This window comes from Sinohyriopsis cumingii, chromosome 17 (assembly GCF_028554795.1).
Source record: "Sinohyriopsis cumingii isolate HCF-2022 chromosome 17, ASM2855479v2, whole genome shotgun sequence".
In the NCBI taxonomy this organism is placed as follows: Eukaryota; Metazoa; Mollusca; class Bivalvia; order Unionida; family Unionidae; genus Sinohyriopsis; species Sinohyriopsis cumingii.
The window spans coordinates 113,975,124-114,119,302 of NC_142977.1; the positions used below are offsets into that span (position 1 = coordinate 113,975,124).

Genomic DNA, 144,179 nt, shown 5'->3' on the forward strand with positions numbered 1-144,179 from the left:
GCATTTTTTATTCGCTTGTCATAATAGCGTTTTAACTCCCTCTATCGCTTTCCGCCACAATTGATACATAATTGCGATTTTCCTCTTACACCAACGTGGCAAACCAAGCACGGGAGGGGGCCAAGAGAACCATTACGAACGCTTTGTAAATGATACCCGCAGAATTCACCTCTACATGATTTATTGCACGGGGTTATCGACCCAATCATCAACCATTTGCATTTATTCATTATACTATATTCTTTCATTTAAATACTTGTTTTAATTATATGGAAGAGTTTGAGAGATTAGCAGCAATTAAGCCCTGGAAAAATATTAGGTTTAATCTCGATAGAGTCCTCAAGGACGCACCAAAAGCGTTAATAAACGATAGAACCCTGTTGAATAAAATACGCGATTGTATCAATGAATTCAAGCGTGATGGCGCATCTCATAGTTGGTCAACATTTCGAATTGATGGTGTTGTTGATGCTACCATGAACGACAACCGCGCAGCAATGATAATATCACAACTTGACGGTAAAAGGTATTTCTTCAGAGTAAAATTCATTGTCCGGGTGGAATCAGGTAATTGGATCATACGTGATAAATTTGAACCGGTTCTCAGCGATAAGAAAACAGTCATTGTTAGCCGCGACTCCAAGCCAGGGCTGTTAACCGGAATTGACAGACCATACTATGAACGAGCGTATCCTGAAACAGCAGTTGTCTATGGAATATACCCGTTAAATAAGAAACCTGATATCGGAAAACTAGCGCCGATGAAACAGTCAACGGGGATAAATTGTGTAGCAGAACGAGTAATAGAGCATTTTACAAATGCGTGTCGAGGAAACAAATTGACTGATTTACGACGTAGTAAAATAAACCAATGGGAGAAGACAGTGCGCGAGCGAGGAGCAACCATCAGCGACATAGCGAAATTAGAAACATCGCTGAGATTTCCAATAACCGTTACAACGATAACCGGTGAAGTATTATACGAATCAAAATATAAATCAAAGGGAGCCCCAATCAAAATTATTGATCATAACGAACACGCGTGGACGCCCGCGGTCACAATATTTCCACGGGATAGAACAGTAAAGTATATACCCGAAGAATTCCTGGGAGAACAATTCTCCAAGGATGGTTTTCTCGCAGAGAGGAAACTATTTGATGCTATTGCCTGCTTGTGTAAAAACGACCCTGTATCAGTGTGGTTACTTCGCAGCGCTGAAAACGACATGGATACCTTTGATCAGTTTGTAAGACCAAACGGTGAATTATATCGCACTGAAGCGTTTCACAACAAGATGAAAAAAACCGCCATGGAATTTGAAGAGCACGATGAACAACTGCTAACAAATTGTTTTACGATTCCATCGGTTGCGGCTCATGTTGCAGCAAGGAAAAATGCGTGGAGACCAACGCGCAAGGAATTTCTACCGGATGTACAATCCAGTTGTTTGGAATATTATCACGGTGGACTATGGAACACTGAATACAACCGCGACGCTATGATCTCGGTTGATATGGTTGCCTGTTATCCAGCTAGTTTTCTCGGGTATGGATCCGCCGCTGAGTATTTCAAACGATTTGGACACCCCAGACATGAAATGACTCGTGTTGCTATTAATGGACCACTGCCTGATTTTGATTTAACCGGATTCGCTCGCATAGTATCATTTGAATTCGCGGCAGGACTTCATCGCTGTTGTTATATTTGGATCGGTAGACACATGGCTGAAAAGAAGTGGCTGCCAATAGCGCTGCTACGGTTTATGATTGATTGTAGCATGCTTGTATCGTTGATTGTCAGTGACGCGATTATATCATATCGGGCGCAGACTGAAGTCTGGTTACCAGAACCGGAACGTCTTGATAGTATAATTGACGAATCCAGAGCACACATTGATGCCAACGAGGAATATATCATCGAATGGTCCAAAAAGATATTCAACCAACGAAACCGCGAGGCAAAAGATCTCGGTAGAAGAATAATCGGTAAGTTCACACAAGGTGGAAAAAACCACGACTACAAACGATATTGCTCACGGCTGATTATAGATGACGCAGAATATGATTTCGTAATCAAGGACGCAGTGGCAAAAAATAGATACGTGAACTGCAAAACAGCTCTGCTGTCCAATGGAACAAAGTTGGGTACAGTTGTTACCTACTTTGATGGAGACAGCCCCGCGTATCCGCATTTGAGGGCGTCTATGCTGGGTTACGCCGCTATCAATTTATTCTCGATGATAAATAGATTTCCCGACACCGCGGTTAGAGTAGCCGTTGATTCATTTTATATAGACGTAAAGTACAAGGGAAACTTAGCCGAGTTTACTAGTCCGGACGAGAGTTGGGGTATATGGAGAATTAAAAATGAAATACGACGCGATTATTCCCCGTCAGCAAATGTCACCGTTGAAAATAATTACTTACGCGGTGATAATTTATCAGAATGGTCTAATGCACCACCGTGTTCTGATCCAATTTGTAGACACAAAACAGTTTATTTAAGCGGCTGTGGCGGGTCAGGAAAGACGACTCGGGCAATTGAATTATTTCGAACGCGGGCAAGTATAATCGTGCTTACACCGACCCATAGACTAGCTCGGGAGATAAAACAACGAAATGTTGACGCCGTTACTGATCACAGCTTTTTTCGATACAGCGGCGGTGAGTGGACTCCTGATCGAATGGGTGAAAAATTTATTCCTGAGGTTATCATCTGGGATGAGATATGTACTGTTTCGTTAGATACTTTACAAATGTTTCTTGAGTGGTTGCTGCGCGCGAATACAGCGGTAATCATGTGTGGCGACCATGGCCAACCACCACCATTTGTCGGCGAGGGTCCACATGATTGGTTAAAGGGTTTTGTGGACTATTATGAAGAAACCGATACTGATTACCGAGCACTTGATGAACAACTGCGCGAGGTTAAAAAATTAATCAGATTACAGCCGGATAGAGTTCAATGTGAAAAAATCCGCGAGGTGATTCCGGAAACGCCATTAAATGAATTCTGGGAAACATGGAGACCAAACGATTTGATTGTAGCGAGTAGAAAGATAGTCAGAGACACACTTCAGCGGAAGTTGTTTGCGTTGCATAAGGAAAAGTTTCCAACGCGTCCAGTGCCGTTGTGTTATAGACCCGCTGACACACGGCGGCAGAACATTGAAGTTGAAATCCCGGGCCTGACAGCGTCAGGGACAAAAAAACAAATACTTGTGCTGAATGATATTGTGCTCGTTGCTATCAGCGTCGTCGAGGACGCGCTACGTGCTGATAAATCCCCGTGGACGCTAGGATACGCAACAACAATACATTCCTCGCAAGGATTGACTATCACGGATACAATTGTTTGGATGGTTGATAATCGCATCGAATGGTCAAATCTAGTCTATCTTGCAGTGTCCAGAGTACGGAGGATAAATCAGCTTCGAAGAATTGTTATTGACGAAGCCGGTGACGGAGTCACTGACGGAGTCACCGACAACGATGACATTATTGATGCAAGCGTCATTGATAGAAAACTCTCGGGTTACCGCCAACAGGATAAAAAAAAACAGCGGCGTTTTGATATTGATGCCGAATTAATAATTGCGTTACGACAACAACAGAATAATCACTGCGCGAGTTGCAATTGTGTAATGCGCTGGCGTTATTCGGATAAAGACGCTCGCCAATTTACCGTGGACAGGATCGATAACAGTCTCGGTCATGTCAAAAACAATGTGAGGTTGACCTGTCTTGAGTGTAATAGACGCAACGGCGCTAGTTAAGACCACGCGGGGGTAATTGAGTATCGTCAGGTATCACTTGTAGTTGCTCGCGAGTAAATCCGCGCTGAGGAGCAGTTGAATCCAGTCTATAGATCGGTGGTCTACCAGTTGATCGTGTTATCGTTGATATGTTATGTGTGGTAACACTCCAAATAGGATCAGTAGCTCTTTTTTTACCGCCTTCAAGCTCTCCTGGTTCATACAGATATCTGACAGTGACATCGCCGAGAATCGGCTTGGAAACGCTATTTAATTTTGATCTTCCGGGTATGTACTCGTATTTAATCGCGTCGCTGGGCTTCATGTTGATTGCTCGGGTAATCTCGTTATTTAACGCTCCAATTACGCCTGGTAATCTTTTAACCCATTCACGAGATCGTTTTTCTTGGATGAATTCCTTCGCGTATTGATACCCAAATAACCGTTCAGCAAGAGTCCGATTGAATCGTTCAACAATTGCCTGATCACGATGTAGCGCAGTATGACCTCGTCGTATCGCGACGCTATGATGTTTCAGCGTTGATAAAACAGCGCCGCGAAATTCATTGCCAGGATCAACTTGTAATAGATTTGGCCAGCGCAGAGGACCCCTTCGGTAAATCCGCTCAAACGCATCGGCTACTTCAGTTGCTGACTTTGTTTTTAACGGCTCCGCTTGTTTGTATCGACTCGCAACATCAACTACGGTTAGCGCGTATTTGTAACCGTTGTCATGCGGCAGAAATAGTATATCAGCCTGATGAACTTCATTAGGTACGCTGACATCAAAGTGTGAGAAGTTTATTTGTTTAGGCGGTGGTAGATAAATTTGCCATATAGCCTGTTTGGATAACCAATTAGCCGCAGTGGCCTTTGTTACCTTTGCAGCGCTTGCGAGTTTACCAATTGCGGCCTTTCCTTTCCAGTATCCTCTCGGAGAATAATAGATGGATTCCATGTTGTTATTATAAACGCTAGCGTATTCAATTACCAGCGCGAGAAGCTCCGCTTCCAATCATTAATTTACCTTTCATAGCCGATTTTACCAACCATGAGGCCAATTTTTCTTTGACGGATTTATCAGGAATAGCATTTAACGCGTGAATTAATTTTACATCCGCGATATGACGCTGTTGCAGATCACCGCTACGATAAGCTATATCATGTATCCGACATGCTTCGTCGATAGCGTTTATTGGATACTCACCGGGTCGCGGCTGATTTTGATCATCGAGTCTGATATCTAATCGTGTTCCGGGGCCACAGTAGTTATATCCTGGGAGGTGCCTTTCTCCTGGATACTTTGCCCACGGTGTTCCGGGGAGTTTTGATAACTTGGCTGCAATATCACCTCCTCGCTTTTTTTTAAAGCATCCCCGGGTCTAGCAGAAATAAATCTAAATTTCTTTGTACCGCATTGTACACACTTACCAGTAAGCGCCGATCTATTATTTCTTGTTGTAACGGTTGTCATATCATTTGTGCCAGTACGCACTCTACACTTCACACAATATAGATCCATAATTTATGTATAGATATATGGATATAATTGATTTTTCGGCAACTAAAACGAGAGAACCAGTTAAGCATGTTGCAGCGTTACCAAACTCGATCCGGATGATTATCATCGGACCATCTGGATCCGGCAAGACGCAATTATTACTTAATTTAATAATGAGATGGATGAAGTGGGATAAGTTGTATTTAATCGCCCCTAGCGTGGATGATCAACGATGCTACGAGGTGTTGAAAGATTTTAACGAGAATGCATCAGCGATCGCTGAAAAAAATGTTATTGAGTTTATTACAGATATCAATGATGCACCAGGTATTGATGATATTGATGGCGACGTTAACAATCTAGTCGTGTACGATGATGTTATGTTAGACAATCAAAAAAACCCAGCTAGGATATTTTCCAGAGGCAGGCATAAAAACACCGACGTGATATATGTCACTCAACGATACACTCAGATTCCAAAAGTAATCAGAGACAACTGTAATATTCTTGCTGTATTCAACGGCGTTGATACACACACGCTACGAAATATTTGGCAAACTTGGTGCGGCGGTGACATGGACTTTAATGGTTTTCGACACTTTTTTAGTCATGCTCAGTCGACCCCACATGGATTTGTAACGATAAATTTACATGATCCTCGGACACGATATCGTATCGGACTTGACCAAATATTCGGTTAGTTGTAAATAACCACTTAGCAGCAGGGGGAAATGACATCGACGCGGTCGTCGCTGTGCTCACCGGACGCTGACGACGCTGGGGATCGGCGCGCAGAAAGTATTAATTAAACCAAATGACGTCACCATCGTGTAGGATGGACCGACGTCGTTTTTTTTTTACCAGCGCTGACTACACCGGATCCGCTGAGTGCAGAAAGTAATAATTAAGCAAAATAACGATTGGACAAAATGTCCGATTCGCCCCCCCTGCTCACGATATCGTATCGGACTTGACCAAATATTCGGTTAGTTGTAAATAACTTCTTAGCAGCAGGGGGGGTAATGACATCGACGCGGGACGCCCGATGATTATCACGGGAAAACACCAACGAGATGTTGTCGCGAAATACAGCGTTTTCGAGCAAAAAACGCTAAGTCTCTATTTGCCAAACGGAGACTTTATTTTTTTTTGTTTGAAAAGTGAGATTTCGAAGGAAGGCTCTATTTGTCGTTTTAAAACCTTAATCAAATTTTGTCTGAAAAAGTTGTCCGATTCACCCCCCCCCCCGCTGCTTTACCAATTTAATAACGTGAATAATGTGTGGCCTACCAATTATATTTTGAATACAGAGAATATTTTGCAAGTCGTACAAATGTACGTAGGGTATCAATTTCATTGTATTTTTTCTTGCTGCCACAGACCATAAATGTAAAGACCAACACACAACCAGACTTCCGAAGAAACAAAAGAAACACCTTAAACCATCTACAAATGTATGTACCGATACATATATCAATATTCGCAAAGCCTTGATGTTTGATTCCCAATCCCAATACCATCGCAAGAAAACACTTCTGTGAGAGCATGCATAAGACGGGGATGGGAACTGGGTGCAAAGGAACACCTGCTTGATGGACAATATTGCAGACATGCATAGTTTTGTGATATCTCTAAATCGAAATGTTGGAAGACCCAAAAATGGCTTTCTTGTAATGTGCAAGCTAACAAAATATTTTAGAAAATATGATTTGTAACGCTCGATAAATAATTTATGATACATTAAAATCTTGAACTGTTAGAAATCCAGTTCATTATCTGACATGGTTTTTGTTGATTTATTTAAAGATTGATAATTAGTCGCACCTGATGTATGCTTTTCGTACTAGCTAACATACGACCATAATGAAGATTAACAATTTAAGTTTAGCAATTTCAAGATCAAATTCACATTCACATACGTTTCTTTTACTGTTATGTTTTCTTGTCTATTTACAGCTTGAGTTCTTTGTACATGTTAGGACTAAATTTTAAGGAATTTGTAATCAATACAATTTTTACTCTTATAATTCAAATGTGTATCATAGTTTTTCTTCTTGTGTTCTAAATTAGCAAATTCTATAATCAGAAATATTGTACAAGTTTAGACAGAAAGAGTTCTGCTTTATCAAAAAGTTCTTTTTGGCTGGTGTTTATCGGTCCATCAAGAACAACTGCTACTGGAGCATTTGTTTTGTGATGAAGTGTGTAAATCTAAAAAACAGGTATTGGAAAGATTGTGACCTGTGAAGTTAAAAGGAAGCTGAAACTTCCCAGGCAGGAGACCTTATCTGGAAAACAATGACAGCATATTACGGTTCGTACATTTTCTTAAAACTCCAGAAAATATATTAAGCACCTAAATCCGTGCCTGGAACAGTTTTTCCATTGGGCTTCATGATGAATAATAGCTCGCCTATTCTTTACAGGCAAGAACAAAACTACGTACAATATTTTAAACATATTCCTTAGGATAGCAATGAAAATATTTAAATGTTTGGTGAAAACTGGATTCAAGTTTCTTTCGAAACGTTGAAACATTTTTTTTATAGCATGTAATGGATTGTTTCAACAATAGTAATACGTTATATGTATTTGTAATAAAAGATTTTACTTTTATAAAAAACAAGTTCGCTACGAACTTCATCGTTAACCTAAATCTGAAACATTGTATCAAAAAAGTTAACAAGGAATGTGGCAAAGCAGCTGGTATGTGGAAGTCCACGATACATGGCCTTTAGTTCATTCAGAAACAAAATTAATCAACCAAAACGTAAAGCGTCTACTAAGTGAGTGTACATGATTTGTTTACAAAGTAGTTCCTAGTACACTATTGGGCACACGTGCCGTGCACGTGAGTGCAATATGAAGTACACGTGAGTGCATTATCGTAAAATACTGCACGATTCTGACAATGTAAAATTAACCGACAAAAAAGAAATGAGCGTATAATAAGTATTTTTATATCTAAAATGTAACACTTATGTATACGTATTCTATATCCGGATTGTGTATTTCTATACCAAGTATTCTACAATTTCAATAAAAACAGTTTTCCGTTGAACTTCATGAATAGTTCGCCTTTTCTTTACATTTCAAACCAAGTATCTCTCAGTACGTTTCGCACCCCAAAGATAAAAAACAACATCATCGTCGCAAGAAGTGACACCTTCGTAAAGGAGGCTCGAACTATTTGTCATCTCTTTCGATCTAAGAATGTCCGCGTTGTTACGAGACTTTGGTCATAAAAAAGTAACAGAAAAGAGTGAAGAAAAAAAACCAAGACAAAATAATAATAAAAACTTACTGTATTGCGAATTAAATTCCCAAATAATCGTATAATAACAGACACAAGTCCTAATAATTTAAAGTTTTCAAGACACTTTCATAGAAATCCCAATTAAGCCCAACGCTGAGGTGTTGATGTGTCTGTGATGACCTGTATAATGCTGATGTGCCAACAGTCGTTTGTTGAAACACAGTAATATTATAATTCCAGTTTCATTCACTATAAATTCCAGTGAATATCTTTGTCCATGAACATTATTTTTATGAGCACTCTGTATTTACTGAATTAAATAATTTGAAGAAATAAATTCCAGCCAAATTAACACTAAACAACACTAGTACAAACTGATTCTGCTAGATGTTAAGTACAAATGAATAATCTTTCCAGCCACAAGATTATATAATCCTCTACTTAACCTCAGGTCACAATTAACATTTTCTAAAAACAAAAACAATTACCTAATGGAAATAACCTTCTAGAAACTTCTTAATATTTACAAAATAAAATGTTTGTTATTATTAGAATGTCTGTTACTAAAATTATACTATATAACCTGGACAATGTCAGATACACCATGTAAATTGTAAGGGAATCCCAATAATCTTGACCCAGACCCAAACAAACATATTTACTTCTATTAATAATGATCATGATAATAAACCCATACACATAAAGAATAGTTTAGCTATGTATAAGTTGTTTACAGAATATTCTGTTTTAAATCAATAGTTCAGGTCAATTATAAAATAAACTTGATACAATGCTACATTGCAATTGCATATAATGAAATATTTTTTTTAAAAAACGAAACTAAGAAACAGTGTAAATATTCGTAACACGGTCAATAAATTGAGAATGATGAAGAAAACTGTTATTATCAATCGTCATCATATCATAATGTGCTGAAATTACCGGCCAAATTCATTTTCATAAAACTTTCATATTGAAAATCGAATTTATAATATTACGGCCATTGTCGCTTTCTTAAATTTCAATTTATACCTCTCTTTCCTCTTTTGAATTTTCTTTACTTTGTCATCATCATCAAAATCACCATCATCAATTTTCTCTTCTCCTCTTTCAGTCGAAGGAGGAAAATAGAAATATCAAATGGTTTCATATCATTAAAAAGGCACTAATATTGTTCAGTGATCTCGGTATTAACACAAAGAATAAAATGTTCGAATATACCAGGTAGGTAATACGTGTCGTCACCCTACATACGTAACGCTTGTTCGGCACAGCATCTTAAGTGTTTGAAAGTAATCAGTAATTGTCTAAAGATAAGCTATTTACCTTTATCTATAGGTGGCACTTTTCTTTGATATTAGTATCGGATTATTTTGATATCGGAAAAAAGAAGCCTTATAATATTGACCGACGAGTCCATATTTCATAATTTGAAATACTCTTATTACAGAATACTTGATTTTCTAGAAAATGCTTTTTTTTCACAACTACTTGCCATTTGACAAAGTTTTAGGTCAGCTAGCGATAATAATTGAAAAAATCGTTACTTAATTTTCTTTGATCTGTTACTTCATATGGCCTTAAACTAAGCAACAGAAAGAAACGAAAACAACACGTTTAGTAAAATTATCAAATTATCATATGGCCTTAAACTAAGCAACAGAAAGAAACGAAAACAACACGTTTAGTAAAATTATCAAATAATTTATTTCTCTTAGTTACACAGTGAAAATTTAAGAGGAACTTAAAGTATTGAGTGTTAGGAATGAATTCCAATATTGAATGTTCTGACATACCAATAGTTTTGAATATGTTGATGTAGAATGATGTAATCACGAATGTCTTTGGATGAATTCAGAATAATTCTAAAGTGGATTTTAGTCCAAGGCTTCAATGAGCACATTGTAATACTAACGAAAAATTTAAATAAATGATTCCTTTCAAAATATTTTTTTAACACAACGGTAAATGATTCACCGACTGAACATAAACAGTAATGATGACTTTATTTTGACCTCTTCTTATAGACTAATTTCTCTAGAACCAACTACAAAATAAAGTGACTGGGATGTGGGTCACACTTTTTTTTCTAGAATATTCTAAGTATAGCCTTGACCTTGAACTCTATCAATAACCAACTTATTCATAACTTACAAACATGACAAAATGAGGTATACGCAAAACTATATCCTCAACGATGGACAAAATTTAAATACACAATATAAATTAAATATACATAACAAACAGGATCTCCTTTAAAAATTAAAGAAATTTATAGAGGTTTTGACCATTTTCTTTCTTTAGTTCTCTAGCTAATGCCATCGTTTTATGGTATTTCTAATCGTCGCTCACGTAGAAGAAGACAACTACAGAGGTTTAGATTAACTAAAAAATCAGTAAATGAAGATGTTTGCTATATTACTGGCTTTTAAATTTTGACGTTTTCAATTCCACGTTTCATACAGTTATATTTTCAATACTAAGGTAAAACAGTAAACCAATCAAGCTAAGGTAAGTAACTAAAATAAACCCTACAACTTTCTAACAAAGTGAGCATATCGGAAGTTATCTCCCATGGATAACTAGTCATTGCTTTCTTTCCAGTTTCATTTTCAAAGGTATTCTGAAAATCACAAATCAACAGAGCAATCAGAAGAATGACATTTTATTTATTTTTCTAAATTTTTCAGTTATAACAATGATTACATTGATAATGAATTTATCCAACAACAAACTCCAATTTATATTCAGGTAACTCATAGAATCTACCGATGCCTTTTAACTTTTTTAATTTCGTCTTTAAGTTCATTTTGTTTGTATTTTTTCTATGAGTGATTCATTGTTCTTCTATTTCTTTTTATTTCTGTACTTGGATATGATTTATGTGTCTTTGTATTATAGTGGTGTATGTCGTCTCTTGTTCTTAGATGTCGATGTATTTTTCTGTTGAAGAAAATAACCGTTGATAGTTTCTTAAAACTGACAGGCCGAGTCCAATTACAGTTCCGCATATAAACAAAACTTGTGGCCCAGTCCAATTGCAATTGTGTATATAAAATGAAACAAAATTAATGAAGTTCGGTCACACAAAATAGTGAATTTTGGTTAACAAAAACGTGTGGATTACAAAATTAATTTCACTTTCAACTGACAGAAAACTCATGCTGATGTTCAGTGTCCTACAGCACAGTCCTCTGTTACGTTCTAAAGTAACAAATTCCATGTTGTAAATCAATTCATAACATGACTCTGTTACTTTTTAAATTTTTCAGGTCCATGTTGTAAATCGTTTATTTCATAAAATGATTCGCTGTTTTTAAAGCAACAAGGTCCATGTTGTAAATCATTTATATCATAAACTGATTCTCAATTACTTTTTAAAGTGACATGGCCCATGTTGTAATACATTAATTCCATCAAATGATTCTCTATTACGTTTTAAAGTGACATGGTCCATGTTGTAATACATTAATTTCATAAAATGATTCTCGATTACTTTTTGAAGTGACATGGTCCATGTTGCAAATTTTATATGTCATAAACTATTCTCAATTACTTTTTTAAGTGACATGGTCCATGTTGTTAATCTTTCATGTCATAAACTGATTCTCTATTACTTTTAAAAGTGACATGGTCCATGTTGCAAATCATTTATTTCATGAAATGAATCTCCATTACTTTTTAAACTGACATGATCCATGCTGTAAATCATTTATTTCATAAAATGATTCTCTATTACCTTTTAAAGTGACATGGTCCATGTTGTAATACATTAATTCCATCAAATGATTCTCTATTACTTTTTAAAGTGACATGGTCCATGTTGTAAATCATTTATTTCATAAAACGATTCTCTATTCCTTTTTAAAGCGACATGGTCCATGTTGTAAATCATTTATTTCATAAAATGATTCTCTGTTCCTTTTTAAAGTGACATGGTCCATGTTGTAAATCATTTATTTCATAAAATGATTCTCTGTTCCTTTTTAAAGTGACATGGTCCATGTTGTAATACATTAATTCCATCAAATGATTCTCTATTACTTTTTAAAGTGACATGGTCCATGTTGTAAATCATTTATTTTATAAAATGATTCTCTATTCCTTTTTAAAGTGACAAGGTCCATGTTGTAAATCATTTATTTTATAAAATGATTCTCTATTCCTTTTTAAAGCGACATGGTCCATGTTGTAAATCATTTATTTGATAAAATGATCCTCTATTTCTTTTTAAAGTGACATGGTCCATGTTGTAAATCATTTATTTCATAAAATGATTCTCTATTCCTTTTTAAAGTGACAAGGTCCATGTTGTAAATCATTTATTTCATAAAATGATTCTCTATTCCTTTTTAAAGTGACAAGGTCCATGTTGTAAATCATTTATTTCATAAAATGATTCTCTATTCCTTTTTAAAGTGACAAGGTCCATGTTGTAAATCATTTATTTCATGAAGTGATTCTCTATTCCTTTTTAAAGTAACATGGTCTATGTTGTAAATCATTTATTTCATAAAATGATCCTCTATTACTTTTTAAAGTGACATGGTCCATGTTGTAGATCATTTATTTCATAAAATGATTCTCAATTACTTTTTAAAGCGACATGGTCCATGTTGTAATACATTAATTCCATCAAATGATTCTCTATTACTTTTTAAAGTGACATGGTCCATGTTGTAAATCATTTATTTCATAAAATGATTCTCTATACCTCTTTAAAGCGACAAGGTCCATGTTGTAAATTATTTCATAAAATGATTCTTAACTACTTTTTAAAATGACATGGTCCATGTTGTAAATCATTTATTTCATAAAATGATTCACTATTACTTTTTAAAGCGACAAGGTCCATGTTGTAAATCATTTCATAAAATGATTCTCAATTACTTTTTAAAGTGACATGGTCCATGTTGTAAATCATTTATTTCATAAAATGATTCTCTATTAGTTTTTAAAGTGACGTGGTCCATGTTGTAAATCATTTCATAAAATGTTTACTTTATTTACTTCCTGGATGAATCATTCTCTTTTTCTAGTGCAACATATTCTTTCTGGTCATCACGATATATTAGTCTGCCTGTACGAATACTGAGAGGATAAACATTCTAGAATACGAATATTCAGTGGACAATCTAATGTATGAATATTCAGTGCACAATCTAGTTTACGAATATATTCAGTGGACGATCTACTCTTGTGGACGAATATTCAGTAGACAATCTAATGTATGAATATTCAGTGGACAATCTAATGTATGAATATTCAGTGGACAATCTAATGTAAAATATTCAGTGGACAATATAATGTACGAATATTCAGTGGAAAATCTAATGTATGAATATTCAGTGGACAATCTAGTTTACGTATATTCAGTGTACAATCTATTCGTGTGTACAAATATTGAGTGGACAATCTAATCTACAAATATTCATTGGACAATCTACTCTTGTGTACGAATATTCAGTGGACAATCTAATGTACGAATATTCAGTGTACAATTTACTCTAGTGAACGAATATTCAGTGGACATTCTACTCTTGTGTACGAATATTCAGTGGACAATCTAATGTACAAATATTCAGTGGACACTATTCTCTAGTGTATAAATATTCAGTGGACAATCTACTCAAATGTAAGTATATTCAGTAGACAATCTAATGTGTGAATATTCAGTGGACAATCTAGTCTTGTGTACGACTATTCAGTGTATGAGAATTCAATGGACAATCTACTCTAGTGTACGAATATTCAGTGGACAATCTACTCTTGTGTATGAGTATTCAATGGACAATCTACTCTAGTGTACGAATATTCAGTGGACAATCTACTCTTGTGTATGAGTATTCAATGGACGATCTACTCTAGTGTACGAATATTCAGTAGACAATCTAATGTATGAATATTCAGTTGACAATATACTCTTGTGTGCGAATTTTCAGGGGACAATTTACCCTAGTGTACGAATATTCAGTGAACAATCTACTCTTGTGTATGATCATTCAGCTGACAATCTACTCCAGTGTACGAATATTCAGTGGACAATCTCCTCTAGTGTACTAATACTCAGAAGATGATCAATCCACTCTTGTGAAGTAATATTCATTGGATATGCAATCTCATGTAATAATTAATTTATAAATATCCTCTCTCTCTCTCTCTCTCTCTCTCTCTCTCTCTCTCTCTATATATATATATATATATATATATATATATATATATATATATATATATATATATATAAACAAACCACGGACCAGTGGAATATGTGTTTAATGAACTTTTCGTTTTATTGAAGACCCATATTCTCTAATTATGTAAGCAATTAAAAATCTTACAATGCAGTCTAAATCACAGGTAAAACGTCGACAAATGTACAATAAATATAGCATAATATGACTGATTTCAACTAAACTTGATACGTACATAATGGCGGATTTTATCGAAAATTGATACGTACATTATATGACGGATTTCATTGAGAATTGATACGTACATTATATGACGGATTTTTCGAAACTTGATATGTACATAATGACGGATTTATCAAAACTTGATACGTACATAATATGACGGATTTCATCGAAAACTGATACATATATTATATGATGGATTTCATCGACAATTGATACGTACATAATATGACGGATTTCATCCTAAATTGATACGTACATTACATGACAAATCTCATCAAACATTGATACGTACAAGAGAAGATGGCATGATATAAATCATTAAAAAGAGAAGTTGTATCAACACCCAAATAGTAAAGGACGCATTTCATAAAAAGTCGTTTGATGTATATGACTGTAAATATGACTGTAAATATATCACATTACGAAAAGAAAATAAACAATTTATTCCTGATCTTACACTAAAATAAACTGAAAGTTACAGCTTTAAAATTAATTGAATTCCACTTAGAACTGACGGACTAATTACATATAATAAGAAAAACGTAATGCTGATGATGAATAAAATTGCTTAAAAATCAAATTTTATCTTGCATTCTAAGATGAATGTTAAATTAGATCGCGAAATAATTATAATAATTTTTGTGTATGCCCAAAATACGGTCACAAAATGTGAGTATGCTCTCTCTCTCTCTCTCTCTCTCTCTTAATATAAATGTAAAACGTTCACGTAATGTAACGATGTGAATCGTCTGTCTATTAATATAACTGACAAACTAGTGTTCAGATACCGAAACACAATTAGTCCATCTCCAGGGTTTGCCGTCTTGTACCGAGATGTAAAACGTATTTTCAATGAATATAAACAGATCTAGCAAACTATGTCAAGTCATCGCAGTGTTTATAAATTTGTAAGGTACAATAAAATCAGTTCATCAGGCTTTTTCAGTTGATTTTCATAAAGTATCTCATATTGACAAACTTGTCATAACGTATTTCATATTGACATGATTTTTATAACGTATCTCATATTGATATGAGTTTTAGTATCCGGTAAATTATATGCATTTGTTGTTCCAGAAAATCTATGTCTCCTTTGCAAACTCAATGCAGTCAATAACATATAATAATAATAATAATAATAATAATAATAATAATAATGAGGACTTTGTATAGTGCCTAATCTTTAGAAGCTCTAAGCGCTTTACAATATTAGACAACACCTATAAGATAAGAAACATAATAATATTATTACAAAAACAAACAACATGAAATTAGAAAAACGTTAAAAAAAATAAAAAACATGCTGAGAATATTTCAGGTAGGAAACATTAGGTCTTGAAGTTTGTTCTTGCTGTCGAAAAAAGTGAGTTTTGAGAGCCCTCTTGAATGTGAGGAGAAATGTAATATACACCTGGTACAGCGTACTAATATACACACCTGGTACAAATGTTTATTCTATGAGATACAAATGAAATAAAAAATATCTTTTTAAAAATCTTTTGTTTTTCTTTATTTTAAGTAAGACAGTTAATCTTCAATCTAACTGAGGAGTTCGTTCCCATATCCAGTAAGGTTCACACTCCCTTTCACAGCGTTACAGTAAGGACGGTTGAATTCGGTTGTAATATTGTACGGAAACGTATCCCGGATTCGGTTGTAGTGTTGTACGGAAACGTATCTCGGATTCGGTTGTAGTGTTGTACGGAAACGTATCTCGGATTCGGTTGTAGTGTTGTACGGAAACGTATCTCGGATTCGGTTGTAGTGTTGTACGGAAACGTATCTCGGATTCGGTTGTAGTGTTGTACAGAAAAATATCTCGTAATACGAGTAGGATGTCATTGGATTCTTCGCACGACTTATTCCATCTTTACCGAATATTATTTAAAAGCTAGCTTTCATATGGACATGGACCGAACTGCGTTTAAAACTCCGCCATAAAAAAGCCTTCTGTATAATGTATTGCTGCATAATTAACATAGATTTTGATCTGATTTAAATTTCTGTCATCCCTCGTTATGTAAAGACACGGCCGAACTTGATGTGCATCGTTACAGAAGAGGTAAGCGTTTGACCTGAAATAATATGTCAAGAAAACAAAAACTTTCTTCATATTTTGCATTAATTATCCCTGGGTTTTTAAAATATGGTAAATTTATTATTAAAATAAATAAATAAAATTTAAAAATTTAAAAAAGACGCTAAAATAAAGATTCCTATCACACATTCGGTTTATCGTCTGCAATAGTTATCATAGGAAATGCCAGATTATTTTCGTTTCATGAAAGGATTTTATAACAATTCAGTATCATTGAAGCGATAAATTTCGGAGATAATCAGCTGTGCTCTATATATAAAAATACTTTTTCACCAAGTATAATACGCAGTTTCAAGCCAAAGAGCTTTTACGTTCGTTCATCCACATTACCAGTCAGATTGTACTGTTTCGAACTTAGCATTCACATGTAATGTTTTGAATCAGTGTTTAAATTTAATGCTTTGAATTTATCATTCAAAAATGTAGTGTTTTAAACATACCAGTGAAATGTAGAATTTTGAACAGTCCACTTGTCATACAATATTAACAGTATGCCAGAAAAGAATAAATAAATACATAAATACAAAAGATAAATAAAAATAAATTAATATAACACAAACAAACAAACAAACGTTCATAATCAACATCAGTCATAATTCACATTTCATTTATCACAGACTGAGAGGTAATTCTGGACTCGTGAAAATGTATGATGCACGTCATATTAAAGCGACTAGTCTTAGAAAAATCTTGATAGGGATGTATTCTCGTTATATCCGAATGTCCTTTGTAAGAAGCTGACGATGAGAAAGAAAACTGAACACTATTTCTGTCTGTGTGAGAAACATTTTCAATTCTGAATTATAGGTATTAAATGACAGGTGATCTACCAAATTTATTTTCATTTCTTAGGTTCCTGTGATTTAATGTAAACATTGCTCCTCGATCGAAATTTGGGAAGCATCATTAATTCAAGTTTGACCTAGAACCACTCTTGAAGTTCAAAGGTTTCAACTCGATACGTTGCAAGCAATAATTTATTTTAAACTGTGTATTAGATTTATAGCTTACGTTGTTCTCTTCTAAGATGTATACACACTGTTGAGGTCTTTTCACTGGCAACTGATGACCAAATCGGCAGTAACTGAATGCTCCAAGCCGATGACAATAGCTGCCTGAACGTCTTCAATATCACGGACTAAAATTACGTTTTATTGCAAAAATGAAAAATATCTATTTTTGAAAACTACATTTTCTTCTATCCCAGATATTATATTTGTTCTTTGTAAAGAAATCTTGCATACAGTAATTATTCCATTAATATTTTGTATAACATTGACCTTTTTAAACCAGTATATTGGATTGACAGACGTTCTCGAATAAAACTATGTTTCCTACATCAATTACGTGCCTTTTCTAAAACAATATACGTACACACATGTATCATTCCATCTAGTAAATTTCACAGATGACGACAATTCAGGGTATTGTAAATTGTTAAATATGCAATTAACTGAGATCGTTGCAGATCTAGTTCTGCCGTTGCATAATTTACCGCCTGATCAAGGTATACACTGTTCGTTCTCTTTACGACTTCAGCCAAATCAAGTGAGCCCTTTTGTTCTGGCTCGTTATACAACGGCAGAGCAGGATTTACGATGATCCGACTTTTGTGAGTATTATGTATGGCTAAATACGATAGATGATAAACGAGGTAGATAAATATAATTATCATATGTTTCTTCATACCAAAGTAAAAGAAAATATCAAGTAATTTACGCCCATATTCTTTTCGTTATTACATGTGGTTATTCACGTCAATAAGAACAACCTAGAATTAAATTTCACATGAAATGCTAGATTAAAGCACATACAAGTGGCGGATTAGCAGATGGTTTTTCTAACCTTAAATCCCTCAAAAAAAATTAAAAAATTATGTAGCAGATCTATTACTTCAAAAACGGGAGTTTCTTTGTTTTGAAAATTATTAAAATAATTGAAATAGGACTCAACAGTCTCGCGAAAATTTCACTCAAATCGGGAGAAAAAACTTATTGGAACCATGACGGACTCATACACTGTATATAGGCTATATGTTTAGGCGTTATTTGGTCCTCCTTGGTTTTCAAGCTCTTGTCCCGATAACGTGACATGTTACTAAGTGCTGACGATTGTCATCTCTGTGACATGATAGATAAGAGACGGACACCACCTACGGCAGAGGGGTTGATTCAGGCATCTGCATTCAAAACTTAACGAGCAAAAATGATGTACGCTACACGTTGCCGCATGTGTTGTCAGTCTATTGTACACTTGTTTATACTCCACATTACTCTTGGGTATGCTACAAACTACTACATTGACGAATTGCAACAAACTTCTTTTTATCCCTCGGATGTACGAATTGATTTCTAGCTTCTTCACACAATCTCTGCTTTTAAAAACAAATTATTTTATGTTCCGATTGTAAAAATGAAGTATATAACTGTTTATGAAAGCGGAAGCAGGGACTGCTTTTCACTATCGTTCAGGAATAGAACCTTACTTTTGACGACATTGCAACTTTTGCAACATAACCGTCAGCATACACAAAACACTATATAATATTTTTAGACTGTGTCCTCTTTTGTCTTTAGATTATGTAATCTTTTGTCTATAGACTGTGTCCTCTTTTGTCTTTAGACTGTATCCTCGTTGTGTTCAGTTCGTCCATTTATGATAGGCAAACGAATTTCTTCTGGTTTTGTGGATGAAAAGGTTTCCTCGGCTTGCAACGTTATAAGACCATTTTGAACTCCTGATGAATCTGATTGTACCGGTCGTATTAATCTCAAAACTTTCTGCAATAAAACAAAAGGAAAGTCTTTAAAAAATCAAAACCAACAGGGTACGAGTTTTCGGGAAAATTTATTCGTACTAGATGTTTTAATCGGAAGTTGATAGATATTATCTAAGTGAATGCACATAAAATATTTTTGTTTCATGAGACATTGAAAGTAGAACATCTTTGAATCGATATTAGCATCATTAGATTTTGAGAGCGGAACATCTGTAAAGCGATATTTGCACGCTTATTTTAAATTAAGCATGCAAATTTGATACGCTGTTATTTTGTGATTTTAGAAAAAGAGATAAAAGTAAAGTCTACGTTCCAGCAAAATTCTTTGAGAGTTTTTCTTATTATTGTTTTAATTTGCAACATTTGTGAAAAAGTTCCTTAATGACACTAAGACATGGTCAGTTTTTGGAATCAACCATACACTCACTGATAAGAGAAAAAATATGGCGGTTGTCGGACTGTAGAAACAGTTTCATTTTTGCGGTGTGTGCGTTTAACATAAACAGTGAGAATGTCAGCATCATTAGAAAGGGGTGTTTTTAGCAAAGTCTTACCTCTTTGAAAGAGCCCTTCGTGTTGACAAACTTGTAGATGATGTATAAGGGTATACAGGCTATAGAACTGCACGTGATGCACCAACCTAGGACCTCTGACCAGAACGGGAATTTGTACGTACCTATACTCAGGCCCTGATACGCACAGATAGAAAGGACACACAGCACCTAGAGGTGTAATAATAATAATAATAATAATAAATAAATAAATAAATAAATAAATAAATAAATAAATAAAAATAATAGTCGTCATCGTCATCATTAGATAACAATTGGTATCCTTCTCAATCCCTTGAAATGTAGTTATTAATATACAATACTGACACTGATGAGGTGTTATAAATATATAATACTGACACTGATGAGGTGTTATAAATATACAATACTGACACTGATGAGGTGTTATAAATATACAATACTGACACTGATGAGGTGTTATTAATATACAATACTGACACTGATGAGGTATTATAAATATACAATACTGATACTAATAATGTTATTAATATACAATACTGATACTAATAAAGTGTCATTAATATACAGTGCTGATACCAATAAGGTTATTAATATACAATACTGATAATAATAAGGTATTATTAATATACAATACTTAAACTAATAAAGTTTTATTAATATGCAATACTATACTAATGTGGTGTTAGTAATATACAATACTGATACTAATGAGGTCATTAATGTACAATATTAATACTAATAAGGTGTTATTAATGTACAATATTAATACTAATAAGGTGTTATTAATGTACAATATTAATACTAATAAGGTGTTATTAATATACAATACTGATACTAAGGAGCCATTATTAATATACAATACTGACACTAATAAGGTCATTAATATACTATACTGATACTAATAATGTGTTATAAATACAAAATACTGATACTAATAAGGTGTTATTAATATTCAATACTGATACTAAAAAGGTTATTAATATACAATACTGATACTAATAATGTGTTATAGATAAAAAATACTGATACTAATAAGGTGTTATTAATATACAATACTGACTCTAATAAGGTGTTATTAATATACAATACTGATACTAATAAGGTGTTATTAATATACAATACTGATACTAATAAGGTGTTATTAATATACAATACTGATACTAATAAGGTGTTATTAATATACAATACTGATACTAATTAAGAGGAACAATTAAAAGTAATAAAGTGAATACAAAATTAATTGTTTTAAAGATAGCGTCTTGTATGATTCATTGGATAACTTTCTTTCAGAGTATAAAGGAAACGAAATTTAATTTGTAAATAACGTATTAACCCGTTGACTAAAACATTGAAAGAGGACTCAACGTTAAAACAGATATCTAAACAATTCAGAGGAAAAAATCAAAATAGGACCAGCCTTACATAATAAAATCAGAAGATATTTATAAATAAATAAATAAATGAATAAATAAATAAATAAATGAATAAATAAATAAATAAATAAATAAATAAATAAATAAATAAATAAATAAATAAATAAATAAATAAATAAAAGGAATTGCAACGTTTCATCTGTATTCATTACACGGGAGACAACCTTATGGCGATGGAAGCTTCCTCAAGTTATTTCCCCATATATATCATCTTTACTTACCAGTAAGAACAGCGGACAGATTGCTACCCAGCAAATTTTCCAGTAGAGACCCGGTTGAAATCCTAACATTTTCTCTATATCGTTTGAAAAATTTTGAACACCTGAAAATTAATGCTCAAATAAAGAATCTCGAATTGGTGTATATCATTTCAAATTTTCAAACCTGTATGTTGACATAAATGGATAGTTTCCTATTTTAACAAATCGAATTTATTTAATAAATCTAGAGATGTCTTGTACATTGTCAAACGTCGTAGATTTGATATAGAATGTGATTACATTAAGGTGCAGTGTGAACTTCTTACATGAATGAAAATTGCTGAGCCAGTTACAAATTACTTAAAGTTGAATAGCCTGCCAACAATATTCGCTGATTACATTATAAACAAATATAAATCGAACGAACCCCTTCCATTGGAGAATACTGACCATAAAACCAGCTAACGGCGATGACTTCTATGAAGCAAATGAAAATTAGGGGCACTGGAGCAGCGTGTGTGTCAAGAAGTGTTATCAAATATTGGCCACCCTGAAAAAATAAAGTTCTGTTAAAAAGAAATCATCGACATGGGGCAGGACCTTGAAATATTTTTTATTTTCAGAAACAAATATCCGCGTTATGTAATTTAAGCCAAAGAAGATACGGGAGCAATATGGATAAGTACATAGTAAGTCACGTCATATGATATTATTGGAGAAATATGGATAAGTACATAGTAAGTCACGTCATATGATGTTATTGGAGCTATATGGATAGGTACTGAGTAAGTCACGTCATATGATGTTATTGGAGAAATATGGATAAGTACATAGTAAGTCACGTCATATGATGTTATTGGAGCTATATGGATAAGTACCGAGTAAGTCACGTCATATGATGTTATTGGAGCTATATGGATAAGTACCGAGTAAGTCACGTCATATGATGTTATTGGAGCTATATGGATAAGTACATAGTAAGTCACGTCATATGATGTTATTGGAGAAATATGGATAAGTACCGAGTAAGTCACGTCATATGATGTTATTGGAGCTATATGGATAAGTACCGAGTAAGTCACGTCATATGATGTTATTGGAGCTATATGGATAAGTACCGAGTAAGTCACGTCATATGATGTTATTGGAGCTATATGGATAAGTACCGAGTAAGTCACGTCATATGATGTTATTGGAGTTATATGGATAAGTACCGAGTAAGTCACGTCATATGATGTTATTGGAGAAATATGGATAAGTACATAGTAAGTCACCTCATATGATGTTATTTGAGAAATATGGATAAGTACCGAGTAAGTCACGTCATATGATGTTATTGGAGCTATATGGATAAGTACTGAGTAAGTCACGTCATATGATGTTATTGGAGAAATATGGATAAGTACATAGTAAGTCACGTCATATGATATTATTGGAGAAATATGGATAAGTACATAGTAAGTCACGTCATATGATGTTATTGGAGCTATATGGATAAGTACCGAGTAAGTCACGTCATATGATGTTATTGGAGAAATATGGATAAGTACATAGTAAGTCACATCATATGATGTTATTAGAGCTATATGGATAGTAAGTCACGTCATATTTTATTGGAGAAATATGGATAATTACCGATGAAGTCACGTCATATGAAGTTATTGGAGTAATAGGGATGGGTACCGAGTAAATAATCTGTTAAAAGGAAGTTATGGGAACTATACGGATAAGTACCGAGTCCATTATGGATTCAAATGAAGCTATGAGACCTGAAGGGGATAAATACGTCACCTCTTCAAAGGAAGTTACGGGACTTAAAGAGAGAGAGGTGAAACGGGATGAGATCAAATCACATCTTCCAATGAAGGAATATCTTCTTCTGATTGGTCTATCACACGGATGATGCAGTTGATTTATTTGTCACACGGATGATGTAGTTAATACAAATATGGATAACTTACATAACTTGTCGTTGGTATTCCTCCCAAAAAACAGTAGACTATAACAAAGAAAACAAAAAGCTCTCTCTTCTTTCTCAGGCGGGGGAAGGCATCACACAAACCGGTAATGACGGACTCCAGGCCTCCGTACTGAAAAATATTTATTAAAAACATTTAAACCGAACTGCTAGTTCTCATCTTGTGTCTTGATGGGGTCCATAATAAACTCTTTGCTCTTGTCGTGACGGCGTCCAAATTAAGCTCCGTTCGTATCTGGTGGTCACTGTCAACATTTATTTGAGACCGCTAATGTGTGTGTGTGTGTGTGCGTGAGAGAGAGAGAGAGAGAGAGAGAGATATTAAGTACCTAACCTATATATTATGTCACTCTCCTACGATTTTAAGTCTTATGAAAGTTATGATTTTCCAATCCTTTCGCTACAGTGAGGAGGATGTAATTGCACTTGGAATGTAGTCGAAATTACATTACAACTTCGAAATCTTTAATCATGCTTTATAACCTATGACATGGTTCATGAAATTCGGATTTGCAGAACTAAGAAAGCACATTTTGAGGAAATTCAGGATGTAAAACTAACTATATATTTTGCCATTCTTATTACCAGCTAAAGAAGACACACTTATGCCTTGGCACTTGCATGTTATTTGTAGGGCCCAGCAATTTTATAACCTGCCTGGCGTCTATCGTTAGCCTAAATCCGAAACATTGTATCAAAAAAGTTAACGCGGAATATTGCAGAGCAGCTCGTATGTGGCAGTCCACGAAACATTTACTTTACCAAAACGTAAAGCGTTTACTGCATGAGTGTACATGATTTGTTTACAAAGTATTCCTAGTACACTATTGGGCACACGTGTCGTGCACGTGAGTGGAATATGAAGCTGTGCAATATTGTAAAATATTGCACGATTCTGACAATGTAAAGTTAACGGAGACAAAAATGAGCATATAATACTATACTGTGTCATGAAACTCTGATACAGTAATATGGGGTAACCGTATGCACATGCTGACCGGAATTACCCAGTGCCAGGACACAGATACTATAGTACGAGCCGAGTTATGCACATGTCCGGTTTCGTGATGTTGTGGTACAACAGCATGAAGCGAGTTTACACCCATGCTGACTGGTATTACCCTGAAATTGCGGTAGGCCTACAACATGGTGAGGTGACTTTCTCATTTCCCGTATCCCATTAAAATCCATAGGCAAGACACAAATGCCAGATTTCAAGGAGGAAGCGCTTGCAGTAAGGAAAGAAATGGCTGCACCAGTTGCCGCACGAAACAGATTACCGCACGATGGTTAATTTTTCTCAGTTATGTACAGTACTTCTTGAACTAGCACAGAGAGAAAATAGCACTTTCGAAAAAATACGACTCACAATCAACAATAATAAATAATTGGGCCGAAAATGGTCCTTACGGAAACTGGTGTTGATCCCTTAAATGACATTATTTGTCAATTCACTCTGTTCGGTGAGTGGTGGATGATTCTATTGTAGATTACACCCTACACGTATTGTACCTGTTCTGTAATCAAAACAAGGACAAAATGTATGCTTTACCAACCGAGTTGTAATTTTTAAACAACCTTTGTTTTATTCTAACACCATCAATGATTGTTACATGGCTTTATTAACAGTCCTACACAAAAGACTGTAACATGGGTTTACTTAACAGTCCTACACAAAAGACTGTAACATGGGTTTAATTAACAGTCTTTCATAAAAGACTATAACAGGAGTTTATTTAAAAGTACTGACTGAGGATTCTAAAAAACATTTAATAAAAATTTCACATAAAAGATTGCAACGTGTCTTTTTAAAAAAAATCTTACACACAAAAACTGTAACATTGCTTTATTTAAAAGTCCTACACAAAGGACTTTAACACGGCTTTTTTAATTTAAAAGTCCCATATAAAATATTGTAACACGGATTTAGTTAAAAGTCGGGGGAGTCGAGATGGATCGGAAGCGGAGCCCTGCGATTAAAAAATGGAAAGAAAACTTGTCTGAGAAAATTTTTAAAAGGTCAGTATACTTATATTATATTGCACTGGAATCCCTTACCGTGCTGTCCAAACCGAGTGTGATCAACATGATGAAGAATATGATAGACCAGAATACGGAACCTTGCAGTGTTCCAATTGCCTCTGGATAAACAAAGAACACCAACCCTGGACCTATAAAAATATATATATATACATATAACTATATTAATAAAATCGACACACATTTAGTTAAAGTGACTTTCCATTAACCAATTTTAAATTTGGAATTATGCTATGCAAGGAATAACATATATCGTATGTTTGTATTCATGCCGCACGATGTTGTCCTAATAATAAAACTGCCCCTAACTACATTCACTTACAAAACTTTTTTTATTTTTTAAATTGAAAACCACAAAAGGGTATTAACATTTAATATTAACTGTTTTCCTTTCGTATCGTTTATTTTATTTTACTTTTGCTTTTTAAAAGTTAATGGAATTTTATTTTTTAATTTCTTTTATAAATGTTATATAAAAAAGATGAACGGTACCATATATGCTCGTCCCGTTTTTAACGATCTTTCATTTTTGTCGGAGCCACAATGGCCTTATCTTTGACTTTTCTAGAACTTATGCAAGCTCTTTACAAACTTGGGTCAAGTTACATAGTCTAGAACTAACGTTCTTATGCAAAAACCATTTTTCTTCTTTAAGTCGCCGTGACCTTGACCTTTGTGCTCCAAAAAACAATAGGTTTCTTTTGTACTAAACTTGAAAGTCATCCAGGACATATAGTCGATCACTGAACTTTTGGGAAGAAATGATGTATTTCTTGCTGTAAATCTGGCCTTAAGGTTGACGTTCGGAACGATAAGCTTTTTTCCTATCCCACATCTAAGCCATCTACAAAGTTTGTTCCAGGTCTGTGATGTAGAAACAATACCATTGTGTGAAAACCATTTCTCTTCGTTCACAGCGGCCTTGACCTTTGACAGAATAGCCTTTCTTTCTTATATCTATTGCTAAACAGCCTTCATGGTTGGTCCAGGTATGCAAGATAGAACTAATGCTTTTTTTGTGCGGAAACAAGCCTTCTTATAATTGTTGCGACCTTAAATAGTTTACCCCAATATCGATAGGATTGTCCTTACCTCAATTGTACGTTGCCAAGAAAGGTAACTACGATGGTAGCGAACTCAGAGTTATTATGCAATCACTATGTTTCTGTTCTTTGCAAAGTGGCATTGACCATCCATTGTCCAGGAAATCTATAGGGTTCTTCCTTGCCGTAAGTGCAAACCAGCAACAATGATTTTAACTATAAACGGTAGAGAAGTCAATTTCTTGTAATGAACCGATATTAACAAGCGGACTGAAAACATGATAATGTAAAAAAAGAAAAAAAGAAATTTTAACACCAGTATGTTGCAGCTACTTCCAAACCTCTTAGCAGGTTTACTCTCACGTGGTTTCATTTATGTGCCGCCACAGGGACTCTGCAAACAGCTTTACTTTATAGCAAGGGACAACGCAATGAAACTTGTTAGATCATAAAGTTCACATAAATGTCCAGAAAACCCCCCAGCAACTATTCAAACTTTTCAAGTCTTTATATGGACTCGGAAATCACGTTAGATCAAGCAGTAAGCAATAAACGTTGGTTTCAACAAAATATTAATTATAATATCTTCGTTGCATTACCAACATAATTAAACATCAGGGGGGTCAGAAAAATGATTGACAAAATTTTGCTACTGTGTTCCCATTAAAGCCAATATACTGTCAGAGTGTTCAAACACTTAGCTGACAAGTGATATTGTCAGAGTGTTCAAACACCTAGCTGACAAGTGATACTGTCAGAGTGCTCAAACACCTAGCTGACAGCAAAAGCATAAAAAGAAAATAATTTAACTATTAATCAACCCCTTCAAATTAAGGTAGACTGGTAGAGTGATATATACAAGAAAACTAAGGTAGACTGGTAGAGTGATATATACAGGAAACTTTTTTAGGTTTGTTTGAATATAATTATTGTCATAAAAATAAAAGGTCCCCTCATCCTACAACAACAAACACCCACCCACACCTTCATACTTCAGGCGTATAAAAAGTAAAATGTTTATAGCAAAGAAATAAAAGCGTCCGCGATACATTCATCATCATTTTAGTTACTAACTGGGAACGAAATAAGTATTATTGGTCCAAGATAGGAAAATGTCTTCCTTTCCAACAAGATTATTATAATAGTTTTTCTTCGACGACTCCTTCAGGGTGACTTAATGGTCACGTGTCAACTATATCAGGATGTCCTTTAAGGCAGGTTTTAACTTGATGTTGCACAAAAGCACTTGGATGAAGACTTTTTTTTTAAAAAAGTAACAGCATAAAACCCACCCAATCGTCAAGTTGATTCAGCATTTTGGAGTTTGTATTAGAAACTATCTTGTATAGCGTATGTAATTCTGCAACACATAAACGCATGAAATTGTCATAAAAACTCTTTAACATTTATGATAAAATCAAACTGTAATGAGATTTCATGAATTTCCATATCTACTTCATACGAAAGTATTTGTTATCAAAAGCATGAAACACAAACTTTAAAACACATTCAGTGAAACAAAACATGTCGGAATCAGACTAAACATCACCAGCTAACCGAAAGAGATATGTCTGTTAACGTCTAACTACAGTGATAAAATTTAAACTAGCTAATTTAATCGGTGTAAAGTTTTTCAGTTAGGAGTATATATAGAAAATAAGTTAGACCGAGAGGAAAATGTCCAACGGTATAGATTGTTTTAAAGAATTCTAATATTGAATGTCTTGAATAGATTGATGTACCAACAGTCTTCATGAATCACAGTGATATAAAGTGTTTTAGTCCGAAAAGTCAATGAACACTTTCTAATTCCAACAACTATTTTAAAAAAATGATTCCTCTCAAATTATATATGAAAACAACAGTAAATGATTCCACAGATTGAACTTAAAACGGAAATGAATAATTTTCTTTATCAAAACCTTTTATAAAATCCTAAGATACATTATAATTACCAGAATGCGGGCCTCAAGGTATACATTGTACGGTATAAGCCAGGGACATAAGGTAGACAGTGATCCGTATAAGTCAGGGACATAAGGTAGACATTGTACGGTACAAGTAGGGGTGATAAAGTTGAGTGTGTTGTGTGTGATTTGAATTTTTAACGTAGCTTTAACAATTTTTCAGTCATATCGCTACGATGTCTGCAGCGTGACAGTTATATTGATGTCTAGCACTGTGGAATCATGCCGCAGACATGTAACATGATGTCCCACCCTGTCACATTATCCTGACACCAGGCCGATCAGTTCTAACACTAATCTCTTAATGCTGAGCGCCAAGCGAGGCAGCTGTTAGTACCATTTTTGTAAGTCTTTGGTATAACTCGGCTGGGGATAGAACCCAAGACCTCCCGCATCCGAGGCGGACGCTCTAGCCACAAAGCCACCAGAGCGGTCATTATAAAGTTGACATTGTATGGAATAAATAAGGGACAGAAGGTAGACATTGTACGGTGAAAATTAAAGAAATACGATTGGCATTGTGCGGTATAAGAAAGGGACGTAAGGTGGACATTGTACGATTTAAGTTATGGACATTAGGAAGACATCGTACGGTGTACGTAAGGGAGATAAGGCAGACATTGTAAGGTACACGTCAGGGGCAGAGATATCCGTTGTATGGCATAAGTCATGGACATAATGTTGATCCTGTACGGTACAAGTCAGGGATATAGGGTAGACATATTACATAATAAGTGAGGGACATAAGGTAGACATCGTACGGTATAAAGGACACGAGATAGACATTGTACGGTATAAAGGACACGAGATAGATATCGTACGGTATAAAGGACACGAGATAGACATTGTACGGTATAAAGGATACGAGATAGACATCGTACGGTGTAAAGGACACGATATAGACATTGTACAATATAAAGGACACGAGATAGACATTGTGCGATATAAAGGACACGAGATAGACATCGTACGGTATAAAGGACACGAGATAGACATTGTGCGATATAAAGGACACGAGATAGACATCGTACGGTATAAAGGACACGAGATAGACATTGTGCGATATAAAGGACACGAGATAGACATCGTACGGTATAAAGGACACGATATAGACATTGTACGGTATAAAGGACACGAGATAGACATCGTACAATATAAAGGACACGAGATAGACATTGTGCGATATAAAAGACACGAGATAGACATTGTATGAAATAAAGGACACGGGATAGATATTGTACGGTATAAAGGACACTGGATAGACATTGCACGGTATAAAGGACACGAGCTAGACATTGTACGGTATAAAGGACACGAGATAGACATTTTAAGATATAAAGGACACGAGATAGACATTTTACGGTATAAAGGACACGAGATAGACATTGTACGGTATAAGTAAGGGACATACGTTTGACTTTGTGGAGTATATAGTAATATGACATTCTTACTTACGGAGCTTTGGCAGCTAATTTATTTAGAACACATCACACATTCCACGCAAGTTGATAACCGAGATTCTTGAATTTTTTCATCATTCCTTATCTTGAAGAAAAATATATTTTCCCCGAGAAAATATGCAGAATTTTACAACGTAACAGTGTTATCTGTGTGCAATGTCGTAAAACTCTCAGAGATTAGCACTTCTATGTCAGAGGTCTACTAAAAGAGAAGTGGTTCTTAACTGATAAAGTTTTCTCTTCAAAAGATTGACTTCATATCGTCCACGTAGCCACATACATGGCAACTGATAAATTAGTGGGATAAGAAATAGCTTCAAAATTGTCTAAATCTTGTCATATCTCCAGAAATTGGTAGCTCGTACGAACTAAGTAAATGATTATTTAACAATTTACTCAACCGAAACCTTGAATTCCACTTCTGAATTTCTAGAACTATGCTGGAGTTTATGAACGTAGGTAAAATATTAATACTTACAGACTTTATTATTTTTAAAAAGAAATTTTTTAAAAATAATATAACAAGCGAAGTTCGAGGGATGAAGGCATTTTCGAAACTGTAACAGTCGCAAATTAAGCTGTATTAAATGTGAGATACACGCAAGTAGTAACAGATCAGCGACATATTTAATATCGAATAAACCCCTTTTGTAGACTTGAAAACTAAAATATCACGCTCTTCAACGGGTTAGAATCCATCAGAACGAGCCTAGGACAAAAGTAGCGCGAGCATCACCTTGAAGATGTCATGATATTAACTCCTTTAATTTACTCCGAAGTATATTTTCCCGCGACACTTGACCTGTCGATTGTGAAGTATATCAAGTAACATATTTATCTCAATTCGAGTATGATAATTCTCGCACGTGACCATCTCTTCTGCTGCTTTCAGATGATTTATCCGTACGGTCTAGTTCACATGTAATTTGGTTTTATATTGAAGGTTGCGCTGGGGTCATTCCTCACGCCATTTTAACATTCGAAAGGCAATGAACCGTTATAGTGATGGAGCCAAGAAGTCATGAGGCGACGCTGTTTAATGTGATAAGTCAATTAAGTAATCTAATGATCCTCGTATTAGTATGCAGTATCTTTCTAGGTCGTTCCATGGCTTTGCCGCTATATCTTTTCATAGTCATTTCGTTCCGAAGACTAATGGATGCAACCAGTGCCAACTAAAAAAGTCATAAATATTTCTAAAAAGCGCGCGCGCGCTCGTCTATGTGTTTGTTTTGGGTTTTTACCATCTAACTATAAAGAAACCTTGTTCTATGAAACGACCCGCATGCTTTGCGGTCATTTTATTCTTTTGGGAAGGGATTCGCTCCTGCTTTACCACACCACACCCCGAGATTAATGCTACCCCCACCCCATCGGTTCTCTGTCCTGAACTGTTATCTGTTGATTAAAAACTAATGCAGTATAGGTGAAAGAAACGTAATCTGGACAACTGTCCGTCTGTTTACCGTATTCCTTGAAATTACGCATCCGTATTTTTACTTTTTATCATTCACCGTGACAAATAACTGATAAATTTAATTTATTTATTTATCATCCTTGTAAAACACAGTTCCGTTAGTGGAATGAAAAATTATTAGAAAGGTTAATGTAATTATGTACATGTTCCATATCGTGATTATATCGAAGGATTCACACATTAACGTGACTACGAAGGATTCACACATTAACGTGACTATGAAGGATTCACACATTAACGTGACTATGAAGGATTCACACATTAACATGACTACTACGGATTCACACAATAACGTGACTATGAAGGATTCACACAATAACGTGACTATGAAGGATTCACACATTAACGTGACTATGAAGGATTCACACAATAACGTGACTATGAAGGATTCACACATTAACGTGACTATGAAGGATTCACACATTAACGTGACTATGAAGGATTCACACAATAACGTGACTATGAAGGATTCACACAATAACGTGACTATGAAGGATTCACACAATAACGTGACTATGAAGGATTCATACAATAACGTGACTATGAAGGATTCACACATTAACGTGACTACGAAGGATTCACACATTAACGCGAATATGAAGGTTTCACACAATAACGTGATTATGAAGGATTCACACATTAACGTGACTATGAAGGATTCACACATTAACGTGACTATGAAGGATTCATACAATAACGTGACTATGAATGAACGAGCATGGCTAGTAATAGTCTGCAACAACAACTACCACCTAGTTCCATATTCGTCATCACAAAGGTATTCAATAGCAACAACTACCACCTAGTTCTATGTTGGTCATCACAAAGGTATTCAATAGCAACAACTACCACCTAGTTCCATGTTGGTCATCACAAAGGTATTCAATAGCAACAACTACCACCTAGTTCCATGTTGGTCATCACAAAGGTATTCAATAGCAACAACTACCACCTAGTTCCATGTTGGTCATCTCAAATATATTTAATAGCAACAACTGCCGTCTTGTTAAATGTTGTTGATCACAAAGGTATTCAATAGCGACATCTACCGTCTACATTAATGTCGGTCACCTCAAAAGTATTCAATAGCAACAACCACCATCCAGTTCCATGTTGGTCATCTCAAATGTATTCAAGGGCAACAATTACCGTCTAGTTCCATGTTAGTCATCACAAAGGAATTTAATAGCAATATCACCGTCCAGTCCAACGTTGGTCATCTCATATGTATTCAATAGCAACAATTACCGTCTAGTTCCATGTTGGTCATCACAAACGTATTCAATAACAATAAATACCGTCTATTTCCATGTTGATCCTCTCAAAGGTATTCAGTAGCAACAAATAACGTCTAGTTCCATGCTGGTCATTACAAAAGTATTCAATAACAACAATTACCGTCTAGTTCCATGCTGGTCATTACAAAAGTATTCAATAACAACAACTACCGTCTAGTTCCGTGTTGGTCATCACAAACATTCAATAACAATAAATACCGTCTATTTCCATGTTGATCCTCTCAAAGGTATTCAATAGCAACAAATAACGTCTAGTTCCATGCTGGTCATCACAAAAGTATTCAATAACAACAACTACTGTCTAGTTCCGTGTTGGTCATCACAAACGCACTCTAACACAGTTATGATCACTAAAGACCAACCAATTATATCTGAACTTAATTTTTGATAGTTACCTTTTAATCGTGTTTTAGATTGCTTATCAAAGCAAACTTAGAAATGACCTACATCCAAAATGATTATTCGAATATAAGTCACAGCCTATTAGATAAGTTCATTTGGAAGGAACTTTGTTGGCAAAATAGAGTTTGGTTCTTTCTTTCAATTTACTTTATTGTGACGTCATCACTAATGAACTGGGATACACTAAGCTAAACGTGCACATAAACACAATTTATACAATTAACACCACCACCTTAGCTGTCACGTGAGACTGATACACATATTTACTTTATGGAAACATTTTACAAACCCTCGATGGCTAGCTCGTCTAAGTCTCGTCCTTGAATATGAGCCATGTAACCAAGCACAGTAAAGACCACGAAGCCAGCCAGCAAGCTTGTTAAGCAGTTGATGGAGGCTGTTACCATGGCGTCCCTGGAAAAAGAGACAATATAATGAAATATGAATAACTATGGCTTACAATTTCAGTGAAACTTTTGCCATTTTACACAAAGCCTTAATTATCCGTCCTCATTACAATATTTAAAAGAAAGAAACGGGCAACGTGCGAGATAAGTACAATAGCATACGCAAATGAGAATAGCTTTTTTATATATATATATATATATATATATATATATATATATATATATATATATATATATATATATATATATATATATATAATGTAGATTTCCTGGTATCGTTTGTAACAAGTCTTTAAAGTGCTAAAGCATCCACCAGTGACAAGTGTTCTAACTGGAATAACATCAATACCAACATGTCTGCCAGTAGCTTCTCGAGGGTCGGTGGTTCTTTCTAGGGATTTCCTGGGTTCTTCCTCCACCATTAATACTGGCCGCCATGTATAGCCTATCGTGTGCTTAAAATGGCGTTAAACCCTACAACAACCACAACAACCACAACCAAATAGGCCGCTAAAATGCTAAAGCGTCCATTAGTAACAAGTGTTCAAAATGGAAGAACATCAATATCAACAAGCCTTTAAAGTGCTAAAGCATTCATTAGTAACAAGTGTTCAAAATGGAAGGACATCAATACCAACAAATCTTTAAAGTGCTACCACGTCCATCCGTATGTTTTATTGCGTATAGACTATATATTTTACATTTTGTGTAGTTGATGTATATTTTACATTGTGTGTAGATTATGTATATTTTACATTGTGTGTAGATTATGTATATTTTACATTGTGTGTAGATTATGTATATTTTACAATGTGTGTAGATTATGTATATTTTACACTGTGTGTAGATGTTCTATATTCATGTATGTTTTATTGTGTTTAACGCCATTTTTTCGCGCACGATAGGCTTGCATGGCGCCCAGTATTAATGGTGGGGAAAGAACCCTTAAAAGTCCCGGAAAGAACCACCGACCCACGAGAAGCTAATTTTATTATGTATAGATGACAGGTAGTGCGTTATGTTTAGATGATGTACAATTTACATTGTGTGTAGATTATGTATATTACATATATTTTACATTGTGTGTAGACTGTGTATATTTTACATTGTATGTAGACTATGTATATTTTACAATGTGTGTAGAATATTTATATTTTACATTGTGTCTAGACTGTATATTTTACATCGTGTATAGATGATGCATATTTTATATTGTGTGTAGATTATGCATATTATGTATATTTTACATTGTGTGTAGATGATGTATATTTTACATTGTGTGTAGACAATGTTTATTTTACATTACATGTAGATTATGTATATCATATATATTTTATATTGTGTGTACTCTATGTTTATTTTACTTTGTGTGTAGACTATGAATATGTCACACTGTGTGTAGACTATATTTTCAATTGTTTGTAGACTATTTTTTAAATTGTGTCTAGACTATGTATACTTTACACTGTGTGTAGACTATTTATATTTTACATTGTGTGTAGTTTATTTATATTTTACACTGTGTGTAAACTATGTATATTTTACATTATGTGTAGACTATATATATTTTTTACAATGTGTGTAGACTATGTTGTTACATTGTGTCTAGACTGTATATTTTATATTGTGTGTAGATTATGTATGTTTTAAATTGTGTGTAGATGATGTATATTTTACACTGTGTGTAGATGATGTATATTTTGCATTGTGTGTAGATGATGTATATTTTACATTGTGTTTAGACTGTATATTTTACATTGTGTGTAGACTGCTTTTTTTACTTTGTGTGTAGATGATGTATATTGATGTAAGTTTTATTGTGTGTAGACTATTTATGGTACATTGTGTGTAGATGATGTACATTATTATATGTTGTACTGAGTGTATACTATGTATTTTACATTCTGTGTAGATTATATTATATATATTTTATGTTGTGTGTAGACCATGCATATTTTACATTGTGTAGACTATGTAATATTACACTGTGTGTAGATTATGTATATTATGTATATTTACATTGGGTGTAGACCATGTATTTTTACATTTGTGTAGACTATTTATTTTTTACATTGTGTGTAGATTATGTATATTATGTATATTTTACACTGGGTGCAGACCATGTATTTTTACATTGGGTGTAGACTATGTATTTTTACATTGTGTGTAGACCATGTATATTTTATTTTGTATGTAGACCATGTATATTTTATATTGTGTAGACTATGTAATATTACACTGTCTTTAGATTATGTATATTATGTATATTTTACATTGGGTGTAGACCATGTATTTTTACATTGGGTGTAGACCATATATTTTTACATTTGTGTAGACTATTTATTTTTTACATTGTGTGTAGATTATGTATATTTACATTGTGTGTAGACCATGTATTTTTACATTGTGTGTAGACAATGTATATTTTGCATTGTGTGTAGACTATTTTTATTTTACACTGTGTGTAGATTATGTATATTTTACATTGTGTGTAGTCTATATATATATATATATATATATATATATATATATATATATATATATTACATTGTGTGTAGACAGTTTTTCCTTTACATTGTGTTTAGACTATTCATATTTTACATTGTGTGTAGGTTATGTATATTTTACAATGTGTGTAATCTATTTATATTTTATTTTACATTGTGTGTAGACCATGTATTTTTACATTGTGTAGACTATTAATATTTTACATTGTGTGTAGATTATGTATATTTTACATGTGTGTAGTCTATTTATATTTTATTTTACATTGTGTGTAGACTATGCATATATACATTTTGTGTAATATATATATATATATATATATATATATATATATATATATATATATATTGCATTGTGTGTAGACAGTTTTTCTTTAACATTCTGTCTAGACTATGTATATTTTATATTGCGTGTAGACGATGTATATTTTAAATTGTCTAGACGATGTATATTTTAAATTGTGTGTAAACTATGTATATTTTATATTGTGTGTAGATGATGTATATTCTACAATGTGTGGAGATGATGTATAATTTAAACTGTGTGTAGAATATGTATATTTTACATTGTGTGTACATTATGTATATTATACATTGTGTGTAGAGTGTATATATATATATATATATATATATATATATATATATATATATATATATATAGTGTGTTGATGATGTATATTTTAAATTGTGGGTAGATGATGTATATTTTACTTTTTGTGTAGAGTATGTATATTGATGTATGTTTTATATTGTTTATATAATGTATATTTTACATTGTGTGTAGATTATGTACATGTTTTGTTGTGTGTAGATTAGGTATGAGTTACATTGTGGGTAGATTATATATATTACATTGTGTGTAGATTATGTATGTTACATTGTGTGTGGATGACATCCATTGCATTGTGTGTAGATTATGTATGTTTTACATTGTGTGTAGATTATGTATATTTTACATTGTGTGTAGATTATGTTATGTTGTACCATGTGTGTAGATGTATATTTTACACTGTGTGTAGATTATGTATATTTTACATTGTGTGTAGATTATGTACATGTTTCGTTGTGTGTAGATTATGTACATGTTTCGTTGTGTGTAGATTATGTATGTTTTACATTGTGTGTAGATTATGTATATTTTACATTGTGTGTAGATTATGTATATTTTACATTGTGTGTAGATTATGTACATTTTACATTCTGTGTAGATGATGTATATTTTACATTCTGTGTAGATGATGTATATTTTACATTGTGTGTTGATTATGTATATTTTACATTGTGTGTAGATTATGTACATGTTTCGTTGTGTGTAGATTAGGTATGTGTTACATTGTGGGTAGGTTATGTATATTCATGTATATTTTATATTGTGTGGAGATGACATCCATTGCATTGTGTGTAGATTATGTATATTTTACATTGTGTGGAGATGATGTATATTTTACATTGTGTGTAGATTATGTATGTTGTACCATGTGTGTAGATGTATATTTTACACTGTGTGTAGATTATGTATATTTTACATTGTGTGTAGATTATGTACATGTTTCGTTGTGTGTAGATTATGTACATGTTTCGTTGTGTGTAGATTATATATGTTTTACATTGTGTGTAGATTATGTATATTTTACATTGTGTGTAGATTATGTATATTTTACATTGTGTGTAGATTATGTACATTTTACATTCTGTGTAGATGATGTATATTTTACATTGTGTGTAGATTATGTATATTTTACATTGTGTGTAGATTATGTACATGTTTCGTTGTGTGTAGATTAGGGATGTGTTACACTGTGGGTAGATTATGTATGTTGATGTATGTTTTATGTTGTTTATATTATGTATATTAGATTGTGTATGGATGATATACATTGCGTTGTGAAGAATATGTATGTTGTACCATATGTGCAGATTATGTATATTTTACATTGTGTGGAGATGATGTATATTTTACATTGTGTGTAGATTATGTACATGTTTTGTTGTGTGTAGATTAGGTATGTGTTACACTGTGGGTAGATTATGTATATTCATGTATATTTTATATTGTTTATATTATGTATATTACATTGTGTGTGGATGATATACATTGCGTTGTGTAGAATATGTTGTACCATATGTGTAGATTATATATATTTTACATAGTCTGTAGATGATGTATATTTTACAGATAATGTATATTTACACTGTGTGTAGCTGATATATATTGCATTGTGTAGATGGTATATACTTTACATTGTGTGTAGATTATGTATATTTTACATTGTGTGTAGATGATGTATATTTTACATTGTACGTGGTGGATCACAATAGTAAAGCCACGCTCCCCAACTAAAATGACAAAAAATCTAGTAGCCTACATAAAATACTGCATATATCAAAACATAATGCAATGATAGAGATGAAAAATTATATATGTCATTTTTGGTACAAACTGTTGATAAGTCCGCTAGTAATTGATCATTAGTCATTTATGAACTTTGTATTCTGCCTACATATAGACTGTAGTAGTTTCTGGTAAAATTGTCTTGTTCATATATTGAAATGCAAATCCAGATTCAGTATTTGATGAAGCAAGCGACGATATTTTTAAAAGTGAGAAAATGAAAGACAGTGTTTGGTGTTTCATAGAACAGCTTTAAACATACATGTAGCAGTTATTATGGAATTTGTTGTAGCTGGACAGTGCTAGAAGAGTTCCAAACCCTGGTCCCAGCGAGAAGAAAATTTGCGCTGCGGCATCAATCCACACCTGAAAGACAGACGGACAAAAACAATTGATCACCTTGTTAATCATTATTTGTCATGTGCATTAATTACCACGCTTGCCTTATATATTTTGTCAGGTGTCTCCCATCCTTGTTATTTAGTTATTAATTCTTATTACCTTTATGACATCTTAACAGTAGGTATATATATATAGGTATGTAATGTTTATTTCACTGAGAGAATACATGTATATTAGTTTGTTACCCCTGTACATTCCTGAAATGTATTATAGTGATTTTGTTTTTCTTCCCCGAATTAGGAATTAGTACTTACCCCGGGATCCGCTAGCCGCTCCCACTTGGGTGTGATGTAATATTTTATTCCATTTAGAGCCCCGTCCAGCGTACATCCCCGTATGAGCAGTATCGCAAGGACAAAATAGGGTACCGTGGCTGTAATCCACACCGCCTGAAACGATATAAAAAAACGTATATTCATATATCTCTCTCTCTCTCTCTCTCTCTCTCTCTCTCTCTCTCTCTCTTGGTACAGTAGTGTCTTCATTAACATCACCCGTGGGTCATTAACGCAAATACTTTCAAAAGTCACCAGCGGATATATGTCGAACATCGTCATCTGTTTCGGATGCGAGTCGAATAACTTGGGAGTACCTGAAACATACTCACAGGTAATCGTTGTGACACTTCCAAAATGACAGGTTTTGGTGAAGAAACATCCTACTTGAGATGACAATAACGTATACATATAAAATGATATTCAACAATCAATGAAATATATGCACTTTTAATATTTGCTGTTATTGGTAAAACTTTGTAATGAAAATAAAAGCAAACAAAAATTTCAAGAAATCGTTCGATTTTAATAACCTGAAACTATAGCTAACGTTAATGTGAGTAATGTAACGTCATCAAGTGACTGTGAAGTCATAAACGTTATAGCATAATACAGCGACGTGCTTAAAAGCAGTTCAAAACGGTAATTACTGAAATCCGATTTTTTTTTGCGTGCATGACATAGAAAATGCATAGGACGTCCAGATCGATCTGAACTATAATGGGTCACCATCAATCGGAATATCCTCGGCCTTTCCAATTTATTTTTTATTCCAACTTCGGAGTTTATTTCTTGGCGAGACGGAATTGGATGAGCGATTTTACGATCGCGATCGGAACATCGTTAGCTCTTTCTGTCAGGTCGAAAAGAATTCTCGGTATTAGGTCGAGAAGTATTCTTGGTAGTAGTTGTACACTCAAGTTTGATGTGTTTGGTGATTCGTCGCATGTTAGGACAGGAAAGGCCTAGAATGTTCCGACTGAGACTTTATTCTGTCCACAATCATATTGTTCCATACGAAGAAAAGTAGTTCAGAATCTAGTTCTCAGTGGGGACGAACAACATCCAAGGTTCCTTTGTCGACTTGACAGAAAAGCCCAGCTTGTTCCGACTGCTTCTGTTCGGCGATCGGAACATCGCAGGACCGTTTCTGTCTTGGTCGTGAAATAATCTCGGTACCAGTTTTAGGAGTACACATCAATTTGAAACGTCTGATGATTCGACATCGGCGAAGTGCACCACATATACAACCACAGCAACGGTCGCAAATATTGTCATTGTGACTTTGCCTCCCTCCGCCATCATATTGTCAAATCTGAACGAATGTTAACCTTGGTCTGTCCAGAATAATGGGGACGAATTACATCCGAGGTTTCTTTATCGAAATAGCTGAAAGGCAGAGAATGTCCGATTGTTCGGATCGGATCACAACGCCAGCTCCATCTGTCATCGCTATGCATTGCTAAGTCAAACCATGGGCTTGGGAATTGTTGTTGTTGTTGTTGTTGTTGTACGGTTTTAACGCCATTTTTCAGCACACCATAGACTATACATGGCGGCCATTATTAATGGTGGAGGAAGAACCCGGGGAAAACCCCGGAAAGAACCACCGACCCACGAGAAGCTACTGGCAAGCTTTCTCACATACCCACATTGGCTGAATCCAAGACTCGAACCCACGCAGACAGAGGTGAGATGGCAGTGATCCGTAACGGAGAGCGCTTTAGACCACTCGACCACTCGGGGCCCACGGCTTGGGAATTAAAGAGAAGTGAACCTAAAACAAAGCGCATCACTTTCTGGGGCGCTAAGCGGCGCTGCAGGTGTGAATTATTATTGAATAAAATTAACAATAAAAAAGCATGCCAATTAAATAGCCCTGTAAACTTAGACTGAAGTGTATTACATTAATAACGGAAAAAAGCATGCTAAACCTAGAGTATGCTAATCCAAATCCAACTCTAGAGTTTAATAAAAGTAAAATTTATTGCAACGAAGGAAATGTTGTAAATTAATTTAATTAATTTAATTGGTCTAAATTAATCTAAATTGGTTTTGATGTCATACACATGTCAACACCTGCTCAAAGCATAGGATCAAAATGGAACCGCCTGATGGGCGTAACTTTACCATAAACACCTTAGTTTGTCTTTGCTAGATTCAGCGGCACTTTTAACACATAATTGGATATATCATTCCATGGAAATTGGAATAAAGTGCCTTTCACAGTGTCATCCCAAAGCAGCAGGCCCCAGTATGTCAGCCGGCCCTGGTATCGAGCCAGTCATCCTTGGATTACGATCTAACAGATGAACTATCGCGGATCCCGTATATACCGTAGACTAAGTCCAATGCGGATACAGTACCTTAGAATATTACCTTAGAAGTCCAATGCGGATACAATACCTTAGAATATTACCTTAGAAGTCCAATGCGGATACATTACCTTAGAATATTACCTTAGAAGTCCAATGCAGATACAGTACCTTAAGGCTGATATCCTTAACTGGCTATGCAGATACAATAATGAATAGGCCGAGATTAACATTCCCGTTGATGTGATACAATAATGGACAGACCAAGGTTAACATTCCTGTTGATGTGATACAATAATGGACAGACCAAGGTTAACATTCCTGTTGATGTGATACAATAATGGACAGACCAAGGTTAACATTCCTGTTGATGTGATAGAATTATGAATAGGCCGAGATTAACATTCCCGTTGACGTGATACAATAATGGACAGACCAAGGTTAACATTCCTGTTGATGTGATAGAATTATGAATAGGCCGAGATTAACATTCCCGTTGACGTGATACAATAATGGACAGACCAAGGTTAACATTCCTGTTGATGTGATAGAATTATGAATAGGCCGAGATTAACATTCCCGTTGATGTGATACAATAATGGACAGACCAAGGTTAACATTCCTGTTGATGTGATAGAATCATGAATAGGCCGAGATTAATATTCCCGTTGACGTGATACAATAATGGACAGACCAAGGTTAACATTCCTGTTGATGTGATAGAATCATGAATAGGCCGAGATTAATATTCCCGTTGATATGATACAATAATGGACAGACCAAGGTTAACATTCCTGTTGATGTGATAGAATTATGAATAGACCGAGATTAACATTCCCGTTGACGTGATACAATAATGGACAGACCAAGGTTAACATTCCTGTTGATATGATACAATAATGGACAGACCAAGGTTAACATTCCTGTTGATGTGATAGAATTATGAATAGACCGAGATTAACATTCCAGTTGATGTGATACAATAATGGACAGACCAAGGTTAACATTCCTGTTGATATGATACAATAATGGACAGACCAAGGTTAACATTCCTGTTGATGTGATAGAATTATGAATAGACCGAGATTAACATTCCCGTTGATGTGATACAATAATGGACAGACCAAGGTTAACATTCCTGTTGATGTGATACAATAATGGACAGACCAAGGTTAACATTCCTGTTGATGTGATAGAATTATGAATAGGCCGAGATTAACATTCCCGTTGATGTGATACAATAATGGACAGACCAAGGTTAACATTCCTGTTGATGTGATAGAATTATGAATAGGCCGAGATTAACATTCCCGTTGACGTGATACAATAATGGACAGACCAAGGTTAACATTCCTGTTGATGTGATAGAATTATGAATAGACCGAGATTAACATTCCCGTTGATGTGATACAATAATGGACAGACCAAGGTTAACATTCCTGTTGATGTGATACAATAATGGACAGACCAAGGTTAACATTCCTGTTGATGTGATAGAATTATGAATAGGCCGAGATTAACATTCCCGTTGATGTGATACAATAATGGACAGACCAAGGTTAACATTCCTGTTGATGTGATAGAATTATGAATAGGCCGAGATTAACATTCCCGTTGATGTGATACAATAATGGACAGACCAAGGTTAACATTCCTGTTGATGTGATACAATAATGGACAGACCAAGGTTAACATTCCTGTTGATGTGATAGAATCATGAATAGGCCGAGATTAATATTCCCGTTGATGTGATACAATAATGGACAGACCAAGGTTAACATTCCTGTTGATGTGATAGAATTATGAATAGGCCGAGATTAACATTCCCGTTGATGTGATACAATAATGGACAGACCAAGGTTAACATTCCTGTTGATGTGATAGAATTATGAATAGGCCGAGATTAATATTCCCGTTGACGTGATACAATAATGGACAGACCAAGGTTAACATTCCTGTTGATGTGATAGAATTATGAATAGGCCGAGATTAACATTCCCGTTGATGTGATACAATAATGGACAGACCAAGGTTAACATTCCTGTTGATGTGATAGAATTATGAATAGGCCGAGATTAACATTCCCGTTGATGTGATACAATAATGGACAGACCAAGGTTAACATTCCTGTTGATGTGATAGAATTATGAATAGGCCGAGATTAACATTCCCGTTGATATGATACAATAATGGACAGACCAAGGTTAACATTCCTGTTGATGTGATAGAATTATGAATAGGCCGAGATTAACATTCCCGTTGATATGATACAATAATGGACAGACCAAGGTTAACATTCCTGTTGATGTGATAGAATTATGAATAGGCCGAGATTAACATTCCCGTTGATGTGATACAATAATGGACAGACCAAGGTTAACATTCCTGTTGATGTGATAGAATTATGAATAGACCGAGATTAACATTCCCGTTGATGTGATACAATAATGGACAGACCAAGGTTAACATTCCTGTTGATGTGATAGAATTATGAATAGGCCGAGATTAACATTCCCGTTGACGTGATACAACAATGGACAGGAAGAGGTTAAGATTCCCGTTTATATGATACAGTAATTGACTGGCCGAGATTATCATCCCGTTTATATGATACAGTAACTGACTGGCCGAGATTATCATCCCGTTTATATGATACAGTAATTGACTGGCCGAGATTATCATCCCGTTGATATGATACAGTAATTGACAGGCCGAGATTATCATCTCCGTTGATGTGATAACAGGATGGACATGGCGAGAGTAAGATCATCGCTGACGTGATACAAACCCACCAAAGGTTAATACATAGCGGATGCTTTGCCCTTGAAGCGGACGAAAGCGAAATTGATTGCTTCGCTTAGAGGTTCAGTTTCAGCCTTATCGGGGCTCGAACATAACACTGTCTAAATCTAAATCAAAACAACCTAGAACATGAATATGTTGTTTTCTTTTTAAATAGAAACTTACTTGTAACATAATTAGGTTCATATACTTGATTACAGAGGCACATTTGGTATACTTGCCTTTCCTGAAGATTTGATGCCCTTCCACATTGAAAAGTATACAATGATGAAGACAGCCAACAAACAAAGGCATAATGACCATTTTACTCCCCCCAGGTTGTTTATTCCCGTTGATTTTTGTAACTCTAGCGTACTGTATCTACAAAAAAATGAATGAAAATGTAAACGTTAGGGCTAGGTTTGAAGTAAAACGTGAACAAAAACAATTCGTCGGGAAGTCACGAAAATTAAATACTTATAAATATTCTTCCCTTTCGACGGTTTAAAACCCCTCGTTTTGTGTCCATCGACGGTATTATGGACCCCTAGTTTTGTGTCCATCGACGGTACTATGGAAACCTAGTTTTGTGCCCATCAAATGCTATTACAGACCCGCCCTTTTCCTCGTAGTTCTCACAAATAAAACAATCGTAAATACCGGCGCACCCTTCAGTCTGTTGGTATTTCTTTCAATGGATAGTATGGTTTTCCTACGGTAGATTGCAGTCGGAAGAATGCTCGGTTTTATCCGTCGTAGGAAATTCTTCTGCGAAACTGCCCATCCCATGGATCCCAGATTGGAAAAGATCTCTTAAGTCCACCCTTCAATCTGAGGGCTAGCTCCCCCAACCAGACCCTCTAATGCAGCTAAGTACAACCAACGCGCACCCATCACGAATATACTGAATCCCACTTACTTTAAGAAACACATTGGAGTTACTTATCTTATTATCGAAATAAAGTTAAAAGTATTGTTTGTTTTTTGTAAATCGATTTTCACCGTACCATGGCCTCTGCATTAAAGAATCAATTTAATCACATTTATCGATTGATCAATGAATGAGAGAGAGAGAGAGAGAGAGAGAGAGAACGCTGGTTGTTTGGCTGATTTATGACAGACAGACAGATAGATAGACAGGGCTTCTTAGTATTATACACATGTTGAGGATGGATGGATAGATTGATTTAATGATTGGTTGGTCTCTTATTCGTTTGGCTGGTTGATAAATTTTTCAGTTAAATGATTGATTAATTGATCGGTGAAATGGTTGCTTGAGTGGTCGGTTAAATGGTTGATTAATTGGTCGGTTAAATGGTTGATAAATTGGTCCGTTAAATGGTTGATTGGTTGGTCGGTTAAATGGTTGATTGATTGGTTGGTTAAATGGTTGATTGATTGGTCGGTTAAATGGTTAACTAATTGATTGGCTAAATGGTTGATTGAGTGGTCGGTTAAATGATTGATTGGTTGGTCGGTTAAATGGTTGATTGATTGGTCAGTTAAATAGTTGATTGATTGGTCGGTTAAATGGTTGATGGAGTGGTCAGTTAAATGGTTGATTGATTGGTTGATTAATTGGTCGGTTAAATGGTTGATTGATTGGTCGGTTAAATGGTTGATTTTGGATGATCTGTGTTTTAACTCAATGCTCATAAACATCTTATTGGAATCAAAATACAGTCAAACAATGGAAATGTAGTGCCTGATGCTTTCGCCTTCTTTAAAATGTAAGCTAGTTGCGTATTACTATATAACACTATAAAACTAAGGAATGGAAATGTTAAGGTTACCAGTATTTGTAATTACACAGCAATTTATAAGAAACCCTCGCTCCCCTCAGCAACCACCCCACCAGTCCAAGGATGTATAACCATGATACGCTACTTCCCAAATCGCTAACAAACTACACTGTAGATGATGTTAGAGGGGACCAGTCTAGGTCAACTCGCGTATAGTATAGTATAGTATAGTATAGTATAGTATAGTATAGTATAGTACAGTACAGTATAGTATAGTACAGTAGAGTATAGTATAGTATATAGTATAGTATAGTATAGTATAGTATAGTATAGTATAGTATAGTATAGTATAGTACAGTATAGTATAGTATAGTATATAGTATAGTATAGTATAGTACAGTACAGTACAGTACAGTACAGTACAGTATAGTACAGTAGAGTAGAGTAGAGTAGAGTAGAGTAGAGTATCTTATAAAGGTTTACAGAAATAAGCAGCACAATCCTCGCTATACAGTGAAAACTAATTTAGACAACCAAGCAAAAGCATATATATATATATATATATATATATATATATATATATATATATATATATATATATATATATTAAAGATAAATTCTCAAAATACAATGTCAAATTCTCAATATAAAGCCCACTCATTACAAAGTACGTACACTTACACATATTAAATTTGACTATCTTATAAGAAAATGTCATATTCACATTTTATGACAAGATTAGTACTTAATAAATACTATTCTGCAGCGGATAAAGTAGTACTGTTGATGAATAAACTCTTGTACTTACAAATAACACTCTACCACAGTTAAAGTAGTACTCTGGGAAATTAAACTCTTGTACCTACAAATAACACTCTACCACAGCTAAAGTAGTACTCTGGGAAATTAAACTCTTGTACCTACAAATAACACTCTACCACAGCTAAAGTAGTACTCTGGGAAATTAAACCCTTGTACCTACAAATAACACTCTACCACAGCTAAAGTAGTACTCTGGGAAATTAAACCCTTGTACCTACAAATAACACTCTACCACAGCTAAAGTAGTACTCTAGGAAATTAAACTCTTGTACCTACAAATAACACTCTAACACAGCTAAAGTAGTACTCTGGGAAATTAAACTCTTGTACCTTCAAATAACACTAGCACAGCTAAAGTAGTACTCTGGGAAATTAAACTCTTGTACCTACAAATAACACTCTAACACAGCTAAAGTAGTACTCTGGGAAATTAAACCCTTGTACCTACAAATAACACTCTACCACAGCTAAAGTAGTACTCTAGGAAATTAAACTCTTGTACCTACAAATAACACTCTAACACAGCTAAAGTAGTACTCTGGGAAATTAAACTCTTGTACCTACAAATAACACTCTACCACAGCTAAAGTAGTACTCTGGGAAATTAAATTCTTGTACTTACAAATAACACTCTACCACAGCTAAAGTAGTACTCTGGGAAATTAAACCCTTGTACCTACAAATAACACTCTACCACAGCTAAAGTAGTACTCTAGGAAATTAAACTCTTGTACCTACAAATAACACTCTAACACAGCTAAAGTAGTACTCTGGGAAATTAAACTCTTGTACCTTCAAATAACACTAGCACAGCTAAAGTAGTACTCTGGGAAATTAAACTCTTGTACCTACAAATAACACTCTAACACAGCTAAAGTAGTACTCTGGGAAATTAAACCCTTGTACCTACAAATAACACTCTACCACAGCTAAAGTAGTACTCTAGGAAATTAAACTCTTGTACCTACAAATAACACTCTAACACAGCTAAAGTAGTACTCTGGGAAATTAAACTCTTGTACCTACAAATAACACTCTACCACAGCTAAAGTAGTACTCTGGGAAATTAAATTCTTGTACTTACAAATAACACTCTACCACAGCTAAAGTAGTACTCTGGGAAATTAAACCCTTGTACCTACAAATAACACTCTACCACAGCTAAAGTAGTACTCTAGGAAATTAAACTCTTGTACCTACAAATAACACTCTAACACAGCTAAAGTAGTACTCTGGGAAATTAAACTCTTGTACCTTCAAATAACACTAGCACAGCTAAAGTAGTACTCTGGGAAATTAAACTCTTGTACCTTCAAATAACACTCTACTGCAGCTAAAGTAGTACTCTGGGAAATTAAACTCTTGTACTTACAAATAAGACTACCACAGCTAAAGTAGTACTCTGGGAAATTAAACTCTTGTACTTACAAATAACACTCTAACACAGCTAAAGTAGTACTCTAGGAAAGTAAACTCTTGTACCTACAAATAACACTCTACCACAGCTAAAGTAGTACTCTGGGACATTAAACTCTTGTACCTTCAAATAACACTCTAACACAGCTAAAGTAGTACTCTGGGAAATTAAACTCTTGTACCTTCAAATAACACTAACACAGCTAAAGTAGTACTCTGGGAAATTAAACTCTTGTACTTACAAATAACACTCTAACACAGCTAAAGTAGTACTCTGGGACATTAAACTCTTGTACCTTCAAATAACACTCTACTGCAGCTAAAGTAGTACTCTGGGAAATTAAACTCTTGTACTTACAAATAAGACTACCACAGCTAAAGTAGTACTCTGGGAAATTAAATTCTTGTACTTACAAATAACACTCTAACACAGCTAAAGTTGTACTCTAGGAAATTAAACTCTTGTACCTACAAATAACACTCTAACACAGCTAAAGTAGTACTCTGGGACATTAAACTCTTGTACCTTCAGATAACACTCTACTGCAGCTAAAGTAGTACTCTGGGAAATTAAACTCTTGTACTTACAAATAAGACTACCACAGCTAAAGTAGTACTCTGGGAAATTAAATTCTTGTACTTACAAATAACACTCTAACACAGCTAAAGTTGTACTCTGGGAAATTAAACTCTTGTACCTACAAATAACACTCTAACACAGCTAAAGTAGTACTCTGGGACATTAAACTCTTGTACCTTCAAATAACACTCTACTGCAGCTAAAGTAATATTTTGGGTGGCTAAACTTTTTGTACTTACAAATAATATTCTGCCGCGGCTAAAGTAGAACTGTTGGTGATCAAACTCTTGTTGAATCCTTCCACGGCTGAGACGCACGAGTTTGTGTTCCATTCATTGTTACACCTCGCCCATGGGACTTCGGACCGAAATGAAGCGAAAGTGTAGTATACTGCCCAGGCGATAATTGTGTTGTAATACATTCCCACGTACGTAGCCACGAAGCATATTGCATAACCAACGCCTGAAATATAATTTATCCCATAAATCTGGATAATTTCAATAGCTAAAACAATTTCAGGGATATACCATTATTGGTTATAAAGATGCAGAACATTTTTAAGGGTATACACTCATTGTAGATACATATGAGGCCAGTTTTGAAGTGTATAAATTTATTGGTTATAAGTGTGAGGGCAATTTAGGCGAATCTACAGTTTTGGGGTAAAAATGTGGGGACAATTACTAAGAGTCTACAATTATTGGGTATAAATATGGTGAACATTTGCAAGACTCTACAACTAATGGGTATAAATGTGGGAACATTTTCAAGAGTCGACAATTACTGGCTACACATATGGTAACATTTTCAAGAGTCTACAATTATTGGGTTCACATGTGGTAAAATTTTCAAAAGTCTACAATTATTGGGTACACAGGAAGTAACAGTTTCAAGAGTCTGCAATTTTTGGCTACACAAGTGGTAACATTTTAAAGAGTCTGCAATCATTGCGTATACATGTGGTAACATTTTCAAGAGTCCACAATTATTGGGCATACATGTGGCTACCAGACTATTTTACATAAAATGACAATACCTAGATGTTGATAATACAAGACTATTTTAAATAGAAAGACTCTACCTACATGCCAATTATACCCGACTATTTTGAACAGAATGACTATACCTACAAGTTGATTCTACCTGACATTTTTACATAGCATGACAATACCTACATGTTAATTATACCCGACTATTTTTCACAAAAGGAGTAAACCTACGTGTTGGTTGTACCAGAGTTTCTTTTACACAGAATGACAATACATATATGTTGATTGCACCAGACTAATTTACACAGAATGACTATACCTACATGTCCATTCTACCAGATTATTGTACACAGAATAACTATATGTTGATTATACAAGACTATTTCACACAATGACAATACCTACATGTTGATTACCAGACTATTTTACACAGAATGACAATACCTACATGTTGATTATACCAGACTATTTTACACAGAATGACAATACCTACATGTTGATTATACCAGAATATTTTACACAGAATGACAATAGCTACATGTTGTTTACACCAGGCTATTTTACACAGAATGACAATATCTACATGTTGATTATACCAGACTATTTTACACAGAATGACAATACCTTCATCTTTATTATACCAGACTATTTTACACAGAATAACAATACCTACATGTTGATTATACCAGACTATTTTACACAGAATAACAATACCTACATGTTGATTATACCAGACTATTTTACAGAGAATAACAATACCTACATGTTAATTATACCCGACTATTTTTCACAAAAGGAGTAAACCTACGTGTTGGTTGTACCAGAGTTTCTTTTACACAGAATGACAATACATATATGTTGATTGCACCAGACTAATTTACACAGAATGACTATACCTACATGTCCATTCTACCAGATTATTGTACACAGAATAACTATATGTTGATTATACAAGACTATTTCACACAATGACAATACCTACATGTTGATTATACCAGACTATTTTACACAGAATGACAATACCTACATGTTGATTATACCAGACTATTTTACACAGAATGACAATACCTACATGTTGATTATACGAGACTATTTTACACAGAATGACAATACCTACATGTTGATTATACGAGACTATTTTACACAGAATGACAATACCTACATGTTGATTATACCAGACTATTTTACACAGAATGACAATACCTACATGTTGATTATACGAGACTATTTTACACAGAATGACAATACCTACATCTTTATTATACCAGACTATTTTACATAGAATGACAATACCTACATCTTTATTATACCAGACTATTTTACATAGAATGACAATACCTACATCTTTATTATACCAGACTATTTTAAATAGAATGACAATACCTACATCTTTATTATACCAGACTATTTTAAATAGAATGACAATACCTACATCTTTATTCTACCAGACTATTTTAAATAGAATGACAATACCTACATCTTTATTATACCAGACTATTTTACATAGAATGACAATACCTACATCTTTATTATACCAGACTATTTTACATAGAATGACAATACCTACATCTTTATTATACCAGACTATTTTAAATAGAATGACAATACCTACATCTTTATTATACCAGACTATTTTACACAGAATGACAATACCTACATTTTGATTCTACCAGACTATTTTACATAGAATGACAATACCTACATCTTTATTATACCAGACTATTTCACAAATAATGACAATACCTACAGCTTCATTCTACCAGAATATTTTTTACAGAATGACAACAACTACATGTTAATCCTACCAGACTATTTTAAATAGAATGACAATACCTACATCTTTATTATACCAGACTATTTTACACAGAATGACAATACCTACATGTTGATTATACGAGACTATTTTACACAGAATGACAATACCTATATCTTTATTATACCAGACTATTTCACAAATAATGACAATACCTACAGCTTCATTCTACCAGAATATTTTTTACAGAATGACAACAACTACATGTTAATCCTACCAGACTGTTTTACATAGAATGACAATACCTACATCTTTATTATACCAGACTATTTCACAAATAATGACAATACCTACAGCTTCATTCTACCAGAATATTTTTTACAGAATGAGAACAACTACATGTTAATCCTACCAGACTGTTTTACATAGAATGACAATACCTACATCTTTATTATACCAGACTATTTTGAACAGAAAGACTCTACCTACATGTTGATTCTACCAGATTATTTTTACATAGAATGACAATACCTACATCTTTATTATACCAGACTATTTTACACAGAATGACAATACATACATGTTAATTTTATCCGACTATTTTACACAGAATGATAATATACCTACACCTTAATTATATCAGATTATTTTTCATCTGATGACATAACATACATTTTGATTTTACTAGACTACTTTACATAGAATAACAATACCTACATGTGGATTATACCATACTATTTTACACAGAATAAAAATATCATCATGATGATTATACCAGACTATTTCACCATGAACGACAATACCTGCATGTTGATTTCACGAGACTATTTTACACAGAATGACAATACCTACATGTTGATTATACGTGACTATTTTACACAGAATGAAAATACCTACATTTTGATTCTACCAGAATATTTTACACAGAATAACAATACCTACATGTTGATTATACGTGACTATTTTACACAGAATGAAAATACCTACATTTTGATTAAACGAGACTATTTTACAGAGAACGACAATACCTTCGTGTCGATTCAACCCAACTATTGTTCACAGAATGACAATACCTAATTGTTGATTCTTCCATACTATTTTGCAGAGAATAACAATACCTACATGTTGATTTTACACGATTATTTTAAATAGAATGGCAATACCTACATGTTGATTACCAGACTATTTTACACAGAATGACAATACCTACATGTTGATTATACGTGACTATTTTACACAGAATGACAATACCTACATGTCGATTATACCAGACTATTTTACACAGAATGACAATACCTACATGTCGATTATACGAGACTATTTTACACAGAATGACAATACCTACATGTCGATTATACCAGACTATCTTACACAGAATGACAATACCTACATGTTGATTACCAGACTATTTTACACAGAATGACAATACCTACATGTCGATTATACCAGACTATTTTACACAGAATGACAATACCTACATGTCGATTATACGAGACTATTTTACACAGAATGACAATACCTACATGTCGATTATACGAGACTATTTTACACAGAATGACAATGCCTACATGTTGATTATACCAGACTATTTTACACAGAATGACAATACCTACATGTTGATTACCAGACTATTTTACACAGAATGACAATACCTACATGTCGATTATACCAGACTATTTTACACAGAATGACAATACCTACATGTTGATTATACGTGACTATTTTACACAGAATGACAATACCTACATGTCGATTATACCAGACTATTTTACACAGAATGACAATATCATCATGATGATTATACCAGACTATTTCACCATGAACGACAATACCTGCATGTTGATTTCACGAGACTATTTTACACAGAATGACAATACCTACATGTTGATTATACGTGACTATTTTACACAGAATGAAAATACCTACATTTTGATTCTACCAGAATATTTTACACAGAATAACAATACCTACATGTTGATTATACGTGACTATTTTACACAGAATGAAAATACCTACATTTTGATTAAACGAGACTATTTTACAGAGAACGACAATACCTTCGTGTCGATTCAACCCAACTATTGTTCACAGAATGACAATACCTAATTGTTGATTCTTCCATACTATTTTGCAGAGAATAACAATACCTACATGTTGATTTTACACGATTATTTTAAATAGAATGGCAATACCTACATGTTGATTACCAGACTATTTTACACAGAATGACAATACCTACATGTTGATTATACGTGACTATTTTACACAGAATGACAATACCTACATGTCGATTATACCAGACTATTTTACACAGAATGACAATACCTACACGTCGATTATACCAGACTATTTTACACAGAATGACAATACCTACATGTCGATTATACCAGACTATTTTACACAGAATGACAATACCTACATGTCGATTATACGAGACTATTTTACACAGAATGACAATACCTACATGTCGATTATACCAGACTATTTTACACAGAATGACAATACCTACATGTCGATTATACCAGACTATTTTACACAGAATGACAATACCTACATGTTGATTACCAGACTATTTTACACAGAATGACAATACCTACATGTCGATTATACCAGACTATTTTACAGAGAATGACAATACCTACATGTCGATTATACGAGACTATTTTACACAGAATGACAATACCTACATGTCGATTATACGAGACTATTTTACACAGAATGACAATACCTACATGTCGATTATACGAGACTATTTAACACAGAATGACAATACCTACATGTCGATTATACGAGACTATTTTACAAAGAATGACAATACCTACATGTCGATTATACCAGACTATTTTACACAGAATGACAATATCATCATGATGATTATACCAGACTATTTCACCATGAATGACAATACCTGCATGTTGATTTCACGAGACTATTTTACACAGAATGACAATACCTACATGTTGATTATACGTGACTATTTTACACAGAATGAAAATACCTACATTTTGATTCTACCAGAATATTTTACACAGAATAACAATACCTACATGTTGATTATACGTGACTATTTTACACAGAATGAAAATACCTACATTTTGATTAAACGAGACTATTTTACAGAGAACGACAATACCTTCGTGTCGATTCAACCCAACTATTGTTCACAGAATGACAATACCTAATTGTTGATTCTTCCATACTATTTTGCAGAGAATAACAATACCTACATGTTGATTTTACACGATTATTTTAAATAGAATGGCAATACCTACATGTTGATTACCAGACTATTTTACACAGAATGACAATACCTACATGTTGATTATACGTGACTATTTTACACAGAATGACAATACCTACATGTCGATTATACCAGACTATTTTACACAGAATGACAATACGTACATGTCGATTATACCAGACTATTTTACACAGAATGACAATACCTACATGTCGATTATACGAGACTATTTTACACAGAATGACAATACCTACATGTCGATTATACCAGACTATTTTACACAGAATGACAATACCTACATGTCGATTATACCAGACTATTTTACACAGAATGACAATACCTACATGTTGATTACCAGACTATTTTACACAGAATGACAATACCTACATGTCGATTATACCAGACTATTTTACACAGAATGACAATACCTACATGTCGATTATACGAGACTATTTTACACAGAATGACAATACCTACATGTCGATTATACGAGACTATTTTACACAGAATGACAATACCTACATGTCGATTATACGAGACTATTTTACACAGAATGACAATACCTACATGTCGATTATACGAGACTATTTTACACAGAATGACAATACCTACATGTCGATTATACCAGACTATTTTACACAGAATGACAATACCTACATGTTGATTACCAGACTATTTTACACAGAATGACAATACCTACATGTCGATTATACGAGACTATTTTACACAGAATGACAATACCTACATGTCGATTATACGAGACTATTTTACACAGAATGACAATACCTACATGTCGATTATACCAGACTATTTTACACAGAATGACAATACCTACATGTCGATTATACCAGACTATTTTACACAGAATGACAATACCTACATGTTGATTACCAGACTATTTTACACAGAATGACAATACCTACATGTCGATTATACCAGACTATTTTACACAGAATGACAATACCTACATGTCGATTATACGAGACTATTTTACACAGAATGACAATACCTACATGTCGATTATACGAGACTATTTTACACAGAATGACAATACCTACATGTCGATTATACCAGACTATTTTACACAGAATGACAATACCTACATGTCGATTATACCAGACTATTTTACACAGAATGACAATACCTACATGTTGATTACCAGACTATTTTACACAGAATGACAATACCTACATGTCGATTATACCAGACTATTTTACACAGAATGACAATACCTACATGTCGATTATACGAGACTATTTTACACAGAATGACAATACCTACATGTCGATTATACGAGACTATTTTACACAGAATGACAATACCTACATGTCGATTATACCAGACTATTTTACACAGAATGACAATACCTACATGTTGATTACCAGACTATTTTACACAGAATGACAATACCTACATGTCGATTATACCAGACTATTTTACACAGAATGACAATACCTACATGTCGGTTATACCAGACTATTTTACACAGAATGACAATGCCTACATGTTGATTATACCAGACTATTTTACACAGAATGACAATACCTACATGTTGATTACCAGACTATTTTACACAGAATGACAATACCTACATGTCGATTATACCAGACTATTTTACACAGAATGACAATACCTACATGTTGATTATACGTGACTATTTTACACAGAATGACAATACCTACATGTCGATTATACCAGACTATTTTACACAGAATGACAATACCTACATGTCGATCATACCAGACTATTTTACACAGAATGACAATGCCTACATGTTGATTATACCAGACTATTTTAAACACAAATAATCTACCTATATTGAAAGCAAATCAATACAAATTCATGTCATACAGAGAGGCAAAACAAATCAATGCAAATTCCTGTCATATAGAGAGGTAAAGCAAATTCCTGTCACATGGAGATGTAAAACAAATCAATACAAATGCATATCATATAGAGAAGTAAAGCAAATTCTTGTCACATGGAGAGGCAAAGCAAATCAATACAAATTCCTGTCATACAGAGAGGTAAAGCAAATCAATACAAATTCCTGTCATATAGAGAGGGAAAGCAAATCAGTACAAATTCCTGTCATACAGAGAGGAACAGCAAATCAATACAAACTCCAGTCATATAGAGAGGCAAAGCAAATCAATACAAATTCCTGTCATACAGAGAGGTAAAGCAAATCAATACAAACTCCTGTCATATAGAGAGGGAAAGCAAATCAGTACAAATTCCTGTCATACAGCGAGGAACAGCAAATCAATACAAACTCCTGTCATACAGAGAGGTAAAGCAAATTCCTGTCACATGGAGAGGTAAAGCAAATCAGTACAAATTCCTGTCATACAGAGAGGAACAGCAAATCAATACAAACTCCTGTCATATAGAGAGGCAAAGCAAATCAGTACAAATTCCTGTCATACAGAGAGGAACAGCAAATCAATGCAAACTCCTGTCATACAGAGAGGTAAAGCAAATTCCTGTCACATGGAGAGGTAAAACAAATCAATACAAATTCCTGTCATACAGAGAGGAACAGCAAATCAATACAAACTCCTGTCATATAGAGAGGCAAAGCAAATCAATACAAATTCCTGTCATACAGAGAGGTAAAGCAAATCAATACAAATTCCTGTCATACAGAGAGGAAAATCAAATGAATACAAATTCCTGTCATACAGAGAGGAAAAGCAAATCAATACAAATTCCTGTCATACAGAGAGGTAAAGCAAATCAGTACAAATTCATGGCATACAGAGAAGGTAAAGCAAATTCCTGTCACATGGAGAGGTAAAGCAAATCAATATATATTCCTGTCATACAGAGAGGTAAAGCAAATCAGTACCTATTCCTGTCATACAGAGGAGGTAAAGCAAATTCCTGTCACATGGAGAGGCAAAGCAAATCAGTATAAATTCCTGTCATACAGAGAGGAACAGCAAATCAATACAAATTCCTGTCATACAGAGAGGCAAAGCAAATCAATACAAATTCCTGTCATACAGAGAGGAAAATCAAATGAATACAAATTCATGTCATACAGAGAGGAAAAGCAAATCAATACAAATTCCTGTCATACAGAGAGGTAAAGCAAATCAGTACCAATTCCTGTCATACAGAGAGGAACAGCAAATCAATACAAATTCCTGTCATACAGAGAGGCAAAGCAAATCAATACAAATTCCTGTCATACAGAGAGGAAAATCAAATGAATACAAATTCATGTCATACAGAAAGGTAAAGCAAATCAATACAAATTCCTGTCATAGAGAGAGGCAAAGCAAATCAGTACCAATTCCTGTCATACAGAGGAGGTAAAGCAAATTCCTGTCACATGGAGAGGCAAAGCAAATCAGTATAAATTCCTGTCATACAGAGAGGTAAAGCAAATCAATACAAATTCCTGTCATACAGAGAGGTAAAGCAAATCAGTACCAATTCCTGTCATACAGAGGAGGTAAAGCAAATTCCTGTCACATGGAGAGGCAAAGCAAATCAGTATAAATTCCTGTCATACAGAGAGGTAAAGCAAATCAATACAAATTCCTGTCATACAGAGAGGCAAAGCAAATCAATACAAATTCCTGTCATACAGAGAGGAAAATCAAATGAATACAAATTCATGTCATACAGAGAGGTAAAGCAAATCAATACAAATTCATGTCATACAGAGAGGAAAAGCAAATCAATACAAATTCCTCTAATACAGAGATGTAAAGCAAATCAATACAAATTCCTGTCATACAGAGAGGAAAAGCAAATCAATACAAATTCCTGTCATATAGAGAGGAAAGCAAATCAGTACAAATTCCTGTCACATGGAGAGGCAAAGCAAATCAATACAAATTCCTGTCATACAGAGAGGTAAAGCAAATCAATACAAATTCCTGTCACATGGAGAGGCAAAGCAAATCAATACAAATTCCTGTCACATGGAGTGGTAAAGCAAATCAATACAAATTCCTGTCACATGGAGAGGCAAAGCAAATCAATACAAATTCATGTCATACAGAGAGGAAAAGCAAATCAATACAAATTCCTGTCACATGGAGAGGAAAAGCAAATCAATACAAATTCCTGTCACATGGAGTGGTAAAGCAAATCAATACAAATTCCTGTCACATGGAGAGGCAAAGCAAATCAATACAAATTCATGTCATACAGAGAGGAAAAGCAAATCAATACAAATTCCTGTCACATGGAGAGGGAAAGCAAATCAATACAAATTCCTGTCATACAGAGAGGTAAAGCAAATCAATACAAATTCCTGTCATACAGAGAGGCAAAGCAAATCAATACAAATTCCTCTAATACAGAGAGGTAAAGCAAATCAATACAGATTCCTGTCATACAGAGAGGAAAAGCAAATCAATACAAATTCCTGTCATATAGAGAGGAAAAGCAAATCAATACAAATTCCTGTCATACAGAGAGGAAAAGCAAATCAATACAAATTCCTGTCACATGGAGTGGTAAAGCAAATCAATACAAATTCCTGTCACATGGAGAGGCAAAGCAAATCAATACAAATTCCTGTCATACAGAGAGGAAAATCAAATGAATACAAATTCATGTCATACAGAGAGGTAAAGCAAATCAATACAAATTCATGTCATACAGAGAGGAAAAGCAAATCAATACAAATTCATGTCATACAGAGAGGAAAAGCAAATCAATACAAATTCCTGTCATACAGAGAGGCAAAGCAAATCAATACAAATTCCTCTAATACAGAGAGGTAAAGCAAATCAATACAAATTCCTGTCATACAGAGAGGAAAAGCAAATCAATACAAATTCCTGTCATATAGAGAGGAAAGCAAATCAGTACAAATTCCTGTCACATGGAGAGGCAAAGCAAATCAATACAAATTCCTGTCACATGGAGAGGCAAAGCAAATCAATACAAATTCATGTCACATGGAGAGGCAAAGCAAATCAATACAAATTCATGTCATACAGAGAGGAAAAGCAAATCAATACAAATTCCTGTCACATGGAGAGGTAAAGCAAATCAATACAAATTCCTGTCATACAGAGAGGTAAAGCAAACCAATACAAATTCCTGTCATACAGAGAAGTAAAGCAAATCAGTACAAATTCCTCTAATACAGAGAGGTAAAGCAAATCGCTACAAACCCCAGTCATATAGAAGGGTAAAGTAAATCAATACAAACTCCGGTCATGAAGAAATATGAACTATGTATTTTTTTTTTTTTTTTTTGCAAAAGGAAACATCACCACTGTCTCTATTCAGGAAGAACATGAACTTGATTTTGGACACGGTCAAGTCCAAAATGCAATTATCCATAGCATATAATACATTTTTAAAAAACCCGAACAAAAAATGCAAGGGCATAGCATAGAAAATAATAAGTCCTCAACAACCTCATGTGCTTTTTAAAGAACATGCCAATCACTTTGACAACATTTTATTTCTTCTAATAAAATGATCAGACCTATTCTACTCTCTTATTTCCATCAAACCGTCATAATCTTAAAATGGCATTAAGGTACAAGGAAGAGGCGGCGTTAGAAGTACGCGGGGCCTAGGGACGACAATGACCGCGCGGGGCCAGAGTATCGGTATCTCGATTGGTATGCTACTGCAAACACTGTTAATTGCTTTACGAAGTTGACTAAGTTGACTTCGCAACTTTGCGTGCATTACGTGCGGCCTGTATCAGCGTTTCCAATTTACCGGAGAATATAGCTTGACAAACTCATACGGACGACCTTAGGCCTGAAGCGAGCGCGGGGCCCTCTCAAGAGCGGGGCCTGGGGCTGTCTCCCCACTTGCCACCCCCAAATGTCATTCATGGTACAAGGTATCAAAATTATTCCACGCAGAATGATGGTTATAAATAAATGCGTATAAATCACACTTTGATCTTAACCGTGTTTGCATCAAATTAGTAATTTTTCTATTATTCTGCCAGGGTTTGTAAATTTTCGTATTAAGCGTACATTCCTAATATTCGTATTTGTATTATTCGTGTTCGTATTAAGTGTCACTGACTGTATGTGTAACTTTTATACCTGTTAATAGACAAAAAGGATGAAGGGATAATACTTACCGGTGAATAAGGGGCAAATCTTTGCCCAAATCGTGATGGCTCCACTCCTATGAAACTGACCCAACGCTAGCTCCATGTAGAATAGGGGAAGACCCAAAAATATGAGCATAAGAAAATAGGGAACGAGGAAGGCACCTGCAAGGCAAAAGGAACGATTCTAAGAAACACTCTGATTTATGTTGAGAAATAAGCTTCATCGATCACACACAAACATATATAGAGAGAGTAAACTTCAAGTACATGACAACCATATATAAAGAACACAATAGACCCAAATATTTTTAAAGAGTGGACATGTATCCCTTATGATGACTTAAAAGGTATGTTAGGAAAGATGTTAAGGAGGTTGTCCTTGAGTAACAGTGTTCACTGTGTGGAGTGGTCTAATAAAACAGCATTGTACTCCCGACAGCATAGGCGGAATCTTTAACAAAAATATGCAAAGCATAGGGACCCACGAATTACTTTATTACACTATATATTAGGCAGGGGCCCATCGGCAAGCTATACACACGGCCCCGCATAGGGTCCTAAATATCCTAGCTGCACCACTGACCAGCCCTTAACACGAAGGACACCAATACTTACTAATTAAACCAGTATGGCTTAGTATGCCTATCTAAAAATCATGAGTTATGTTTTGAATTCTGTCAAACCATTTTGTGTGGGCTAATGTGGTGCTTCGGGGTAAGCACTTAGTTCTGTCCAGACCATTTTATGTGGGCTAATTTGGTGTTTCGGTGCAAGCACTCAGTTCTGTGTGAGTTAATGTGGTGTTTTGGGGCCAGCACTCAGTTCAGTCCAACGCATTTTGTGTGAGCTAATGTGGTGTTTCGGGACAAACACTCAGTTCTGCCCAGACCATTTTGCGTAGGCTAATGTGGTGTTTCGGGGCAAGCACTTATTTCTGTCCAGACCATTTTGTGTGGGCTAATTTGGTGTTTCGGTGCAAGCACTCAGTTCTGTGTGAGCTAATGTGGTGTTTCGGGGCAAGCACTCAGTTCAGTCCAACACATTTTGTGTGAGCTAATGTGGTGTTTCGGGGCAAACACTCAGTTCTGTCGAGACCATTATGCGTAGGCTAATGTGGTGTTTCGGGCCAAGCACTTATTTCTGTCCAGACCATTTTGTGTGGGAAAACTGTGGCGTGTTTAAGGGCTACTGTGTACGTTTCGGGGCAAACACTCTAACTGCATAAGTGATAAATAGTTTTTAATGTACCGATGTGAATTACAAATCAGCTAACCAAACTGAATAAAGCAACTAATTTAGGTTAGCCACCATCAATATCTGATTTTATACTGACACCATTTAGGATGAGTAAAATAAAATATTGATAGACATAGATCGGATATTAAAATACATATATCAGATATTAACAGGTATATATTATATATTAAAAGGTACATATCAACACAACTCAGATCTGAATAATTATCTTGTATATTTCTTTACTTTTGTTTCTATGTGCAGTTTCTTTTCGCGTCTATTTGTTTTTGTTGTTTCGTTGCTTTCTTATTGCTAATCTTCTTTGCCTTTTCATTACAGAAAAATGTATGTTATCTGTTTCACTTTTATTGAATTTATGTTATAAAATATTGTGATATTGGATTCTAAGAATCAATATTCAAACCCATGATATGGACGGAGGACTTGTAATATGCAAAATATACTGATTATGTGTGTGTGTGTGTGTGTGTTTATTTGCTCATAGACTGTAACGGTTATTTTTTAAACAACATATTACATAGTTTTTGGTCTATGATGGTATATTATTTGTTAAGGTAATTATCGCTTGTAGGTAAACATTTAATCGGATGAGCTCAGGACATCGGTTTTACCTTTAGAAATTAGATGTTTTTCATGACTTCTGTCAGATTGATTGCTCAAATATATATAAAAAGGTGTTTTATATAAATGTTATTTACGTCAGAATTATTCATTCCTTTTCTAACATTTAGTGAAATCAATCTTTTTCTGTTCGGTTATTATTTGAGGATTTGTTAATTGAAACCCTTCATTGGAATTACAAAGTACTTATTGACTTAAGGACAATTTGGAACTATTCCACAATTTGGAATTATTGCAAATTCATTCAAGGAACTTCTGGATTACACAATTGTTACATCAAGACTATCAATACATTAGTAAATTCAAAGCTATTGACACACCAGCACAGTCAATAATGTAGCTAATTGTGATTGAACTTTTAGGATCATTTCGGCTTTAATTAATAATACTGTATAAGTTCCCTTTAAATATTCACTTTCTATTCTAGTCAAAAAATATTTGTTGAATGTTAAGAAACTTGTTAAATTATGTTTTATTCTGTTACTTAGTTCATGTCATTAAATTACCAGTGGTTAATCAAGGTAATGTCCTATTCAGTAAATTCACACATAGACACACCATGCACTTAATAAATTCACACATATACACACCATGCACATAATACAGTCACACATAGACACACCATGCACATAATACAGTCACACATAGACACACCATGCACATAATACAGTCACACATAGACACACCATGCACATAATACAGTCACAAAGAGACACACCATGCACTTAAGACAGTCACACATAGACACACTATGCACTTAAGACAGTCACACAGAGACACACTATGCACTTAAGACAGTCACACAGAGACACACTACACTATGCACTTAAGACAGTCACACTATGCACTTAAGGCAGTCACACATAGTCACACTGTGCACCTAATACAGTCAAACATAGCCACACTGTGCACCTAATACAGTCACACATAGACACACTGTGCACCTAATACAGTCACACATAGACACACTGTGCACCTAATAAAGCCACACAGATAGACACACTGTGCACTTTATAAAGCCACGCAGATAGATACACTGTGCACTTTATAAAGCCAGATAGATACACTGTGCACTTTATAAAGCCACACAGATAGACACACTGTGCACTTGATAAAGTCACACATAAACATATTATGCACTTAATAAAGTCACACATAGACACACTATGCACTTAATAAAGTCACACATAGACACACTGTGCAACTAATACAGTCACACATAGACACACTGTGCACCTAATACAGTCACACATAGACACACTGTGCAACTAATAAAGCCACACAGATAGACACATTGTGCACTTTATAAAGCCACGCAGATAGATACTGTGCACGTTATAAAGCCATACAGATAGACACATTGTGCACTTGATAAAGTCACACATAAACACATTATGCACTTAATAAAGTCACACATAGACACACTATGCACTTAATAAAGTCACACATAGACACACTATGCACATAAAAATGTCACACACAGACACTATGCACTTAATAAAGTCACACACAGACACTATGCACTTAATAAAGTCACACATAGACACACTATACACTTAATAAAGTCACACATAGACACACTATGCACTTAATAAAGTCACACATAGACACACTATGCACTTAATAGTCATACATAGACACACTATGCACTTAATAAAGTCATACATAGACACACTATTCACGTTATTAAGTCACACATAGACACACTCTGCACTTATAAAAGACATAGACACACTGTACACTTAATAAAGTCACACACAGACACTATGAATTTAATAAAGTCTCACACAGTAGACACACTATGCACGTAATAAAGTCACACACATACACACTATGCACTTACTAAAGTCACATATAGACACACTATGCAGTTAATAAGGACACATACGCACTATGCAGTTAATAAAATCATATAGAGACACTATGCACTTACTAAAGTCACACAGAGACACAATATGCACTTAATAAAGTAACAGAGACAGCAGCAGAGGGGCTGTACAGACCGAAACTTTTTGCACAATAAACCCCTCCAGGAAACTATTCCTCGATAGAGGGCTTATTTCGACGAAATAAACCCTTCTATTCAGAATACAGGACAAAAAAAAATGTCCCCCGAAAACTCGAAGAGTTTCCAGGGACAAACTCGTTGAGTTTGCACTGACAACTTGGGTTACTTCAATAAATCTGAAACAGTTTCCGTGGCGGGGTCGTTATTGAAAAATCCATGGGTCGGGTCCATCCCCTCTGCTGCTCTGGGAAATGAGTTTCCAAGGAAAAACATTTTTATGTTAGCGGAATTAAATCATTGACAAATAAATAATGGCAAATATTGGAGAAGCACATACGACTAGATTAGCTCGAGAACGTCTCGAAGCAATTCAGAAATTTCTTCCTGTCCGTGATAGTGTCAGACAAAAATTACAACTAAGACAGCAAGCACGGGAAGGCTTTGCAGAGACTACGGAGGAATTATTTAAACCCGTGACCAAAGCTACTGAAAAATCCGCAGCTGTTACCAAAGAGGCTTTAATAGAGCAAAGGAAAATTTTACAGGATATTTCAGCTGGACTTAAACCCCCGCCTCCACCCGATGAAGTTGTTGTGTCAGTACCTGCTGGTAAGCGAGTAACAGGGAGAATTACTGACCCCGCCAAAAGATTTACGCCGGATTATATTGAACTTCTTAAAAATGTACCAGAAGAGAAATTACCTGAGACAATACTGTTAGGATTGATTAGAAGAGATGTGTCTTTAAACCCAGAACACGGTTCTATGACAGATGATAATTTTATCAAATATTCGTATCGTATACGTGAAAATAAAAAACAAATCAGCAGGGACGATACAAAATACGATAGACTTGTAGATGCTATACGTAAACTTGAAATTCCACCATCGCAACCTCAAGAAGAAAAATCACCGTTGCAACACACAGAACGACAACAATATCCTTCACGGCGAAGAGCAATAGATCCTGACCTAACTCCGTTAAGTGAATACGAGGCTGCATCTGAAGGAAGTCCGCGGGGCCAAAAATTCAAACAAACTAGGTCGCCGATAATTAGCTTAACAACATCTTCTGAAAGTTTGCCTCAAGACATTTTATCCCCAAGAATTGTACCATCAACAGGGGAGGGTTTAGGATCCGGTTTTATTGCCTGCCCTAATAATATCATCGATGATGTATCACGGTTGGAAGTTCTCATCGGAGGAAGACGTGCCGGAAACAATTCTCCGGAAATTATAAATGAAGCCGCAGATATCTGTCAGAGACTATTTCAGCGTGGCATCATGGATATCAGCATCTACCGGGGGCTCATTGATGAACTCGCAGACGGTTACCACAGCGACTAATAATTAAATTTGCTAGCAAATTCAGTTAGATAAACAATAATTAAATAAAATGATACTACACGATTCTTTTCGCAGACCAAGAAGTGTCAGAGTAGTAAACTCACGATTACCAGTATACGAGGTTGTTTACGGAGATGGAGTCGGTGATGTTGTTAGGGATTTAGTCACAAGAATCGCTCCGAAAGCTGGACCGTTAGCAAAACAATTCGCGATGAAAGCCGCTGATGTTGTCAAGGATAAAGCCATTGGCACTGTTGGTAGTCTTGCCGGGAAAGCATTTCAATCAATCAAGCATCGACTAGCACAGCTGATACGAAAAAAAAACCCAGTCGAGAGGTTGGTGCCAGTAAAACTACCATCCACTGAAGCTATGCCGGCAAATGTTAGTAGCGTAGTAAATAAGGCCGTAAATCAGAAATTAGCTGAGATCGCAACAGCAGGAATTACCTCCAAAGCGTTGCAAGATAGTGTAACTGCTAATTTGATAGCTGGTAGTGGTTTCCGGTGACGATAACATTTTAATTAGATCATCACAAATAATAATAATGTTTGCACGAAAATCCAATGACGCGTTTGATATGTCCAAACCAGTACTTAAAGATGATTCTGTACGTGATTTTCAATATTATTCTTATGAAGCACGTGATCCTAACCAACGCGGAAGAATTGAACTACAGGTCCAGGATACAAGTAGATACTTCTTGCCCGCTGAGGCCTTCATCGAAGTTGAAGGTAGGCTTTTAAAGAATGATAACACTAACTACGGAATCGGCGACCGAGTTGGATTTGTTAACAACGGCATCATGGCGTTATTTAAATCCGCTATTTACATGATAGATGGAAAAGAAATTGAAACAATTCATGATAACGTCGACGTTGCCACAACAATTCTCGGGTTGGCGAGATACTCGGATGATTACACCAGATCAGCCGGACCATCAATGATGTTTGCAAAGGATATAACCGACAGCCCCGAGAACAGGAATGTAACAATGAATAATGCCGGTGACGCAGTTGCATCGATGAACGAAAATTTTAATTTGGGTTTTGCAACACGTAGATCGATGTTAAGTGGAGATGAAGAGTTCTCAGGTGTGATTCCATTGTCTCACATCTTTGGATTCTGCAGAGATGTCCACAAGGTCATATTCGGTGCCAAACACACAGTTGTACTTGTGCGAAAACCTGATGATAATGACGCTATCTGGCGAGATGCTGCTGTTGCCCCTGGTCAGGTAATACTAACTAAACTGTGGTTGTGGATGCCAGTGTTGTCTCCGTCAATCACCGAAGAACAACGACTGTTGTCTTTCATGGACACGGGCGGTAAATCACTGCTATCCTGGAAAACAACAACCACAGACGTTATTCAGGGTGATAATGGTGGGTTGTTTACATGGCATATATCATCGCAACAAGGAGTATCAGCACCACGACATATTTTCATTGCATTTCAATACCGTGCTAGAACAGATAGCCAGGAAAGAAATCCAATGGTATTTGATACACTTGGAGTTTCTGAAGTTTCGTTGAGAATAAATGGGCATCAGGAGCCATCTGAGGATATATTAATAGATTTCGAACATCATCGTGTCGCACGCGCGTATCATCGTCTGATGTCATTTATGGGGCGCGACCTTAATGTAGACACTGGCCTGCAAATATCACAGCGAGACTTTATGAGTTTATATCCGATTTATTACTTTTCGCTGGAACATCTTGATCTGGTTAAACAATCTGTTGTCGACCTACATTTCCGAGCTCGTGTAGGTGTTCCTGCTGGTGGTTACAGAGCGATTGCTGTCATACTCTCCGATAAAGCAATGCTGCTTGAAGGTGTTGGCGGACGAATGAGGGTCATCGACGCTCCAATCGAGAATATGTAACGCAATTAAAATCAAACTTAGGATATAATGTCATACAGTCATGTTAATGTCACCTTGACTTCCGGTCAAACGAAGAAATTGCAATCAAAGAACGCAAGCACGTGCGGGACATCAATAACACTAAAACGAGATCAGATTACTGGTGGTCCAAACAAATTGTCGTTGACTAATACTCAGCTTAAACATTTTAATAAGGCACTAACAGCAAAAACCGGTGTCCGACTTGATTTCTCTGCTGCAGCTATCAAGGACATGACTAAAACCGGTGGAATATTTCCTCTTCTCGCAGCAATACCGGCGTTGATTGCCGCGGCAGCACCAGCCGTAGCAAAAGCCGCAGCACTCGGTGCAGTTGGAACTGCAGCTGGAATGGCACTAAAAAAGGCAACGGGAAAAGGATACAAGAAAAAAAAGGGACGCGGTCTAAGACTACCAGGAACTCCACCATCATGGTATCCAAAAAAATTCTAACGCCGTTGAGCAATTTTGATTTACTCGATGCTGTTAAAAAATTGCGTGTAAAACATTTCAGAGGCGTATTTATGCGAGATCAATTACCGCAACGACCGAATAATCCAGAAACTGGCATTATCAATCTCGACAACAAAGATGGTCCGGGAACTCACTGGGTTGCTTACGCGATCGATCCACGTGGAATTATCTATTTTGATTCGTACGGTTTAGCACCGCCAGTTGAGTTTCTCAAGTATGTCAGCAGATTTTCTAATGTTCCAGTGTGGCAGTCGACGTTACCAACACAAACATTAATTGATCCGCCCATTTGTGGGAGGGAGGTTTTAAATGTTCTTGATGCAATCTCAAGAAATCCAGCAACTCCTCCTCATAAAGTAGTGTATGAATATACCGCATCGAGAAATGCTAGCATTTGAAAAACAGCAATAAGAATAATGGTGGATATTTACGGAAGACCTTTCACACGAGGAGGTAAACCAAGCACAGATGCTGATCTCTCAAAATATGCGACCAAAGATGAAGTCGATAATCTTTTGAATATAGCTGGAGTTGACCCAGATGAAGTTGCTATTTTCCAAGACAGGCAAGGAAAACTAAGAACGAGCAACATTAAGTGGAATGATATAATTCGCAGAGTTCTTGGAGCTACCAAGGATAACTTCGTTGCATTTAGTGATGGCGGCCGGATCAAGGACTCGAATATATCAATCGCAAGCATCAAAGACAGTATTGATAAAGGTGTTGATAAATGTGTGAAAAAAGCCGGTGACACGATGACAGGCGAACTCAGCATGAGCGGCAACAAAATAACCGCGTTAGCGAATCCCGAATCCGACCAGGATGCGTCAAACAAACAATACGTGGACATCGTCAACGGTAAACTAAATACGCTGCGTGCAGAGCATGATGTTCACGTGGGCGCGTTTACAAGATTTCGAAGAAACTTCGTAAAAACTGATGAGGTCGTGGATAAGTTCTTTGGGACTCCTCCAGTCGTCGATGTAAAACTCGCTGATGTAAAGACCGACATTAACACGATCAAACAAACACAGCAGGATATCGTATCGGGTATTCCTGATATCGTTAACAAAACCAGTTTGATTAAAGTTCCCACTGGAGTTACTCCGGGGCATATCACCAACATCGTATTCACGGTATCATCGGGATTCGCAACATGGTCACGACAAAATAACACTATCAAATATACAGCAACAGCCACCGGTGTTTACAGGTTGTCTGTGTTTTCAGCCGCTAAATTTGAAATCTTCACAACATATCCTTGGAGACATTCCACCGATAAGTATTCCGGGGTTTGCACTGTAATACTAAACAGCGGAACCGAGGAAACATTTATGCTTGAAGCCGAGGACGATAGTTTAACAGCAACATCTTACTGGTTTTGTTTGGAATTCGTCGCTGCAACGCCTCAATTGGTTACCGCGTAATTGAATAATGTCAACGACGCCAGATGCTCAACAATATCGATACAATCAAGTCCGTGAGTGGCAATCTGAGTTAAAAACTGTCATCGAAGTAACTAGTCAAAAAGTAAAAAAATACAAGCGCCGCATAACAGTGCTGGATATTATGGTTTATTCAGTATCTGCCGTTGTTGCATCTGCCGGAGCAATACTATCAGCGGTCACTCCGGTAACTGCAGCAGTCGCCGCCACGATCTGTGTTTCCGCGGCCACAACAACAGCTGGAGTTTTCGGCATCATAGCAAAAAAAATATCATCATGTGCTAACACAAAATTACACGATTACACGACAAAATTAAATACAGCCACGACCGCATATCAGAAATTATCATCGCTGATATCATCATCGTTAGACGTGCAAAGTAGCGACGCTACGATATCAGATTCTGAATTCAAACTAATGTCAGATGCGTACAATGACTATTTGAAAACTAAACAAATAAATAATGTCAATAGAACTGCTTCAACAAATAGTCACAAACACAACACCGGTAAGGACCACAATGATCTCAGTGTCCTCGACGACACCAGAATTCGGTATTAATTTTCGAACTCCAATTCCAGTGAGTGAAATCGCGTTAGCAAAGCTCAGTGTGTATCACAGCTGGCCCAATGTTAGGTCGGCATCATTTGGTGGTCTGCAGCCAAATAATTCATTCGTGTTCGGGAAAAGCAAAGCCGACTCCGGCGAACAGGGTGAACTTGACTGGAATACAATTACACTTCCCACTGGGAGTTATCAGATCGAAGAAATCAATAATGAGATACAACGCCAAATAAAACGAATCACCGGCAAGGAAGCCAAAATATCTATAACAGCTCATGAACCAACGCTGTCTGCGGTCATTGAAATCTCAACGCCAGGATACGCCGTGGATATTTATAACAGCTCAATCCGAACATTATTAGGATGGCCAAAGGCCCCCGAGGTTAAACCTCGTCCACCAAAACCTGAAAAATCGGATTTTATGACCTATAAAGAAGCACTACACGACCTCGAGTACAATTATTATTTACTCCTTGCAGATCAATTACTAGCAAGAAAAAGTACTTTAATGCCCGATACTTGGAGTATAGAAGCTCCACGTGTTAAGGGGGGGCAGGAGCTCCGTGTTTACCGTCTAGATGATATAGAATCTGAATTATTTATTCCGATCAATCTAGTACATAAACAACAGCTACAACTCCTGCGAGTATATTTCCAAGATTATATTTCTGATTTAACAAGTCCGCGTGATAATATTATCACAACCATAGAAAAACTAAACAAACTCGCATCGGCCATGGAAACTATAAATCTAAGAATAATTCAGGCTTTACTGGATCTTAAAGACTATATCGATGATAATTATAGACAGATAGCCAGAGCAGATTTTGCAATTAAATATGGTATTCAAGTGAATGATATTTCAGATTTTAAATTTCCTGGATATAACGTGCCCGAGCTGAGAAAATCAGTCTCTGATCTCATCGATCAATCTTTCGAAGATATTCTTGCCGCGTACGAACGAATAAAACCACAACCTGTTATTCTCAAGCACGACAACAGTACAGCATCCGATGGCAGACACATCTCACCCGGGATCGTAAATATCACAGATGTTATTGCGGTCAATCTTGTATGTGACGTCATCGATGGCAGTTACAGCGCATCAGATACTACGACGGCACAACAGGGGTTTATCCTGTATACGTTCACACCAAGAGACCCCCCTGGTTTTCTGATTGTGCAAGAACCAATCAATCCGGTCTATCTACGGTGTCATAACCCGTGGTTGTCAACGATAAATTTCAAACTCACCGACCAGAGGGGGAATTTGTTGGACCTGCGTGACGAGACTGTTAGTATAAACTTACTGGTGAAGTCCTAAGTCAAGGGATCCATAATATTTATAATAGTTTTTTTTTCTGCACTGATCCATTTTCGTCATTTTATCGTGCAAATACCCTATCAAAACCAGCATAAGTTATCGTTGAAAGTGCTAGCACGCATTTAAAAAAAAACGGTTGTGTATAATGTATCAACCCGAGTACATTCATGCACGAGTTCATATTCATGATAAGCAAATTCTTTACGAGGCAATAAAAACCGCATTTCAAATACAGACATTCCCAGAACAGTATTTCCCCGTTAAAATAGTTATTGACGTGTATGGTGACGAAGACTTCTTGTTAACTCCGTCACAATTAACAGAGCTACAGCAAAATCATATGATCATAGTTTGGTGTCAACGAGAACAGATTATGAACTATTCTCATTCCTGTATTGATGTTGAAACGCTTAAGCAAATCCTGAAAATCTGAAAGCGCCCTTCACTTGAGAAACTCTTTGAGTTTCCAAGGGCAAAAAAAATAATACACTTTTTTTTTTACCCGTGGAAATGTGCTTTACACTCCAAGCGGGGGGGGGGGCGCTAGCGTTCTCAGGTTCTACTTTCACTTTGTGCTGTGAGTCACACGCTATGCGGTTTATACTTCCTTGTCGGCCTCGTAGTCAGAAACACTAGTATTTTTGTCAGAAATGCAAGGCATTTCCGTGTCTAGATTCTTTATATAACCTTTTAACCGTCTCACCCTGGTGCTAATTAATTTTCGAGTCTCATACTCTTGTGACAATCCAAGACGAATCTTCTCAACTGCACGGCACAGTGGAATAAATTCAGATACCTGATTTTCAGTTATCCTGGCAAGTGATCTGTAAACACGATCTTGCAAACCCTTAATGAACCTATAACGAGCAGGGAGATTGTTCTTCCCCAAGCGTGATAGCTCATTCAAGGATTCAAAATCTGACATAATTGTTTCAGTGTCTAGTAAAATATTAAAACCTCGCTGTTGTAATTCTTTAATTTCAACAAGTATGGTATTTATATTTTCGTGATTCATATTATTATATATTTTTATATTTTTAATAGAAACACTTTGCATGAGAAACGCTAGCTTTCCAAAACAAAACGAGACAGTCGGAAACATTTATCCCCTGCAAGGGCCTAGATCGTCAAATAACGTTCTAGAACCCCACGAGGACTGCTTCCGACATGACAATACAACATGTAACACGAAACACTTTATCCCCTGCAAGAGCCTCTAGATCGTCAAATAACGTTCTATAGGCTCAAGAGGACGTGTTTAGTGAATTGACAAGGACAAACATATAACACGTAACTTATCCTAAGGACGGACCCCTCTGACTGCCAAGTGACTCAGAGGCACATTTATTTACAAGACGAGACAGCCCTGGCTTCTAGGATCGAGTTCTCTAGCAGGCCCGGCAAACATTTATTTGACAACACAAACAACCTTTACCTCTGATTCGAGTATCACAGCAAGCAAAGGTACAATGAACATGTAATCTTATCCTAAGAGACGGTACAGAACAGACAACCTTTACCTCTGATTCGAGTATCACAGCAAGCAAAGGTACAATGAACATGTAATCTTATCCTAAGAGACGGTACAGAACAGACAACCTTTAACCTCTGATTCGAGTATGACAGCAAGTAAAGGCACAATGAACATGTAATCTTATCCTAACTTATCCTATGACGACACAAACATACACAGGTGGGTCATTTTCTACGGTCAGCAGCAGAGCAAAACCATCCATTGAATCGACCATTGGATGGTGCACAAAAGACACCCGCCATTGGCGGATTAAATTTATGGTTTTGCTTGCGCGTGCTGACTTTCGATCGACCCAAAGGTCTTAGGGAGCGATTTCGTATATAACCCAACTGTTACTTGCGAGTTGGAAATTCGCTCTAGCAGTGGGCGGGACTTGTTTAAAATATTTTAATTGTATGTTTTCTTAAGCGCGGTCATATAACAAGCACAGAAGAGCAAAACAGTCGGATATATTCAGTAAAACGAGGATATTGTTTGTAAAAAAATATATATTCTACGGTAAATAAATGATTACATGTTATGAACTCGATAAAATATTTTATCAAGGTGGCTTTCTTAGGGGGAGCAAATCCTCTGACCAGCAACGACAACTCTGCAAAGCGTTACACACTCTCGGAGGAGTTATCGTCGTTTGTGTCAACGATAAGAGTTATATAACAGAATGAAATCTTCTGTTTGAGCTTCTTTGAAAATGCTGTTTTGTAGATCCCATCTGCGACATGCTGTACAGAAGGTGGACAAATACCGAAATACCTACCGGCTGCGCTCATTGATTGAAATATTATTTCTTCACGAGTCTCAACATTCACAGATTTCACTGCTCTTCTTATAGCTGTTTTACATTTAACTCTTCCTCGTATGGTATTCTTGCTCTGAGTGATCGCTTGAAGGTTTTCAATACTGTTATCAAGTCTGTTCCCGTTAATATGATCAATGACAAGGCCTTTAGGGATCTCTCCGTTAAAAACCTCATAGACGAAACGATGACATAAATACCTCCCTTTCCTAACAGTAAATCTTAAATAACCAGCATTATCAACTGTACCAACTTGTTTCCTCAGCCTGTAGTTTCTCACTATGCCATCTCGGTTTGCCTCATAATTTGGAATAGTTGGATGTCGGACGAATTCTTGATTCATTATACTATAAGCAAATCATTGTCTAATTCATAATTTGTCTGAAAACTTATTTATGTAATCACGCTCGCATTTGAGAGCGTTATCACAGTCTGGATTTTTTTTATCATAATACCGTTTTAGTTCTCGATAGCGTTTTCCACCACACGCTGAACATAATTGCGTTTTTCCTCGTACTCCAATGCCGCATCTGATACACGGTATCGGTCCTAGACTCCCACCGCGGACCTGTTGAGCATGTTGTCCACAGTATTCGCCTCTGCAGGGTTTGCTACACGGCGCTGATGAATTTAGTTTGATCCACTTGCATTGGTTCATCATATAATATATTTGTCTATTTAAATATTTGTCTTAATTATAATAATGGGTTTTGAAAGACTATCCAGAATAAAACCCATATCAGGTTCTAGATTCGATCTTGACCGGTTAACCGCTGATCCACGACGAAGAGAGTTAGCAGAGGTAATTGGTGTTATCAAGAATGCCAAAGAAGAGTTTCGTCGTGATGGTGCCGCACACACGTGGTCTTCGTATAAAATTATCCTCGGAAACGCGAGCATTTCTCGTGACCGTATCATTGATGCTACCATGAACGATACAATCGCGCGTAACATAATTGGGTATCTCGACGATAGAAGATATTTCGTACAGATAAAATTTATTGTTGGAGTCGGCGAGGGAACGTGGATTATCAGAGACAAACTAGACCCTGTTCTTGATGCCAGAGGCGTTCGTGGAAAAACCGTTCTGTTAAGTAAAGACTCAAAACCGGGAGTACTTGTTGGGATTGATATACCATATTATGCCAGAGCGTATCCTGTGACCGCAGTTGTTTATGGAATTTATCCGATGAAGAAACCACGCGTTGATAAACTCAAACCGATGAAGGTGTCGGTGTTGAATTGTGTAGCTGAGCGAGTAATGGAACATTTTAAAAATGCAATGCGAGGAAACGGCCTAACACCGCTAAGACAAACTAAAATAACAGCGTGGGCGACACGAGTAGCGGATAAAGGAGCGTCAATAAATGATGTTGCTGAGCTAGAGCGATTACTAAAATTTCCTATAACGGTTTCATCGTTAACCGGTGAGGTATTGTATGAGTGTAAATACAATTCCCGTGGAACACCAATAACTATTATCGATCATAACAGTCACGCCTGGACTGACTCGGTTAGGATATTTCCGCAAGACCGTGTTGTGAAGTATTATCCGGAATTGCAAAGCAATTCTGGGAGCATGTTTGATTTTATTTATCAGATAAGTAAAACCGATCCAGTGTCTGTGTGGTTATTCAGAAGTAGCGAAGATGGAGAATATGATCAGTTTGTGAGACCCAACGGGGAAATATACAGAACAATGGCGTTACAGCAGGAAATGAAAAAACTCGCAGAAAAATATCATGCTGGCAACACTGATACGTTACTGACACACTGTTTTACTGTCCCGGGTGTTGTCGCGCATGTAGCCCGGGAACGAAATTCATGGAGACCAACTCCGAAAAGTTTTCTTGCTGATATCCAGCAGAGCTGTGTCGAATACGGACACGGCGGTTTGTGGAATACTCAGTATGATCACCGCGGTATGATATCCGTGGACATGACGGCGTGTTATCCAGGAAGTTTCCTTGGGCGTGGAGAATGCAGCGAATATTTTAAACGGTTTGGCCACGCTGGCAATACCATGACAAGAGTAGCTGTCAACGGTGTTTTACCCGATTTTGACTTGACCGGATTTGCTTGTGTGTCGTCGTTTAAATTCGCTAAGGATTTACATCCTGTGTGTTATGTTTGGTTTGGCAGACATTTCGTTGAGAAGCGATGGGCACCGATAGTGTTATTGCGATACATGCTTGACAGTCGAATACTGTTGTCGCTGACGGTCAGCGAAGCGATTATATGTTATTGTCGTCAAACCGAAGTTTGGTTGCCAACTCCAACGCCGGTTACGTTAGAAGAAGTCATCGAAGATTGGTCACGAGAATATCCAGAAACTTCTATCGACGCTATCATCAAGAAAGCTCCTGAAGTACTTAAAAGCAAACTCAGAAATGATGAAAGCACAGCAAAAGATCTAGGACGAAGAATAATAGGGAAATTCACTCAAGGTGGAGCGTATGATCATAAACAACATCACAGTCGATTAATCATGGACAAGACTGAATTGGATCTTATTGTCGCTGATGCAGCCACGAACAACATGTTCTGTAACCGCAAAGATGTGTTTCTGTCAAACGGGGAAAAACTAGGGACTGTTTTTAGTTATATTGACGGAGAATCATCTCAGTACATACATTTGAGATCTTCGATGCTGGCTTATGTATCCATAAATTTGTTGTCGATGATCAATAGATTCCCTGTTGCCGCAGTGAGAGTTGCAACGGATTCATTTTATATTGATAAAAAACACTCAGCGCTGTTGGATAATGTTATATCGGATGATCCATCGTGGGGCTCGTGGAGAATAAAGAATGAAATGTTACACGGATATTGTAAATCGGCTGATGTTGAAATCGAGGATGAGTATCGCAGCGCAGAAATATCTTCGATGGTTTCGTCGGGGGCAACTTCGTTGTTGCCGCCGGTGCACGATCCTGTTACAAGACACAAAACAGTTTATCTGAACGGTCCTGGTGGTTCTGGTAAAACAACTCGAGCGATTGAATTATTTAGAAACTCTGACATGATTGTGCTAACACCCACACACAGACTTGCCAGGGAGATGAGACAACGGGATGTTAACGCGTGCACGTATCACAGTTTTTTCAAATACAGCGGCGGCACGTGGACACCTGAACGAATGGGAACGAAATATATTCCCGAGAAAATCATCTGGGATGAGATAGACACTGTGCCGTTGGATACATTAAAACAGTTTCTGGATTGGCTGCTAAAGAAAAATACCGCAGTGGTGATGTGCGGCGATCATGGTCAACCACCCCCATTTACAGGTGAATCTCCACACGAGTGGCTGAAAACTTTTGTAGATTATTATGAGGAAATAACTAACGATGTTAGAGCACTCGATGAAACGCTGAAAGAGTTTAAGGCACTGATCAGGCTACAAACCAATAAAGTCCAGTGTGAGATAATGCGTGAAATAATTCCAGAGACTTCGCTGAGCGACTTTTGGGAAACGTGGAAACCAGGTGATTTAATTGTGGCAAGTAGAAAGATAGTCAGGGACACACTTCAGCAGCGGTTATTTCAGTTACATCAGAAGAAATTTCCCATGTTGCCAGTGCCGTTGTGTTATAGACCAGCTGATACGCGATTGCAGAATATTGATGTTGATATTCCAGGGCGCCTGACTGCGTCGGGTCCGGAGAAACAGAATTTAGTATTAAATGATATTGTCACAGTTGATGTTGATGCTGTTGAACAGGCACTGAAAATGAGCAAATTCCCGTGGACGCTAGGATACGCTATGACCATCCACAGTTCGCAGGGACTAACTATTTCAGATACAACAGTTTGGATTGTTGATGATCGCATCGAGTGGTCAAATTTAGTTTATTTAGCCGTGTCAAGAGTAAGAAGGATAGGTCAGTTACGAAGAATTGTATTAGATGATGTTGTCAACGACAGCTCAATCGCTGATGACACAATAAGAAAGAAATTAGCCGGTTACAAACAGAGCGACAAAAAAAATGGTAGAGAGTTTGATCCCAAACAAAGTTTGGATGTTGAATTTGTAATACAATTACAACAACAGCAGAATAATCACTGTGCGAGTTGTAATTGTTTATTGCTGTGGCAGTATTCGAAAAACGACCCAAGGCAATTCACCGTAGATAGAATAGATAGCAGTCGCGGTCATACACGTGAAAATGTGATGTTGACCTGTCTTGAGTGTAACCGACGCAGAGGTGTTGCTGCAGTTATTTAAATGATTGAATCACTTCAGTGCGGATCACTTTAGTGATCGGGGTGGTAATTGTGTATCCTCGGGAATCACCTGAAGTTGCTCGCGTTTAAATCCGCGTTGAGGAGCAGTCGAATCTAATCTGTAGATTGCGTTTCTCCCAGTTGATCTGGTTATGCTGGATATCTTATGTGTAGTAACACTCCATGTGGGATCGGTTGCTCTTTTTTTTCCTCCTTCTAGTTCGCCTGGTTCGTATAAATACCTAACGGTGACATTACCCAGCAGTGGGGACGCTAGCGTCCCTGGCTGCGTTGAAACATTTTGTTGCTGTTGTCCGCGTTCACTGACGCGGGGTATATATTTTTTTGTGATTGCATTTACAGGTCTCATGTTTGTTGTTCTGGTAATTTCATTATTCAGTGCGGCTATCACGTTTGGCAGTCTTGCAACCCATTCACGAGATCTCGTATCGTAAATGAATTCCCTCGCGTACTGGTATCCGAATAATCTCTCAGCGAGTGTTCTATTAAATCGCTCAACAATTGCCTGATCCCGATGAATTTCAGTATGTCCTCGTCGTATGGTAACGTTATGCTGCTTTGTCAGTGATGACACCGCGCCCTGAAATTCCTTGCCAGGATCAACTTGTAATAATCGTGGCCAGTTTAGAGGTCCTCTTGATAAATTCGTTTAAACGCAGAGGCGACTTCGGACGCTGTTTTAGTCGCTAACGGTTCTGCTTCTTTGTATCTACTGGCAACATCAACTACTGTTAGCGCGTATTTGTATATTTTTCTACGGACAGTATCATGAGGCAGGAATAGTATGTCAGCCTGATGAACTTCATTGGGCACACTAACATCAAAATGTGCAAAGTTGATTTGTCGAGGTGGTGGTAAGTAGATTTGCCATATTGCTTGTTTTGATAGCCAATTTTTGGCAACCTCGCGTGTTACTGATGCCGCGTTGGCGAGTTTATTAATTGCTGAGTTACCTCTCCAGTATCCGATTGGGGAATAATAAATCGCTTGCATTTTTATTTAATTATCCAGCGCCTAATACTAATTTAGATTTCATCGCTGATCTTACTAACCAATTAGCGAGTGACTCCTTAAATGATTTATTTTTTATGGCGCTTAGTGCATGAATTAATTTCACATCCGCGATATGCCTGTCTTGTAGATCTTTACTTCGATAAGCAACATCATGTATGTGACACGCTGCGTCGATAGCGTTTATCGGATACTCTCCCGGTTTTGGTTTAGATTGTTCATCAAGTCTGATATCTAGTCGGGTCCCTGGACCGCAGTAATTGTATCCTGGGAGATGTTTTTCTCCGGGATACTTTGCCCAGGGAGTTCCGGGGAGCTTTCCAAGTTTGGCTGCAATGTCACCTCCGCTAAATTCTCGCTTTTTTTTTGAAATCTAAATTTTTTTGTGCCACATCGCGTACACTTACCAGAAAGTGCTTGTCTGTTATTTTTTGTTGTAATGGTTGTTAGATCATTCGTAGGGGTTCGTGCCTTACACTTCACACAATATAGATCCATAATTATTATTCTTTATATACAAATGGAAATTACAGATTTTTCTGCGACAAAAAAGAAAGAGCCAGTTAAGCATAATTCAGTGCTACCAAACTCTATCCGCGCGATTATAATTGGGCCATCCGGTTCAGGTAAAACACAGCTGTTGCTGAACTTGATAATGAAGTGGATGAAATGGGATAAACTGTATTTGATAGCTCCATCTGTAGATGATCAACGATGCTATAACGTTATAAAAGATTTTAATGAGAGTGCAAGCGCGCTGAGTAAAGACGGTGAGGATGTTGTTGAATTTATCACTGATATCGAAGAAGCCCCCAGCGTCGAGGATCTTGATGAATCAATTAACAACCTAGTAGTGTATGATGATGTTATGTTGGACAAGCAAAAAAATCCCGCAAGAATATTTTCCCGGGGACGTCACAAAAACACTGATGTGATTTATGTTACTCAGCGTTATACACAAATTCCTAAAGTAATCAGGGATAATTGTAATCTTCTTGCGATATTCAATGGAGTTGATACACATACACTGAGAAATATTCATCAAACCTGGTGTGGTGGCGATATGGATTTAAATAAATTTAAAAATTTCTTCAGTCATGCTCAAAGAAAACCTCACGGATTTGTGACAATAAATTTACACGATCCCAGAACAAGATACCGTATTGGACTTGATACACTATTTGCAACATAAAAATGTTTTTCCTTGGAAACTCATTTCCCAGAGCAGCAGAGGGGATGGACCCGACCCATGGATTTTTCAATAACGACCCCGCCACGGAAACTGTTTCAGATTTATTGAAGTAACCCAAGTTGTCAGTGCAAACTCAACGAGTTTGTCCCTGGAAACTCTTCAAGTTTTCGGGGGACATTTTTTTTTGTCCTGTATTCTGAATAGAAGGGTTTATTTCGTCGAAATAAGCCCTCTATCGAGGAATAGTTTCCTGGAGGGGTTTATTGTGCAAAAAGTTTCGGTCTGTACAGCCCCTCTGCTGCTGAGACACACTATGCACTTAATAAAGTCACGCAGACACACAATGCAATTAATAAACTCAGACAGACACACAATTTCAAATCTTGCGTATATTCTGGCATATATGACATTTACTTAAAACAAATAGCTGCGTCAAACCTTCAGATCAGCATAGTTTTTCTGAGATTGCGAAAGAAATGTTATTATCGGGGTCAAATCACATCCGTTTAATTATGGAACTTGATATGCATAAAGAGTGATAACGTTTCATAACCGGATAACCCACATTGTCGTTTGCATTCACGATGTAAAGGAGCATGACCTTTCATAACATGATAACCCACATTGTCGTTTGCATTCATGATGTACAGGAGCATGACCTTTCATAACCGGATAACCCACATTGTCGTTTGCATTCACGATGTAAAGGAGCATGACCTTTCATAACCGGATAACCAACATTGTCGTTTGCATTCATGATGTAAAGTAGCATGACCTTTCATAACATGATAACCCACATTGTCGTTTGCATTCATGATGTAAAGGAGCATGACATTTCATAACCGGATAACCCACATTGTCGTTTGCATTCATGATGTAAAGGAGCATGACCTTTCATAACTGGATAGTAAAGAACGTTGTCTACTTTCAAGACGTAAAAGGAGTAATGACCTTTCACAACTGGATAGCACACTGTTGTCTGCATCCATTCTATAAAATGGATAGCACACTGTTGTCTGCATCCATTCTATAAACTGGATAGCACACTGTTGTCTGCATCCATTCTATAAACTGGATAGCACACTGTTGTCTGCAGCCATTCTATAAAATGGATAGCACACTGTTGTCTGCATCCATTCTATAAACTGGATAGCACACTGTTGTCTGCAGCCATTCTGTAAAAGGGGTAATGACCTTTCATAACTATTGTCTGCATTCATGATATAAAATGCGTGACGACCTTTCATAACCTGAGAGCACTTTTTTGTCTGCATTCATGATGCAAAAGGTGTGATGACTTTTTATAACCAGATAATCCACTGGGACGTTTGCATTCATGATTTCTCTTGATCACAACCTAAAACTGCTTCTGACGATTTTATTGACATAGCCCGTCACATGATTTCTCTTGATCACAACCTAAAAATTATGACGATCTTATTGACATAGCCCGTCACATGATCTCTCTTGATCACGACCTAAAAATTCTGACGATCTTATTGACATAGCCCGTCACATGATCTCTCTTGATGACAACCTAAACATTCTTCGACGATTTTATTGACATAGCCCGTCACATGATCTGTCTTAATCATAACCTGAAAGCTCCTCGCACGACTTTATTAACATAGCAAGCAATATGCATGACTAAAAACGACATTTTTGTGAAGGAGACGGTTCATTATTTGTTCACAGCAAATGGTTACTTGCCCTTATTCAAAATAACGTACTATATTTCATATACTTTGTGTCCAGTACGAGTATGTTCAGTTAGTGTCCATTTGGTATCCAGTACGAGTATGTTCAGTTAGTGTTCATTTGGTATCCAGTACGAGTATGTTCAGTTAGTGTCCATTTGGTATCCAGTACGAGTATGTTCAGTTAGTGTCCGTTTGGTATCCAGTACGAGTATGTTCAGTTTGTGTCCGTTTGGTATCCAGTACGAGTATGCTCAGTTTGTGTCCGTTTGGTATCCAGTACGAGTATGCTCAGTTTGTGTCCATTTGGTATCCAGTACGAGTATGCTCAGTTTGTGTCCATTTGGTATCCAGTATGAGTATGCTCAGTTTGTGTCCATTTGGTATCCAGTACGAGTATGCTCAGTTTGTGTCCATTTGGTATCCAGTACGAGAATGTTTCAGATATTGTCTACTTAGTGTATAGTACAAATATATTTCAGATAGTGTTTTCTTAGTGTCCAGTGCAAGTATATTTGGATAGTATTTTCTTAGTGTCGAGTAACAATGTATTTCAGATAATGTTCTCTAAGTGTCCAGTATGGTATATTTCGGAGAGTGCGTTCTTAGTAACCAGCACCAGAGCTGTACCACTTTTAGCCCCTTTTTATTTAGAGCAGGGATGCACAACCTTTTTTGGCCAAGAACCAGATTGCATTTTATAAGACCACTCGAGGGCCGCAAAGACGACGTTACACGTTCTATACAACAGCGACTTTGTAAACGAAATTAGCATTAATAAATGTTGTAATAAACCACTGCTTGATATGAATGTTTTATATAATTTTATTTTTAGTAGCCCAATGGATTTCTAATTTATTTAGTATAATTACTGTTTACGGGCCAGATTTCTGTGTTCTTTTAATTGGCCCTGCGGGCCGGACAGAACACGTTCGCGGGACGTGATTAGTGTACCCCTGATTTAGGGTACGGAATACGACGGACTTGACTGTGTTCAAACATTGCGAGGTAGGTTTTCAATATTCTTCATTAAGTGATATGGCAAACAATGTGGCAAGTGTGCCATATTTATGAAGTGGTATGGCAAGCAATGTGGCAATGTGTTATATGTATTAAGTGGTATGGCAAACAATGTGGCAATGTGTCATATCGGTATGTATTAAGCGATATGGCAAACAATGTGGCAATGTGTCATACCGGTATGTATTAAGCGATATGGCAAACAATGTGGCAATGTGACACTTGGTTAGTGACAAATGGAATTGATTACAATGTTGCTAATGTGCGACATAAAAAAGATACATTAGGTGATATGGAGAACAATATGGCCAGTTTGCCCTATAATCAGTCACGTTTAATTTGGGTTAGTGTTGGTACTTTACGGCACGGCGACACAAGTATTTATTTAATGCCTAGGTAATTGGAACAAAGTGTCCAATGACACCACAACAGATGACTCAAACTGAACTGATGGTAGGAATTGAACATGTGTCTATTCGGACGCGAGTCCAACACGCCAACAACGGAGCTCATCTCGCTTCCTTGTTACCTTTAGTGGTATTGCAAACAATGTGGCCGATAAAACATGTATCTGTTTACTTTGTCCTGTAAACGTAAAGTATACTCGTATAGTTCCTTTTGTCTTACGAAAGGACGTAGTTAGGTTCCTAACAACTGTTGTTTAACTTTGCTGAATAGCGGGGCTTCCAATTCTGTGAATTTTATTTAAATATTTTTTATGAGTGAATACATTGATATTCTGTCCTTATATACCTACGTATTGTACAGCCTATTAAAACAGATAAATCAAGACAATCATCAAAACCTCACGTAATCTGCACACAAAAAATAATTTAAAAATGTACATTTTATTCTATAGAGAGTCGTACATTATTGTTAAAACACATCATTTTTCATCTTTTCTAGATGCAGGCATCCTTTCCCCACGAGGCAGCACAAAAGTCTATTGATTCTATTCACCGATGCAATTTACATTTTCAGGCTTAGTGTCGGTGTTTAATATACTATCTCTTATCGTGGCACACATTTGGAAGAATCCTATAATACGAAGCGTGCATGCAATTTACTAAGGTGCTTTAAGAAGATATCTCGAATAAGATATGGCTTCTCAATTTGCTAATGGATCCAAACGTCTGGTTTTCCCGCCAAGAAAGACTTGTCAAGTGTCACATCGGCTTAGTTCCCAAAGCAAGCTTTCTCTCAGTTTTGTAACTCGACATTTTCCGTCTCATTTTATACCTCGTCACGCTGTCTACAATCACTTTGATGCTAATTCCTGTTTTGACAATGCTTTCTTGAGCACTATGTGATACGAAATTTCCTGTCCTCACATACAATATTCTTGTTATGCAACTGCAAGGCAACACCATTAGTAGTCTCTGAACTCTCTAGCACGCTTGGGTCAATATTTAGACTGATTTATTCTCAAAGAAATTATTTTGAATTATAAAGAAGAATTCAGAAAATAAGGTTTTCACCTAACGGTGCAAAAGCTGATCTTTAAATACAAATTCACGTATTTGTTGGAATGAACAGATGATGCGGAATTTATCGGTGCTGTCTGCGTAAATGACAGACTGTATCCATGTCTTAAAACATACTAGGATTTTACATTCACTTAGACCGACAGACTGTATCCATGTTTTAAAACATACTAGGATTTTACATTCACTTAGACCGACAGACTGTATCCATGTTTTAAAACATACTAGGATTTTACATTCACTTAGACCGACAGACTGTATCCATGTCTTAAAACATACTAGGATTTTACATTCACTTAGACCGACAGACTGTATCCATGTTTTAAAACATACTAGGATTTTACATTCACTTAGACCGACAGACTGTATCCATGTTTTAAAACATACTAGGATTTTACATTCACTTAGACCGACAGACTGTATCCATGTTTTAAAATATACTAGGATTTTACATTGACTTAGACCGACAGACTGTATCCAAGTCTTAAAACATACTAGGATTTTACATTCACTTAGACCGAGATGCAGACTATGAAACCTCATCTAATACTGGTATGAATATGATTAAGTTGTCTCGTTCAAACTGCCTCTCACGTTGATTGGAGAGATCTAAACCGAAGAAGAATATGGAAAATATCTCTACAGTAGGTTACTTCCGATAGGTGTCCCTCCTTTATTTTAGTTTTCTTCTATCGGGAAACTGCACCATCTATTCTGTACAATCCATCGAAATAAGGTCTGTATTAGCTATAAATTTAAAGATGTATATAAAGTACTTTAAAAGTGACAGAATACATTAGTTCACACGCTTTTCATATCGGCTGTGAGACAGAGCATTTCAATTTGCACGATTTTTTCAGACAGGACTGAAAGCGTGATTTACCTATGTATCGTATGTGGTTGGTCCAAACATGACAAACACAGAAATTGTAGACCTATTTAGTCTAGGATTTCGTTAAGAACGCTGACTAACCTGTCAAGCAAACAATGACTTTACAAGAATTCTGGCAAACTTTGACTAACCTGTCAAGCAAACAATGACTTTACAAGAATTCTGGCAAACTTTGACTAACCTGTCAAGCAAACAATGACTTTACAAAAATTCTGGCAAACTTTGACAAACCTGTCAACCAAACAATGACTTTAAAAGAATTCTGGCAAACTTTGTTGTCAGAATCAGGGTAGTTTAACAGACCTTTACTACACCTTCAAATCGCCCAGACCTCACTCAACCACACGATAAGTGTAGTTGTTGTTATTGTTGTAGGGTTTAACGCCATTTTCCAGCACATGATAGGCTATACATGGCGGCCAGTATTAATGGTGGAGGAAGAGGAAGAGCCAGGGAAAACCCCGGAAAGAACCACCGACCCACGAGAAGCTACTGGCAAGCTTTCTCACATACCCACATTGGATGAATCCGAGACTCGAACCTACGCAGACAGAGGTGGATAATTGTAGTTGAACGAAACCATTATTTGAACAGAATGATATTAGCTCTTTTGAACCATTGTACCGACCAGACACGACCAGTATGAACTATTGTACCAACCAGATACGACCATTTTAAACTATTGTACCGACCATATACGACCATTTTGAACTCTAGTTCCGACCAGATACGACTATTTTGAACTACTGTACCGACCAGCTACAACGAATACTCAATCTTTTGAACCATTGTACCAGATACCACCACTGTGAACTAATGCACCGTCAAGGTACAACCACTATTCAAAAGATATAAAAACTTAGTACAGAAATTTCCATAGGATTTTGTTCATTTGAAAAGTCTACGAATTAAACATGACATCGTTGTTTTTTATTTGTTTGTTTTCTTTTTCTTTAAATTTTAATGTGTACGACCACGTCGCAAAATTACTCGGTTAAATAATAGAAACCTTCCTCTAACGGACCATTAAGCGACGGCATTTTCAGTCCACACTGGTCAGTCAGTCATAGAGACCCTGATTCATCGGCGCGTTATGCAATAGCTGATTCAGGACTACATTGATCGGTGAAATCGTAGAGACACTGCTCTAACGGCGCATAATGCAGCAGCTGAACCAGGCGTACACAGGTTGGGTAAATAGCAGAAAAATTGCTATTTCGGGGCATTTTGCAACGGCAGATTTTAGACTACTCATTTCGTAGAGAATGTACGGCCATCTAAATTGCCTAAATAACTGGCCATCTAAATTGCCTAAATAACTGAACAGTATACGTGATAAAATACGGTTACAGAAATTACCAAAATACCTGATTTGTATTGCACGAGACAGTACGATCATGAAAACTGCTTAAATAACTGAGAAGTATATACGAGAATGTAAGGCCACAGAAACCGCCTGAATGAAGAAACATCTTTCTTAGGATGTGATTTTTATTCCTGCTCACAAGCAACTAGTTAATAATTGGAATGCACTTGATATTTGGATATTACAGTGAAATTAGATCTACATCTTGATACGGCTAAAGTGTGGAAATAATACGAAAACAGATAGCCGTGCGTGGGAGAAAGATAACTCTAACATGGGTACACCAACTCGGAATTTTTGCTTCTGGTGGATTCGGAAATCGGTCCATCTCCAGTTTTCAAGTACTCAGTGTTGGTCGGATATTCATGTGACCTGCTAACGAATCCTGTCACTGACTTAGTGTTAGCCATTACATAATTCCTGTCACTGACTTAGTGTTTGCCATTACATAATTCCTGTCACTGACTTAGTGTTAGCCATTACATAATTCCTGTCACTGACTTAGTGTTTGCCATTACATAATTCCTGTCACTGACTTAGTGTTAGCCATTACATAATTCCTGTCACTGACTTTGTGTTAGCCATTACATAAATCCTGTCACTGACTTTGTGTTAGCCATTACATAATTCCTGTCACTGACTTAGTGTTAGCCATTACATAATTCCTGTCACTGACTTTGTGTTAGCCATTACATAAATCCTGTCACTGACTTAGTGTTAGCCATTACATAAATGCTGTCACTGACTTAGTGTTTGCCATTACATAATTCCTGTCACTGACTTAGTGTTAGCCATTACATAATTCCTGTCACTGACTTAGTGTTTGCCATTACATAATTCCTGTCACTGACTTAGTGTTAGCCATTACATAATTCCTGTCACTGACTTTGTGTTAGCCATTACATAAATCCTGTCACTGACTTTGTGTTAGCCATTACATAATTCCTGTCACTGACTTAGTGTTAGCCATTACATAATTCCTGTCACTGACTTTGTGTTAGCCATTACATAAATCCTGTCACTGACTTAGTGTTAGCCATTACATAAATGCTGTCACTGACTTAGTGTTTGCCATTACATAATTCCTGTCACTGACTTAGTGTTAGCCATTACATAATTCCTGTCACTGACTTTGTGTTAGCCATTACATAAATCCTGTCACTGACTTTGTGTTAGCCATTACATAATTCCTGTCACTGACTTAGTGTTAGCCATTACATAATTCCTGTCACTGACTTTGTGTTAGCCATTACATAAATCCTGTCACTGACTTTGTGTTAGCCATTACATAAATCCTGTCACTGACTTAGTGTTAGCCATTACATAATTAAATATGACTTAGTGTTAGCCATTACATAATTAAATATGCACTGAAAGGTATATCCAAGCACTTAAATTCGATACTCAGACGATCCGGAAACATGTTATCATTTAATCTATTCAAAACACGTTTGAGTCCTGACGTAATCGTTTGTAAATTCGTGTCTGAGCATTAAGTCTGCATTTCGCTGGTTATCATCACACAACATCTTGAGATTCAAATATACATTAATCACTTTCATCGCATGTCTTTAAGTAAGTTCAGCATGTAATTTCGATTATTTATTATCAATTTATTATCAATAAACTAATAATCAAACGATGATGATGATGATGATGACGACGATAATAATAATAATAATAATAATAATAATAATAACAAGAAGAAGTTGAAGAAAATGAGTGGATGGACCTATCTCTCTTTAGCGATATATTAATTGGTAAGCCCCCCCCCCCCCCCCCCCGTCTTGTCAGAACGCTGCCTTGCAAAAGAATGATTCTTTCTGCTGTTAAACATTCCAGAAGAAAGATGCATATTTTCAAGTCGATATAGAAATCTCAGCATAAAATGGGTTTTCAAATGCCATCTTTCATATTTCATTTAAAGTTCTAACCATCATGGTACTGGCCACATTTCATTTAAAGTTCTAACCATTATGGTACTGGCCATATTTCATTTCAAGTTCTAACTATTATGGTACTGGCCACATTTCATTTAAAGTTCTAACCATTATGGTACTAGCCACATTTCATTTAAAGTTCTAACTATTATGGTACTGGCCACATTTCATTTAAAGTTCTAACCATTATGGTACTGGCCATATTTCATTTAAAGTTCTAACCATTATGGTACTGGCCATATTTCATTTAAAGTTCTAACCATTATGGTACTGGCCATATTTCATGGAAAGTTCTAACCATTATGATACTGGCCAGTAGCATAGCCAGCCTCCCATGTTGTAGTTCAGCATTGAGGACTATGTTATAGAGCAGCAGCACTGAGTGCTATTAGCTACAATTGACCGCATTAAGTATGAAAAGGGCTATTAGCTACCATTGACCGTATTAAGTATGAAAAGGGCTATTAGCTACCATTGACCGTATTAGGTATGAAAAGGGCTATTAGCTACAATTGACCGCATTAAGTATGAAAAGGGCTATTAGCTACCATTGACCGTATTAGGTATGAAAAGGGCTATTAGCTACCATTGACCGTATTAAGTATGAAAAGGGCTATTAGCTATAATTGACCGCATTAAGTATGAAAAGGGCTATTAGCTACCGTTGACCTTATTAGGTATGAAAAGGGCTATTAGCTAACATTGACCGTATTAGGTATGAAAAGGGCTATTAGCTACCATTGACCGTATTAAGTATGAAAATGGATATTAGCTACCATTGACCGTATTAAGTATGAAAAGGGCTATTAGCTACCACTGACCGTATTAGGTATGAAAAGGGCTATTAGCTACCATTGACCATATTAAGTATGAAAAGGGCTATTAGCTACAATTGACCGTATTAGGTATGAAAAGGGCTATTAGCTACCATTGACCGTATTAAGTATGAAAAGGGCTATTAGCTACAATTGACCGTATTAGATATGAAAAGGGTTATTATCTGCCATTGACAGTATTAGGTATGAAAAGGGCTATTAGCTACAATTGACCGTATTAAGTATGAAAAGGGCTATTAGCTACCATTGACCGTATTAGGTATGAAAAGAGCTATTAGCTACCATTGACCGTATTAAGTATGAAAAGGGCTATTAGCTACCATTGACCGTATTAGGCATGAAAATCAGCATACCTGAAAACTCAGTCATAAGTAATATTTTCAGATATGGATGCTATCCAAATTTCGACTTCTTCGCATGTGATGAGTGAACATAAAACAGACGAAGTTACCCAGAGAGAGAGAGAGAGAGAGCACCCATATTTGTTCACATAATCGTTTTAAAATACATGAGAATACCTTTCTGACAACATACAATCAGGAACATGTTTAGAAATATTTTATTCGTACGTGCTGTTTCAACATTGTTGTTGCTATTGCTGTTATTGTTATTATTATTGTTATTATTATTATTATTGTTATTATTATTACCACCACTGCAACCATTGACTATTACCATCACCACCACTACAACCATTGACTATTATCAACACTACCACCATTGATTATTACCATCACCACAACCATTGACTATTACTGTCACCACAACCATTGACTATTACTGTCACCACAACCATTGACTATTACTGTCACCACAACCATTGACTATTACTGTCACCACAACCACTGACTATTACTATCACCAACACCGCTACCATTGCTACCACTATTATTAGTAGTAGTACTACAATTACGTTGATGTTGTTGTTGATGATGATGATAATAATTTACAAGTAGCACAGACTAAATCAACAACAAAAATATTGAAAATATAAATTCCAAAACTGAAACGCAGAATGCGGAAAGTGCAGAAAAGAAGAGAAAAGAAAGAAAAGCATAACAGAAAATGGAACAAGAATGAACGAATGCAATGAACAAGCGAGAAAAGGGACTGAAGCTAAGCAAAGAAATATTTTGTTATCAAACAAATAGGTTAAATGTCTGTAATTGTGGTAGCTTCTGGAGTTATCATTTATTACAGTAGAATTCCTACCGTCACTACCGATAACAATGTGAATGGTATTTCATTTAGTCGTATTCTTATCTGGGATCTATCACGATAACTTTGGAGTGGCATTCTTGGGAGTGGCATTAGTCTTCATATTAAGTACTGACACCCACGCACATGATGTACACGGTATCAAGGAAAAACACTGGTTAGTGTATACGTAATGGAATTAGTTTAATCTGTCAATATAAAGGATAAACAATCTGATTTGTGTATATGAAATGGAATTACTTTAACGTGTCAAAATGAATCAAGAACATTGTGATTTATGTATATTAAACGACATTTTTTTAACCTGTCAAAATCAATCAAAAACGGGGTTATTTATGCATACAAAACGGCATCATTTTAACCCGTCAAAATCAATCAAAAACATTGTGATTTATGTATATTAAACGATATTATTTTAACCTGTCAAAATCAATCAAAAACGGGGTTATTTATGCAAACAAAACGGCATCATTTTAACCTGTCAAAATCAATCAAAAACATTATGATGTATGGCCTAAAAATGAATTACTTTAATGTCGAAATCAAACATTGTGATTTGTATCTACAAAATGGAATTACTTTAGTGTCTGTGTCTTTAAAACAGACCGCTCCGGTGGCCTAGTGTTTACAGCGTCCGCTTCAGATGCGGGAGGTCGTGGGTCCAATCCCCAGCCGTGTCATACCAAAGACTTATTTTAAAAAATGGTACTAATAGCTATCTCGCTTGGCGCTCAGCATTAAGAGGTTAGTGTTAGGACTGGTCGGCCTGGTGTCAGGATAATGTGACTGAGTGGGGACATCATGCTACAAGTCTGCAAAATGATACCCCAGTGCTAGACATCACTATAAACTGCCACACCGCAGACATCGTAGCGATATGACTGAAATTTTTTTAAAGCTACGTTAAAAATCCAATTCACACACACACACACACACACACCTTTAAAGCATAGTTTTACCTTAAAAGTATGTATGTGCGCGTGGGGGTTTGTGTGTGTTGCTTTACAAAAATTTGCAGAAAAGCGAACGGAGGAGACTAGTCGACTGTGATGGGAGTACGTGGACAGTGAAGATAAAGATCAAGAAGAAAATGACAGTGGGGGTAGTGGTGCTTATTCAGTGATAATGAACGATAAGGATATCCACTTGAATGATAATGGTGATGATAGTCATAACTTTGCCAGTGACAGATACAAAAAAGGACAATAAAACCAAAGACACGACGGTAATAACAGAACGACGACGATGATGATAATAATAACAACGAATGTAAGACAACGTGGCTACATTTCTACGGTCCTAAATCATAAAAATAATTGCTTTACTGTTTGTGCCAAGACTGCAAAATAAAGTTAAAATATATTAAATTTAAACTCGATTTATTGATCGATCTCAGATGTCGCTACCTTCTCTTACTCCAAGAGTAAACTAAATTATCTGTTTGACTGCCAAGTAGATAGTTCGATTGATTTGTTTACATTGGATAAGGCTGTATCGTTATTCATGCTTGCGGATGTTGATGCTAATAGTAGTTTTTAATTACACTAGCTTAAGTTGAATGAAAATACGAAACCTTGATATTTTATAAATATTATAATATCGGCGATGAGTGTGTACTCAATACATTGAACAATCAGCTAAAAGAGGGTAAACATCGTACATTTTATGTAGTTTGTTTTATTTTTGGAAGTGGGCGTTATGGTTTGTTTAGTATATTGTCTTCTCACGCATGAACTGTTGTGCATTTGTATGTTTTTGTCATATAGCACAACACTGTGTTCTTGAATAACATAGGTGAATTGAATAGAATAGAAAGACGTACAACGCAACGAGACGTTCTTTCCTTAAGCAAGCATGTTTCTCACAGTAGCTATCGGTAATAATGCAGGAAAATATCATATTTATCAGTAGCTATTGGTAATAATACAGGAAAATACCATATTTATCAGTAGCTATTGGTAATAATACAGGAAAATACCATATTTATCAGTAGCTATTGGTAATAATACAGGAAAATAACATATTTATCAGTAGCTATTGGTAATAATACAGGAAAATACCATATTTATCAGTAGCTATTGGTAATAATACAGGAAAATACCATATTTATCAGTAGCTATTGGTAATAATGCAGGTAAATACCATACTTATCAGTAGCTATCGGTAATAATGCAGGAAAATACCATTTTCGTCAGTAAAATTCAATACATTTGATAACTTCTAACTACAACAATACTGAACTGGACAAGTTATGAATGCTTAAGGATTTATAAAGCCTATACATAAAATCGTACGTACTTTTCTCCGAGCCGGCGGAAAGTACGAGTTTGCCATGACGATGTGATACGTCGAGTCCATCAGGCAAATCATGGATGCCGTTTAGTATTTGTTTTAGACCCCTACCTCATTTCAAGCTTTATATATTTTTCTTGTTTTACACTATGAATGAAAACGAAGTAAAATCTTTAAAAGTTTATAATCACTGCGTCAAAAAATATGGAATGTGTTCATCAGGAAGACACCAAAGTAGTTACCAACATAGTTTGTGATACTGAATATGGACTGAATGTTGACGCCAGAACAACCATGCGCGAATAAATGGGTTTGTAACACGTACACAAAATTACTAGCGTCTGATTTGGCTGAAAGAACGATTTTGATATTTTTGGGGGAAAGGCGAGGCCATCATGGCTGATATTAAATAAACCGAATCAAACGAGTTTTTACCGCAGACTCTGAACAAAACACGAATGAGGTTTGTATTTATCATATTTTCTTTCTTACACACATTCAATACATGCTTAGATTTACTGAAGGAAATGAAATTCAAAACAAATTTGGACTAATCAAAATTTGATTCAATGCTTCTATAAATATCGACGAATGGACATCAAAGAAGACACCTGAGTAGTTGTAGTCTTGGTGTGCAATAAGGAAAGACGGGCTGAAACAGCTGTATCAAACACCAATTCAGATATGTGCGATTATATGGGTATGTAATAAATAAAATATATCATGCTGATTCATCTTTTTGTACCATTATTTTATAACCGTAATTGGAATACCTTGCTAATCTCCCCAACTTTCATTGCTTTGCTCTTTCTTTGAGGAAATGGCAGAATTTGTCCGTACGTTGTTACTTGATTTGATCTCATATTTAGAGGCATAGTCTGTTATATTAAAATCAATGCAAGTGGATGAAAATCATTCAGTATCTTGTGTGTATCTTACATACTGACAATCATATTTTAGAAACTTAATAGAGATATCGCTTCCGGTCCGGTTTTGTGACGTATTAGCATCTCATGCATATAATCACATCGTTGAAGTTCAAATAGTTAATTGAGAGTTGAGACGTGAACATTTTAATTTTTTTACAATTTGCAGGTGTCACGTCCATTGCTTTGACGATAGGTGTTTGTTGCGTCTGCATGGTAATATATGTACCAAGGCGTATTTCAGCTTCCTCACAGTACGTTAAGAATGCGTCCATCATTGTTATACAGACCGAAGTGCAGACAGAGTCCGTTATTTGGTTGGACTTTTTCGGTACTTTCAACATATTATTGATTATAAAAAGACTGAGGATATGGGGTTATTTCCCTTTCCCAACAACACCTGGAGGCTGCCAACAACGGCTGTCTTGATCGGCTATCGAACCCATAATTCTTATGTTACAAATCCGTTTATCTACCAACTGAGCTCCCATGCTCGCTGACATGCAGACAGACAGACATACGGATAGACTGACAGATGGATATGACTTTAGTAAAATACTTATATGGGTACACAAGTACGTGGGGATTATAGGTACATGAATATATAACTAGATTCTGAGATGCATGTAGATACGTAGGCAGGTATTGCTCGATAAAAACTGACATATATAGAACATAAAAATGGACATGAAAGTATCCTTACTTCTAGTCGTATAAACAAGAAGAAAAATGTGAGATTGATCTCTATTGAAGTTAAACCACAGGAGAACTCAAATTAGATTAGGTGATTTTGACGCTCCTGCGCCAGATGTGAAGCCAATTAAGTTCAACAGAAAAGAGAATTCTGCCTGAACGATTAGTATAATGTGAAGTGTTAAAAGTCCATTTGTCACAAAGAGAAGCCATTAAAAGCTTTTGGTATACAACGGGGCTAACGATCCAGCTTTGTACGGTTGTATATATTTTATATTTCAATGTTTGCGGCAGTATCGTCACTGTATGTATGTATGCATGTATGTATGTATATATATATATATATATATATATATATATATATATATATATATATATATATATATATATATATATATATGTATGTGTGTGTGTGTATATAAGTGTGTGGGTATGGGTGTAGGTAAGTAAAACAGTCAACGTAGAAGGTAATGCCATGATGTGATATACTTGTGTTTTATCTTTTAGTTGTTTTACTACTATCTATATGGATATCACACTGTCCAGGTGGATATCCTGCTGTCTCAGTGGATATCCTGCTGTCTCGATGGATATCCTGCTGTCTCGATGGATATCCTGCTGTCTCGGTGGGTATCCTGCTGTCTCGGTGGGTATCCTACTGTGCATTGGGATATCCTTCTGTCTTCGTGCATATGCTACTGTTTCACTTGGATATCCTTCTTTCCAGGTGGATATGCTACGTCCAGGTGGACATAAGACTGTACAGGTGGATATCCTACTGCCCTGTGAATATCATAGTGTCTAGGCCGACATCATACTGATCAGGTGGATATACAGGTACTAATGTCCAGATGAATATCCAACTATCCTGGTGGATATCCTCCTGTCCAGGTGGATATCCTACTGCCCATGTGGATATCCTACTGCCCATGTGGATATCCTACTGCCCATGTGGATACTACTACTGTACAGGTGGATACCCTAGTGTCCAGGTGGATATCCTAGTGTCCAGATGGATATACTACTGACCGTATGGGTATAATGCTGTCAAGGTTTTAGAGAAAATATATAGAAAGATTTGAGTTTAGCGTGTATATGTGTGTGTGTGTGTGTGTGTGTGTGTGTGTGTGTGTGTGTGTGTGAGAGAGAGAGAGAGAGAGAGAGAGAGTTTTAACGTAGCTTTAAAAATATTTCAGTCATATCGCTACGATGTCTGCAGTGTGGCAGTTTATAGTGATGGTTATCACTGGGGCATCTTGCTGCAGACATGATGCATGATGTCCCACCAAGTCACATTATCCTGACACCAGGCCGACCAGTCCTAACACTAACCTCTTAATGCTGAGCGCCGAGCGAGGCAGCTGTTAGTGTCATTTTTGTAAGTCTTTGGTATGACTCGGCCGGGGATCGAACCCACGACCTCCCGCATCCGAGACGGACGCTCTAGCCACTAGGCCACCGGAGCGGTTTTTGAGTTTAGTAAGAAAATGTCTTTTGACGTACTAATAGTCGTCCATATTTTGCAGGTGCTTTTGACAAAAAGTTGAGCTCAATCAAGAATTGGGATTGATGGTACATTAATGTGTAAGCTACATTAACGAAAGACCGATTGCCTCACGAAGCTGAGTCAAGAATTGGGATCGATGGTACATTAATGTGTAAGCTACATTAACGAAAGACCGATTGCCTCACGAAGCTGAGTCAAGAATTGGGATCGATGGTACATTAATGTGTAAGCTACATTAACGAAAGACCGATTGCCTCACGAAGTTGAGTCAAGAAATGGGATCGCTAGTAAATTAATGTGTAAGCTACTTTAAAGAAAGACCATATACCTCATGGAGCCGAAGTTGGGGGAGAGTAAAGAAAGCGAGGAAGATAGATATCAGAAATGACGAATGCCTCTTATGTTTCTGCAGTTCAGAATTAGTACGATACATTACACACACAGACGCTGATATTTTATGACGAATAATTTGGGTCAATTATGTGGTGAAGATGAAATCCCGTGTCCTGTATTCTTAGAGATGTGTTGCCTTTGAAATGCAAATAATAACTTCGTAATGTCACCGCACATAAAACGAAATCACTGTTGATGATCTGTAATTGGAATTAGCTTTGATAGAAGAGATTAAGTTCGGACAAAATGATTACAAATTTCGTTTATGTTAATTTTACTGAGGCTAATCGTCGACACGTGTTAATCTGTAGAGATATTGGACAGAAAGATGTATGAATGAATGTGCGCAATACATCGATACAATGAAAAATATCTTAATGAACAATGAGTATCACTACTACTACCACAACCACTAATGCTAATAATAATGATTTGGTGATTTTTTCCACGAAATTCTTTCTGGGGTTTTCCTCCACCATATGAACCGGCCGCCATGTATAGTCTATCATGTGTTGAAAATGGCGTTAAACCAATAACAATAACAACTAATCATAATAATTGCCCCCACTACTCCGTTTGAGAATGAAAAAAAAGAGAAGAAGATATTTTGGTGCTGACATCACATTGGCAAGACCATTGTTTTGTTAAACTGTGTATTCCGCTGAACGAAATGTTACTACTAGGAACAGTGACATTTCGAAACACTTAAAATCAAGACCCTGACATAACCCTGTCCCTCATATGAAGATGAGATTGTAGTGTATATAAATAACATTCAAACACTTCAAATCAATCAAGACTTTAACATCGTTGAAGCCTCCTTCCTTGGAAAATTAAATTGGACTTGTATAACACTCAAATAGTCTCATACTGAACCAACCTGCATGAGCGTGGGTTGTCTACCCTTTTTTCATGGATCTCAAGAGTCCTTGTGAACTAAAATAATCTTAAACGCTCAAACTCTACAAATACTTTTCTAATCAACTCATGACCACACATCACGAAGCTCTAATTTCATATTTGCATGGTTTTATTGTTTCATATGTATATGATTCCTGAGTAAGTCATTTCTAGCCGATTATAATTGTCTAGAATGTTTTAGATAAGATGTGCTATCTATTTGATGTGCTGAATTCAAATATGACAATTAAAACAACTAATTGGTTACTGTTTCCAAGGTATTTAATGTTTCATTTTACATCTATGTATATTGTATAGATTTTAGAGTTTTAATCATAAATTGTAAACCTTGGTCTTGTCATGTTTTTATAGTTGTTTTAGATGATAATATTTCACCTAAAGGGTTATTATGAAACAAAAGGCGAAAAACTATTATGTGTATATAAATAAATAGTTTAGTCCTTATTCAGTGTCTATACTCTGCGCTTCTTGGCATGTCTCTTGTATTCATTAAATGGAACATCTCTTGTCACTGTCCAGCACTAGCCTGCAAGCATTGATGGGCTCCATTTGCCCTGACTGCGTTTCTCCATTGTTGCAATGTCCTGGTGAAACCGCTTGCTCAATGAACAATCTTCACCCATCTGGATCATGAACGATATTGAGGGCTGTCATCACACCATCGATGTCGTTGCAGGCTAAAATATCACCTTCCGTGAAGAAGAATGGGATACGATCCTTTTGACGGTCATGGAACATGGATACAAAACATTACCTGGCAGGAGATTCCACTGCTGTAGTCTGGAGCCCAACAGCTCTGCCTTACTCTTGGATAGTTCCAAATCCCTGGCATGGTCATTCAGTTCACCTTGTGTTACGAGGCGTGGATCAAAGGAAGAAAATGGGAGAAAATATGGGTCATGTGACATTGATGGTTCAGGACTGGAAGTTTCATCCTCTTCCTCTTCCTCGTCTGACTCAAGTGGCAATGATTCTGGTGAATCAGAAACCGGCAGTCCTTCTCCGGGAGGGGGGGTACTGGGCGTATAGCTGTTGGAATGTTTGGATAATGTACAGTCTACTTTTTCTTATTTGACACAACTTTCCCAAATGGAAGCATCATGCAGGAGTCACAAATGCTGATATGATCTGTTGGCTCTTTCCAAATCATTGGTACTGCATAAGGCTTATACTTCCTTTTGCTGTTTAACCACTGGCTAAGATTTGGTGCATACGTGTTGCAGTATATGTGTGGGGCTCACCTCTTGTCATGATTTCCAAGTTGCAGCTAAAATAAAGGTGATAGGCTTTCTTAACCATAGTGGTTATACTGCGCTTTTTCACTTCATCACAAACATAGCAAAGTTATCTGCATCGGTCACACAAGTACGAGGCATCTCTGTTAACTTTGGTTCAACATAAATTGTGTCCCTTTACAAAAATCAAACACTGACAAATTAGAGAGCACGACACTGATTTCTAGCGCTGGCATAGGGCAATTTGTTCAGCAGAGTCATGTAAGCTTAGTTATGATTGCGTCATCTATGACTTCTAGGAATAACATGATGTAATTCATATCATCTAGGACTCAATACCAGCTTCAGATTGCATCATCCATTGGTTTGCCTAAAAAAGCAAGTACTGTCCAAACCCAGTCATACATTTGTTCATAGATCCAGTCAAAGATGTATTTTAGTCATTTCTGGTTTAAACTGAGATCCCTTCCCTTTATAACTCACTTATCCTCGGCCATTCCAAAGATAAGGTCGTATATACTGACACAGTATCATATCTTTAAAACTATAGCCAATTTTAAGTATCATTTTCGTACTCATTGACACAGAATTAGTAAAGGTTTACTATATTTATTTCAAAATCATTTTGGCTGTAGACCAGTGCTCGTAATACATTACGCTATGCAATAACAACACGACCCAAACACCTAACGCAAATAATTATTCCTATTTCAAACTACTAAACACATATACATAAAATGATCCAGAGATTTCCTTATGCAATGAAATTATGAAGCACACACTCTAACTTTATTATAATATAGTATATGACATTCAAACAAACAAAATAGAGACCTTAATATCGTTGAAGCCTGTCTTGCCTGGGAATTTCAAACTGGATTATATATATATATATATATATATATATATATATATATATATATATATATATATATATATATATATATATATATAGAAATTCATAACGGCATACATTTTCAAAACAGTTTCCCAACATTTCGAGCTAAACAAGCTTTTCATCAGGGAAAACAAAAATAACATATACAAAATAAACTAAGCACGAAATGTACGAAAAGTTCTGGACTCCTACTTGTTACTATCACTAGGATCAATTTATAACAAGTGATGTAACAATACCAAGTTTTGCACACACAAAAAATAGACTAGCGAGTTCTTGTTACTATTACATAACGAATTAGGATGTTTTGACCTAAATCTAAGTGGTGAAGAATTAACGGAAAAGCGTGGCTATTGATTCATATCACATTCAAACGCTTAAAATCAAGACCCTAACGTCCTTTAAGCCTGTCGCACATAAAAACAAGTCCCAATTTGTTACTTATGAGAACATGTGGACCACCCGAGTTACTCGTTGGTAGGGACTGATCACTGAGCTATCAAATTGCTGTTCCTAAGTCAAACTAACAGGAACATCATAGTCTAGTCCAAAAAACTTCCTTGTTTTGTGTATACTTTTGTAAGTGTCATGCATAAGACATTATCCATTGTAATTTTAATTATTATATTATCATATGTTTATTTGACAAATATGCAAAACCAATTTTTATTGTAAACACCTTTTTATGATTGGAGGTGTTATGTATACCTATATTTTGTACATAGCTGTCTATGAATAGTAGATTATCTCAGAGATAATGGTCATTTATAAATAACGGATGCACATGGCTAACTTTTGTCCATGATTTGTATGTTGTAATAACATGTTGACATAGCCTTTGAGTTAAAAAAAGAACAGACTTGTTTTCAATTTTATTGTTTATACTTCAACAACTCATATCATATGCCTGGGCTTGCATGTTCATATTTCATACGAATCATGGTCTTACATGTCCAAACTAGCATGTTCATATTTCATACGAATCATGGTCTTACATGTCCAAGCTAGCATGTTCATATTTCATACGAATCATGGTCTTACATGTCCAAACTAGCATGTTCATATTTCATACGAATCATGGTCTTACATGTCCAAGGTAACTTGCTCATATTTCATACGAATCATGGCCTTACATGTCCAAGCTAGCATGTTCATATTTCATACGAATCATGGTCTTACATGTCCAAGCTAACTTGCTCATATTTCATACGAATCATGGTCTTACATGTCCAAGCTAACTTGTTCATATTTCATACGAATCATGGTCTTACATGTCCAAGCCAGCATGTTAATATTTCATACGAATCATGATCTTACATGTCCAAGCTAACTTGTTTATATTTCACACGAACCCTGTGATGTGTGGAAGCTATTTTTTTGTTTATCCCAAGAATCGTGGTGTTATGTGTGGAATCCAATTCATCTTTATATCACACGAATCATAGTGTTATGTGCGGAAGCTTTTTTTTCTAGATACCATTACAGTTTAAAACATTTAATATGAAAGATATATAGGTAGCCAATTTTGGCACAGTAGTTGATTGTATTTTACTATAATTATAGGAATATATGTCCTATATTGAACATAGCGGTGGCTAGGCACCAAGTTATTGATTTATCTCACTAATATTTGTATTTCTATGTCAATCTGTGTCTTGTATTATTTTGGTGTGATTTTGGTGTTTGGAGTATTTCTGTCACGATTTTATCATAATATCCTCTTCAACGAAATTTAACAGAATCAGCCTCCTCATTATTAAAGTAGATTATAAAACAATGAACAATCTTTCATGTACAATAAATGAAACGCAAACATGCAACCTGTAATCATCATACCAAAGGTCATGACCTTGACACATCATTTGCTTGTAATCATCAGAATATGGGGTTATGTCCTTGACACACATAATTGTAAAAATTGTACAGTCATGACCATGAAACGTATTGATGGAAAACAAATGACCCGCAACGAAAATGCTTTAATATGAAATGTAATGATGGAAAACAAACGGCCCGAAATTAAAATGCCTGAACATGAAGCGTATTGATGGAAAACAAATGGCATGAAATTAAAATGTCCGAATATGAAATGTATTGATGGAAAACAAATGGCCCGAAATCAAAATGCCTGAACATGCAATGTGTTGATGGAAAACAAATGGCCTATAATCAAAATGCTTGAATATGAAATGTATTGATGGAAAACAAGTGGCCTATAATCAAAATGCTTGAACATGAAATGTATTGATGGAAAACAAATGGCCTATAATCAAAATGCTTGAACATGAAATGTATTGATGGAAAACAAATGGCCTATAATCAAAATGCTTGAACATGAAATGTATTGATGGAAAACAAATGGCCTATAATCAAAATGCTTGAATATGAGATGTATTGATGGAAAACAAATGGCCTATAATCAAAATGCTTGAACATGAAATGTATTGATGGAAAACAAATGGCCTATAATCAAAACGCTTGAATATGAAATGTATTGATGGAAAACAAATGGCTTATAATCAAAATGCCTGAACATGAAATGTATTGATGGAAAACAAATGGCCTATAATCAAAATGCTTGAACATGAAATGTATTGTAGTAAATTTAGAGTATGTGCACTTTTTTGTAGTGCCCCGTTTTAAGCAATTCTTAGATTTGTGTGATTACTTGTTTGATTATTGAAATTCGGCGCCATGGAAATATTCCTGGCCCGAACTAATGAGCTAATTAATAGGAGCAAACGTCACGGAGTGAAGTGTTAGTGTGTTTTCATGATGTCCTGGTTCACTAGTAGTGAATTCCGACCAAAACCGAATGAATGTCCCTGAGTAAAATAGTACATATTAAAATTCTAATGGTATACATTGGTAGCGTGACTGCAAGGACAGTACTTACGGTATTAAACCGGTAAATTACACAAGAGCATACATAAAAAGGGACTTGACAAACACCGTTTATGTCGCCATGTGGGCGAATATGGTGCAGTTATATCGGCGAAATGTGCCTGGAAAGCATACATTGACTGGCCTAAGGTGGCGGAGTTAAAATAGTTCCCATTGTTAGGGAGTACTCATATATGTTCTAAGGCGTGAACGGTTGGTGGTACAGAAACATAATGAAGCCAAAACACGCAGATGTACGGTTGATAGATAGTTGGCAGTTTGGTTTATCTGTGGTCTTGCATTAATTAGAGGAAAATTTAGGTATAGAATGGACACGTCGGGCTTTCTGATTTACAACTGAGGTTGTATGGAAGTCTTTGGAAAGTCGGGGAAACTTATGACTTCTAGCGAGAATCGCGCCAGGGTTTGACAACCGCTCGGTCAAGTAAATACCCGTGTGCGTGTAACAGTATTGATGGAAAACAGATGGCCTATAATCAAAATGCTTGAACATGAAATGTATTGATGGAAAACAAATGGCCTATAATCAAAATGCTTGAACATGAAATGTATTACTGGGACACAAACGGCCCGAAATTATAATGCTGAAAACTGGCATGAATGCAATATGGATGAATGAACGGACGGACAAACGGTTGAGGTTAATACTATTTACCATTCCACATTCGTGATTGTGCGTAAGCATATTCTCTGAACGTGTCGAAACTGCAAATTAATACATTGTCGGGGAAGTGATTGTCCTGTTCCATCTGAAATAAGTGCTAACCATTTTCCCATCAGATGTTTCTGATGATGCTGGTAAAGAAAACAACGAATATCGAAACAGCGCCATTGTAGAAATGATATTAGCCTTGCCTTATGCAGTCACTGTTTAATACAGCCTTTGTATTAACAAGTTCTTTTTTTTTAAAAAAATCTTTGTTGTTAATTTCAAAGCACCATCTGAATTTAAAATTCAATACAATATTATTTCTGCGCCCACAGTTTTTGCTCACGTTCTAACTTTCAAGGTGAGGTTGTCTTCTGTTGGAGGTCATTTGAACTGATCCCTGACAGTACAGTTAGATAACTTACATACATGGAAACATCTGGAAGGATTATGTGAAACATATTTAACATAAACCAATGAAGGTTTCGAAAAGTATACGCTTCATGCAGATTAAGTGCACGCTTTTGGTATAGGGAACTTGTATTCTAAAAATAACTTTTGTATAACAAGCTATTTGTCTCCCGCGATAAACTCTTTATCAATAAGGCAAGAAAGGAAAGCACGCTTTTAGCAGTCTCGGGAAAGCACGCTTTTAGCGGTCTCAAAGTCTTCCTATAGATAACTTTGTTAACTGTTGAATGTAGTTAATTTATTTGTCTAAACTAGGTCATGCAATCAGATCTTTGTGTTGGAATTGAATGTCAACATAAATTCCTAAAAATATGGAAATAAATAAGGTCGATATGACATGTCAACATGATGCAGTGATTCTAGAACGAAAATGTATATAATCAGATATTTTCGGTTTTTACGGCTGTATCATGCCAAATGAGAATTATAATAAATGTTTCTATAACCAGTCTGATCTAAATATTGAAAACAATACCGTGGAAATTCAGCCTTGTATATTATAATTAAAATGTTTCAAAGCTTTTAGAAAACCTGGCATTAGGCCTCTTAAACTAAGTACATGTTTAACCTCTTCACATAAAATTCAGACAGGATTCAAGGCAGGTCTGGATCTGTGAGTTAGATGGCAACTGAGCGTGCATAGTGACCAAGAAAACACGATAAAGAACGCCAAACAAGACATTTGATTCGATCATGTAAACCTGAAAAGTAACTCCAAATATCTGAAATAGCACAAGTCTGAAGAAGAAAAAACACATAGGTGTTTATCGTTTCAGAAACGCAAACAAACTGGAAAGCTTTATGGGTAAAAAATGAGTGGCGGTAGCCTCAAGAGACTTTCACGGAACAGGGGGTCACGCATTTTGCTATTATCAGTGAATTGAAACAGATTTTTTGTGCAGATTTGTACTTTGATATTCTCTTTGAAGGTATGTTAATTTACAAGAAATAGGATATATATCTTACAAATTTAAAAAGCGAGAATACCATGTGCTTGTCGAGAAAGGTGAAAAAGTGAAGTTGTTTACAAGAGATGGACTTTGCACTATTTTTATCGTTCAATCAAGGGCAGCCTAACTTGCATGGGCGTATTCCATGTCAGTACCTAAGTACTAAAATAAAGTAAAAAGTCATGAAAGCTAGCCAGATCATTTATAAAAATAATCAAAATAAAAAAAGAATTGACAAATAAGATTCATCAATTGATAAATGAGATTCATCAATTGACAAATAATTATTCATCAATGACATTTCCTCATAAGTAAAAAGCATATTACAATCTGTAAATTTACTGTGGGCAGGAAAACGAAATAGGCTGAGCATGCGTACATTAGACGAGCGGTATTAACCCCAATTTACAGGTGTAATATGTTTCGGCAGATAATGATCTGTGAAGTGCACTGGAGGAAGCACGATGTACAGAATTTAAAAAAAAAAACACTACGATATTCATTCCTGAAAAAAATATACAGTATTATCTATCCATGGTAGAAATATAAGTGTTATCTATCCATGGTAGAAATATACTGTGTTATATATCCATGGTAGAAATATAGTTGTAGTAGTTGTAGGGTTTAACGACATTTTTCAGCACACGATAGGGCTATACATGGCGGCCAGTATTAATGGTAGATGAAGAACCCAGGAAAACCCCGGAAAGAACCACCGACCCACGAGAAGCTACTGGCAAGCTTTCTCACATACCCACATTAGCCGAATCCGAGATTCGAACCCACGCAGACAGAAGTGAGATGGCAGTGATCCGTAACTGAGAGCGCTTTAGACCACTCGGAGAAGAAATATGCAGTGTTATCTATCCATGGTATAAATATACAGTGTTATCTATCCATGGTAGAAATATACAGTATTATCTATCCATATACAGTATTATCTATCCATGGTAGAAATATACAGTGTTATCTATCCATGGTATAAATATACAGTGTTATTTATCCATGGTAGAAATATACAGTATTATCTATCCATGGTAGAAATATACAGTGTTATCTATCCATGGTAGAACTATACAGTGTTATCTATCCATGGTATAAATATACAGTGTTTTTTATCCATGGTAGAAATATACAGTATTATCTATCCATGGTAGAAATATACAGTATTATCCATTTATGGTAGAAATATGCAGTATTATCTATCCATGGTAGAACTATACAGTGTTATCTATCCATGGTAGAAATATACAATGTTATCTATCCATTGTAGAAATATGAGGAAAGTTTAATTTCTAAGATTTCTACAAAAGGTAAGGCGTTTAACAGGTCATGAATGTTTAGCATGATGTTACGAAATTCATCCTCCCGACCATCTCGAATACATAGTGCCCACGTCATCAACATTTGGGTTGTAACAAATTTGATTATTACGTGGTAAAATGATACAAGAGTGCTAATTATAGGGGAAATTTATTAAAAGATCTCAATAATCTTTATGTTTAGCCAGGCATGGTGATTACAAACTGGTGGTGATTACAAACTGGAATTATTTAATCCGTTTCATAAACTTCATATTAAATGAACACTAAAAAGAGTTTCAGTTTATTGTGTAACAAAATAGAACCATGTATGATAGCAATGAATGGCAGTCAGATGTTTGAAATATATACGCACACTTCCCAATTTGTACTGAATTACGTTATTACGTCATTATTAGAACTTATGTAAATGTCTCACCCATGCGATAGAGAAATCAATCTGTTTTGCTAACCTTACTTTTCCTATGTCAGTCTGCTTATCTCAGATTTGTCGTTTCTGTCATGGTGTCTAAGCTACGAAGTACTGTTAAAAATAAATACTTGATGTCTTCTGCTGTGCCTAACGGAGTTGTTATAATAATTACAAAAACAAAAAAAAAAACAACATGACTAAGGAAAATTTATTCATAAAGCAGATTAAGGTCTCTTCAACTTTGATAACACCATACAAAACATTATCACACACACACACACACACACACACATCAAAATATTTGATATAGCTCCAGACGCACAGGCAATACGCATCACTGGTCACAGAGCCAAACTCTCTCAAGTGTTACTGCAAAGACGGCAATCACCAGGAATGTGTAGTCAAACTGGTTTCTTCTAACTTTGTCGAACATCCACAATCCGCCTCAGTTGAATCAAATATAACAATGCGATTGCATATGAAATTTGCACTTACACCATAGAGGTTCATTACGTCCTTATGTTATTCCACAAAAAGATTTCCATATAGGGTATCATTTCACTAGTGATAGCAACACTTGCCATATTTACATGACAGAAAATAAAAAAATTCCAAAAAGTCATAACTTATACATTTCCTGATGTCACAAAACACTTCGTTAGAACTGTACCCAGTAGGCATAGGCCCATTTGTAATGCACAGTGCCATACCGTTGCCTACGATAGAACATTTCCAAATTAGAACTGATGAAAGTTTAAACATAACCGTTTAAAAGATATTTTCCAGTTCCATATGATTAAATGTGATATATGCATTAATAATATCAAATGGCTTTATGTTTCTACTTTTTTTTTCATACGTACCGCTCCGGTGGTCTAGTGGTTAGAGCGTCCGCCTCGTAAGCGGAAGGTCGTAGGTTCGATCCCCGGACGAGTCATACCAAATGCTTACAAAAATGGTACTAACATCTGCCTCGCTTGGCGCTCAGCATTAAGAGGTTAGTGTTAGGACTGATCGGCCTGGTGTCAGGATAATGTGACTGGGTGGGACATCATGCTACATGTCTGCGACATGATGCCCCAGTGCTGGATATCACTATAAATTGTCACACTGCAACATCGTAGCAATATGACTGAAAAATTGTTAAAGCTACGTTAAAAATCCAAATCACATATTTTTCATACGTAGAACTTTGGATCGACAGGTGACTCCATTACCCTCATTAACATATTCGTCTTAATGCGCAGTATAAACAAAAGTACATGGCGCGAGACGCTCATTGCACGATACTTCCAACCAGGACCGACAAGGGGGGACAACCTGGGATATATCCCCAGGGGCCCGGACCTGTATGGGGACCCGAGCCGAACAACACTTCTTATGGCCGAGATACGTAAACAGTACTAAGGACCATTGGATGAGTTACTTAAACAGTATTAAGGTCGTATACCTAAATATTATTAAGGTCTTATGGCTGAATTACGTAAACGGATTTAGGGTCTTATTGCCCAAGCCAAGCTAATCATATCAAGCTATTCCATACGAGGAATATATTTAATTCACAGACTCGTTCACAGTAATGTAACAGTAATGCAATGTTTCGCGTTTTTTCCCTAGTAGGTTTTGCGTTAAGGCATGAGCATGCCCGAAACTAGACATTTCGAGTCAAGGCATGAGAATGCCAGTAACTAGACACCTCAATCAAGGCATGAACATGCCAGTAACTAGACACCTCGAGTCAAGTTTTCGTAACTGTTTATCTTCAGTCATTAGCCTTTGTCCATAAAATATTTCTGGAAATGGAATTACCTTCTTTATAGTTGATTTGCATCCTACTGCGTTAGTACGCTCCTCCGTCCCTGATTCTTATTCAGGCGTTTAAATTTTCAAAAGTAAATTATCTTACTTTAAAAAATGACTTCCATTCCTACAGGGGCAACAACACCAGCTTGAGTTTAGCTGCCTTGTGACATATTATTAATGTCAGCTCTGTCAGTTACAAATCTTTTCTCTTTTTGTAATTTGTTTGCTTTCTGAAATTTTCAAAACGTGTGTGTGTGCGTGATTTGGATTTTTAACGTAGCTTAAACAATTTGTCAGTCATATCGCTACGATATCTGTAGTGTGGCAGTTTATAGTGGTGTCTAACACTGGGGCATCATGCCGCAGACATGTAACATGATGTCCCACCAAGTCATATTATCCTGACACCAGGCCGACCAGTCCTAACACTAACCTCTTAATGCTGAGCGCCAAGCGAGGCAGGTGTTAGTACCATTTTTGTAAGTCTTTGGTATGACTCGGCCGGGGTTTGAACCTGCGACCTCCTGCATCCAAGGAAAGATGCTCTAACCAATAGGCCACCGGAGTGATCTCTCTTCAAGGCACTTTTCTAAGTTAAGTCCAACCCTATGTGGATATTTTATGCGTTGTGAAGTTGCCTTCTCTGAACCTATCGACGGATTTTATCAACCTTACATTAATTTTCGAAGGAAATTACTGTTTCAATAAGTTATTCAAGTCTCTTTGTAATGTTTGATCATTTCTGCATTGATATTTTAAATTCTTTTGAACGTTTTCCATGTTCACTCCTACATTGATATTTAACCTTTTGTAACGCTACATTATATGGCTATTTAGAATTTGTATTGTTTTACTTTCATCACCTTCTGTTTTTTTTAAATGAATTCATTTTCCTGGAACGTTATTCATTTTGTTATTCTCGAGTCATTCAATTCGTGTTTCAATTACAGTTTTTATCAGCTTACAAATATTTTAAATGAATCTTGAAACAGAAATTATTGCTAATAAATAGCAATAACGTCCTGGCGTAATTGGTGGCAATGACTTTATGTCAGTGCTAGAAATTTGTGGCACTCACATCAAGTCAGTACTATAAATTACGTGCTGGTTTTCATCTGTTTGATATTTAAAATGAATGAGAGTGAAACTTATCAATCTAGCACTTAATACTAGAATGTATAAGCTCAATTTACAATTAATGAAAATATGTTATCAACTTATAGCTTAATACTAAAATTGAATATTCCAATTTAAAATGAATGAAATTGAAAGTTATCAATCAAGTACTCACACAGAAATTGATAATACCAATTTAAAATATAGAAACCCATTAAAGAATTTAAATACTTTTGATAAGATTTTACTAACGCTGTTTTGGAGAATTTTAATATTATGATAATTCAAAATTATTTGCGAAATGTTTACAGGAGGGATTGAAACCTTCCCATATACAATGCAACATATACTTATGAACACAAAGAAAGTACCAAACATACATACAAATAAAACACAATATAAATTAATTGAACACAGTTTAATTTTAATGTAAGGATGGTCATTGTCAATGACGTATGTAAAAATAATATTCATTTCTTATAAGGGTAGTTCCAATAAAATCGTATCACCAAACTCCTTAACCATATAAAGAGGTATACGAGATATTTGGGGGGATTCATTAGGCTGGTCTAAAGAAGGCAAAAATGTGTCATCCTACAGTATTAAAGCAACCTATTGGGCAACCAACCTATCACATCAACCTAATGAGCAACCAATCTATTACACCTACTTGGCAAAAATCCTATTACAGCAACCTACTGAGAAACCAACATATTACAGCAACCTACTGAGCAACCAACATATTACAGCAACCTACTGGGCAATCAACCTATTACAGCAACCTATTTGGCAACCAACCTATTAGAACAGAGATGGGTAAACTTTCCAGTGCATGTGCCGCATACACATATTTACACCTTGTCGCGGCCGCATAGTTCATTAAGTAAAATAATTAATATTTGAAATCGCAAAAACAAAAGGTTTTTCTAAACAACATCTAATTAATTTTCAGTTCTTAATCTGTTGTTAATATTTGAAAACTTAAACTTAAACTTCAAAAGAAGCACATTTATTTGATAAACAGAGTAACATAAACAGAGTCAGTGCGAATGATGACTTGTCCCTAGGCCGCATGAAAACCTTTGGCGGCCCACCCCTGTATTAGAACAACATATTGGGTAACCAGCCTATTACAGCAACCTATTGGGCAAGCAACCTGTTACTGTAACCTACTGGCCAGTCAACCTATTATATCAGCCTATTGAGCAACCATCTAATTCTACTGAAGAAAGAAAACTTACTATATTTTAAAACAAGTCAACAATTAGAGACAATAGTTCTACAGAAGCGCCCTCTAGAAGTATCCGTTTCAATGAGATAATCTGTACGAGTCCCCAAGAAAACAGAAGTGCAAGTAATTAACACTAATGAACCATTTGAGCAACAAATAGTAGAAGCAATAACTAGAATAGATGAAGACTGTGGAAGAATTAACAGTGATTGAAATTATGCTGCAGGTGTTATGTAAATGCAATGGAAGTAATTAAATTAGAAACCAAATCAAAAATGAAATGTGCTGTTGAAATGTATGACAAAGACAAAGAACATAAAAGGAGATTGATAAAGTTAAAGATCCAGATAAAAATAAATTGCAAAGATGTTGCAGAATGAAGAAAGCAAAGACGCCCAAAGAATTCGACATTTAACATAGAAAATATCGGTGATGTCGATCTCAGAGTTAAAACAAATGTTATTATCAGGCGATAGGTTAAAACATTGGTTCAAAGCGAAAACTAACCAGTCTTACTGTTTTCAAGCTGTTGGTGTCATAGAAACAAGTCCGCCTGTTTTCGTAGCTATTGTTATGACGGTAACAAGTCTAATTGTTTTCACAGCTATTGGTATGTTATTAACACGTCTGACTGTTTTCGTAGCTATTGTTATGACGGTAACAAGTCTAATTGTTTTCACATCTATTGTTATGTTATTAACACGTCTGACTGTTTTCATAGCACCTGGTATGACAGTAACAGGTCTTACTGTTTTCACAGCTATTGGCATGTAATTAACAAGTCTGACTGTTTTCACAGCTATTGGTATGACAGTAAAAAGTCTGAGTGTCTTCACAGCTATTGGCATGATAGTAACACGTCCGACTGTTTTCAGAGCTATTGTATGATGGTAACACGTCCGACTGTTTTCACAGCTATTGGTATGATGGTAACAAGTCGGACTGTCTTCACAGTTATTGGTTTGATAGCAACAAGTCTGACTGTATTCACAGCTAGTGGTATGTTAGCAGCTATTGGTATAATAGCAACAAGACTTAGTGTCTTCACATCTATTGGCTTGATAGCAATAACATTTGGTATGACTATAGCAAATGTTGAATACGTTCAACTATCGACGGAGATAGTGGAAACGGTAGTTCCATAGATTCAGTGATTGTTATGTACATTTAATTTGCTTTTTTTTTCTCAGTGCTTATATGTTTTGTATAATTGTATTAAGTACATGACCTTCTCCAAAATCAAGTTCATTTATTTTGTAAAGAACATAATATATAGTTATTATTTCTTTATAAATGTAGATCAAATATTACGATCATTATTAATGGAAGTAAACATGCTTATCTTGAGTCTAGGACATTGGTATTCCCCACAGATAAACCTGTAGTACCCGATGTTTTATCATATTTTTCATTATTAATTTAGAAATAGACCTTGCCTTATTGATAACTTAGAATGTTCTAGAACGGAAAATTCCATTAAATGACAAAATATTTTTTCCGAAAATGGTAGTTTTGACCAAGATCACGAAGAGAAGTTTATAATCTTGTTTACTTTAGAAATGATTAATCCTTGCATTTAACATCTGAATCTAAATCAGATTTAGTGTTGTGTTCAGTATTTCGTTTGGGTGGATTTAAGTATTCAAATAATTATTCACTCGAAATTCAAAGTGCTCCTAATTAATATTCTTAGATTGGAACATTAAATTGGAATTATAGTGATTTCAGGCAAGAACGTTTTGGATTACAGTATTGTGATTCATCAAAAGATTGTACATCTCCACACCATAGGCTAATACAGGCACCCCAACACATTCAGAGTTCAAGCTTTTTTGGAACACCATTGGAATTTATTTAGATCTCCATTCATTAGGACTAGTGGCAATACTTTTTTGATGATTTGGGATTTAATTGACAATACAGTAAATGTATGTTAAATTTTCACTTTGAAATCTGTATAAAAAAATTTTTTATTGAATTTAACGAAACTTGTTAGTTTTCGCTCTGTTCTGTTACTTAGTTTAAGACCATATAATCGTAACAGGATTAATTTAAACAAAGATGGAAAATATCACTGATTATTTATCTCGATTTCCTGACAAACGCTGCAGCAGTTCTTTTTGACTGGTATCAATGAGAGTGTAATAACCCGGTATCATTTGCAGTGTAATAATCCGGTATCATTGGCAGTGTAATAACCACACTTTTGACATGAACCAGAAAAACTTACTTTTTTAATGACTGGTGATGCATTGTGTCAATTAGCTTGTCATTAGCAATTGATTTCAAAGGTTTATTATCAGTAACAAAAGAATAAAAAACACCAAAACAGTCATACATAAAAATATTTTACAGCTGCAAGATGATAAATCCACCATAAACTTGGATTATCAGCACAAATTATCTGTGTAGACATCTCAAGCAGTACAATGTATTCAACAGTTAATGTGCTGCTCCTAAAATGTGATTGGACACGATGATTATTAAATCAGCCTTTGTCACTAATTGTATGCATTATTCTCCGTTTTCTGAGATATTCATCAGATTGTGAAACTCCTTCTTGAAATTGTCGGCTGATGTTAGGGTTAGGGTCATAAACAGGACGTAATTATTTTTATTCTGAATAAATATTTGTGATTAACAAATACAAAATAAGGAAAACAAAAAATGAATATTAAGACAATGATTTTAAATTGAATGAATGAAGCAAATACAGTATATTAAATTTGATTAAAGAATACAAATTTGTAGAAAAAAAAGTCATTCTTAAGGACCTTTATCCTTGAAACGGCTCGTGTATCGTATAACCACTTACGGAAATAGCACACAGTTGCAAACGGTGTAAATGGCTAAGCTGGGTCACTGCTGTACATTACTATCATTACAATTAGGAGTCAAAGTGCATGGCGGGAATCCGGATCTAGAGGAGGATTGTGGGACGACTGCAATGGATCATCAATTACGATTTCAACTACATGGGGTACACCCAGATCTATGGGAGTATTATGGGACGGCTTACCTGTTTCAGTGCTGTTCTTTGCAATTAGTTTTACGTACATGACGTAGACCTTGTTCTGCATGAGCATTATTGTACGGTTGATCTGGATCAGCGCTGTTCTTCACAGTTTAGTACACGGTATAGACCCTGATCCGCAGATGTATTATGCGATGCCTGAGCTGGATCAGCGCTGTTCTTTACAGTTTAGTACACGGTGTAGACCCTGATCCGCAGATGTAGTATGCGATGCCTGAGCTGGATCAGCGCTGTTCTTTTACAATAACATTTTCAAGTACATGGGTAGACCCTGATCTGCAGATATATGATGCTCTTGACCATCACTGTTCTTTGAAATTACAATTTCATGTGCATGGTGCATACCCTGATCTCCAGTTGCATTATGGGATGGCTGACTGGATCAACGCTGTTCGTTTACAATTAATAGTTTTAATGAATGGCGTATACCCTGGTCTGCATGTGTTTTACGGGACAGATGAGCTAGGTTAACACTTCTGTAGAATTACGATTCCAAGTGATCTCTAGGAATACTGTGTGACAGCTGAGCTGGGACAACGATGTTTCACGTCTTCAGTACCTGATGTAGACCAAGATCTGCAGGCGTATAATGAGATGATTGAGGTGGGACAACGCTGTTTATCCATTGTGTAGAACCGGTTCTGCAGGTGTATTATATGACGGTTGCCCCGAGTTAGCCTGCTCTTTACAATTACTATTTAAAGCGAATTGCGTAGACCCTGATTTACTGCCGTTGTTAGACTGTTGAGCTGGGTCTTTGTTGTCCTCAATTAGCTGCACATAATTCATGGTTAACAACGGTTATATCATATTTGGGCTTTCTTTACTTTTGTCGTTGATTTTGCTAATAGTATGAAGGGTAAAATTAATGACCTGAAATTTCTTTTCAGGAGTTGCCTTAAACCATGGGTGCACAACCTTTTACGGCCAAGGTCCAGATTGCATTTTCTAAGACCACTTGAGTGCCGCAAACAATAATTTTTTTAATATAATAATTACTATTCACAGGCCAGATTTCCGTGTTGTTTTAATTTGCCATGAGGGCCGAACAGAACACATTCGCGGGCCGGATCCATTCCGCGGGCCACGGGTTGTTCACCCCTGCCTTAAACCATGCGATCTTTCGTGTGCTTGCGAGTTACCGTTCTTGCGTATCAAGAAAAGCAGCAAGATAATCGTACATACAAAGTTAAACAGTTTACATTAAAGCATTAGGCTGTATGTGTCGAGGACAGACGACTGTCATAGAAACAAAAGAAGGAAAATAACGCGATGGTCGCAGTGTGTATGGTCACCTGATGGGCACACTGGTCATTTGAAATCTTTCAGAGATGAGGTATGTATACTTGCTTACTTATTTAAGGTAACTTCGCAATAACATAACTAATCAGCTATCATTGCATCCTAAAATATAAATATTTTTTCTCTGACTTTCGCTGGAGATATGCTGACCAGCCAAGACAGTTGCATGCATTCAAGTAAGCAGAAAACAAGATGTGTATTGAGTTCAGACCTTTACATAGACTGACAAATCAAACTGGTATCTGATCAAATCGATGCAAAAAAAACCCAACATGGTTTGCTCCAAAATGGTCTGACGTTTTTCATCTCTTCGTCGGATGCTAGGCTAATTGAGTCATTCTGCACTTGTTGTACACTCCTGAAGTCCCTAAGAACATCACTGATATGCTTTCTGTGATTTTCTTGGAAATTATCTGGTTATCTGGGCAGTGAGGAAAGTTATTTGTATCCAGTACAAAGCAGCACTAAAGCCTATTGCGAAAAATAAAAATATTTATTGAGTTGATATTCTTGGACTACGCGTAGAGCAACATGCAACAACTTATGTATTCGACCTGCACTCAATTCCATATCCATTCTCCAATCTATACAATTGCATTGAATGTAAACGGTAAAGTGATACTGTCTGGAATTTTGTTTACACATCGATAGATTCTGCGGTGTACATTTGGTTCTCCGTTTCCAAGTCATTTGATATCAAGTTTTATCTATATCAACGCCTTAAACCCTAATAATAACAATCCCCACCCCCACCCCCCGTGATATCGGATCAAAATTTACAAGCCACAAATGAAAATAGACCATTAGATGTTAGAACAATGTATTTGCACAGACCTTCCTACACTTACCCCTATTTCCGAATAAGGCATATGGCAGGCTTTACAAGCCAATCTTTGAAAACTATAGCATTTCGCTTCGACATGTTCCAGCAACTGTTATTAATGGTCGGAGTGATATGTTAAGCAAGGGATCTCGCTAAAAACGGACACGATTTTGCTTTTGAAATATCGAAATGCGTAGAAAATAACAATAACAATTGCTATATCACCACGTGCCATACGCAAGCGTAATTTTAGACAACAAAAAGGAATAGCCTGGTTTAAAAAGCATCAACTAATTTTTTTCTTCTATAAATTGATCATAACAATATATCACATGCATGATCCGCTATGACACACTACCCGATATTACAGTATAAAAAAATCGACGACTCTAGGCTAGCAAAGATCTGGCTATGCATTCTGTCGCATTTGAGAGGCAAATGAAAGAAAACTTCGATCTACATAAGAGTGAATGTTTTAATTACGACATATGTTGATCTGATGACAGAAAGGAAAGTAAATTGGAACTATAAAGATCAAACCTAAAGTTAACACGGCGTCCATTTACTTTGTGAGCGATCAGGTGACATTTAAACATCGATAAATACCCAGCCATGACCAATATATATGTGTGCGTGTGTGTCTGTGTGTCTGTCTGTGTGTGTGTGTGTGTGTGTGTGTGTGTGTTAATGGCACATCAGCGCAATTCAAAGTGTCAGGTAAGTTTCGGTATCAAAAATGATTGCATGTCAAAGATAAAGGCAAAATCGGGAGAAAAATCTAACTCAAAGTCACTCTTTCCTATTTCTTAAAAATAAACCACACAAGTTTAAAAGGTGAAAGGCTTTATCAGTTTTAGTATCATCGTGGGACCCATCTCATTGCAACCATCGTGGGACCCATTCCATTGCAACCATCGTGGGACCCATCGTAACGTAACCATCGTGGGACCCATCCCATCGTGGGACTCATCCCATCGCAAGCACGTGGTGATGTGCCTCTTGTATACCCCGTAGCCTGCAGTGGGATCTCCATGTTCGACATCATAGCCTGCAGTGAAGTCTGGATCTTGGAAATCCAAAACCCAAAACTAGTTGTACTAAAATCAGTGAAAGACCCATCATGAACTAATATTTATGCAATATGTCCTTGCTTTAAAATAAGCTATATTTCATATTTATTTTTTCAATATTATATCGGCAGTTATTTATAACATAAATGTTATTTTCCCGTACAACATAAATTATCATCCATTAAGACTGATAATGCACATATACGAGAAAAGAACTTCGAGAACTCGAACTATTGTGAATCCAACATTTAGCTTTGTTGGAGTTTGAAAACTCGAACTGTTGTGGATCCAACATGTATTTTTTGATGGAGTTCGAAAATTTGAACTGTTGTGCATCCAATGTTAATTTTGTTCTACTTTCTATCGTCTAAGGCATTCGTTCCCATGTGTATGTTTTTTCGGATGATTGATGTTCGATATATCGGGACATGGCTGTATTTCTCTATAGCCGTAACCATACAAATAATAAATACTGTAGCAATATGATAAACATACTGTTTAAATACTGGATGTATATTGTTCTTGCTGTTATGTATTGTTCTTTATTCTTGCTGATTTTCTTCTTTTCACAGTCGTGCGACCTTACCTTACAACTTTGTATCTTTTAATGACCCAGCGAAAAAATTGGTCCTTAATGTCCACCTAAAAAAGACTGTCATTTCATTGGTAGCGGTGTCGATGGACCTTTAAAGATTCGCGGACACATCTAGAGAACCCTGCACTGACGTTCATAGTGGGGAATGTTTCAATATAGGTTTTATATACCACAGGTGCAACGCCCCTAACTGTTAAGATTGAAAAAACTTCAAAAGGAGGCTCTGTATATTGCATTGATATTCGATTATATGCATGGGCAAGTATGTGGAATAGAGATTGGGCCTAGTATTGATATTGGATATAAGGCGGAGAATAAAATATAAGTTTTATTCTTGCTGGGGCGAATGATAAGCGGCTCTTTACTACTGTGGAGAAAGATAAGTGGTTCATACAAAAACCTAAAGGAGTGGGGGGGGGAGAAGTAACTAAAGAGCAAAAATGCAAGAATGTTGATGTGACATCATCAGCGATGGAGGTGTCGACATTGTCATCAACAACAATAGCAGCAGCAACAAAAACAACAACACGGACAAGAATTAAGTCTTGAGAATGCTGAAGGAATTCAAACTATATAAAACAAACAAAGAAAATTTCCATTCTTGGAATTTAAGACTGCTAAAATAGAACAGAAACAACTTATTAAGAGGAATATCACACGAAATTTCTGAGCTTAACTTAAAAAATTAATTTTCAACACGAGGGTAGCCAAATAAATAGTTTCTTTATATCGTGGTAACGGCAGATAAAAATCATAATCAAATGCGGGGCAAAAGGTAAGGAAACAAATGACTTTAAACTGGGGAAATATAGCAAAAAGAACTCGTATATATGACGAAATACGGGACTATGATTAAAGAGTCGACATAATCCCAAATGTCATTGTTGAAGGTACAAAACCCTCTTTCCTTTGCCCTGTGTATCGGTTTGCATTAATTGATTATATTTGTACATTCACCCAAAGTTTGGATACTCCATTTTTGATTAAGGAATTATATTTTGATATGTACCCAAAGTTTGGATATTCCAATTTTGACTAACGGATTATATTTTGATATGAACCCAAAGTTTGGATATTCCAATTTTGACTAACGGATTATATTTTGATATGAACCCAAAGTTTGGAATTTCATTTTGGTATACTAGTCTTATTTATTCGTTGATGCTGGTAGACTAACCAACCAAATGTCAGTAATTTGATCAAAATCATTTATGAATAACAAATGTAATTAATCTAAATCTAAAGAGACTTTATGCATACGAAATACGACATAATGCCTCGATATCAAATGATTTTTATGTATACGATATAATGCCTCGATATCAAATTATTCTTATGTATACGATATAATGCCTCGATATCAAATTATTCTTATGTATACGATATAATGCCTCGATATCAAATTATTCTTATGTATACGATATAATGCCTCGATATCAAATTATTCTTATGTATACGATATAATGTCTCGATATCAAATCTTTATGTATAAAATATAAATGCCTTGATATCAAATGATTTTTATGTATACAACATAATGAATCGATATCAGATCTATTTTTCTACTTCAGGACATCTTGAAAAGAAAACAACTTTATCCCGCTTTACATTTATCAAAATTAATTTATTTACAGTATAATTGCAAATTCATGCAAGAATTTCTTCAGATGAAGAACTAAGAATCAACGCTGCAGAAAGAACTAGTACATTTTAAACGAAACCGCTCCGGTTACATAAGTGGTTAGAACATCCGTCTCAAATGCATGAGGTCGCGAGTTCGATCCCCGGCCGAGTCATAGCAAAGACTTATAAAAATGGTACTAGCATCTGCCTCGCTTGGCGCTAAGCATTAAGAGGTTAGTGTTAGGAGTGGTCGGCCTGGTGTCAGGATAATGTGACTGGGTGGGACATCATGCTACATGTCTGCAGCATGATGCCCCATTGCTAGACATCACTATAATCTGCCACACTGCAGACATCGTAGCAATATGACTAAAATTGTTAAAGCTACGTTAAAAATAAAAATCACACACACACACACACACACACACTTGAAACAGATATGGTAGATATTGAGAGAACTAGTACATTTTTTTTAATAAAAAAGAGTAGAAACGTTAATGCAAGTTATAATTAGTATTACTCACCTCCACCATTTCTATAGCATATATAAGGAAATCGCCAAACATTTCCTAAATCCACAGCAAAGCCGATAACGGAAAGAAGGAAGTCTACTTTCTTACCCCAAGTCTCTCTGGTTTCACCTTCCTGCCCTGAATCAGCATTAACTATCACCTTTACACTTATATCATTCGCCGTTATGTTTTCCTGGGGTAGGACTGGTATCCCGTTTGGTAACAATTTTTCACATACTTCTGTCATTTTTCGGCTTTTGTAAAAGTAAAATCTAATAAAGCGCTTCACTGTAAAATTCCCATTGGATTTGACAGTGCCACTAATGTTTGTAGAATTGGAACAGCCTCCACACAAAATTCCTCCAGCTATTTGCGGTGGAAATTCATAACTATTAATCCTTGTATTAAGAACAGTTTCTCTTCCCGAACTATTAACTATATTACTATCGAGTGCTGCTGCATTTATATTATCTAGCCCTGTGATGATAGACTGGACTCCCTCCTTGTCAGTGTTCGTGCAACTATTCCTTCCGTCAAGTGACACACTGGGTGTATACCGGTCAACTAAATGTACGCTCTGTTTTATTGAAAGTATAGAGCTCTCGTCTTTCAGCGAGAACACGGGATTCTCGAATGCTGTGATTTGCAATACATGTTCTGGGCTAATACTCAGCTGTGACATTTCTAGTTTCTTTCTTCTAATAGTTATTTTGACAAATAGATGCGCGGTGATAAATTAATTATCGGTGCGCATCGCTGAGTCTGGAAACAGAGAGGTTCACGTGCCATCTCCTTTTCGCTGTCTTTTTTTCTGTAATTATTGAAATAAACTGATTATAGCATTTCTATATCGTCCTATAAGCGGCATTCAAACACCTAATATGCGCACCACACCAGTAAACAATTATTGTACCGTCGCTCCTCAAATATTCAACTCTTCCCTCATTCATAGTTCCTTTTTTTCGGGGGGGGGGGGGGAACATAACTATCAGGTTTGCTTTTCTAAATCTTTAGTAGTTAGGGTACATTTCCTAAAAAGAAAATTAGTCATCATGTTTCTTTTCTTAAAAAAAAAAAAACAATTATTGAAAATGAACAATGTTGTGTGAGATAGGAATTAACCCATACTTGTGGACCTTAATTCGGCTGACTGAGTTAGACGTGATAACATATTCAAAACGCAAGTATGGCCAGATTTTGACGTAAACTTAAAGTTATTTGTTTATGAGAAGATAAAGGTGTTTGATCAAATCGGGAAACATACACACTGACATAATTGTCTACCAAAGTACATACCAGCACATATGCATGTATGTATGTATGTATGTATGTATCTATTTATGCATGTATTTATGAATGTATGTATGTGTGTGTGTGAGTGAGTGCGTGCGTGAGCGTGCGTGCGTGCGTGCGTATGTATGCATGTATGCATGCATGCATGCATGCATGCATGTATGTATGTATGTATGTATGTATGTGTGCGTGCATGCGTACTTGTGTATGTGGGTATATATGTATGTATGTATGTATGTACGTACCTACGTACGTATATATGTATGTATGTATGTATGTATGTATGTATGTATGTATGTATGTGTGTGCGCGTGAATATGTATGTATGTATATATGCATGTATGTGCGTATATGTATGTATGTATATATGCATGTATGTATGCATTATGTATGTATGTATGTATGTATGTATGTATGTGCGCGTGCGCATTTATGTATGTATGTATGCATGTATGTGTGTGTGTGCGTGCGTATTTGTGTATGTATGTATGTATGTAAGTGTGTGCGCGTGCGTATGCATGTATGTATGTATGTATGTGTGTGTGTGTGTATGTATGTATGTATGTATGTATGTACTTCACATATATAAAGGAATAAACTTTTTAAGCATCCATGCAGTGTTGATTGGATGGTATCGAGCAACACTTTCAATCGATTATTGGCTTTATCATGCCGTGAAAATTGGCAGCTAATTGTCTTTCTTAACGATACACCCAGGCAGCCTACCTGGGCTGGCCTAAGCGGGTATCGAAACCTGTGACACATGGATCACGTGACTGATGCTCTAGCAACTGCATTATCCCGACAGGAAATAATCCATTTGAATAACATGTAACAAGATGAAAATGCGAGTAATTTTACAATAGGACTAGAAATCATACTGCATAACGAATTCTGAACGTTACTGAAAAACGTTTTGGTACATCTATATTATCTTGAGATTTCACAGCATGCACAAGAGAAATTAAAAACAAACTTTTACCAGTAAAAACTAATAGATCGATTAAGTGCTTTACTTTCAGTCATTAAATACAACTTCCAGAAGGAACTGATGGACATTACCCGGCTGTCGGACAGTATTCTAAATATAGCCTCCAGAAGGCCTTGATATATATTACCCTGTTTTCGGACAGTATTCTAAATGCAATCTCTAGAAGGCCTTGATAGACATTACCCTGCTTTCGGACAGTGTTCTAAATAGAATCTCCAGAAGGCCTTGATAAAAATTATACTGCTTTCGGACAGTGTTCTAAATAAAGCCTCCGAAGGCCTTGATAGGCATTACCCTACTTTCGCACAGTGTTCTAAATAGAGGCCTTGATAGACATTACCCTGCTTTCGGACAGTGTTCTAAATGCAATCTCCAGAAGACCTTGAAAGACATTTCCTTATGTTCATCCACAAGGCAAATATCAAACGTCTAAGTACATGTGTACGCACAGGGTATCTTCGTGACTAACACCCTAGTATCCTCTGTGTTAAAAATGACTCATTCAATACTGATTCAATACTCATTCAATACTGATTCAGTACTCATTCAATACTGGTTCAGGTTTTGAAAACGTTAATGATGAAAGACGCTAAATAAAGATAGCTTTTCCTATCCTGTACATTCACTTAACTCTCACCGATAGTACTATGAAATGCACTCATCGATTGCGCTATGAAATCTACTCATAGATAGTACAGTGAAATGTACTCATAGATTTTATTGTGAAATGTACTCATTGATAGCACAGTGAAATGTACTCATAGACTTTACTGTGCAATGTACTCATTGATAGCACAATGAAATGTACTAATATACTTTACTGTGAAATTTACTCATTGATAGCACAATGAAATGTACTAATATACTTTACTGTGAAATGTACTCATTGATAGCACAATGAAATGTACTCATAGACTTTACTGTGCAATGTACTCATTGATAGCACAGTGAAATGTACTAATATACTTTACTGTGAAATTTGCTCATTGATAGCACAATGAAATTTTACTCATAGACTTTACTGTGAAATGTACTCATTGATAGCACAATGAAATGTACTAATATACTTTACTGTGAAATTTACTCATTGATAGCACAATGAAATTTTACTCATAGACTTTACTGTGAAATGTACTCATTGATATCACAATGAAATGTACTAATATACTTCACTGTGAAATGTACTCACTGGTAGCACAATGAAATTTTACTCATAGACTTTACTGTGAAATGTACTCACTGATAGCACAATGAAATATACTCATATACTTTACTGTGAAATTTACTCATTGATAGCACAATGAAATATACTCATATACTTTACTGTGAAATTTACTCATTGATAGCACAATGAAATATAGTCATATACTTTACTGTGAAATTTACTCATTGATAGCACAATGAAATGTACTCATAGACTTTACTGTGATGTAGCAGGATCTTATATTTTATAATTTTATATATTCATGTTTTCATTATTGTGTCATTATCATTTTACGCATATTTAGCCATTTAGGCAACCTTGAACCAGGATTACCTGTTCGAGTTTTGTTCACTGAGCAATGAAGCTACCCTGATCACTGTTCATACTGGGATGTTCTGTTGTATGACAAAGTGGTAAGTTACTTTCTGGTTGGTTAGTTTGCTACTTGTCCGTATAAGCAACATAGTATGAACAGCATATTAGTGGTGGTCATTCCACTGGAGCTTCAGAATGGTGCTGGTCATGCGATTGCAGTAAAAAAAAAGTGCCTGGTGATTCTTTTGCTTCAAGGAAAATATGCCTTGACCTTTGTCCCATATGATAATGTAAATAGATTTATAATATGGTTAATGTAACAGTTTATTTTATATGTACTCTGTATATTTCTCTAAAATGTATATTGATATATTATAGTACCTTAACTAGGTTATCAACCTGCATATTCTTTTCTGAGCCTATCATTATGTTCATACGCTTGTCTGTCTGTCTGTCTGTCTTCTTTCTACTTTTGCTCTACACACTGATTGTTTTTTCAGCTTTATTTGATCTACTGTCTCTCTAGCTGGATAATTTAACAAATATATGGGGTAGTAAGTCGTTCGTATTGAATGTACTGTAAACATAATAAATGTATACATGCAGAACAATAATGCACTGATGTCAATATTATTTAGTTGAGACCGCTCTGGTGGTCTAGTAGTTAAAGCCTCCGCCTCGGATGCGGGAGGTCGTGGGTTCGATCCCCGACCGAGTCATACCAACGACTTACAAAAATGGTACTAACAGGTGCCTCGCTGGGCGCTAGGCATTAAGAGGTTAGTGTTAGGACTGGTCGGCCTGGTGTCAGGATAATGTGACTGGGTGGGACATCATGCTACATGTATGTGGCATGAGTCCCCAGTGCTAGACATAACTATAAACTGCAATACTGCAGACATCGTAAAAAAAATTGTTCAAGCTACGTTCAAAATCCAAATCACACACACACACACACAAACGCACACACACGTTTATAGTTGTAACAAATGTATTTTTATTGTATTTGCAGGGTGTAAGAAAGCAGGAGAAATGCATTTATTTCCATTTACCAACCTCGTGCACATTAAACCCAATTTCTTATAACAAATACTGGACGTGTATTTTCTATTCTGTGAGTAGAAGGCAGTTGCTGTAACAATGAAATGTACTCATAGATTTCACTATGTAGTGTATTCATAGACTGTACTATGAAACGTACTCATATTTAGCACAATGAAATGTACTAATAGATAGCACTATGAAATGTATTCATATATAGCACTATGAAATGTACTCAAAGATAGCACTATGAAATGTACTCATATATAGCACAATTAAATTTACTCATATATTTTACTAAGTAGTGAATTCTTAGATTGTACTATTAAATGTATTCATATATAGCACAATGAAATGTTCTCATATATAGAACAATGAAATGTACTCATGCATAGAACAATGAAATGTACTCAAAGATATCACTATGAAATGTACTCAAAGATAGCACTATGAAATGTACTCATATATAACACAATGAAATGTACTCATAGATTGTACTATGTAGTGAATTCTTAGATTGTACTATGAAATGTATTCATATATAACACAATGAAATGTACTCAAAGATAGCACTATGAAATGTACTCATATATAGCACAATAAAATGTACTCATATACAAAACAATGAAATGTACTTATAGATATCACTATGAAATGTACTCATAGATATCACTATGAAACGTACTCATAGATAGAAATATGTAGTGTATTCATATATTACACTATGAAATGTATTCATATATAGCACAATGAAATGTACTCATGTAGCACAATAAAATTTACTCATAGACAGCACTATGTAGTGTATTCATATATTACACTATGAACTATATTCATATATAGCACAAAGAAATGTACTCATATGTAGCACAATGAAATGTACTAAAATGTAGAACAATGAAATGTACTCATAGAGAGCACTACGAAATATACTCATATATAGCACTATGAAATGTACTCATAGATAGCACAAAGAAATGTACTCTTATGTAGTACAATGAAATGTACTCATATGTAGCACAATGAAATGTATTCATAGATATCACCATGAAATGTACCAGTATATAGCACTATGCAGTGTATTCATATATTACACTATGAAATATATTCATATATAGCACAAAGAAATGTACCCATATGTAGCACAATGAAATGTACTCATATGTAGCACAATGAAATGTACTCATATATAGCGCTATGAAATGTACTCATAGGGAACACTATGTTGTGTATTAATAGATTGTACTATGAAATGTACTCATAGATATCACTATGAAATGTACTCATTGGGAACACTATGTTGTGTATTAATAGATTGTACTATGAAATGTAATCATAGATAGCAATATGAAATGTAGTCATAGATAGTACAATGAAATGTACTCATATAGAGCACTATGAAATGTACTCATATATATTTCTATGAAATGTATTCATAGATAGCACAATGAAATCTACTCATAGATTTTACTATGAAATTTACTCATAGATTTTACTATGAAATGTAAACACAGATAGCACAATCAAATGTGCTCATATAGTTTACTATGAAATGTATTCATAGATCGCACATTGAAATGTACTCATAGATTTTGTGTTAAATTGTATCATCGATTTTGCTATGGAATGTACTTGATTTTACTTTGCAATGTACTCATAGATTGCACTATGAAATGTATTCATATATTGCAATATCAATTGTACTCATAGATTTTACTATGAAATGTACTCATACATTTTACTATGCAGTATACTCATAGATTGCATATGCAATGTACTCATAGATTTTACTATGAAATGTACTCATAGACTGTACTATGATACGTGCTCATGGATTGCATATGCAGTGACTCATATATATTGCTAAGAAATGTACTCATATCTTGCATATGAAATTTACTCATATTTTACATGAGAAATGTTAACTTGAGGTGACTACCTTATCCAACTAACTCTCTTTTCCGTACCCAAGTATTTAATTTGAGTTCATTACCGGCTCCAGTTGACCATTGATTCAGTATTGTAGCATTAAATTTGATTTGACTACCTTGTCCAGCTGACCATCGAATTCTTACTGTAGTATTCAGTTTGATGTGACAACCTGGTCCAATTGACGATCTATTTAGTACTGTAGTATTCAATTTGATGTGATTAGTTGGTCCAATTGACCGTATCTAGTCAGCACTGTGGTATTCGATTTTTGATGTGATTAACTGATCCGGTTTACCATCTGCAACGACCAGCTGACCGTCTGTTCAGTGTCTTGGTATTCCATTTGAGGTGATTATCTGGTTCACTTGACCATCTGTTCAGCGATGTCGTATTCGATTTACGCAGTAGAGCTCGTCCTAAGAATGTTCGTAATAAATCGATGGCATCATCAAGGAATGGGGTTTCAGAGAATTTAGCAACAAATATACAACCGCCACAATAAATTCACCAAAATATGCAAAGTAAATTAATTTGATATTTGCTGTAGTAGGAATTTCATTTTTTGTCAGCATTTAGGTGCAAGTATTAGATTTCTTCTCTTACTGGTATCATTATGCGTTTATTTGATATATGGTGCCTAACATTCAATACGTGTTTATTTGATATATGATGTCTAACATACTCCCCGTGTTTATTTGGCATATGGTGCCTAACATACTCCACGTGTTTATCTGATATATGGTGCCTAAAATACTCCATTTGTTTATATCATATATGGTGTCTAACCTACTCCACGTGTTTATCTGATATATGGTGTCTAACCTACTCCACGCATTTATTTGATATATGGTGTCTAACATACACCACGTGTTTATCTGATAAATGGTGCCTGACATAATCCACGTGCTTATCTGATATATGGTGCCTGACATACTCCACGTGTTTATCTGATATATAGTGTCTAACATATTCTACGTCTTTATCTGATATATGGTGTCTAACATACTCCACGTGTTTATCTGATATATGGTGTCTAACCTACTCCATGTGTTTAGTGTTTATCTGATATATGGTGCCTAACCTACTCCACGTGTGCATCTGATATATGGTGTCTAACACATTCCACGTCTTTATCTGATATACGGTGTTTAACCTACTTCACGTGTTTATCTGATATCTGCAGTCTAACATACTTCATGTGTTTATGTGATATGTGGTGTCTAACATACTCCACTTGTTTATCTGATATATAGTGTCTAACCTACTCCACGTGTTTATCTGATATATGGTGTCTAACATACTCCACGTGTTTATCTGATATATGGTGTCTCACATATGCCACGTGTTTATGTGATATAAGGTGTCTAACCCTACTTCATGTGTTTATCTGATATATGGTGTCTAACATAGTCCACGTGTTTATCTGATATATTGTGCCTAACCTACTCCACGTGTTTATCTGATATATTGTGCCTAATATACTCTACGTGTTTATCTGATATATGGTATCTAACATACTCCACGTGTTTATCTGATATATGGTGTCTAACATACTCTACATGTTTATCTGATAGATGGGGCCTAACATACTCCACGTGTTTATCTGATATATGGTGCCTGACATACCCCACGTGTTTATCTGATAAATGGTGCCTGACATTCTCCATGTGCTTATCTGATATATGGTGCCTGACATACTCCACGTGTTTATCTGATATATGGTGTCTGACATACTCCAAGTTTTTATCTAATATATGGTGCCCGACATACTCCACGTGTTTATCTGATATATGGTGCCTGACATACTCCACGTGGTTATCTGATATATGGTGTCTAACATAACTCCATGTGTTTATCTGATATATGGTGTGTAACATACTCTACGTATTTATCTGATATATGGTGTCTAACATACTCCACGTGTATTTGATATCGTGCCTAGCTTCCTCTGCATGTTATTTATTTTATATGGTGCCATAATCTACAACTTTTTTTATCTGATATATGGTGTCTAACATACTCTACGTGTTTACCTGATATATGGTGTATAACATACTCTACGTGCTTATTTTATATATGGTGTATAACATACTCTACGTGTTTGTTTTATATATGGTGTATAACATACTCTACGTGTCTTTGATACGTGGTGTCTAACATACTCCACGTGTATCTGATATCGTGCCTAGCTTCCTCTGCAAGTTATTTAATTAATATAGTGCCATATATTATTTAATGTGGAGTCCAGCATACTCTATGCGACATCTCTATTTATAGGTTAGTTCTTGAAAGCTATCACATAATTTGACATTTTCGTGTTAAAAGACATACATAAGGGAGAACAATAATAACAAGTTAAAGATAAAACACTAGTAGTTAATAATAATTACACACAAAATTCACAAAATGTGGCAGAAACTCTGATGAATGCTTAGAATCGGCATGTGTTGTCCGTTTGATACAGGTGACTGCGTAATAAAGATAACGTGTTGTTACAGATAGCTGTAGAAGTTATATTGTAGTATGCTAACTCAAAGAAGTGGATTTCACGTACAGAAATCTAAATCACACGTTTCATGCAAACGGCGATATTTAGAAATAAATACTTTGTTAAGTTAAAACGTCCGAATTCGAAGTGTTATTGGCCTAAAAGATTTTGTCAAAATTTTTGTGGTCATTTTTTCACGGGGCGAGAAAATATTTTGCTAAAAGTCCATACTTGTGTCAACAGTTGTGAAAGATAATCCGCATTTATAAAAATCAAAGAGGATATCGATTAAAATAGCAGAGAATTGAAGAACTAATGTCTTTTTTTACTTCCAACTTCACTCGCCATGTTTAATTCTCATATAAAATAGAAAATCTGATCAACAAGTGCAGAAATTGGAATGAAATGGTTACTATAGCAACTTAATTTTAAAACATTAATAATAATGCATTTTGTGACCTATTCATTCGCATATCCGTAACTCTGACAAGAGATCGACATGCTCTCAGCTAACGTTACCGAGATTGTCAATCATTCAAGTGATACGGAGACTGTGACAGTTATTTGAGTGATGTCAAGACTACGAGAGCTATTCAAGTGATTTCGTGATTGTGACAGTTTATCGAGTGATACTGAGACTGAGAGTTGTTCGAGTGATGCCGAGATTGTGAGTCATTCGAGTGATGCTGATATTGTGAGAGTCATTCGAGTGATGCCGAGATTGTGAGAGTCATTCGAGTGATGCCCAAACTGGGAGTCATTCAAATGATGCCGAAACTGTGAGTTATTAGAGTGATGGCGAGTGTTCTAAAAGGTTTCATTATACTTTATTTCGTTCAGAGTAGTTATATAAACGTTTTATGAGACGTTATCATAGAGACGTTATATAAATTTTGTATGAGACACATACATATACGTGATAATATATATATATATATATATATATATATATATATATATATATACGTGATATAAACGTAGAATGAACGTTATCATAATAACGTTATATATAGTTATCTATTTAGAAAAGGGCACACGTATTCGTATAACAACTTGTTTTACTTTTCAATCTGGTACCAATATCACACTGATGACCGTAAAATAAATATTATGTTGCATGGGCTGATTTCTTCTACAGGTTTACACGATAAAAATAAATATTCACCTTTCGTTGGTTTTATGTACACATACTAAAGGAAACCATAGTATGTTGCATTTTTGCCGGCATAACTGATTAGGAGATGCTAATCAGTATAAATATAACGCCTTTATTATTGTAACAATAAACTGATTTGTTCAGCAATCTTATGTCAACTAGATACCTCAATCGGTATTGAAAAGGACAATAAAAGCTTTTGAAGAACAAGCAAAAATTTACAAAACTGCAATAAAATGTAAACAAACAAGTATATACGTAACTGGCACACAGCCAACTGTTTCAGGTTTAAGTTTGCTTGGTCTGTAGTGTAATGTAGGATTAACATGTGATACATTTGTGATGTTGGTATAAGATGCAACATACGGTTTGAAGTTTCACCAATCGATCTTCCTAAAATGATAGGCGGAAACGTTAACTTTGAATGAAAATAATTTTAAGTAATACAACGCTCCAAAGCTAAATTATAATTGGCTTGACGAATCACAGCAGTGCTAGAAACGGTAAGAAGATCCACAGTAGAATTAGAAATGGCATGAAAACCCACAGTAGAATTATAAATGACAGATGACCACAGTAGAATTAGAAATTGCATGAAAACCCAAAATAGAATTATAAATGACAGACGACCACAGTAGAATTAGAAATGGCACGAAAACCCACAGTAGAATTATAAATGACAAGACGACCACAGTAGAATTATAAATGGCATGAAAACCCACAGTAGAATTAGAAATGGCATGAAAACCCACAGTAGAATTATAAATGACAGGGCGACCACAGTAGAATTATAAATGGCATGAAAACTCACAGTAGAATTATAAATGACAGACGACCACGGTAGAATTAGAAATGGCATGAAAAGCCACAGTAGAATTAGAAATGGCATGAAAACCCACAGTAGAATTATAAATGACAGATGGCCACAGTAGAATTATAAACAGCATGAAAACCCACAGTAGAATTTGAAATGGAATGAAAACTCACAGTATAATTATAAATGGCATGAAAACCCAAAATAGAATTATAAATGACAGACGACCACAGTAGAATTAGAAATGGCACGAAAACCCACAGTAGAATTATAAATGACAAGACGACCACAGTAGAATTATAAATGGCATGAAAACCCACAGTAGAATTAGAAATGGCATGAAAACCCACAGTAGAATTATAAATGACAGGGCGACCACAGTAGAATTATAAATGGCATGAAAACTCACAGTAGAATTATAAATGACAGACGACCACGGTAGAATTTGAAATGGCATGAAAACCCACAGTAGAATTAGAAATGGCATGAAAACCCACAGTAGAATTATAAATGACAGATGGCCACAGTAGAATTAGAAATGGCATGAAAACCCACAGTAGAATTTGAAATGGAATGAAAACTCACAGTAGAATTATAAATGGCATGAAAACCCACAGTAGAATTATAAATGGCATGAAAACCCAAAATAAAATTATAAATGACAGACAACCGCAGTAGAATTAGAAATGGCATGACGACCCACATTAGAAATATAAACGGTACGAAGATCCACAGTAGATTTATAAATAGCATGAAAACCCACAGTAGAATTATAAATGACATGGAAACCCGCAGTAGAATTTTAAATGACGGATGAGCACAATAGAATTATAAACTGCATGAAATCCCACAGTACAATTATAAATGGCATGAAAGCTCACAGTAGAATTATGAATGGAATGAAAACTCACAGTATAATTATAAATGACAAGACGACCAACAGTAGAATTAAAAATGACATGAAAACCCACAGTAGAATTATAAATGACAAGACGACCCACGTAGAATCATAAATTGCATGAAAAACCACACTAGAATTATAAATGGCAAGAGGACCCAAAGTAGAATTATAAACGGCATGAAAACCCACAGTAGAATTATAAATGGCATGAAAACTCACAGTAGAATTATAAATGGCATGAAAACTCACAGTAGAATTATAAATGGCATGAAAACCCACAGTAGAATTATAAATGACAGACGACCACAGTAGAATTAGAAATGGCATGAAAACCCACAATAGAATTAGAAATGGCATGAAAACCCACAGTAGAATTATAAATGACAGATGACCACAGTAGAATTAGAAATGGCATGAAAACCCACAGTAGAATTTGAAATGGAATGAAAACTCACAATAGAATTATAAATGGCATGAAAACCCACAGTAGAATTATAAATGGCATGAAAACCCAAAATAGAATTATAAATGACAGACAACCGCAGTAGAATTAGAAATGGCATGACGACCCACATTAGAAATATAAACGGTACGAAGATCCACAGTAGATTTATAAATAGCATGAAAACCCACAGTAGAATTATAAATGACATGGAAACCCGCAGTAGAATTTTAAATGACGGATGAGCACAATAGAATTATACACTGCATGAAAACCCACAGTACAATTATAAATGGCATGAAAGCTCACAGTAGAATTATGAATGGAATGAAAACTCACAGTATAATTATAAATGACAAGACGACCAACAGTAGAATTAAAAATGACATGAAAACCCACAGTAGAATTATAAATGACAAGACGACCCACGTAGAATCATAAATTGCTTGAAAAACCACACTAGAATTATAAATGGCAAGAGGACCCACAGTAGAATTATAAACGGCATGAAAACCCACAGTAGAATTATAAATGGCATGAAAACCCAAAATAGAATTATAAATGACAGACGACCACAGTAGAATTAGAAATGGCATGGAAACCCACAGTAGAATTATAAATGACAAGACGACCACAGTAGAATTATAAATGGCATGAAAACTCACAGTAGAACTATAAATGGCATGAAAACTCACAGTAGAATTATAAATGGCATGAAAACCCACAGTAGAATTATAAACGACAGACGACCACAGTAGAATTAGAAATGGCATGAAAACCCACAATAAAATTAGAAATGGCATGAAAACCCACAGTAGAATTATAAATGACAGATGACCACAGTAGAATTAGAAATGGCATGAAAACCCACAGTAGAATTTGAAATGGAATGAAAACTCACAATAGAATTATAAATGGCATGAAAACCCACAGTAGAATTATAAATGGCATGAAAACCCAAAATAGAATTATAAATGACAGACAACCGCAGTAGAATTAGAAATGGCATGACGACCCACATTAGAAATATAAACGGTACGAAGATCCACAGTAGATTTATAAATAGCATGAAAACCCACAGTAGAATTATAAATGACATGGAAACCCGCAGTAGAATTTTAAATGACGGATGAGCACAATAGAATTATAAACTGCATGAAAACCCACAGTACAATTATAAATGGCATGAAAGCTCACAGTAGAATTATGAATGGAATGAAAACTCACAGTATAATTATAAATGACAAGACGACCAACAGTAGAATTAAGAATGTCATGAAAACCCACAGTAGAATTATAAATGACAAGACGACCCACGTAGAATCATAAATTGCATGAAAAACCACACTAGAATTATAAATGGCAAGAGGACCCAAAGTAGAATTATAAACGGCATGAAAACCCACAGTAGAATTATAAATGGCATGAAAACCCAAAATAGAATTATAAATGACAGACGACCACAGTAGAATTAGAAATGGCATGAAAACCCACAGTAGAATTATAAATGACAAGACGACCACAGTAGAATTATAAATGGCATGAAAACTCACAGTAGAACTATAAATGGCATGAAAACTCACAGTAGAATTATAAATGGCATGAAAACCCACAGTAGAATTATAAACGACAGACGACCACAGTAGAATTAGAAATGGCATGAAAACCCACAATAAAATTAGAAATGGCATGAAAACCCACAGTAGAATTATAAATGACAGATGACCACAGTAGAATTAGAAATGGCATGAAAACCCACAGTAGAATTTGAAATGGAATGAAAACTCACAATAGAATTATAAATGGCATGAAAACCCACAGTAGAATTATAAATGGCATGAAAACCCAAAATAGAATTATAAATGACAGACAACCGCAGTAGAATTAGAAATGGCATGACGACCCACATTAGAAATATAAACGGTACGAAGATCCACAGTAGATTTATAAATAGCATGAAAACCCACAGTAGAATTATAAATGACATGGAAACCCGCAGTAGAATTTTAAATGACGGATGAGCACAATAGAATTATACACTGCATGAAAACCCACAGTACAATTATAAATGGCATGAAAGCTCACAGTAGAATTATGAATGGAATGAAAACTCACAGTATAATTATAAATGACAAGACGACCAACAGTAGAATTAAAAATGACATGAAAACCCACAGTAGAATTATAAATGACAAGACGACCCACGTAGAATCATAAATTGCATGAAAAACCACACTAGAATTATAAATGGCAAGAGGACCCAAAGTAGAATTATAAACGGCATGAAAACCCACAGTAGAATTATAAATGGCATGAAAACCCAAAATAGAATTATAAATGACAGACGACCACAGTAGAATTAGAAATGGCATGAAAACCCACAGTAGAATTATAAATGACAAGACGACCACAGTAGAATTATAAATGGCATGAAAACTCACAGTAGAACTATAAATGGCATGAAAACTCACAGTAGAATTATAAATGGCATGAAAACTCACAGTATAATTATAAAGGACAGACGACCACAGTAGAATTAGAAATGACATGAAAACCCACAGTAGAATTAGAAATGGCATGAAAACCCACAGTAGAGTTATAAATGACAGATGACCACAGTAGAATTAGAAATGGCATGAAAACCCACAGTAGAATTTGAAATGGCATGAAAACCCACAGTAGAATTAGAAATGGCATGAAAACCCAAAATAGAATTATAAATGACAGACAACCGCAGTAGAATTAGAAATGGCATGACGACCCACGTAGAATCATAAATTGCATGAAAACTCACAGTAGAATTATAAATGGCAAGAGCACCGAAAGTAGAATTATAAACGGCATGAAAACCCACAGTAGAATTATAAATGGCATGAAAACCCAAAATAGAATTATAAATGGCATGAAAACCCACAGTAGAATTATAAATGACAGACGACCACAGTAGAATTAGAAATGGCATGAAAACTCACAGTATAATTATGAATGGCATGAAAACCCACAGTAGAGTTATCAACGGCATGAAAACCCACAGTAGAGTTATAAATTACAAGACGACCACAGTAGAATTATAAACGGCATGAAAACCCACAGTAGAGTTATAAATTACAAGACGACCACAGTAGAATTATAAACGGCATGAAAACCCACAGTAGAGTTATAAATTACAAGACGACCACAGTAGAATTAGAAATGGCATGAAAACTCACAGTATAATTATGAATGGCATGAAAACCCACAGTAGAGTTATCAACGGCATGAAAACCCACAGTAGAGTTATAAATTACAAGACGACCACAGTAGAATTATAAACGGCATGAAAACCCACAGTAGAGTTATAAATTACAAGACGACCACAGTAGAATTAGAAATGGCATGAAAACTCACAGTATAATTATGAATGGCATGAAAACCCACAGTAGAGTTATCATCGGCATGAAAACCCACAGTAGAGTTATAAATTACAAGACGACCACAGTAGAATTATAAACGGCATGAAAACCCACAGTAGAGTTATAAATTACAAGACGACCACAGTAGAATTATAAACAGCATGAAAACCCACAGTAGAATTATAAATGACATGAAAACTCACAGTATAATTATGAATGGCATGAAAACCCACAGTAGAGTTATCAACGGCATGAAAACCCACAGTAGAGTTATCAATGGCATGAAAACCCACAGTAGAATTATAAACGGCATGAAAACCCACAGTAGAATTATAAATGGCATGAAACCCCAAAGTAGAATTATAAATTACAAGACGACGCACTGTAGTATTAAAAATGACATGAAAACCCACAGTAGAATTATAAATGACAAGACGACCCACGTAGAATCATAAATTGCATGAAAACTCACAGTAGAATTATAAATGGCAAGAGGACCCAAAGTAGAATTATAAACGGCATGAAAACCCACAGTAGAATTATAAATGGCATGAAAACCCAAAATAGAATTATAAATGGCATGAAAACCCACAGTAGAGTTATAAATTACAAGACGACCACAGTAGAATTATAAACAGCATGAAAACGCACAGTAGAATTATAAATGACCTGAAAACCCACAGTAGAGTTATCAACGGCATGAAAACCCACAGTAGAGTTATCAATGGCATGAAAACCCACAGTAGAAGTATAAATGGCATGAAACCCCAAAGTAGAGTTAAAAATTACAAGACGACGCACGGTAGAATTATACAAGACATGAAAACCCACAGTAGAGTTATAAATAGAATGAAAACCTACAGTAGAAATATAATGGTATGAAAACTCACAGTAGAATTATAAAAGGTATGAAAACCCACAGTAGAATTATAAAAGGTATGAAAACCCACAGTAGAATTATAAAAGGTATGAAAACCCACAGCAGAATTATAAATGGTATCCAAACCCACAGTAGAATTATAAATAGAATGAAAACCTGCAGTAGAAGTATAATGGTATGAAAACCCACAGTAGAATTATAAAAGGTATGAAAACCCACAGTAGAATTATAAATGGTATCCAAACCCACAGTAGAATTATAAATAGAATGAAAACCTACAGTAGAAATATAATGGTATGAAAACTCACAGTAGAATTATAAAAGGTATGAAAACCCACAGTAGAATTATAAAAGGTATGAAAACCCACAGTAGAATTATAAAAGGTATGAAAACCCACAGTAGAATTATAAATGGAATGAAAACCCACAGTAGAATTATAAATGGCATCACGACCAACAATAACATTTTAAATGGTACAAAAGATTCATCGTAGAATTATAAATGACATGGAAATCTTCAGAAGATTTAAAATTGGTAGCAAGACCCAAAGTAAAATTATAAATGGTATGATGATCCACAGTAAAATTATATATATGTATATATATATCATTGGTACATGTTCACCTTGGCTATTTACATAGTTTATTGTTAGACTGGCAAGTTGACTGCATTATACTTTACATTGCTTATTAGAGATTGTAATCAAATCAAAAACTAGCGGGAAAAAAACTAGTCTATATGGCGTCTGATGTCACGGAATTGTGTAAAGTTCTTTTTTATGAATATTTGGAAAATAATGTAATTGGGTTTCCTTTCTGTGTACAGCGTTATCTGAGGGTGGTTTATCTATATTATACATTGTTTCGATGTAGTGAGTTCGGTTCACTCCATGCTGCATGAGTGAAGTGCTTACGATGGGAAAACCAATTTACCTTGAGCGCACAGGCTGTGAATGGTAACATAGCCAGTGTAGATACACGAAATGTCTTGTCCGTAAGCGGTCCACTTTATGGCGCAATATCTCCAACTGTAGAGGCGAAAGCGGTGAAGGGCTTGAAGGAGTGACAGGGAATAGTGACAGAACTATGTTGTATCTTTGTGTGTGCACCGTACAGAAGGTGTTGTTTTAGCCGTGGTGCTAATTTGGTTTGGTATATACCCGGTGTGATGCTGTCGGCGTTGTCGTTAGCCCTAAGAAAGACATTGGTTGTCTCCTGGTGAGGGACCAAAGCTTCGTGACCAACGGGTCTGCAAAGAACAAAACGTTCTACGGATCCTTATGCAGACCGTGAGGGGCGGACAATTCGTGGTGGCTCCTTGACCATCCGGCAGAGCGGTGGGACTGAAATGACCTTGTGGTTATGAAGTGGACGCCGCAAGATGTGTCCCAATTTATCTTAAATCATTAATGACTATTTGAGTGAAAATTCGTCGTTGTTTGTATTAAACCAGTTATCACTGTTTTGGTGAAAAATTGTCACTGTTTATATGAAACAAGTTTTCACTATTTGAGTGAAACCATATCATTGTTTTGAAAATTTGCGTATCATTGGCTGAGTTATTATTATTTTATTTTTTTGTGCTAAACGTTTGTTTAATTTCATTTCATTTATTATTGCTGACTGTTCGTTTTATATTGCATCTTACAATTCGTTCTGGTTTGGAACCATATCAGTTTCTTTATAGTATTCCAGTTATCGTTCAGTTATTTAACTCGGTGCGCATTATCGTGTTAAAAATCCAGTCTTGGAATTTATGCGACGAGTTTGGGTATAGTCTTTTCTACCTTTTAATTATCGTTAAATAAGCATCGGATTTTCGTTTATCATTCTTAGTGTCTTCATTATAGTAATCTGACCCCAACCCGTTTCATCTTGTTGCATCTGACATGCCTTTCAAATATAACATGATCAGTGTGTGATGAAGCTTGCAGTGTACTGTTGTAACTTTATTAGCCCTGTACCCCATCAGGGCAGGTAAAGAATTCCCGGGATTTTCTAAGTATGCTTTTGGAAATAAATTCTCATTTTAAACAATAGGCTTTGCTGGGGAAAGATAGCAACAAGTGAAATCTAAATTGTGTTTGATGTAGTTATTAAAGCTTTCTGCAAGTCCGATTTTGCCAACAGATTTGCAGTGGCAGCTCTATATCCTACCCAAGGTAGGTAACCCACTTCAAGGAGTATATAACAGTTTGAGAACTACAGACAGTAGCCACCATTACTTATACATACTCTTTCTTTACAAAATGAGGCCACGTGTACACCAGACGTCATCGTCATTTTATTTCTTCTTTAAATGACATGCTCTTAGCAGAAAACATTACCAAGTTCCTATTTCGCTTTCCTGAAATTAACAGCGAACTTTGCCAGTTTTTTATTTTTATTATTTGATGAACTTGTGCCAATAATTCCATAAAGGTTTTATTTTGCGTGAAGTAAAGTGCAAACGCATTATTTATTGTGCAAGTATGTATTATCCCACTTCATATAAATTTACTGGATACCACTAAACAAGCTTGACCACTTTGAGACTGGTACGTATCCAGTATACGTCCGCAATATTAGAACGTGAGCTATTGACTTGTCTCCCTTTTTAACTTGTCTCCCTTTCGTTTACAATGTCTTCCAAAAGTTTCAGAGATCATACAGCAAAAGCAATTGCAGATAAAAAGAGGAAAACGATTTCTGACTAAAATATCAAATGAAATAATCGCGTTCCTAATACCTCGCGGGAAAAGCTTGTCAAAGAAAAACAAGACATCAGCTTTGAATCTTACTTTTTAATGAATTCATGAAAGTAAACACATACTGAGATCATTATTACTTTAGTCATATGCAAAGGATTTTCGCTGGGATAAATTAGTTATATAGTTTAATTGTGACTGTACAAGATAAATCGAGTTAGTGTATTATTCATACTGGACGAAGTTCTTAGCTCGAAGACAATGAGTTAAACTGAATCCACGCCCTCCACTTCTGCCACAAAGAAGAGAGCCCCGATCCAACCCAAACGTCTGCGTAGCTTATCGCTTTGCGAAAAGTGAATCCAAGACCCTATCTATTTTCAATGCTTTAAGCTGAGTAAAATTCCTGAAGGACGTGAAAAAATCTTTCAGGGATCGCGCACTCTTGTTGATTTTGCCAAATTGATCTAAGACCCTATAGACAAGACTTTGAGCGAAGAGGACATCCCGCGTTAGGGAGACTGTCATCGATATGCTACAGTGTTGGCTCAGTGTTTATCGGGATACGATATTATTTAAAGCAATATTATTTAGAGCAAGGCACCAAATGCTCTTCCATTACATGAACTGAGCCCAACTCATCCTCATCCACATGAAAGTGAGACAAGTACAATCTGAAGAGTCCATTGACGTGCCTTTGAGCTGAATGCCTAAAACTTTTGGAATTGCAGTAATATAAAAAGGGTATTTTCCACACTTTTTCAATACAGAGGAGAATCAACACGCTGTGCTCCCACATTTACCTGACGTTCACTACTAGTACGACCCCGATGGTATGCACATAGAAAAAGAGAAACATTATACGTTTGGTACCACACTCACGTTTCCAACTCCTTTGACTTTCAGAAATAAATGCTAAAGTACTGCCGATTTGCTGTGGATATTTTACCCCTTTGTTTTAGGAAAATTTAGAAAATTATTTTTGGATCACGGAGGGATTGATCCATCGCAAGCTTCTACCATTGCTGAATCACGTGGGTTAGATTATCTTATGAACCTTATGCCTAAGACAAGCTAGTCATCATACCCTCTCAAACTTATGTCTCCGCCAGCCGTCGATACTCCACCAAAGCTTTGCTTTGGTGCATTACGTGTGTGAAATGGAAGATATAGTGATCCATCTCCTAGAAACCCGAGAGAAAAGAAAATTTGAAGTTTGTCGGTGAGGCTGGGAGTTAGAAGACCCAAACCGATTCTAGGCGCATTGTTACGACGTTGTGGACATCAAACCTTTGAACCCACGCGACCTTTGAACCTACGCGACAGCTTACTTGGAGGTCGAACTATTGAAACACGCTTGCTGTACACCGTGGACGAATCTCGGGGAGAAAAACTTAAACACATCCATGTATGTTTGTTGTATACTTGTGTGCTTGAAATATTGTCGATTCCCTAGAGGGCATCACAAAATTCTGACAGAACACATCGACATGGAATACATTAGTTGATAAGAACGCTTAATCAAATGCAAGTCTTACCTCCCATTCACTGGTACCATCCCGTCTTACGACACCATTGTCAAGGGAAGCATATGCTTCCTTGATGCAATACGTGTGCAGAAACATGTAACCAAGATCAACGTTGTGGCCACTCTGAGGAAGAAAGAGCTTTGACAAGAACGTGGGTGAGCGTAATATTATTTCGTGCTCTGGAACTAAGATACCGTTTGTTAAAAGTCTTCGAACTTTCACAATTCTTAACACATAACTATACTAAAAAGGACGACGAATGCATTACTGTAATATTGTTGGTTTGCGTTAAGGAATTCATCACATGAAAGCAAGACGCTGGGGGCTTTCCTGCCTGGTGTCAGACTCCAGAAAGCCAAGAGATGTTCAAAGAACAGTACTATTCTATCAAAGGCATCACTTTGGAACCAGTGGAAAAGAACAAAGGAAGACGTTCGTTTGTCATGTTAAATTGTTTGTGAGGAAAATCAGCAAAACGTCTGATCTTGCATAAGACTGAATACTTGGCAGGTGGACAACAAAGAGAAACTGATGAAACAAGTGGAACTCGTCCTTGAAATTTGATATTGGTCTATTACGAAGAGGCAACAGAGTTTGCACCAACCGACGCGTTTGAAAATGACATTATTGCAACATACGTGACAGCCAATGTTCATTTAAAATTGTTCGAAATCTAGTCCTGAACTTTGACACCAACAGTTGTATGTAAATTCATCGCCGTCATAGCCCTCACCCGAAAAATCCAAGACCGTTTAGGACTCACGAGCACTCAGAAAAAACGATGCTGTGTTTTGCTAGCGGCAATCCAAAAAAATACGGATACTATTAGAGCAGACTTTTTTAGTAAACGTAATAAGATTGAAATTTTCTCTAAATTGTATTAAAAGTAATTTTTCATTAAATTATTTTGAAAGTAATTTTCTACTAAAATATATTGAAATTAAATTTTTTTTTATTTCGGTATTACAATTATATACTATTTAATAAAGATTGCTCCATTATACGCGAAAAGGCAAAACTCTCTTTCACTATAAATTTCTCTTGTATCGTAAGTCAGCAAAAAACTACACTAGGTAAATTGTGTAGGTATCTGAACTTACGAATTACAAAAATTCCCTCGAGTGGGTAAATAAGCTGATGTGGAGAAATTGTCTGTCTAATGACGTACATTGACTCAAACGGTAGTCTGTAAGAATCTACGAAGCCTCACTTTGAGATTCTGGCGAAACTCAAGAACTGGACGTATGGCCATATTTGGCTGCGTCCTAAGAAACTGTGTAAGAGAAGCGAGGAGATTTGTTTGACGAATTAGTCCGTTCGTCAGAATCTCAAAGAGGCTTGTATCGTTAAAGTTATGATATCGTCTGCGTACGATTTTTTTCTATATAGTATGGGGATTTTTAGTGTTAAGATGTTAATCTATCATCGGTACGTTGCAACATTGGATTATTTTAATATTTCTTTACTATTCTTGAATATAATGTATTGGAAAGTTAAGTGTTAGAAGAACTTGTAATTATATTATTGATTATAGTATTAAACAACTACGTTCGCTACCAACTGCATGCTCAGTAATAGTTAATTCAGAAATAAAATACTCTTTAAATAATATAGTTTAATCTGTTGACATTTTAGATTAAATTCAGTAAAATATACTTCTATTAAATGATTACGATATTAGTCTGAAATATTGACTTTTAGACTTTTTAACTATCGTGAATTTATTCGATATTTAATTTTCTGTATTATATTCTAAAATGCAGAAATTATACAAATGTATGATGTTGGTAAGTGAAGGAATATCGTAGTTTTATATGTATCTCTTATATCCGTAATTTAAGTTTATGTAGATTGTTATTGGAATGTAGTTTTATATGTTGATTATTTCAATAAGATTAGTCTGTTCGTCGCTATCTCAAAGAGGCTTGTATCGTAACAGAATTCCGTACCTCCGCTTGCCATATTCCCCAGATGTAACCATAGCTACGCCGTCATAAGTGACACCTCTTTTAAGAGAGCCTGAACTTCTTTTTCTCTCTCCCTCTCTTTCTATCCGGTCATGGAAAACGGCATTGCTAAGAGTTTATGAGCAAATATTCTCATAGAAATACCAATACCGAGACCGACGGGGAGAAATTCATGTCAAGTGCAAGGTCGAAGGATTTATACTCAACTATCGATCGAGTCAAGTGGAAACTATGGCGTGTTGAATAAGCTTTCGAATCCGCATAAGATCAAAACATTTGCGTGACCAGATACGACCTGCACAAAATGAACGGTTACAAAATAAAAAAAATCATCGCTGAGCTCTAGTATAAAAACTATCCCAAGACAGTCACCAAGAATGATGATGATGATGATGATGATGACGATGACAGAGTAATCATGTGATGTAGCCACTGCTGACTTCGATTTCAAAGAATACCAGTTTCCTGAGTTCTTGCCCCATTATCGCGATCGTACGAGCCGATTGAACACAAAAATGGCTTAGGATAGGAAAAAATACCCAATCTCAACATTTTGACTATAACAAGATTTATTTATTTGGGACAAAGATACTAAGTAAAGTGTTTAAGTTGTTGTAGTTTGAGGATCCGTAACATACCAGAGGGTGTCTGCACTGCATTAACTTTATATGGCCTTTCCACCGATCACGCTATGGTCATTAGGAACGGAACCTTAGAGAAGATAATTCCCCACTCGAGGAATAAGAAAGGACTAGGTTTCCCTGGAATATACCCGATGCTGTCCGCGATGTCACTACATTCCTTTTGGTGGGACCAATAAAATATGATCTTCATGGATACTTTTGTTTATCTGCCCCCCCCCCCCCCCCCCCCGCTAAAGAACGCATTGACAAAAAGCTTGTCAAGATGCAATTGAAACGCGAAATACAATTACATCCTTTACGGCACATATGTTTTAAACGGTGATAAGTGAATGT

At 35.8% G+C, this 144,179-nt stretch overlaps 1 protein-coding gene across 1 annotated transcript; it reads right to left on the bottom strand.

Annotated features, from left to right (window-relative positions):
• Positions 1-14,769: 14,769 nt before the first annotated feature.
• LOC149779694 (sodium-dependent serotonin transporter-like) lies at positions 14,770-120,724 on the bottom strand. The gene is made up of 13 exons (XM_089940544.1): positions 120,183-120,724; positions 61,338-61,472; positions 49,512-49,734; positions 44,955-45,093; positions 39,596-39,730; positions 39,202-39,305; positions 33,926-34,050; positions 26,008-26,120; positions 23,933-24,061; positions 22,422-22,521; positions 21,993-22,093; positions 20,360-20,527; positions 14,770-19,806 (listed from the first exon to the last, which is right to left on the bottom strand). Exons 1-13 carry the CDS (start codon positions 120,415-120,417, stop codon positions 19,645-19,647), a joined length of 1,869 nt encoding a protein of 622 aa, XP_089796670.1. The 5' UTR covers positions 120,418-120,724; the 3' UTR covers positions 14,770-19,644.
• Between the last annotated feature and the right edge of the window lie 23,455 nt (positions 120,725-144,179).

Excerpts from the sequence above, each read along its gene's own strand:
- LOC149779694 (XM_089940544.1), bottom strand. The coding sequence starts at position 120,417 with ATGACAGAAGTATGTGAAAAATTGTTACCAAACGGGATACCAGTCCTA. Across the intron at positions 39,731-44,954 it reads GCATCAAATCTTCAGGAAAG|GCGGTGTGGATTACAGCCAC; the intron begins GCAAGTATACCA and ends ATATCGTTTCAG. Across the intron at positions 22,094-22,421 it reads CGCCGTTAGCTGGTTTTATG|GTGTTCAAAATTTTTCAAAC; the intron begins GTCAGTATTCTC and ends ATTAATTTTCAG.